General features: G+C 41.5%; 4 protein-coding genes across 7 annotated transcripts in view; 2 read left to right on the top strand and 2 right to left on the bottom strand.

Annotated features, from left to right (window-relative positions):
• The window catches only part of MCEE (methylmalonyl-CoA epimerase), a 30,178-nt gene extending 389 nt beyond the window's left edge, over positions 1–29,789 (bottom strand). The window contains exons 1-2 of the mRNA XM_044232421.1: positions 29,705–29,789; positions 16,206–16,543 (exon numbers count right to left, since the gene is read on the bottom strand). Coding sequence (XP_044088356.1) covers positions 16,206–16,543; positions 29,705–29,789 — 423 coding nt within the window. The remainder of the gene's footprint in view (positions 1–16,205; positions 16,544–29,704) is intronic.
• A 416-nt stretch (positions 29,790–30,205) lies between these two features.
• MPHOSPH10 (M-phase phosphoprotein 10) lies at positions 30,206–49,817 on the top strand. The gene is made up of 11 exons (XM_044229595.1): positions 30,206–30,343; positions 32,346–33,021; positions 33,557–33,711; positions 34,172–34,343; positions 36,413–36,554; positions 37,922–37,989; positions 39,838–39,975; positions 41,886–41,996; positions 47,625–47,732; positions 48,968–49,198; positions 49,582–49,817. The coding sequence occupies exons 1-11, from the start codon at positions 30,255–30,257 to the stop codon at positions 49,729–49,731; spliced, it is 2,040 nt and encodes a 679-aa protein (XP_044085530.1). The 5' UTR covers positions 30,206–30,254; the 3' UTR covers positions 49,732–49,817.
• Positions 49,818–57,816: 7,999 nt separating this feature from the next.
• FAN1 (FANCD2 and FANCI associated nuclease 1) lies at positions 57,817–91,069 on the top strand. Of its 2 annotated transcripts, none has more exons than XM_044230792.1 (14): positions 57,817–57,891; positions 58,510–59,925; positions 62,502–62,642; positions 65,272–65,473; positions 70,865–71,098; positions 76,316–76,447; positions 78,433–78,541; positions 79,913–80,032; positions 82,583–82,747; positions 83,248–83,398; positions 86,196–86,299; positions 86,869–87,063; positions 87,668–87,796; positions 90,807–91,069. In XM_044230792.1, the coding sequence occupies exons 2-14, from the start codon at positions 58,671–58,673 to the stop codon at positions 90,942–90,944; spliced, it is 3,075 nt and encodes a 1,024-aa protein (XP_044086727.1). In that variant the 5' UTR covers positions 57,817–57,891; positions 58,510–58,670; the 3' UTR covers positions 90,945–91,069. The 2 variants fall into 2 exon arrangements, with proteins under 2 accessions (XP_044086727.1, XP_044086726.1); XM_044230791.1 differs by lacking the exon at positions 57,817–57,891 and adding an exon at positions 57,994–58,008.
• An 867-nt stretch (positions 91,070–91,936) lies between these two features.
• Positions 91,937–143,976, bottom strand: MTMR10 (myotubularin related protein 10). 3 transcript variants are annotated; one of them, XM_044230793.1, is made up of 16 exons: positions 143,848–143,976; positions 143,198–143,258; positions 125,400–125,536; positions 123,724–123,796; positions 122,866–123,008; positions 116,364–116,454; positions 109,473–109,638; positions 108,544–108,631; positions 108,373–108,461; positions 105,814–105,944; positions 104,515–104,584; positions 103,396–103,466; positions 100,929–101,098; positions 99,690–99,860; positions 95,712–95,894; positions 91,937–95,106 (listed from the first exon to the last, which is right to left on the bottom strand). In XM_044230793.1, the coding sequence occupies exons 1-16, from the start codon at positions 143,905–143,907 to the stop codon at positions 94,510–94,512; spliced, it is 2,301 nt and encodes a 766-aa protein (XP_044086728.1). In that variant the 5' UTR covers positions 143,908–143,976; the 3' UTR covers positions 91,937–94,509. The 3 variants fall into 3 exon arrangements, with proteins under 3 accessions (XP_044086728.1, XP_044086731.1, XP_044086730.1); XM_044230795.1 differs by lacking the exon at positions 91,937–95,106 and adding an exon at positions 95,119–95,320; XM_044230796.1 differs by lacking the exons at positions 143,198–143,258; positions 143,848–143,976 and adding an exon at positions 143,147–143,183.
• Positions 143,977–144,179: the final 203 nt, after the last annotated feature.

The raw sequence follows: 144,179 nt of genomic DNA, 5'->3' as shown, positions 1-144,179 counted from the left end.
GTTGGCAAATTCTCATAGGTGAGCAACCACAGTGCTTAAGAATTTTCACCATTAGTAAACATTACTCCTTATAACCTAAAAAATGTATGTCACACTTGATATTTTCTCTTAGTGGTACTATCGGTAATACTGCACATACTCTTTTTTCTTAAGAGCTCTGAGTTCCTAATTTATAATAGAGAGATGAGGCCTATATAAATGGGCAAGAGATTAAAATGAGAAACCAGATAAGAAGATCTTAGCAGGAGGTGTCTGGGTGTCTCAGTGGGTTAAGCTTCTGCCTTCAGCTCAGGTCATGATCTCAGGGTGTTGGGATCAAGCCCTGCATCCGGCTCTCTGCTCAGCAGGGAGCCTGTTCCACAACCACCCCCCCCACCATCGCCTGCCTCTCTGCCCACTTGTGATCTCTGTCAAATAAATAAATAAAATCTTTAAAAAGAAAAAAAAAGATCTTAGCAGTATATGACTCAGGTTATAGTACATACTCAAAAGATAGGAGTGTTCCTCTGGATCCCCAAACCTCCCACCTGCCAAACCACCTCTGAGATTAAAACTTCATATTTCCATGTAAATTACTAAGAAATTGCCACCAAAGTGTTTTTTCCCATTCTAAAAAGCTAAACATTTATAATTTTATAACTCTTCTAAATCATTTCTATTTTCTTCATATTATTGGCAGTCTTGAAAAGAAGCAAATGTGTTTCTATATATTTGATGAAAGAGTAATGCTCCTCTATCTTGGAAAGTCATCCTTCTTAGACTGAGAACCCAATAAATGGATGGGAAGGTATACAAAATCCTCCATTCCTAGGTAGTCATAAATCGTTCTGGAGTTTAATAACCTAATGGCATTCTAAACATAAAAAAAGCACAGAGAATATAACACCCATGTACCCAACATGTAGATTTAACAAATGTTCACATTTATAGAATCTGATTTTCAGTGAGTCAAGGATTATATAATAAATTCTAAAACTGGACAAACAACTGACAAGGAGGATACTAGATTACTATAAGTAAATGATTTCTTCAAATAGTATATATTCTATTATTTGTACATTCCTGACAATGTTTCATTTTAAACTTGACAGCTATATCAAAGTCAGGCCCAGACCATAACCATGGTTACTTCATGTATCTTGAAATAATTGGTCTACTCTCATCTTTTTCAGAACAGTGGAATTCCTCCTGATGGCTTATCTTTTCATATTTGGATATAACGAATTTCATTTAATTGAATGTAACTTCTCTTTCCGTTTTCCCAAAGTTAGTCTGAGTTAGTCTTTTCATTTTAAAGTCATTAAACTAGCACCACTCCCACTTTTCTCCACAGTGAACTATTATCCTCAGTTCAGCACATGTTCCTCCAAATCCTGAAATAAACTTCTAAAATTTACATATATGTGTACTAGTAAAGAATTTGGCTTTGTCTTAAGAGAGGTCTTGCTTCAATGTCTGGGAGATAACCCATGTCACCTGGGAGGAGTGTCTTTGTTTAGGGTAGAGGATGACCAGATAGATTCCTAAAATAGAGCTGGCCATGCCCAAGTCTTAGGGCAGGGGCTGGCCAGGACAGAAACCATGCAATTTAAGGTAGGAACTATGGGTCACGTATCAGCAAACCTGGAGATAGTTTAACCATGTGTTCAAAATTTAAAGTGAAATATGTCGAATAAATAAGAACAGATACAACCTATAAATAAAATGAACAATCCACCAAGATGACAAAACAATCTTGACTCTGCATGTACCTAACAGAAAAATAAAAAGCAAACCAAACATGCATAGCTCTCAGTATCTCATACGTCAAGCAGACAGAAGATTAAGGATAAAAACAAACTGTAACAGTTCTTAGACCACTCTGGATTTAAGTGCCTTACCAGACATGTGATTTGCAAATATTCTCCCCTATTCTGTGTGTCTTTATGCAAAGCCTTTTAATTTTGATGAAGCCCAGTGTTATTACATGTGCTTTTGGTGTTAAATGTAAGAAAACATTGACCAATTCAAGGTCATGAAAACATATGCCTATTTTTTCCCCAAGAGTTTTATAGTTTTAGCTCTTACATTTAGGTCTTTGACCCATTCTAATTTTTATATTTGGTGGAATACAACTTTGGGGGTTTTGTGAAATGCTGTCTTGACCCAGTTCTGAGGCCCTGGCTAAAGGCTGGTCAGTTCTTCTCCAGTAACTAATAAAGTCCACATCTCAACCATTTCCCTTATCCAGTTTGCTGTTATTTTGTCCCCAGGTGTGATCTCATGTGGCCTACACAGCAGTTTTCTCTCATTTGGAGTTCTAAGGAACAAAGACTTTTGCTTTTCATCTATCTACATGTCACTGTATTGTGTCCCACAGTTAAAAGAATCTTTAAATCTTATAATACAATATAATCCCAATACATTCTTTTTTTTTTTTTTAAAAAAAGGTTTTATTTATTTATTTGACAGAGAGAGACACCAGAGGGGGAACACAAGCAGGGTGAGTGGAGAGAGAGAAGCAGGCTCCCTGCTGAGCAGAGAGCCCAATGTGGGGCTCTATCCCAGGGCCCTGGGATCATGACCTGAGCCAAAGGCAGATGTTTAACGACTGAGCCACCCAGGCGCCAACCCCCTAATACATTATTTTGCATGTATCCAGCTGTCCCAAAGCCATCTGTTGAAAAGACGAGTCTTTCCCCATTGGATGGTCTTGTTACTTTTGTTGAAAACTTACTGTATATATGAGGATTTATGTCTGACTCTTAGCTCTATTCTATTGATTTCTACGTCTATCCTTATGCTAGTACCATGCCATTTTGATTACTGTAGCATTGTAGAAAGTTTTGAAATCAGGAAGTGTAAATCCTACAACTTTGCTATTCTCTTTAAAGATTGCTTTGGCTATTTGGGATCCCTTGCATTTTTATATGAATTTTAGGATTATTTGTCCATTTCTGCAAAGATGCCAGCTAGACAGACTCGGATATGGATTGGATTAAGTTATAGATCAAGTTAGGGAATATTGCCATTTTTAACAATAGTCAGTCATATGATGCATGACATGAATATCTCTCCATTTATTGAGACCTTTTTAATCTTTCAATAATGATTTGTAGTTTTTGTGGAGTGTAATTTTTGCCATTCTCTTGTTCAAATTTTCCTAAGTATTCAACTGTTTTTGATGCTATTATAAGTGGAATTGCTTTCTTAATTCAATTTTTAGATCTGTGGGTTTAAAAAAAAAAATCCAGATATGGGGCATCTGGGTGGCTCAGTGGGTTAAGCCTCTACCTTCGGCTCAGGTCATATCTCAGGGTCCTGGGATCGAGCCCTACACCAGACTCTCTGCTCAGCAGGGAGCCTGCTTCCCCCTCTCTGTCTGCCTACTGCTCTGCCTACTTGTGATCTCTCTCCCTGTCAAATAAAAAAAATCTTTTCTAAAAATCCAGATATATAATCTTTGGATTTTAATTGTTTAATCCATTTACATTTAATTAACATTCATATAGTTGAATCTGTCCTCTTTTTTTTGTCTTATTAATACTTCATTCTTCCTTTCTTGACTTCTGTTGGTTAAACATGTATTTTTGGAAAAAAAAAAAAAGAAAAAGAGAGTGAGTAAAACCAAGAAACAGATTCTTAACTATAGAGAACTGATGGTTACAAGAGGGGAGGTGGGTGGGAGGAGGAGAGAAATATGTGACCGGGATGAAGGCGTGCAACTTGTTGGGATGAGCACTGGGTACTGTAAGGGTTGAATCACTGAATTCTACACCTGAAACTAATATTACATTGTATGTTAACTAATTGGACTTTAAATAAAAACTTGGGGAAGAAAACATGTATTTTTGTACTATTCAGTTTTATCTTAATTATATTTTAGTTATCCCTTCTTTAATTTTCTTAATGAGTGTTCTAGAGTTTACAATGTGCATTTTTATCTGATTAGTCTAACACTTCATATATAAGAAGCTTAGAACAGTATACTTCCCTTTGCCCAATTCCCCACCTTTATACAATCATCATAAGTTTTTCTTCTGTTATAAACCCTATATTTTAAAAATTTCAAGTCAATTGTTTCTTATATAATTTAAGGTAAGAAAAAGTTATTTTATTTTAACCTACAAATTTACTATTTCTGGTGCGCTTCATTCCTTGTAAAGATCTGAATTTTCATTTGGTATTATTACCCTCTATCCTAAAGGGATGAATGCTATATCCTGCATATTTCTTTGGTTTTTCTTATAGTGCAAGTCTACCGGACAGGAATCTTCTCATTTTTGTTCAATGTAAGATGTTTCCATTTCACTTTCATTTCTGAAGGATATTTTCATCAATTGCAAAATTCTAGAATGACTGTTTTGTTTTAAACTTTTTATAAGAGCAGTTTTAGGTTCACAGCAAAATTGACCCAAGGTACAAAGATTTCATACATATAACCCCTGCCCCCACAGGTGCATAGCTTCTGCCATTATCAACACACGCCATCAAAGTGTGATATTTGTTACAACTGAGTACCTATACTGACAGCATTATCACCCAAAGTGATGTTCACCTTAGGGTCATTTTGGTGTTACATGTTCTATGGGATTGGATAAATGTATGACATGTACCCATCATTATGGTATCATATGAGGTGTTTTCACTACCCTAAAAATCCTCTGTGCTCTGCTTAGTCATCCTTTCCCCACCGCCAACCCTTGGTGACCACTGATGTTTTTACTGTCTCCATAGTTTTGCCTTTTCCAGAATGTTATATAGTTAAATCAGACAGTAGTTAGCCTTTTCAGATTGGTTTCTTTCACTATAATATATATTTAAGATTCCTCTACTTTTTTTTCATAGCTTGATAGCTTATTTCTTTTCAGTGTTGAAAATAACTCAGTGTTTGGATATAACAGTTTATTTACCCACTTACTGAAGGATCAGAGCAGACTTTAGTCTAGGACTGATTTTCTTCATGGGTAAGGCAAAGTCCTTTTCAATATTCTACCCTATGTCCCATAAATCACAAGAATTTCCACCTTGGTGGGTAAGAACACAAACTACTCCAGCTGGTATACGGATTATCACCTCTAATACTTCCAGAGTTCTATTCCCAACCTCAGGTAGCTTCCTCATGTGAATGCACGACTTAATATTCAGATGAAGACCTGAGAGGTACTGTAGATCTCTGGAAAACTCTCTTTAGGCATCTCTCTTTCCCATACTTTATACTGCAAACTCAATCACCCTGGCTTCCCCAGACTCCTGGAAACTTTCTCCAGCCAGTAAGCTGGGAAATTGCATGGCTCATTTTGTTCCCCTTCTTTCAGGAATGTGTTGTGCTGTCTGACGTTCAATGCCAGAAAATCGTTTTATATATTTTGTTTAGATTTTTCGTTTGTTTGGGGTAAGGGGATAAATCTGGCCTCTCTTATCTCAGCTAACTTAGAATTCTACACAGGCAGTGTTTTGTTTTTTTTTTTAAGATTTTATTTGTTTATTTGACAGAGAGAGATCACAAGTAGAAGGAGAGGCAGGCAGAGAGAGAGAGAGAGAGGGAAGCAGGCTCCCTGCCGAGCAGAGAGCCCGATGTGGGACTCGATCCCAGGACCCTGAGATCATGACCTGAGCCAAAGGCAGCGGCCCAACCCACTGAGCCACCCAGGCGTCCATTTAGTCAGTATCTTAAAAAAATGTCATTACATATTATTTCACAATTTCTGTTGTCTTTTTTTTTTTTCTGATTGCTTTTAAGATTTTCTCTTCATCTTTGGTTTTCAGCGGGACTGTGGTGTGCTCAGGTATGGTTTTATTTGAATTTGCCCTACGTGGGATTGCTGAGCCTCCCGAATCTGCAGGGGGATGTCTTATCTCAGACTGGTACTGGCCTTAGATGATTTCTTCAATTATTGTTTCTGCTCTATTTTCTCTCTTCTCTTTTTCTGGGATTCCACATATATGGATAAAACCTTTGACCATGTTCTACACCTCTCTTATGGTCTATTCTGGTTTCCCATCCCCCCCCCCATTTCTTTCTCTTGATTTTGGACTCTGGGCTCTAGAACTGTAGCAAGATAAATTTCTGCTGTTTTAAGCTACCAGGTTTGTGGTAATTTATTATGGCGTCCCTAGGAAACAAATACAACCACTACATATCCATACTGAAATTGCACAATTAAATAAACGGATGGCAGATAGTGGGAGTCAAGTTTCTCAGTTGGAATGGGCAGTTATGAATAAGTAAAGAAGGATCCAGTGGTTCCCATGGTAATGGGTTACAGTTAGAGACACCAGTATGAATCTGTGAGTTCATGAATATGATATATATACATTGTAGAAGTTCTATCTGGTTATCTAAAGAAATCTCTATCCATTTATCCATCCATCCATCCAGTATACACACATATATGTCTTTGCTCTGTTAGCTCAAAAGGCCAAGAAACAGTAACATTCCAGTAGCAACAAGAGAGCCCAGATCTTGGTTTCTAATACTCTTCTTTAGTAAAATGAACCAGTGCTCCTTGGAGAAATTTCTGGTTTTAGGCTAGGGCAGGAGATATAAATGGTAAATATGGAGCACCTTGCAGTGCCAGAAACTAAGGAAACGTGGGAGGAAAACAAACAAAAAGATGAGGTACATCAGAGAAATAGGAGTCAACCCAAAGTGCCCTTTTGACAAAACGAACAATCTGAGCAACAAAATAAAGTGATATTGGATTATAGACCTAAGTATAAATACTTATAAATCCTCAATGACATAAATAAATGTCCTAATAAATAAGCAAATTATCGAATAATGAATAATTAAATAAATAAATGGGGAAGAATGGAACAATCTTCCATTCAGGAAAATTCCAAACAATTAATGGAATTATAAAAGAGATGGAGCATAACTCTCCATCCCTTCAGCATTGGCCTCACACAGTGACTTCCTTCCCAAGATTATATTATGGAGAAAGGGGAAAAGAGTGTAACTTTACAGTGGAGAAACATGATGACATTCTCTCAGGTATGGAATAAAGGTCAATATCAATAGCAATAAGTCATGTTGATGACATCCTTGATGTGATGTGTACCTCTGTAGTCTTCCTCCCTCAAATCAATACCCCTAGTCTATCTAATCATGAGAAAAATCTCAGTTGAGGGACTTTCTACAAAATAACTAACTGACCGGTAATCCTCAAAAATATCAAGGTCATCAAAAACAAGGAAACTCTGAAAAAGTGTCACAGGCAAGAGGAGCTTAAGGAAACATAACTAAATGTAATGTGGTTAGTCTAGATGGGATCCTAGAACAGAAAAAGGACACTGGGTAAAAACTAAGAAAATCTAAATACAGATTTTAAGTAATAATAATGTATCAATTTGGTTCATTAATCTTGACAAATGTACTATTCTAGTAAGAGGTTAATAATTTTTTTAAAGGGCCTAAAGAGATTAATAACTATTTGTAATAAGTGGACCTTGTTTGAGTCCTGATTAGAACAAGTCTATCTAGAGACATTTGTGAATCAATCTAACATATCTGCCTCATGGACTGTGTATATCATGGTGACAAAAGATTTATTTTTAAATTTGATCCTATGATAATATCATCATGGTTCATTTCTTAGAGACACAAACTACATCAAGGTAAAATTACATGTTGTGAATGATTTTTAAATAGTTTAAGAAAAAAAAAAAAGCAAATGTGCCAAGATGTTGAAAATTGTTGAATCTGCCTGATGGGAATATGGGAGTTCATTACATTATATTTTTATACTTCTTCTTCTACATTATTTTTTTTTCTACTTTCATTACATTTGAAAAAATTCGTAACAGAATCATAACTTTTTTTCCAAGTGTCCTTTCGGTAACTTCTACGCTAAATATGATCATGGATATTCTCATTATAGAACATTCTACCCAAGTATAAATATCTACAAATACGATGTTGCATCTCTATTTTTAGTACACTGCTTCTTCAATATCCCTTAATTCAGGAAATACTTCTGAGATTTAATAAACTAGATCTATATTTTCAAAAAATGCCTACACTAATAGAGACACTTACCAGGGCACTTTGGGTTGACTCCTGTGTCTCCAATGCCTACATTAACATTGCACAAGCATCTATTTCTATTACTGATTTTGATTTTAAAGATCTTGTGCCATATTCATCCTTCTGTTAGAGTGTTGCTATAAAATCTACAATTCTTCAGGAGTACTCCTAGTATTTTGCTTGGGAGTAATAAAAATAATGAAATAAAACTGTCTTAATTTTCTGAATTGAAAGTAGGTGCATTATGTACGTTAAGGTTATGAGAAATGCAAAGCAATCTGACTTGGGAAATTAAGTCTTTCCCCCTAAGGATAAAAAATAACACAGTTCATGATAACCCATCTATGAGTTTTTGCTTTTACAGTCCTTTGTACAATTACAGTTATGCATCTTATAGCTCTATATGACCTTGAATGCCATTAAGTGAAAACCTGGGCTATGTATCTCTTCTTCTTATCAGCTTTTTTTTGGGGGGGGGGTAGTAGTGGTTGTGGGGTTGTACCTTGTGTCTGAAAATTTATTTTGATTTCTCCTGTCATTTTAAAATTAAGAGTGCCAGTACTCCAAATAAAAGATGTTTGGACTGTCACAAACAGAATTCAGAATCTTCATCTTGTGCTCTCTTTGATCCTGAACTGCCTCATCTGAAAAATGTCAATACTTGTGGCGGGGGGGGAGGTTGGGGTACCAGGTGGTGGGTATTATAGAGGGCATGGCTTGCATGGAGCACTGGGTGTGGTGAAAAAATAATGAATACTGTTTTTCTGAAAATAAATAAATTGGAAAAAAAAATGTCAATACTTGTTTGAAGGCAAGGAGTTGGACTAAGTAACATTTTTTAAGGTACATAATTCTCCGTGACCAAATTTTATGAAGTAGTATGCTACTTAAAAAAAATTTTTATTGTGCTATATAATTAACATACAACATATTAATTTCAGGTATACAACTACATTGATTCAATAATTCTACACTAGATAATTTACAGAATAATGCACTTTCAACGGTGCATATTTTGACTACTTCCAAAAATAAAGGCTTTTTATTTTATATAAAATTACAATGATCCTAAATGATATCAATAATGAATGAAATTTAATCTCCAAATTAGCATAAATCCATGAAATGGATCCATCATCCACGTTAAAATGAAAAGTCTGGATGAAATATTTGTTTCATTGTCTCCCCACGCCAAACTAAAAACAGTAAATTATGCAAACCTAACAATGCTACTTTGCATGGGGCTCAAAGGGTTCCTGTGTATTCTTCAGAATTATGTCAGAAGGGCCTAGTTCACCTCAACTTCCACATTTGTTTAATTGACAGGATTCTTTTATTCTAAGAGGATCTCTTCTTTTCCTTGGTAGTAAATTTGCACTTTCTCTTACAAAATGATGCTAGCAGTAGTTGGAAGTTTAGATTTGTTTCCCTTAATAACACAGAAAGTTTAAAACCTCATTAAACTGTCCACTTTTTTTGTTTTGCTCTGTTTTCTGAAAATGTTATAGTTCTATGAAACTCTCACATCTGGGAACTAGTGACAGAGATGACTCACGGAGCTTAACTATCCCCTAGGGTTTATTATAAAGCCAAAAAGAGAATGGAACTTTTCAAAAAGCAGATTTTTCTGCCTTTTTGATTAAAGAATAGACATTCCCCAGTATGCAAAAAGTAAGTTGTCTTACTAGCCTTAGAGTTTTCCTTTCATAAGGAATATTTGCTCAATGGAAACAGATCTATAAAAGATATAAAACCATAAACAAATAAAAAAAAGTCCTCTAGTATGGGACTACTCAGAAAATAAAACTGCTGCATCTCTTTACACTTTTTAAAATCTTATTTCTAATTTTATTTTTTTAGAAGATCTTATTTATTTGTCTGAGAGAGACAGAGAGCACAAACAGGAGTAGGGCTGAGGGAGAGGGACAGACTCCCTATGGAGCATGGAGCTGGACACGGGGCTTGATCCCAGGATCCTGGAATCATGACCTGAGCTGAAGGCAGACACTTAACCAACTGAGCTTGCCCAGAAACCCCAATCCTATTTTTTAAATAACAAATTTATCATGAGCTTTTCCCCATCAGCCTGGTGCAAGTAGGATTACCTTTAGATGAAATCTAATATCCTTTCTGTACTTGTAATACCATTTCTCAGACTGGCAAACCTGACTCTCATTATCTTCACTATACCTATTTTATTAAACCCTCTAAGAAATCAGCCCTTGTCCCTGCAGCTGTCCTTCCCTCAGCAATGTACTCTTCACCCCGTGTATGTCCCCTCCCTCTCCTCTGGCTGCCCCCCCCAGCCATCTGCGCTCCCGATCACTACCCCACATCACCAGGCCCCCTGTGTGGAGGTCTAACCCATTGGGGTTTGGGCACTCCCTGCAGGACAGTCCTCCTCACCATGCTTGGGTCCCAATCCCATGCACAGAATTGCGCCAAGGTGTACACTGGTGTTTGGACTCTGATTCCCTATACCTGCTTCCAGCGCATGTGGATGTCTGCCTCAGCCCGCTCAGGCCCTGGCTCCCCACATCAGGCTGCCTCACGTGAGAACATTCACCAGCCCACCTGGCTTCAACTCCCCACACTGTGTCACCATCTCCCTCTGCACTGATGCACTCCTCACAGGACTCAGGCCCTGACTCTCCATGCAAGGTCCCCTCCCCCACTCCACCCCCCAACACCTGGTGCTAACACCTCCCTCACAGTATTTAGGCTCTTACATTCCATGCTGCCCCCCTCCCACCCATACGGATGCCACCCTCAACAGGCCTGCACTGCTCCAGCCTTCCATGCTGATGCCCTTCCTACGCAGCCATCTGAAGCTGGGCTGTCTCCCTGCAGGTACACCTCTCTGCCCCCATCCTGCTCAGATACTGACACCCTGAGCTGGACCTCCTCTTGCCTGGGCATCTTACTCAGTCCTTGGCTTTCTCATGGCAGCCAGCGCCCACTTGCTGATGCTCTTCTTACCCCACTCTGGCCCCAACACCCTGCTCTGGGCTACTCCAGCCCTCCCCACAAACACTGACAACCATTTTGCTGTGCCCTACCCAAAGTCTTCAACACTGACTGGTTCAGGAAGGGAAGGGAAAGAAGGCGGAAGGAGCCGTAATTATTTTGACTATTCTTTATTTTCTCTCTTGTTTTGGAAACCGTGGAGCAATGCTGGGTAAAACAAATATACTAATCTTACCTTTAGTTTTGCCTCATACTTCTTTTTTAACTTGCACTATTAATTACGTTCATTATTTTATATCTTCCAAACTGTATTTTGGTCAGTTGCCACCAGTCCTCTGTGGAAAATGCAGGGCATGCGTGAATAAATGAGGCAAGCCCAACTCCAGGAAGCGAGGGACTCTGTGTTCTGCTCAGCTACATATCCCCAGGACTGAAGGCAGTGAGGATCAGAGTGAAATTGAAAATACTTATCAGCGATATAATGCAGACAAAGATACCAGTCAAATAAAAGAGGGGGAACTTGTTAGGGATCAGAGTTCTGGAAGACCCCTGCAGAAAGTTGATGAAGTGTGTGTATGTGCATGTGTACATGCGTGAGGAGTGCAGAGGTTCCAGGGAAGGGTCCCTCTGGAAGGGGGACGTTACTTGGGGTCTTTACTAGCCAGCATGGGAGCATTAAACATTTTGTACAACCTCAATACAAATTTGTTGAATAAGAAAGGTTTTCACTGTGACGTACCTTACTCTCTGAGCAAGTTACTCAGGGAAAGCACAGCTAGTTCTATCCGTATCAGGACCATCTCCTCAGGGAGAGGCCTGGAGAAGGCACCAAGTGCACACCAGCAGCATCAGTAAAAGCTGTGCGAGACAAGAGCAGGCTACTTGGTCCATATGCAAGTGAGGGAAGGTGACTCTTAAACTTTCTCTAGTCTAGTAAAAGGCAAACCACCCAAGTATAAGAGATTGGGAAAGAAAAAATGAAACCAAAAGCCAACTTTGACAGAAAACTGTTGATAAGTGGGTGGGAAACTAATTCACATATAAAAAAAAAGTTCATTTTGTCTAAAATCTCTCTTAAGCCAACTGAAACTTTTTTCTTATACGATAATTCACTTTCTCTGTCTGACTTACTCACTTAGCATAATCTCCTCCAGTCCCATCCATGTGGATGCAAAAGACGGGTATTAAGGAGGGCACGGACTGCATGGAGTACTGGGTGTTATATGCAAACAATGAATCATGGAACACTACATCAAAAACTAATGATGTACTGTATGGTGACTAACACAATTTTAAAAATAATTAATTTTTAAAAAGACACATTTCTGAACATTGCCTATCCTCCAAACAGGAAAAGCCAAAGTCACTGGTTTTTACATATCACTGTGTATGTAATATTTATCATTTTCTACCTTATAAAGCATGGATCTTGAATTTCCTTATTTATGCAAAAGCTAGATAGGTTACTTCCTCATGCATATGAGAATGCTGCTGGTTCCCACTTCTGGCTCTTTGGAAATAAAATCATTTTATAGCATTTGAAAGTTTCCCACATTTTCCTATTGCTTAGAACACATTAGCACATTGATGGCTATACACTTATAAAACTTGTCCATGGATTCTTTGCTGCTCATCCCATTAAGAGGCAGGGTCTATGTCCTCTTCCCTTGCAGCTGGTTGGCCTGAAAAGCTTGTGTATGACAAAGAGACTGCAGTGGGACTTCAGAAGCTAAGACAAAAACGGCCATGTGGTCCTGCCTGGCTCTCTTGGGACACTCTGGGGGAAGCCAGCTGACCACTAAGAAGTCCAACTATCCTTAGAACTACCATCAGCAACTGAAGCTGAACAGGTTACATACAGGGGCTGCTACTGGAAGGCCTGCCCAAGTACCCAGCTGCTAACTGGAAATCAGCTGCCACCTCAGGTGAGGCCTGTGGGCTGCCCAGCCCAACAGAGCCTTCCCATGACTGTATCCCCAGCCAGCATTTGACCATATGCACATGAGGGATCGCAAGTTAGAACTGGCTGGCAGAGCCCTCCCCCAAACTCCAGCCCACAAAATCCTAAGCAAAATCAAATAGTTATCTCCTCTCTGCTCTATGAAAATTATTACTTATGCCCATTGAAGTCTTGACCCAAGCAAAAAAAAAAAAAAAAAAAAAAAAATCAAATAGCTGTTGTTTGCCACAACAACAACATGTAGGATAATGCATATTGATGGTAACAGTAACTGTAATGACCAAGGAAGTATTTTCTGACCAATTCTATCATATTTTGTACCTTTAGTAAAAGGCAATTTCAGACCCAAGTTATATTAGCCAGAATAGGTCAAGTTCTACTGTGCTCTAATAATTTAGCCTGAAGAGTCAACAGGAAGGAAAGTATGCCAGGTATCCTCCATTCCCTCTCTGGTTTCCCTCTTCATTGTGTTCCCCTCTACTTCATTGTGCTCTGTTGTCAGGAAGTTTGCCTGCATTCATAAGCTTGCTTTTCCTCTGGGTTCCAACTGGGTTCAGCTAACACAAAGACAAGAGGTGAGGGACAAGTGAAGTAGGGATATTTATTCCCCCACCCCAACCAGTTTCCCAGGCCTGCTCCCTCTGAGGTAGGCCATCACTCTTGTTTAGAGACCTGCTCAAGGCACTTCCCTCGTAGGTCTTGGTAATGGTCTTTCACTTGCCCCTTCAGATTTAGAGGTTCTAACAGTCCCCATCCCGTCCCAGAGCTAGCCTTTGGGATACTGTGCCATGTACTGTTGACTACCTAAACTTGGCCCACATCTTGTAAGTAATTCCCTTTCTAAGCTCTCCTCAAATCACCCAGTTTAAAATGCCGTCCACTTCTTGGTGTTTGCCTAATCCTGTGTCTGTGATTGAAAGAATCATTAAATATATCTTTACATTAAAAAAGAAAAATTACCCTGAAATCTCAGTGGTTTCATTCAACAGAAATGTGTCCTGTTCAAGGATAGGTGAGGAATTCTGTTCCTTCTGGTGAGTCAGGGAATGGAACCCCTGCCTGGGATGGCGACTTCATTTCACAGACTGCAGCAGCAGCGACACTAACTCGCCCGTGTTTCTATCCTACAGCATATCTTCATTCAGAAAAAGTGTCACGCTATTCTGGCAATACCATTTTTTAAAAGTTACCAAGTGTAGCATAGATTGGTGGTCTCCAGTATGGTTTCCCCTTTTCTTCCTTTTAATTATAGCAACAGCGTAAACGTTAGCAGGGTACCTAACCACCTGCCTACAGATGCATCTGCAGCCGAGAGTACCATGTAACTAAGCTCGGGCTGACGGGACATGAGCAAAGTGAAATGTGTAATTTCTAGATCCTCTCTTTACAGGCATTTGCCCTGTATTTTCTCTCTGCCTTTCCTCCCCTCTGGAACACCTCACTCTTAGACTGAGAAGAGAAAAATAAAATCCATCTATCCATGTATCTAGTTAAGTCACTTAATTTTTTTTTTTTTACCAAGAACAGAGAATGATGACAGAGGGTGTCATACTAACTTAGAAACTAACTTTTCACACCTTTTCCTATTGTACACCTTTATTTTATACTGACATTACATTTTCATTTCCCCCTTTTAATCTGTACTTTTGAATACACTGTTACATTACTGAACTTCCACTGTTCTTTACTTAACTGAACTCTAACTCACATGGCAGCTTCCTTTGAAGGCATGGACTCTCTGATGTAGAACACAGACACTGCAGTGTGGGAGAGGGAAGAGTCCGTTCAAAGGTTGATGATCCTGCTTCTCATCCTGGGGGGGTGTCTCAGACAAGCCCTAAAGTCCACTGAAATAAAGACTTGCAGCCAAAATTAACCTCTCCAAAAAGGTGTAAAGGTTAAATAGTAGATATGTTTAGCTCCTAACATGTTATGGCTCCCCGACCTCAAATTTTAAAATTACCCAATATAATGAAGGCAATTTGGTACCATGGCTCACAGTGCTGATCCTGGAATCAGAACATATCTGGGTTTGACCCTCAGCCTTCCCACTTACTACTAATTTGACTAGAGGCAAGTTAACTGTCAAAGGTGAGTAGAATGATTCATAGAGTAGCTGTGAAAATGAAAGAAAATAGTACACATTGAGTCCTTCATATACTGCCAAAGGATTCAATGTGAGTGGTTAGTATAACTATCCCTTTGCATATGCTGTTCCCTCTGCCTGGAATACCTCTCTCCTCTTGTTGATCTGGGGAATTCCTTCACCTTCATTACAACTCATGCCCTGTGATGCCTTCTCACCTCCTCCGCCGGCCAGAAGCAATCTTTCCCTTATTGATGTTACTGAGAAGACATGTGTATTAATCCTGCTTTATCGTAGGATACTCCTAATTCCCTTTTTAAATAGTTGTCCCTCCTCACTGTGTGCATGGTCTGTTTCTTCTTCACTGCTGAATGCATTACTCAGTGGAGTACACTCTGTAGGTTCTTAAATATGTTTGCAAAATGAACTGAATAAATCCTTGAATTCACTCTAGAATCAACCCCCTTCTCTTCTAGATTAGGAACAAGGCCTACAAATTAATTATGCCTTTCTTTCTATGAAAAGAATTGTCCTATCAAAATAATTTAAATGAAGCGTAATTAGTATTGCTGGTCTTACAAAAGGCAGTTATCTGAACATGAATATCTACAGATACAGACTCTCTAATGAGAATGTTCTTGTCTAACATTTCAAGTTTTTCTTGGGAATTGTAAGATGCAATTGAAAGGTCTTAAAAATCACGGTCAGTAATTGAAAATGTATCGCATTTATAATAAGGATAAGTTATTATTAGAATTTTAAGGATAGAAAATAATCATAAGAATAGTTAGCATGTATATGGAAATTCTTACTCTATGAAATCTTTTCACCTTCTTCTAACTGCCTTGTGATAGTGAAAGCAGCTGTATTCCTATTACCTGGAAGGCTGTGTATGATCGATAAATACTATAGCAAAGATACAAATCTGCTTTGGCCAGCTTTGGTGGCCTTTGTTGTGGCTGTTAAATCCAGACTTTGATAAAATATATTATTATTATTATTACTCAGTCTTCTAGAGGGAAAGAGAATATACCCACGGATCCATCTTTGAGTAAGACCACTATTACCATTCCCTTTAAAGAACTTAATACCAGTTTTGATGACAGTGACAATACATAGTCCTAAAGAGTAAAAGACATTTTGTAAAAGAGAAATTTGAAACACCAAACATTGAAATAAAATACCTCAATGCAGATATGATGCATTCCTCCAGCCTTGTTTCTCTGCAGAAAACCTGCAATTGGACTGTCATTTCCCAACGGATGAAGCAGCTCCATCTTGGTGTTTCCCAGGTTGACAAAAACAACAGACACTCCATGCTCAGGAACAGGGACCGCCTCACTTACCCGGGCCCCCAGAACATTCTTATAAAATGCTGTGGCTTTTTCCAAGTCTGGCACTGCAATTGCTACATGATTGAGTCGACCTAGGTTCCACACAGGACTTGCCGCTTGAAGCGAGGACTGTGATGTGGAGAAAGTTCTTAATTTCGGAGCTGAAGTCTGAAGTCTGGAAAACAACCCTGAAAAAGGGAATAGCCATTGATATCCTTCTTTTGAGAATTAATGGATTTGTAAAATTAATTTTTTTTAAAAACTAAATGCATTCCCACGAACTGTTGTATGAGGGCTCCCCCTTTTCCACATCCTCTCCAACATTTGTTGTTTCCTGTCTTGTTAATTTTGGCCATTCTAACGGGTATAAGGTGGGATCTCAATGTGGTTTTGATTTGAATCTCCCTGATGGCTAATGATGAACACTTTTTCATGTGGTGTTAGCTGTTTATATGTCTTCATTGGAGAAGTGTCTGTTCATGTCTACAATGGACTATTATGCAGCCATCAGAAAGGATGAATACCCAAAGTTTGCATCAACATGGACGGGACTGGAGGAGATTATGCTGAGTGAAATAAGTCAAGCAGAGAAAGTCCATTTCATATGGTTTCACTTACTTGTGGAACATAAGGAACAGCATGGAGAACATTTGGAGAAGGAAGGAGAAAATAAAGGTGGGGGGAAACTGGAGGGGAGATGAACCATGAGAGACTGTGTACTATGAGAAACAAAGTGAGGGTTTTAGATGGGGGTGGGTTGGCCCTGTGGTGGGTATTAAGGAGGGCACGTATTGCCTGGAGCACTGGGTGTTATACATAAACAATAAATCAAGGAACACTACATCAAAAACTAATGATGTGCACCCAAAACCATAAGATACCTAGGAATAAACCTAACCAAAGAGGCAAAGAATCTATACTCAGAAAACTATAAAGTACTCATGAAAGAAACTGAGGAAGACACAAAGAAATGGAAAAATGTTCCATGCTCCTGGATTGGAAGAATAAATATTGTGAAAATGTCTACCTAAAGCAATCTACACATTTAATGCAATTCCTATCAAAGTACCATCCATCTTTTTCAAAGAAATGGAACAAATAATCCTAAAATTTATATGGAACCAGAAAGACCTTGAATAGCCAAAGGAATATTGAAAAAGAAAGCCAAAGTTGGTGGCATCACAATTCCGGACTTCAAGCTCTATTACAAAGCTGTCATCATCAAGACAGCATGGTACTGGCACAAAAACAGACACATAGATCAATGGAACAGAATAGAGAGCCCAGAAATAGACCCTCAACTCTATGGTCAACTAATCTTCGACAAAGCAGGAAAGAATGTCCAATGGAAAAAAGACAGCCTCTTCAATAAATGGTATTGGGAAAATTGGACAGCCACACGCAGAAAAATGAAATTGGACCATTTCCTTACACCACACACAAAAATAGATTCAAAATGGATTAAGGACCTCAATGTGAGAAAGGAATCCATCAAAATCCTTGAGGAGAACACAGGCAGCAACCTCTTGGACCTCAGCCGCAGCAACATCTTCCTAGGAACATTGCCAAAGGCAAGGGAAGCAAGAGCAAAAATGAACTATTGGGATTTTATCAAGATCAAAAGCTTTTGCCCAGCAAAAGAAACAGTTAGCAAAACCAAAAGACAACGGACAGAATGGGAGAAGATATTTGCAAACGACATATCAGATAAAGGGCTAGTGTCCAAAGTCTATAAAGAACTTAGCAAACTCAACACCTAAGAACAAATAATCCAATCAAGAAATGGGCAGAGGACATGAACAGACATTTCTGCAAAGAAGACATCCAGATGGCCAACAGACACATGAAAAAGTGCTCCATATCACTCGGCATCAGGGAAATAAAAATCAAAACCACAATGAGATATCACCTCACACCAGTCAGAATGGCTAAAATTAACAAGTCAGGAAATGACAGATGCTGGCGAGGATGCGGAGAAAGGGGAACCCTCCTACACTGTTGGTGGGAATGCAAGCTGGTGCAGCCACTCTGGAAAACAGCATGGAGGTTCCTCAAAATGTTGAAAATAGAACTACCCTATGACCCAGCAATTGCACTACTGGGTATTTACCCTAAAGATACAAACGTAGTGATCCGAAGGGGCACGTGCATCCGAATGTTTATAGCAGCAATGTCCACAATAGCCAAACTATGGAACGAACCTAGATGACCATCAACAGATGAATGGATAAAGAAGATGTGGTATATATACACAATGGAATACTATGCAGCCATCAAAAGAAATGAAATCTTGCCATTTGCTACGACATGGATAGAACTAGAGGGTATCATGCTTAGCGAAATAATTCAATCAGAGAAAGACAACTATCATATGATCTCCCTGATATGAGGAAGTGGAGATGCAACATGGGGGGTCAAGGGGGTAGGAGAAGAATAAATGAAACAAGACGGGATTGGGAGGGAGACAAACTATAAGTGACTCTTAATCTCACAAAACAAACTGAGGGTTGCTGGGGAGAGGGGGGTTGGGCGAAGGGGGTGGGGTTATGGACACTGGGGAGGATATGTGCTATGGTGAGTGCTATGAAGTGTGTAAACCTGGCGATTCACAGACCTGTACCCTGGGGGATAAAAATATATGTTTATAAAAAATTAAAATAAAAAAAATCACCAATTTAAAAAAACTAATGATGTACTGTATGGTGACTAACATAACATAATAAAAAATTAAAAAAAAAAGAAATGCATAATACATGTAAAAATCATTTATATACCTATTCTGGTTTTAATTACTGAAGTTAAATCAGGCAGATAAATGGAAAAACTATGTCAAAATTACTCTGCTCTGAAACAACTGTCTGGAATCAAAAAATTAATTCTGAGCTTTTTAGATTTAAAACAAAGATGGTATTTTTCATAATTTATTTATTGATCACACTTAAAGTACAACTACACATCATTAAGGATTACTTGCTATTCTCTGCATTTCACAAGAGGTAAGTTTGAATGGGACAGTGAAACAACACACATTCAATGATGAGAACAAGAAATTTTATTTCTACTTATAACTGATTTTTTGTCTTACAGTAATATGTATCAAAAGTCACAACCACTACACTACAGTGCTTTTCAATGTCATTTAAAAAAAATAATTACTAAGGAAAATATCTCACTGTTGCAAGAAAAACAAGCAAAGATTAAGAGGGTCTTAAACTGGGCGCCTGGGTGGCTCAGTGGGTTAAGCTGCTGCCTTCGGCTCAGGTCATGATCTCAGGGTCCTGGGATCGAGCCCCGCATCGGGCTCTCTGCTCAGCAGGGAGCCTGCTTCCCTCTCTCTCTCTCTGCCTGCCTCTCCGTCTACTTGTGATTTCTCTCTGTCAAATAAATAAATAAAATCTTTAAAGAAAAAAAAAAGAGGGTCTTAAACTTCTGAGAATTCCCTCCGAGACCAGATTTTTTAAAACTGTTTCTTTTTATAATTTTGAAGAATTAGAAGCAGAACTGCTTCTGAATGTGAAGAAATCTCTTTCATTTAGAAATGGAAGACTTGTAATGTGTTCTCTCTGTGGATTACTGTTTCCCCAGTCCCCAATACACTGGATTTTAAGAGCCAGATTCTCCCCAGAATGAAAGCTATATACATACACGAGGTCTAAAAATAATCTCGTAAAACTACATCAGCTAATAAAAAAAGGAACAAAATGGCAAATCAAAGAACACATATTCTAAACAATTAGATTTAGCTCTTAATGGAAAATACATTAAACAGTACTTAGTATCACAGAGCTCCAGCTAACAAATAATTAATTCCCCTTTACGGAAATTACTGATAATAAAGAAATTAAAATGACACTATTTAAGACCACTAACCTTGTGGGGAAAGGAAGTCTCATGTGTGTAGTCTTTCAACCCCCCACTCAGTCAGATAAAGATGAAAACCTCCTTACCAAGAGAGAAGAGCTCACAGGGCCTGCGCAGGGCATATCACCTTATCCCGAGAGTAGCCTTCCCTCTGTCCGGCTCAATGAATGCCCTTTTGTCTCAGCTTAAAGTGTGTGTGTCATACGTTACATGAGTCCTCATTGTTTTATCAGTCCTCTGTGGAGAGGGGACAGCACAAGAGAAGAGTGCATATGTAAACTGTCCTGCACTGGCCACTGGGAGAGACTCATTGGCAATGGTGGACCAACACCCACTATTAAAGCTAATCTTGCTCTGTCCCCTTTCTATGAAAGTAAAGCACTGTGCCATCTACTGCTTGTGTTTCTTTGAAGACTCTGACACCAAGACACAATGGGGAGAAGTGTTTGGAGTCTTCGCCTGGGATTGGTAACCAGTGTATGGTACTGCTTGACAAACATGATGTATCATAGGTCAGTAGAAGGCAAAATTCAGCCTCAGATAGTCTTCTGCTGTGCGCAAGCCTGTATTACTGATAACGGAAATAACCAAAGGTTGGCATTATCAACAGGATGACCTAGCTCAGTTCTATGGACTCCCTGCATTTTGAAATTCGCGTGTATTCCAAACTAGTACACATGTACATAAATGTACCATTGAAAGTAAACTTCATGAAAAGCATACCTACTCAATAGATGTGATGTGCTCTGACAGTTTCTACTCTGTTGCATTTTATTTCAGTTTTTTAAAAAATTCTGTCACTACCCACTAAATATTTATCTCGCTAAGTTAGCTGTAAAGATTAGATATTTGGTATAAAAAATATAATACAGTGCCAGACATACATAATAGGTGCACAATAAATTCAGCCATTCTCATTGTTACTGATATACAATGATCATTTGCTAACTGAGTGGTATGCAGGGTAATCTGTGGAGAGCAAGAAACCATCGCAAGAGCATGGTGGTAGTGAATTTTAAAAATGCTAACAACCGGGGCACCTGGGTTAGAGCCTCTGCCTTCAGCTCGGGTCATGATCCCAGGTCCTGGGATTGAGCCCCGAGTTGGGCTCTCTGCCTGGCGGGGAGTCTGCTTCCCCCTCTCTCTCTGCCTGCCTCTCTGCCTACTTGTGATCTCTGTTAGGTAAATAAATGAAATCTTTTTTAAAAAAATGCTAACAATCAACAAAATCACTGGTCAAACTGCTCTTCCCTTCTTGCCTCAAATCTCTACTATCTGTGCATTTTGCAAAGAAAGTTCAGTAGAGAATGTATTAAAAAAAAAAAAACCCACATGGTAGGTAAGGCCAATGATCTTTAGAGCAAAATCACATCAAAAGAAGTCATTTGCTCTGTGAAATCTTGAAGGTATCAAATACTGAGTCTAGGTATTTCTGAATTCTCCTTATTAGTCTTATCTCTACACAAACTGGGGCAGCTGGTGGTTCTTTGGCAGGCATCCTATTACTAGCAATGGAACATCTAGAAATATCAAAGGAATAAATTACAAGATGTCCAAGTGAAGGTAAAATTTTATGTACTGTTTCAGTTTATTGGGAACAGGTTTTATTCTAAAACCTCTGACATTGAAAAGGTAGCCCAAGAAACTCATGTTATCAGAAGCCTCCCTATCCTCTACCTTTCTCCCTGACCATCTTATCATCTGGAAATGGGAGAGGAGGAAGGAGTTAGTAGAATGACTGGTTCTTTTTCTTTTCAATGGAACATAAAATCTTCATATGTTAGGAAAATAGAAAGATAATAACAACTTTATATAATGTAAAAGTCAAGACTTTGTAGTTACAGGTTTATTTTATCTCTAGAAATGTAAACTAGCTTGAGAAAAAAATACTTTATTGATTTTATTTGGTCTCTGGGAATAGAACAAAAATAAACCCAGAGATAATGGTTAGACTTCAGTAATTCAACTTCTTTAAAATGAAGGGTTAAGAGGGGCACCTAGGGGGCGCCTGGGTGGCTCAGTGGGTTAAAGCCTCTGCCTTCGGCTCAGGTCATGATCCCAGGGTCCTGGAATAGAGCGCCACATCAGGCTCTCTGCTCAGCAGGGAGCCTGCTTCCCTTCCTCTCTCTGTCTGCCTCTCTGCCTACTTGTGATCTCTGTCAAATAAATAAATAAAATCTTAAAAAAAAAAAAAAGAGGGGCACCTGGCTAGCTCAGATGGTAGATAGAGCCTGAGGCTCTTGATCTTGGGGTCATGAGGTCGAGCCCTACATTGCATGTAGAGATTAAATGAATAAATACACTTTAACAAATGAAGGGTTAAGAACATAAAAATAAGCAAAAACCATATAAGATACTCGATATCATTAGCCATTAGGGAAAGGCAAATCAAAAACACAACAGGATACCACTTCATATCCACAACTCAAAGTGTTGATGCGGAAGTGGAAAACTGGAATCCTTGTACATTGCCAGTAAGAATGTAAAATGATAGAGCTGCCATGAAACAGTTTGGAAAACTCAGAAAGTTAAAAACACAATTAGCATGTCACTCAGAAGTTCCACTCCTAGGTACCTAAAATAATTGAAAACATGTACTCAAACAAAAACTCGCACACAAATTTTCATGACAGCACTATTCCCAACGGCCATGGAAAATGATTCCTATTCGTACAGTGGAATATAATCCATGTAGTGGATATGAAGCAATGATACAACATGGATGAACCCTGAAAACACTATACTAAGTGACAACATTATGCTAAGTGACAGCTGCCAGACATAAAAGGTCATATGTTTATAGGAAATAGCCAGAATGGGTAAGTCCATAGAGACAAGAAGCAGAATAGTGGTTGCCAAGGGCTGGACAGAGGTGGGAATGGGGATTAATTGCTTAACTGGCACAAGATTTCCCTTTGGGATGATGAAAACGTCTTGGAATTAAATAAGATTATGGTTACACAACATGGTAAATATAATGTTGATAGCTTGTATATTTTAAAATGTTACATTATGTGAATTGCCTTAAAACAACAACAATGGGATTATGTTAGCTAAAAGTCTAAAGTGCAATCCTATAGACTAAGCAAACTGGGGCAGAAAACATGGAATAAAGGGTTCCTTTTCTCCCTCCCTCTCCCTTTGTTCCCCCCTTCTGTTTATATGTGCTCTCTCTCTCTCTCTCAAATAAATAAATCTTAAAAAAAATAAAAACAGGACTGTTAAAACCCAAAAGGATTGCAAAGATGAGTACCTACAGATTTAAGAAACAAGAATCTCACATATAAGAAATAGATATGTTACCAAATCTGGTCTGTATGTTAACTTTGGTTCATATCTTTCTTTCAATATTGGCTCTTACTAAATACTTTCAGTGTCTTGACTTAAAAGTAACATTGCATTTCCTTCCATCCAGATTGCATTTATCTCAGACCAGTCTTTCCAAACAGGACTCCAAACAAGGCTTCAGGTGCAAGGGTCTGTACTCAAATGCATTAAGGGCACTTACTGTTTAAAAGAAATTATGTTGAGTTTGTACATAAAGTGCCAAAAAACTGTGAATAATCACTTGTAATAAGGTCTCCCTAACAGGTCTGAAAGTCACATGTAATATGGTCTTCCTATAATTTACACACGACAAGGTTCCCTCATTTGAAGTGTACAGTTCACTGTTTTCTTATGTATTTGCAAAGTTGTGCAAATTTTACATTATCTAATTTTATTTATTTTTTTATTTTTATTTTTTTAAAGATTTTATTTATTTATTTGACAGAGAGAAATCACAAGTAGATGGAGAGGCAGGCAGAGAGAGAGAGAGGGAAGCAGGCTCCCTGCTGAGCAGAGAGCCCGTTGCGGCACTCGATCCCAGGACCCTGAGATCATGACCTGAGCCGAAGGCAGCGGTTTAACCCACTGAGCCACCCAGGCGCCCCACATTATCTAATTTTAGAACATGTAGTAAGTTCTCAAGTCTGAACTTTTGTGTATCTTATTTGAGACATAACATACTTAGAAAGACATTCTAATGAATGTCTAATGAAGGCACTTCTAATGAAGTGCCTTCCAAGTTGTTTGGTAAGAAGTCCATATATTTTCAGCATTCAACCAGTGGATTCCCCACAGCACCATATCCATATTTACAACCTGTTTAAAACACCTGTAGGAATAACTTTTTACTTATCTCAGTCAGTAAACACACCATGCTTTTGTTACCCCACTTACATATGACTCCATAATAAAAGTAAATCTCTCCTCACAGTCCTATAACTTGGCCACAGTTGTCTCCTATCAGGATCATCTTCTATTTTCTTTCTTTTTTTAAAGATTTTATTTATTTATTTATTTGACAGAGAGAAATCACAAGTAGACAGAGAGGCAGGCAGAGGGAGAAGAAGCAGGCTCCCCGCTGAGCAGAGAGCCTGATGCGGGGCTCGATCCCAGGACCCTGAGATCATGACCTGAGCTGAAGGCAGAGGCTTAACCCACTGAGCCACCCAGGTGCCCCAGATCATCTTCTATTTTCAAAACTACCTTTTTTCATGAAGTCAATCCTTTGCAAGTCAAATTGGAATTTACTGTGTGTGCTTAATAGGATTCATTTTTCTGAGTTTCTCCTGTTTTTCTGTGAAGTATTATGTTCCTTAAAGTTGGGGTCCTAACATAAGATTACCACATTGTCCAGTGATCCCACTTCTGGTATATACCCAAAAGAACTGAAAATAGGGCTTCAAGGAGATATTTACATATTCATGTTCGTAGATGTATTATTCACAATAGCCAAATCTGGAAATAACCTAAGTGTCCACTGACAGATGAAAAAATAAAATGTGGTGTACACATACAATGGACTACTATTCAACCTTAAAAAGGAATGAAGTTCTGACACATTAGGTACAACATGGATGAACTTTAAAAACATGCCAAGAGAAACAGCCACTCACAAAAGGACAAATATTATATAATTCCACATACATACAGTACCAGGAGTAGTCAAATTCATAAAAAGTAGAATAATGGGGGCGCCTGGGTGGCTCAGTGAGTTAAAGCCTTGGCATTCAGCTCGGGTCATGATCTCAGGGTCCTGGGATCGAGCCCCGCGTCGGGCTCTCTGCTCAGCGGGGAGCCTGCTTCCCCCTCTCTCTCTGCCTACCTGTGATCTCTCTCTATCAAATAAATAAAAATCTTTAAAAAAAATTTTAAAAAAAGTAGAATAATGGTTACCATGGCTTGGGGGTGGAGGATAACGGGGGTTATTGTTAAATGGGTATAGAGGTTCGGGGTGGGATGGTGAAAGTTCTGGAGATGGATGGTGGTGACAGATTCGCAGTACGAATATACAATTGACTCTTAAACAAACTGGGGGGTTAAGAGTACCAACCCCCAACACAGTCAAAAATCCACTACCCAAAACCAGAAGCCTTGACCAGAAGTCTTACTGATAACACAGAGAGTCAATTAACACATATTTTTCATGTTGTATGTAATATATATGCTATATTCTTACAATAAAGAAAGCTAGAGTAAAGAAAATATTATTAAGAAAATCGTAATTTTAACAAAACAGGAAACAACATGTGTTGGAGAGGATGTGGAGAAAGGGGAACCCTCTCCCACTGTTGGTGGGAATGCAAGTTGGTGCAGCCTCTTTGGAGAACAGTGTGGAGATTCCTCAAGAAATTAAAAATAGAGCTTCCCTATGACCCTGCAATTGCACTCCTGGGTATTTACCCCAAAGATACAGATGTCGTGAAAAGAAGGGCCATCTGTACCCCAATGTTTATAGCAGCAATTGCCACGGTCGCCAAACTATGGAAAGAACCAAGATGCCCTTCAACGGATGAATGGATAAGGAAGATGTGGTCCATATACACTATGGAGTATTATGCCTCCATCAGAAAGGATGAATACCCAACTTTTGTAGCAACATGGACGGGACTGGAAGAGATTATGCTGAGTGAAATAAGTCAAGCAGAGAGAGTCAATTATCATATGGTTTCACTTATTTGTGGAGCATAACAAATAGCATGGAGGACAAGGGGCGTTAGAGAGGAGAAGGGAATTTGGGTAAATTGGAAGGGGAGGTGAACCATGAGAGACTATGGACTCTGAAAAACAGTCTGAGGGGTTTGAAGTGGCGGGGGGGTGGGAGGTTGGGGTACCAGGTGGTGGGTATTGTAGAGGGCACAGCTTGCATGGAGCACTGGGTGTGGTGAAAAAATAATGAATAATGTTTTTCTGAATATAAATAAATTGGAAAAAAAAAAAGAAAATCGTAAGAGAAATTTATCTACAGTACTTTACTGGGGAATAGTGAGTATAACTGGACCCATGCAGTTCAAACCTATATTGTTCAAGGGTCAACTTATTTAATGCCCCTGAACAGTACACCTAAATATGGTTAAAATGGCAAATTTTATGTTCTGTATATTTAACCACAATAAAAGACAAAGTGGGGTTATTTAAGGTTCAAGCATCTGAAATAGGAGGATAAATCAGAGCTGGCCTTTAGAATACACTATTTTCATCTTACTTTTCCCTTGTGACAGATGTCTATATAATTTACCCCCCAAAATGTATCTTTATTAACATTCAGTTCTTGCAATAAAGGTATGACTTTCTGGAAGTTATATTCCCTTCCTCGTAGTTTCCCCCCATCAACTACTGAATAAAAATATTTCTAAAAATACACATATAAAAATGTCTCTTCTTCAACATTCAAATTATTATTTATACATTCACTTTCAGGTTTTGTGTGTAAGTATCATATGAGAAGCAGCATGTCTTATGGTTAAGAATGTGGGCTCCAGTGTTAAACTGTCCTGGTTCAAATCTGGACGCTACCATTAGTTCTGTAACTTGGCATTAGTACCCTAGTTACATACCCTCTCCATGACTCTCTTTTCTCATATAGGAATATAATACCTACCTCATAGAGTACTCATGAGACTAAAATGAATAATATAAAGGGTTTAGAAAAGTACTTGGCACAAAGTACATAGCAAATTCCAAGAATGATCATTATTAGCACTTACGGAAAGGTTACATCAATAACTTGCTTATAAACATAAACATCTCTAACATATTTTATCATTCTAACATATTTTGCACTATTAAAGGAAAAAACTGACTGTGCACCTACCCTATATGTGATACTAGACTAGACTCAAACACTAAAGATTACTTGTATTACTCGTATTAATGTTTTGGCACACATAGTATTTCTGTATTCCCTGCATCATTCCATCAATCCACAACTTACGACTTTTTATCACAAGGAAACTTTTACTATAGGAAACTTATGGTGTGGGCTGGGATTTTAGGTCTTTGGTTGTATTTCAGTGTTTAGTGACTACTGACACTCCGGTGGAAAAATGCTGCTGGAAGGTATTATAGGCATGGTCCTCTTTTTGCCTTTTGATACATGAATAGTGATTTACAAGTTTTTCAAGTTAAAATTAGTTGTTTAGAGTAACCCTCTAACTCTCCCACACTGCTCACGACTATTGCTTTAACTTGGAAAATCCTTTTAATATCATGTAGAAGTGGAAACTATGTAACAATTCTACCTTTCAAGAACTGTATGAACTGGTTATTATCCCCAGTGCAGATATGCCCTAGTCTCTAGACATTCTCCATACTGCTGGGATTTACTAACAGTAGAGAATTGAATCCTATGGCATACCATGAAGTACCATCTTGTTGATTTGACCTCACTACCAGTAGACACCCATGACTTTATTTCATTGTGAGAGTTATGCAATAATATTACCCTATAAACTTGCCTAAGTCTGTAATCTTGCTTAACCAAACTGCGAAATCGTGAATTCTGAAGTAGGTGTACATCATGTGCTAGCCTAGCTCTATTAGTTCTCACAGCCATAAAATAGACCTAACACTAATTGTTCAGTGAGCACTTCAATCTTTACCATAATTCCATGCATCGAAAAATATTATTTTTCCCATTTGCAGACAAGGAAATTAGGCCTGATTAAGTAATTTCTTCAAGGTCACACTAAGCTGGGCCTAAAGCCCATGTCTGTCTGACATCGAAGTTGGTGTTATTAAACCTCTGAAATTTCCTCTGAAATTTTTACCATTCTTTTGATCCTCAACTTTTAATATCTTTAGTGTATATTTTATGCACAATATCTACATTCTAACAGAGGGTTTTCTAAGAGATAATAAGAGATGACTTTTTGTCTTCATTTTCTTATCTTAGTTTTTTTGCAAAGGGTTGCTTGCAATTGTGCATGAGCTAAGATGCTGCTTGTATCTTACCAAGGAGAGGAAGGAGGGACCAGGAGGGTGTGTTATTATAAAAACTTTAGACTCAACCTATTAGATTCATTTCAACAAGGTGTGCTCAGCCTCTTATAGTATTTTCTCATACATACATACCACCTCTTCAAACTGATAAAGTACTGAGACAACTAAAACTATTATGGCGTACTTCTTTGTATGTGGCTCTAACTTAGCCCTGGTGACTTGCAATGATAAATGTTTAAGAAATGTTGTGACCGGTCGGGAAGACGATAGTGGTCAATAAAGAACTGGTTAAAGATGGGACTTCAACACACGGCTAGAACTGTACATCTGAATAGGCGGAATAGAGAAAGCACTACGTAGCAAAGGGATCTAACATTCTAAAGGTTCATCCCTGAACTGAAGGCTTTATGGCCAATGTTCAGGAGTAACTCTTGAGATATTACCACTTGGCACTCTCCCTAACAGGGAATTTCATTAATTGAAATAGTGATGAAGAAGAAAGAGCAAAAAGAAAGAGGGGTGCTAGGGTGACTCAGTGGGTTAGAGCCTCTGCCGTCAGCTCAGGTTATGGTCTCCAGGTCCTGGGATGGAGCCCCACATCGGGCTCTCGGCTCAGCAGGGAGCCGCTTCCCCCCCCACCCCCCGCCTCTGCCTACTTGTGATCTCTCTCTGTCAAATAAATAAATAAAATCTTTAAAAGAAAAAAAGAAAAGAAAAAGAAAGAGGAGAAAGTGAGTGGCTTGAGAGTCAGAAAACTTGAGTTTCTGTCATTTACTGAGTCGATCCAGCTTTTTTTTTTTTTGATGGAGGTGTACAAGACTCAAGGAACCTCCCAAATCCGTCTGCCTTTGTCTTTCCTGTTTACATACGTAATAATAAACATACTAGGGCAGGAGGGAAAAAACCACTCCCTTGGTATTCTTCACACAACTGACCTCCAAGGGTTTCCAGCGGGATACTGGAAGGACTTGGGAGTTCACCTTGTTTTTTAAAGGAGTTGCCCTTCTTTCTGGTTTCTCCCGTCTCCTACGGTGCACTGCAAATTAACATTCACGGTCCCTCTGCCACTGACTTCATCTACTCCAGGTGCTACTCAGGTGCTGACCGGGGGACAGAGCGCAGTGGACTTAGGTGCTCTGGCCACCCGCCGCCTGTCCCAGCCCCCCGCCTCGCGTTCCGCGCGCCCCGCTCCCCGGAGATCCCCGACCGCGCTGGGTATTCACCTACTGCACTCTCGGCCGCCGCCGCCCCCGCCGCCGCCGCCGCCACCGCCACGGTCGCCACCGCCGCCTTCAACACGCGCGCCATTTTGGAAAGTGACCCACTGAACCCCCGGGTGCTTCACGCGGGGAAAGGAGCTCGGTCGAGGGGCGGGTCCACGCGGCTGGGGGCGGGGCCTACGAGGCTAGGGGGCGTGGCGAGCGTTGCTGCGAGCCCGTGTTGCGGCGGGTGGGCTTGTTCTTATTTTACGTATTGAAGCCACCCAGTGCGTTTAAGCAGAAACTTAAAAACGAAGGACACGTCACCCCTTTGGGCTCCCCAGGGATACAAAACAGAAAGTTTAGAGAAAGTTCAAAGGCGCTAGAACTGACCAATGGCCCAGTGAAAGTTCTTGCGCTGCCATTGGCTCTGGAGTGGGGTGGGTCCGGAACCTGTACGCAGCGGAACCTTTGCCTCCCGGGTTCAGGCTGCGCGAGGCGCGTCTTTGTGGCGCGGTTTCCGAGCGGCCCTCTTCCTGTGCATGCGGCGCTGTGTCCCGGGGTGTAGGCGGCCATGGCGCCGCGGGTCTGGCGTCGGCGGACCCTGGAGCGGTGCCTGAAGGAGGTTGATAAAGCCACTGGCCAGCCAGAGTGCTTTCTCACGTAAGTGAAGGGAAACGCGGGCTCGGGGTGAGGCCCAGGTCTCGCGTGGGCGCGGCCTGCCGGCAGATGCTGGAGTAGAGGGATAATGGGAAGCATGCGTCTGTTTGCGCCAGGTTTCACCTTACGCTCCGCTAGCCCGTCAGATTTTAAACGGTCACAGGCTGCGCAGTGCGGCTCTCCCAGTCGTGTGCTAACCAAACCAAGCTCAGTTATTCACGCCCAGAGGCTTCCACTGAGTCTAACGCATCCCCCTACTCTCCCACAGAGTTGCGAGCCCACTAGATTGGTTGCTCTTTCCTCCCTCGGGCTCCCAAGCCACCCAGCGCTTACTTACTCATCATACTTTATTGAAAGTATTGACTTTGGTGTCTGTCTGCCCCCGTCCCACGATGAGCTGCTTGAGAGTTAGGACTTCGTAACATAAGCTCTTCGTATTTTGTTGAAGGACTTAATGTACGACTTAGGAAAGTGTGGCTCTCAGATACCCGACTTTTCCCTTGAGCTTCAGGCGCATAGCAGCTCCAGCCGTATACGTTCTCAGCATCTCGAATTTCTTATGCCCAAAATGACCTGTTTCTGTCTACTGCCTTATAGTCTGCCCTCCCTGAAATCCTTTCGACGTGCACCTGCCTTCCCTATCTCAGTAAACGGCGCCTGTTTTTTCAGTCATTCAGACATGTAGCTAAGCTGCTTCCTTGATAGCGTCCTTTTCCTCATGTCTGCTTCTAATTCATCAGCAAATTCTGTCGGTTCTGTCTTCAGTCTGTGTTCTGAATTTGACTGCTTGTCACAGTATCTGCTGTTCTAACCCCTGTACAGTTGTTATCCTTTCCCTGGATGACTGTGTCATCCTAATCACTGTACTTTCATTCCTTTTCCTCTGTTGGTCATCTTTCCGAAGTGTAAATTACATCGTTTTGCTCCTTTGCCTAAAATCTTTTTTTTTTTTTTAAGACTTTATTTATTTATTTGACAGACGGAGATCACAAGTAGGCAGAGAGGCAGGCAGAGAGATGGTGGGGGGGGGTGGCTCCCTGCTGAGCAGACAGCCCGATGCGGGGCAGGATCCCAGGACCCTGGGATCATGACCTGAGCTGAAAGCAGAGGCTTTAACCCACCGAGCCAACCAGGTGCCCCACCATCAAAAGATTTTAAGCAAAGAACGGGGCGCCTGGGTGGCTCGATGGGTTAAAGCCTCTGCTTTCGGCTCAGGTCATGATCCCAGGGTCCTGGGATCCTGCCCCGCATCCGGCTGTCTGCTCAGCAGGGAGCCACCCCCCCCTCCACCATCTCTCTGCCTGCCTCTCTGCCTACTTGTGATCTCCGTCTGTCAAATAAATAAATAAAGTCTTAAAAAAAAATTTTTTTTCTGATGGCTTCTCTTTACACTTAAAACAGCAAACTCTTATCTCGGAGCCTGCATGTTACAGCCCCCATCTACCTCCTTGGCCTTCTGCCTTCTTCACCACACTCCAGCGATGCCTTCATTTCTGTTCCTCAAACTCACCGAGTTCATTTCCATCTTACAAAATTTGCTCTTGCTCTTTTTTCTGCTTGAAATAGATGTTTCCAGGTCTTTGTAAGAATGTCCCCTCGTATACGGGTTTCATTTCAGATGTCAGATCTTCAGAGGTATTTGCTGAGTACTCTTGAGCCGAAGCAAGTGTTAACCATTGGCTGACTGAATGGAGTGGCATATAATATAGCTGAGTTGGCATTTAAGGCTAAGATTCACCATATATCTTTAGGCAAAGAGGTGTGTAATAGTTTCCCTGCATAAAATCCATATAGTAGATCACAGACTTAGTTGTATATTAATATGGCTCCTCAGCAAGCTAATACACTCTTTGGGGGCAGAATCTCTACTTAAAATTGATATTTCTTTCAAGTTTGATTTTACACAGAAGTTAGGCTTTTTTCTCCTTTTAATTCATAGTGCTGTGAAATTATTGCCCTATAATTATAAATCTCTTTAAACTTCCTCCCTGTGCTCCCTTAATAGGATTCAAGATGAATTGGCATCAAACTTCACTTCGTTAACAAAAGCACTTTATGATTTTAATAAAATATTAGAGAATGACAGGATCCACGGAAGTCCATTAAAAAAACTGGTGATAGACAATTTTGATGATGAGCAGATTTGGCAACAACTAGAATTGCAAAATGAACCAATTTTGCAGTACTTCCAGAGTACAGTTAGTAAAACTGTTAAAGACGAAGACATCAGTCTTCTTCCAGAGAACGAAGAGCAGGAGTGTGAAGAGGATGGCTCAGCGGTGGAGTCTGATGATCAGGAGGTCTTCAAACAAGATCTGGAGGAGGAGGAGGTGGCTGACCCTAGTGGTGATGATCCTAAAGTGGATGAGAGAGCTAAAAACTTGAGCAAAGTTGATCTGAGGAAAAGTCCAGTGTTCAGTGATGAGGATTCTGATCTTGATTTTGATATCAGCAAATTGGAGCAGCAGAGCAAGGTGCAAGACAAAGTGTCTAGGAAACCAAGAGAGAAGTCCATAGTAGATGATAAATTTTTCAAACTATCTGAAATGGAGACCTTTTTAGAAAACATGGAAAAGGAAGAGAGACCAAAAGATGACGAGGAAGAGGAAGACATTAATTTTTTTGAAGATGTTGATTCTGATGAAGATGAGGGAGAACTGCTTGGAAGTCAAAAACCTCAGGTAAAGTTTTGGGAGAAGAGACTTTCTACCTCCTTAAATTAGATTTTGTTCTATTTCTTGAAAAGTGGTTTAAAATACCTCAAAACTCACCAGAGCATTAATGAAATATTTAGATCAGTTGAAAACGATGAACTAGATAAATTAAACCAAAGCCATCATTTCTTCATCACAGAATGCTTGTTTTGAACCTAAGAACCATTGTCACACATGTTAGAGGTCTACAGAATTCCCCTCAAACATATTCCATCAAACACTAGAAATAATAGGGAGAGGAAGGCATTTGTATACTTTAGGCAGGGATGTTTTAGAAATGATTATAGTTAGAAGCTTTAGAGTTAGGATGTTGTACTCTGTCTTATCAGTTACAAATGAACCTATGCTTCCTTCCAGTTTGTTACAGTCTAGTAGCCCTTACGTCTGTGTGGTGATGTTGTCCGTCACCAGTTCCCCATATGTCATATGCATCCACGTACATGCATGATTTAATTTGTTCTTCTGTTCTTAATTGAAAGTTTGAAAAATCTTTTTACTTTAGTCAGGTAAAAGTTCCAGAAACCTGAAATACAAAGACTTCTTTGATCCAGTTGAAAGTGATGAAGACCTAGCAAGTGCTCATGACAATGAACTGGGTTCAGATGAAGAGGAGGAAGAAATTGCTGACGAAGAAGGAGAGGAGAGCATTTCTGAAACGTGAGTATTTTGAATCCTTTACACTGTAAGCTAGAACAGTCCAATTGTGTGTGTGTGCTCATAGTTGTCAGATATGTTTGTCCTAAGGAGTTACATTCTCTAAGATCAGATGAAAGTGTCTGAGTTTAAAGGGGCTTTAGAGATCATCTAATGAAGATAAATATCACTGGCAGTGACAATCAAACTAAAAATACCTTACTGTCATTATTGTGAGATATGTTTGTCTTAGAGATTGAGGAATAATTTATTTTTTATATATTGCACGCTTTTGTTCTGTTTCACCTAAATAATATCTTCTGTTCCTTAATAACTGAATGACTTTGGAATTCTGACTGTGTTAGGTATACAACATATCTATAATTACTAGAGAATTGGTTCTGTTTTTCTTTTTTTTTTTTTTGGTTCTGTTTTTCAATGAAAAATTGTATAATCCTTTCATAAATGTTTTGGTATACTATAGTGATGAAGATAATGAACTTGAAGAAAGTGAAGACAGCAAGCAACATAAAGAAACCTCGAAAAGAGTGACTTTTGATTTGCCAGATGATGAGGAAAGTGAGGATACAAGTATCTTAAATGTACAGAAAGATTCTGATGAAGTTAAATCCTCTTTTGAAAAAAGACAGGAAAAGGTAAGAATTGAGAATTTTAGGAATTTTTTTTTATGTTTACCAGGACTGTGGCACTCATAACTAATCTACTCTGTAGTTCTTGGCGGAATACTTTATCCTTTAAAAAACGAAACAAAAATCTTGCTGCTACTTCCTACCAGACACTTTATAGAGATGCCCAGGAGATAGGTAGCTAATTTGCAAAAATCCGTGCTTCATTCCCCAACCTGTGGCCTTCGATTTGTTTAAAAACTTGTTTTTTCCTCTGTCCCTGGTTTCTTTATACCTAATGGCATGTTCTTTTTAATTAGCTGTCCTGTGAACTTCTGTTTGTAACTGATTCAGCTGCTCATGAGGATACTGCTTCTTTCAGATATTCTGTAGATGGCTCACATAGTCGGAATGTTAATTAATGCCATCTCAAACACATCTTCTAAAGTTGATAAAAATTATTTCCTTTGTTAGGATTTCAGACAAATCAAGTGTCATTTGCAAATAATAGCCTGGTTCCAATTATTTGTCTTTGCTGTTTAACCACATTAAAATGACATCACACAATTAGAAATGAGAATAGGCAAATAATAAAATATAAAATATATCAATGATATCAAAATAATTATTAGAAAAAGAGAATCTGAGTTAAATCCATGATTGTGGATTGTTTCCAGAAGAGAGAGGAGATTTAAGGGAGGCGGTGGGGAAGCATTGGGAAAGAAAATATGAAATTGCATTGAGTTAGTTTCCCAACCTCCCTGTGTCTTTTCAAAAAAAAGAAAAAAGAAAAGTAGGTTTAGTTTTACTGGAGAATTATATCAAGCTTTCAAGAAATACCACTGAATTTTGTTCAGTTCCCACATATAAAGAGGGAACTTTCAAACTTCTTTTTCTTGTGAAGCTATTACAGCATGATAGCCAAACCTGACATTAAAACACTCACACATGGTATTGTTTAAATATCCAAAATAGGGGCACCTGGGTGGCTCAGTGGGTTAAGCCGCTGCCTTCGGCTCAGGTCATGATCTCAGAGTCCTGGGATCGAGTCCCGCATCGGGCTCTCTGCCAGCAGGGAGCCTGCTTCCTCCTCTCTCTCTCTCTCTCTGCCTGCCTCTCTGCCTACTTGTGATCTCTCTCTGTCAAATAAATAAAAAATAAAATCTTTAAATATCCAAACTAACACAGTGAAAGATTAACAACACCATAACCAGATGGGCCTCATTTTCTTGACTCAGGATTAGAAAATCTATTAATGTAATTCTTGGTTGTAACAGAATAAGGAGAAAACCACATGGTTTTTTTCTGATGTCTGAAAGGCATTTGATGAACAGTATCCATTCCTAATTTTCATTTGTAGTGAAATAGAAACACATCTAACCAAAAGGTGCTGTCCTGCTTAGTGGTGAAATTACAGAAATATCCTTTTAAAATGAAGAATAAGAAAATGTCCACTATTACTGTTACCACTGTTATTTAACATTCTTGTAGAAGTGTCAGTGCAACTACAAAAGAGAAAGATAAGAGCATTAATATTTGCAAAGGATACTGGGAAAACCTAAGCAGATGAATTGAAAGCTATTCAGAAAAAACATGAGAATTCAGTAAAGCAGCTGAGAAGGCTGGCATTCTGTATACTATAAAGTCATTAGAGATATCTTTTAGTAGTTAGCAATAATTTGAATTTTGGAGTGTGGGGTCAAAAGAGGCTCCTTCAGTTACTAATGTTCTAATAAAGAAATTAACGTTCGAATGCTCTAATAATTAAAGTTGATAGTGGCTTGTGAATAGATAGATCACTGGACTAGAATAGAGCCCAGAAATCTACCCAGATTCTTCTAGGGGAATTCAGTATATTATAAACATGGCCATTTCAAATCAGGGAGGGAAAGGTCATCTGCAGCTTCTACCCCACCTCAGGTGTCAGGAATTGGGAGTCACTGTTGGTTAGTGATAAAACGGCGGCGAGAACAAAACAAATGTGTTGAGAAATAACGCATTTCTTGTTTTTGTGTTTGTAAAGATGTTAGTTGCTTTAAATTAGTTATAAGCCTGATTTTGTTTCCTGGACATGTAATAACTTTTTGTCTCTTTCTTAGATGAATGAAAAAATTGCATCTTTAGAAAAAGAATTGTTGGAAAAAAAACCTTGGCAGCTTCAAGGGGAAGTGACGGCTCAGAAGCGCCCAGAGAACAGCCTCCTAGAAGAGACTCTGCACTTTGACCATGCGGTCCGCATGGGTACGTGAGCCCGCTGGGCCCCTTCGAGTGTGTGTTTTCATGCTTTTTCTCTGTTTCGTAGAGAGAGTCAGGGGCACCTGGGTGGCTCAGTGTGTTACGCCTCTGCCTTTGGCTCAGGTCATGATCTCAGGATCCTGGGATCGAGCCCCACATTGAGCTCTCCGCTCAGAGGGGAGCCTGCTTTCCCCTTTCTTCCTGTCTGCCCCTCTGCCTACTTGTGATCTCTGTCTGTCAAATAAATAAAATCTTAAAAAAAAAACAAACTTGTAAACATACAGAAAAGTTGAAAAAATAGTACAGCAAACATAAGGGTGCCATTCAGATGGATTCACTGGTTAACATTTTATATTTGCTTTCCCTGCCCTGTGTATATATATGTGACCCATGTGTGTGTATCTGTGTGATCGCATGTTTTGTTTTTTGTTTTTTTACAATTTAAAAAATTTGTATTAAAACATTTACAGTCAGGGAAGAAAGAGGTATCTACCTCATCAAATGTGGAATGTTGAAGAAATATTTAAAATAAATAAAAGGCTCTGAACGTGGTTGGGGCTGGCTCAGGCTGGGGGACTCACCGAGGCCTCTGCGCATCAGCTCCAGGAGCCAACAGCCTAGGCATACTGTCCTCCTCCTGGATGCAGCACAGCAGTGCCTGGGACACAGAGTCTGTCAAGCACTGATGCGGTCAGCAAGCTCCCTCCCTGTTTTCCTCACTTACCTCTGTGAAAATGTCTGTCAGGCTCTGGAGCCCAAAGAGCCCACTTTTTTCCGCTGATTTACTTGAAAGTAACTTACCAATATCGTGACACTTCACTTCTAAGTACATGTATCTTCTAAGAAATAGGACGTTCTCTTACATAGCCACAGTACTCTTAATTCACCCAGGAGTTACTAATATGCTAATTAGTGTCTATAGGGTACCTGATGTGTAACCCATAATGATTTCTGCTAGTGATCTGTATACAATGCTTACTGTCATTGTCCCCTGATTAAATTCTGTACTCTAGCCAGAAACCCTGGTCATCTCATCAAATTCTTTCTTGTACCTATGAAGTCAAAATGAATTTTCATTTTATTCATTTCTAGAGAGAATAAAAAAGATGGGGAGAGTACCCAGGTGCATGGGCTAAAAGTATTAGTGCTTATTACCAGATATTCTCCAATTCTCAAACTGGAGGGAGCATCAGAAGGGTTAGTTAAACAGATAGGGTGCCCCCGCCAACTTTCTGACTCAAGAAGTATGGGGTAGGGCTAAAAAATTCGCATTCTAACAGGTTCCCAGGTGTTGATGCTACTGGTTCAATAACCACCATTTGAGGACCACTGGTCTAGTTTATACCTAATGAGTCATGTTATATGTCCTTTAGCCCCTGTGATCACAGAGGAAACCACCCTTCAACTGGAAGATATCATTAAGCAGAGGATAAGAGATCAGGTCAGTAAGAATGAAATTTAACTTAATTTAAAATTCACCGATATTTTTAGAAATAATATGAGACTGTTTTGGGACCGTCACTGTTCTTCGTTTTCATAGAAATTTTGTTTGTATCAGTTCTTCATTTAAAACCCTTAATTTACCCTGAAATGTGCTACTAAGTTTACACTGTCCTCCTCTTTTGTATTGCTTTTGTTGTGTGAGACACTGCCTTTCACTAGTGCTCTGGAAGGATGGGCAGTTGCGTGTGAAGAGAAGGGGCAGCCAGAGCACTGCCGCTCTTCCTTGCTCCTTGTTTACCTGTCTGGTGGTGCCTGGTGAAGCTGGTGGAGGGTGACAGGTATGGGGACTGATTCTGAATTGATCTGGTCATCCTTGGGACCCTTCCATCTAAGCACAATATCTGCTGGGACAAATAAAGGGTTTTTTTTCAAATGTTAAAAACCTAACAGAGTTTTTATTTAAGAATTGATCTCAGATCCCTAGAGCAACCACTTAAAAAGTATAGAAAGGTAAAGAAAAACAGAATTGATACATTAAAATCAAATACTGAAGAGTGTTTCAGTAACCCCAAATGAGGAGCGAAAGGATGTATGTGATGATGGAGGTTGAGAAATCCTGTGGTTTGTTGTCTGCAAGCAAAAAACCAGGAGTGCTGCGTCCCAGGACCCAAGACCCAGGGGAGCTGGTGGTACAAGTTCCAGTCTGAGTCCGAAGGTCTGAAAACTAGAAGCATTGATGTGCAGGGGCAGAAGAGGCATGTCCCAGCTCAAGCAGAGAGCAGATTGACCCTGCCTCCCACTTTTTGTTCTATTTGGGCCCTTGGGGTGGATAAGATGGTGTCCACCCAAATTAGTGAAGACATCTTCTTTACTCATTATACTAGTTCAGATACTGTTCTTTTCCAGAGACATCCACACAGACATACTTAGATACAGTGTTTTACGTCTGTCTGTCTGGGCATCCCTTCACCCAATCAAATTAACACATGAAATTAACTGTCACAGTGGGCAACTGGGAATGAACCTTGCTGGGGACCCCTGAGGATTTATGTAGAATTTGTCTCAGAATTTACCCTCTGGGGATGGATCTGCTAGAATATTTATCCATTGAACTCAGTCCTTAACTGGTTAAGAGCTGCCTGCGGAGGTGTCAAGTCCTAGACACCTCAGAGCTGTCTTGAGCACAAATAGGCAAGATGCCCTGGCAGTCTAGAAAACCCACAGGATAAGAAGCGGAGTGCACCTTGAGATGGGAAGCTGTCAGCATGTACAGACACGGTCTCCCTGCAGCTACAGGTGAACTTAGAGATGGGCTGGGGGACATGAAGCAGGGCATCTACACAGTCTGCTACACAGGTGTTTAATAAATACCAATCTCATGAGAAAAAAGAATTGATCCTATTTTGTAAACTTAGAATAAGACTAGGTGTATGACCTGTACAACAAGGGATGGCGTTAAAACGTGTTATAATGTTCACTTGAAATAGGAAGGATTTGAAGGGTGGTACTATATGTGGACTATCCTTAAATTTGAAATGCAACAAGACAAACTCCGAATGTTGACTTTTAAACAAACCATGATGGGGAAATGGGGAATTAAAGTTGGTAACCAGGAGAAAGATGCATTTAAAACAAAAAGGAAACTTAAGTAATGTCCTCTTTGCTTTTCATAATACTATTTTTTGTGACTTGAATACATATTTTGCAGGTTGAAATTGATTAGTTTTTGCTCTAATTTGCTTACTCTGGACTGACCACAAATTTTCCAGAGGCAGAGTCCCAAGTGAGCCTAGAATAAAATGATAGATTTTGTTCGTTTATGTTCCTTCCAACTTTCATATTGCAGGCCTGGGATGATGTAGTACGTAAAGAAAGACCTAAAGAGGATGCATATGAATATAAAAAACGTTTAACATTAGACCATGAGAAGAGCAAATTGAGCCTTGCTGAAATTTATGAGCAGGAGTACATCAAACTCAACGAGGTAAGGAAGCCCAGAAGGCAAAGCCATCATTATTTAAAAAAAAAAAAGAAAGAAAGAAATAGAAAATCCACTCTTTTGTTTCTACCCTGATGGCTGAAATTCATGAAATAAATCGAGAGCTTTTGGTTCACCTCATTTAAATGTGAGACAGAGTATGTTAGGAATAGAGGGGTTATAATACTTATGCCACTGAATGTGAGGGTGTAGAAGAGCTTGTTTGCAGTTATTTGTTGGTTACCTGACTGTTCCACACAATTACTATAGTAGTCCTACAATTTTAAAATCCGTTCTCATTTGTACTTTAGAAGTTGCTGATAGAACATTATCTGTGAAATTGATTCAGATTTTTGGTCTGGTGGGTTATTTGTTTTTTGATTCTTGTTTCTTTTCACTTAGATTCTTTAAAATATACCTGGTTAAGTAGGACAAAGTTCTATTTCCAATAATACTGTATCACCAATATAGTGACTGAATTATTCCTTTACACTTAATTTATTGAGAATGTGGTCAATATGTGCTTTCAGATGAGATGGCATTTTTATTTGCAAAAGCCATTTAAGATTCCTGCCAGATTTGATTAATTAATGTCACGTTAGCGGCAATAGCAATCAGTGCCCTTGATGCTACTGTTAAGTTGAAGATCAGGAAAGATTTGAATTAATTTTTCCTGGCTGCTTTGCAACCCAAAGTGGTAGGTGAAGGAACATGTTATTGAACATTGCCTGGCTACTTTGAGGTGATTCAATAAATACAGAAAAGCATTTTGTAACCATGAGAGTTAAAAATTAAATATGTAATGTGACAGCTGTACCAGCTCTGTAAATAATTGGTTTTATTTATGTCTCAGAATTCAGCAGCCAGTTCACAAGTTTTTGAGTATGGACTTAATTTAGGCTTATTCTGCACCCATTCCATTAACAGTTCATCTGGGGAGGATGATGAGTATTTTCCGATTTAGTGTCTATCCTGGAGGTAATAAGCAAGGTGATGGTACATGGCACATGAATAAACTTGTAGTTATATATGTATAGTATATAGTTATATATGTATGATTTCACAGCCATTAGTGTGGGATGAGGTAAACAACATGTTCAGGATTAAAAAATAAGTTAAAATAAGCAGTGGTGAGTGCTTCAATGTGGCTGAAGGAGGGCTGTAATGACAGACGTTGGAGGCAGACCCTGATGCATCTCTGGCCTCAGGGTCATGGAGGCAAAGAGCCAGTTGCTTCCCTGTTTTGGGTGTGTTTTGTTTTGTTCTGTTATGCTTTAATAAAACAAATAAAAACAGTCCTGGCCTTTTAAAATAAACATGGGCAGAGGGAAAAGGGGATTGTGATCATTTGGGTTGTTTTTGTTTTTGACTGTTGGGAATAGTACTGCTCTGAACAGATGTATTTGTTTGAGAACCTCTTCTTAAATTCTTCTGGATATTTACCTAAGGATGGACTTGCCGAGTCATGTGGCAGTTCTCTGTTTCACTTTCTGAGGAGCTGCCCCATTCATTTCCATTGTGCCTGCACCATTTACATCGTCACCAGCAACAGCGCACAACGGGTCCAATTCTTCAACATCCAACCCTTGTTACCCAGTTCCCCTTTATTTTAATGAGAGCCATCCGAGTGGGAGTGGCTTAGTTCTTGACAGAAGTAAATACCAAGGGAATGAAACTGTAAGTTGTCAGTTATAGAGGGAGGGGTCGCTGCAGCTCTGAAGTGCACACCGCATTGCTTCTTGGACTGGTGCTGGCTCCGACGTGGTATTGATAACTCTGATTCTGCCTTGTAATGTGTCTTTGAAGCTGAAGCCTTGATGATAAGAGATGGGGGCATATCCTTATTGAGCTTTGTGTTTTGTCCTGTGATGTGTATTAAGCTGCTAAGTCTGATGTCATTGAACTTATTTTCTAAGCAAAAAACAGCAGAAGAAGAAAATCCAGAGCACAAAGAAATTCAGAAGATGATGGATTCCCTCTTCTTAAAATTGGATGCCCTCTCAAACTTTCACTTCATCCCTAAACCAGTAAGTGTGTTAATAGTTCTATGTGTAATCAGAGCAAACATGACCTTAATTCCTCTTTGAGCTTCTGTGAGGCTAGCTTTTTGTTTGGTTTTAGGATACAAACCTGTAGGAATTTCTAGTCCCAAGCAGTTCTGGCTTCCTCTGCTGATCCAGCGTGATCTCCCCATGGGCTGTGCTAGACCTAAAGTCTCTTCATTTCTCATTCTTGTTGTTCAGCTTTCAGTTGTGTTTTCATCCTGCGGTTGGTCTTGAGACCTGTGATGTCTGTACCTAATATTTTCCGAGTACCAGCTATTTGCCATACTAAGTCCTTCATGTATATTAACCCCTTTTCTCCAATTTTTATTAAGATATAATTGACATGTAATACTGTTTAAGTTTAAGATGTACAACGGTGGTCTGATAAATAGGTTCTCCTACCATCAGAAAGCAAAATGTTCCTATAAAACCTTTCACAAGCCTAAATGGGATAAAACAAAGAAGCATTATCATTAATTAAATGGAAAGTTTTTTGAGCTTTTCAGACTCCAAAAATAACCTGCCCTAGGCTTTCCTGATACTTGAGGACCAGTCTTGTAATAGATGCACAAATAAAACGAGATAAAGCACAGATGCTCACAGACACTGTTTAAAGCTATGGTGGCTTGATACTGAGAAACCAAGTGTAGTTCCTGAGGAAGGAGCTGGGCAGAGCCGCTCACAGCAGAATGTTGAATGCTATTTTTCCTTTCACTTTTTTTTTTATAAAAGTGAAAATAATTCTCAGATTTCTGTCAGCAAAACCAGGTAGGTACTCATGTAGGTCTTTTGTGAAAGTAAAGTCGCCTTGCGTGAATTTTCGAAAGGCCTGGTGTACGGGAAAAGTGTATATTGGGGAGTGACTACTGTGTTAAGTTTAGTTAATAGCCTTCTCCCCATATAGTTACAGTTTTCTTTTTATGATGAGAGCTTTGAAGGTCTACTTCCTTAGCAACTTTGAAATATACAATACAGTAGTATTAACTCTAGTCATGCAGCTGTTCTAAAGGAGAGCAGAGCTTTATTAAAATACAGTCCCGGGGAAGAGTGGGTCAGTCAAGAGAGACAAAGGCCCCAGAAACTCTGGGATATGTGCTTCTATCCCTTTTTTTCTTTTGGGAGGGTCCTAGGCTAGCAACGTTAGAGTGACAGTCCTGGATTATATAATAATTAATCAAGTATTCATGTCCTTTCCAAGATGTAGTCTAAGTGCTTGCAAGAGTGGGCAACTGCAGCATTATTTCTGTTTTAGAGACATAGTTCAAATAAGGACAAATGGCTGCTTTCTGCATAAGTGCAATAAGCGCAACAAACTTAACTCTTTTTCTGCTGGGATGTCGCAAACCAAAACCTGCTGCTAGATGGGTAGAATGTGGTGGTCCTCGCGCGGGGCTCTCCAGCCGGACATCTAAGGTCCATCTTCTTATTGCACATGCCTAGTTCCTGCCTAAAAGATCACATTGTAATTTGTCTTTCTCTGTTTGACATATCTCACTTAGTATAATGCCCTCAGGGTACATCAGTGTTGTCATAAATGGCAGGACTTTCTTCTTTTCTGTGGCTAAATGGTATTCCATTGTGTGTGTGTGTGTGTATTTATATAGGCACCGTATTATCATATTATCTTTATTCATTCATCTGTTGATGGACACTTGTATTGTTTCTATGACTTGGCTGTTGTAAATAATCCTGCCATGGTCATAGGGGTACAGAATCTCTTTGAGCCGGAGAAGGGCAACTCCTTGGCTCTACAGATGGGCAAGGTGCTGGCTGGGATCTCTCCTTGGGCACTCCTGTGAAGAGGAACATGGTCTGCCAAGATCTAAGCACAGGTTGCTAGAAGCCCTGCACTTGTTCCTCATCCCAGTCTGATCCTCAGTGGTCAAGTCCACAGACTCCCTCTGTGATCCCCATGACACAGACATGATTGGGCCTGCTCAGAAGCGTTCTGCAATGCTGGGGAACTCGAAGGCCACCTTGGGCTCTCTTCTCACTGGAGAAACCATAGGCCAAGTCTCTCTCAGTGGGGCGCTGTGCTGGCCTGGGATAGGGATGAGAGGATGAGTGTAGTCTCTCCTACCCTTCTAAATGTGGTCCTTCACAGTCCTGTGGCCCGGAGGGTTGCACCCTTGGATTCAGAACCCAGAACACCCTTGGGTTCTCGGTTCTGAAGTAGGCAGGATTTTTCCAGTGTTATCTCGTGTATGGATAGTTGCTATTTGGTGTTGTGAGGAAGACTAAAGTAGGGATTGACCAGTGTTGTCTTGATGATGGTAGTGGCCCTGTTCGTTAATTCTTCATCCACAGAATACCAAGGCAGGTATTACTCTTTCTGTTTGCAGATGAGGAAACTGAGGCTTGGGAGATTGGGAAGGTTGGATCTAACTGGGCATCCATGTTCTCGCCATTGCATCATGTTCCCTACACCAGGCCCAGACCTCCAGTGATCTTCCAGTCTGTCTGACTCCCACCACGCTGGGCTCACTGCTTCTGAACCTTTTAGAGCTTCCTTCTCACTGTCGTCTGTGGACCCATAAAGCATGCAGTGCCATCTTTTTGGTACTTGTTCACCTATTGCCCCTTTGTGTCCCTTGTGTTTTCTAAAAATGAGGTACCATGAATCTCAGGGACTAGTCTAGAAGTCAGAAACCTGAATTTGATTCTCCCCTAACTAGCTTTGCAAATTAGGCAAATTGCTTCACACTCATCTATAAAGAAGAGGTAATCTCCAAAATCCTTCTGATTCTTTGATAGTTAAATGTTTGGTTTTTTTTTTAAGATTTTATTTAGTTGACAGACAGAGATCACAAGTAGGCAGAGAGGCAGGCAGAGAGAGAGGGAGAAGCAGGCTCCCTGCTGAGCAGAGAGCCCGATGCAGGGCTCAATCCCACGACCCTGAGATCATGACCTGAGCTGAAGGCAGAGGCTTAACCCACTGAGCCACCCAGGTGCCCCTGATGGTTAAATGTTTTGTCCTGTGTGTCTTGTCTTCTCAGTCAGCATTTATCACCTGGTTTGTTGTTGTTGTTGTTAATCAAGTGTAATTTCTATTAAGGTTTTGGTGGCAGGAGCCATCTTTAGATACCAAAGCACCTAGTGTGGGCTATGTAAGGGATGAAGAAAAGAGGAATCCTCAACCCCTCTTGGCCACAGGTCCTACTGTGAAAAAGTTACTGACGTGAAGAGCATGATCCTTTCCTATGCCTTACAAGGCCGCATGTGATCTGGCTCCCTCTCACTCGTCTGGTCTCTGCAGCTTTCTGTCCCCCAGCCACTCTCGTCGTCTTCCAGTGCCTTCAGTGGGCAAAATGCCCCCTTCCCCACACCTTCCTGCTGGGCTCTCCTCTGCCTGTTAGGCTGCACTGCTTTTTTCCACGACTGGCTCCTTCCAGTCTCTGGGGTGTCAGATGAATGCCATCGCCCTCCTCCGTGCCCTCATTTCCCTCATACCTATGATCACCATTGGTCGATTGCTGATCGTTCTCTACTCATTATCAGGCTGGCACAAACGTGTTTTGTTCACGGCTATTTCCCTGCTGTGTCTGTCACACTAATGTGGAGCCTGCCATGGGGAGGTACTCAGATCTTCCTTGGAACCTTGGCAATTGAAGAAGGTGGGAATAGTATATGGGCCTACCTGCCCTATTTGAAAGCCTTTCTTATTCCTCTTCAGAAATGTAGGCTTTTCGGTACACCTTCCCCTTAATACAAACTTTTTTTCATATTCAGTTTCGTATTTCATGAGCTTCAGAAACCCTGTTGACCATCTTTTTTTTTTTTTTAATTTTCTGGGTTGTCTCCCATTTTCTTTGTGTTTCTCTTTAAATTGTAGATTGGAACACAATGTTCCTAATAAGTAAGTGAACAGTGGTCCAATGGAAGAAAACATTTCTTTCACACTGACCTTTTTTTCAATTAGAATCCATGATCCTGTTGTGTGTATGACTTATTTTAGTTCTGTCTGAAATTTCCTGGGGCACACATCTGCTAGTTGATTGGCATCTGGCCAGGAATTTATTAAGGAAAAGGTGTGCAAAGGAATCAGTGACACTCTCTGCAGTAGAGCCCTTTTCTCCTCAGGCCTGTGTTCTCTCCAGGGCACACTCCATCTTTTACTTCACTCTAGAGACAGAGTCCCTGTCCCTGTCCCCTGGTGCTCCTCAGAGATGCGCAAGAATTAGATGTAAATGAGATGTGCATTAGTGTAAGTGTTGGTAAATAATCACTAATGTCCTGCTGTCACCATAATCTGTATGAAGCTTGTTTTAATTTCTGTCTTTCCTGGACATTTCTTAAAAAAAAAAAAAAAAGGCTCATAAGTTACCATCACATTTCATGACATTGCATAACATTTCTCTTTTTTATAATGAATAGATTTGATTTATTTCAATACTGCTTTAGTTTTCCAAAGCAGTTCTTGATCATCTCACATTTGTTTATAAAGCTGTGTTTTCAGTAGCTAAAAGATGAGAAAATTTATTTATCCAGTAGCCTATTTTGATTCTTGTTCTGATAAGCATTTTTCCTTGTATCTTTTTCTGTGTATTTCTTTTTTTTTTTTTTTTTTTTAAGATTTTATTTATTTATTTGAGAGAGAGAGACAGTGAGACAGAGCATGAGCGAGGAGAAGGTCAGAGAGCGAAGCAGACTCCCCATGGAGCTGGGAGCCTGATGTGGGACTCGATCCCGGGACTCCAGGATCACGCCCTGAGCCGAAGGCAGTCGTCCAACCAACTGAGCCACCCAGGCGTCCCTGTGTATTTCTTATAGCTGGCCTTTTTTTTAATAACTAAAGACAGGATAATATTCACAAAAATCAATAGATTCTTTAACAATAGATAGGATTGTTGGAAAATGTCCACGTCCATGGCAGATGGTAAGAGCTTAGTGTAATAGGCGAAAGAATAGGGGTTCAAATGTGGTAGAAATGTCCTCCAAAAGTGTAGAAATAAGTGTTCTTGGTTCAGCAGTGAGACAGAGAAGACCCTTGAGTACTCAGATTATCAAGATTCCTCAAGCAGCCCATGCTGCCCACCAGCACGGCTGTCATTCCAGTTAGCTTTGCTATCAACCATCTCACATTTTAAATAATCTCATAAAATATTTTATTTTTTTTAAAACCTGGGAAAGCTTTTTTTAAAGATTGATTGATTTATATGAGAGTGAGTGGGGCAGAAGGAGAGAATCTTCAAGTAGACTCTCTGTGGAGCACAGAGCCCTATGTGGCGCTTAACCTCGTAACTCATGAAATCATGACGGAACCAAAACCGCGGCAGACTTTTAACTGACTGAACCACCCAGGCTCCCCTTTATAAAGTATTTTATGTGTTATGCTTTAAATTAATAGGTTCACACCTTACCAATAGAGAACAAACTGAGGGTTGCTGGAGGAGAGGTGGCTGGGGGGTGGGCTAAATGGATGATGGCTGTTAAGTAGGGTACTTGTTGGGTTGAGCACTGGGTGTTGTATGTAAATGATGAACTACTACATAAAAATAATAGTAAAGTCAATTCTAAAGGATATTAAGAAAAATAAATAGGTTCACAATACAAATATTTTATATTAGGACTATTTATGACTTCCTCTTATATATGTTGTCCCTTTTCTAGCCTGTTCCAGAGATTAAAGTTGTGTCAAATCTGCCGGCCATAACCATGGAGGAGGTAGCCCCAGTGAGCGTGAGTGATGCAGCTCTCCTGGCCCCGGAGGAAGTCAAGGTAGGAAACCAGTGTGGAAACATTTCGTTTTTTGTTTTTTTGTTTTTAAAGATTTTATTTATTTATTTGAGAGAGAGAGACAGTGAGAGAGAGCATGAGCAAGGAGAAGGTCAGAGAGCAAAGCAGACTCCCCATGGAGCTGGGAGCCCGATGTGGGACTCGATCCCCGCACTCCAGGATCACGACCTGAGCCGAAGGCAGTCGTCCAACCAACTGAGCCACCCAGGCGTTTTGTTTTGTTTTTTTAATAAATTAGTTGTTTATAGCTAGATCCTTACTCAGTGTCATTATCCTGAAGTTTGTAGCTTTTATTCTAATGTATCAGCAGTTTTTAATTATAATCAAGCTAATAGTTTTACATAGTATTCAAACATCAGTCTTCTGTAATCAGATACCATGAGGTACAGGTATGAGAATTATTATAAAGGCTTATATATATACATTAGATAAATATCTAATGTCTATATCTTGTTATAATTCAATGTGAATACTAGCAGTGGTGTTGGGTTAGCATAAATGGTTTATGTTGGTCATAAACTAGCAGTCCTTTAATGCCAGCATTTTCCCCATTATTGTATCCATTTAATGCTTATCAATAATGGAATTGGTGTCTAGAGTAGAACATTTGGATTATTAGAAGTTGGAGGTAACCAAATGTTGGCGGTCTCTGGCTCATGAACGTTGATGCTCATGCATTACACAGGAAGATGGTTCCTGCCAGGTCTCATCTTCCCGGCTGGTGTGGCAGCATGGCTCTTTGTCCTTCCACACTTGCTTTGCTGCACCCACACCCACCCCTTCAGGACCTCTGCCACCTCTATAGGTAACAACCCTGGCAGGATAGGCTGGTAGCTGAGGAGAATAGAGAGGACATTGATCCTCCCTGAATAGATGTTTCCCTTCCATTTCTTGGAGCCCCTCCTGCCAGCCTGAGGCTGTCTCTGATGCCCATCTGGAGTCTTAGGTGCTTTAGGGACTCTGCTTCTGGGACTGTCCGTGGGATAACCCGGCTCTCCAGGCTGCCTTTGCATTGTAGTCTTTGTCAAAGAATGCGTTCCAGGTCTTAAAGAGCTGAGCTCCCAAGGCTCTGTGGGGTGCAGATGGGTGCTGTGTGCTCCGCTCCTGGCGGCAGGTACAGCCCGTTGGCCACACTCTCTAGAATAGCTGCTCTTCCCATTTCCTGAGTAGTGTTTATAAGTTGGATTAACTGGTATGCTGGTGGTTACCTTTAATAGGAAAAAAATAAAGCTGGAGATGTAAAAACAGCTGCTGAAAAAACAGCTACAGACAAGAAACGAGAACGGAGGAAAAAGAAATATCAGAAGCATATGAAACTAAAAGAGAAGGAAAAGCGGAGAAAACTGCTTGAAAAGAACAACCCAGACCAAGCAGGGAAATACACAAAGGCAGTAGCTTCAGAGAAGTTAAAACAGCTGACCAGAACAGGCAAAGCTTCGCTACTAAAGGTAAGGATGCAGGAAAGAAAACCTCTATAGGGGGGCCTTGTGGGCAAGGTGGTGGTAAGCTGTGGTGACATCTGCTCCACTGTGAGCCTGCTGACGCCACCCATGTGCCAGTGAAAGGCCACTGGAGTAACAGCTTGAAACTCTGGGCCCCAGGGCACCTGGGGCCTGGCAGCGGTGGTCTTCCACTCCCTCCTCCCTTCAATTATAAGAACATTGCAGCGGCATAGAAAGCTTATAATACCTCTGTGCTGACTGGTGTGATTTTTAATAATATCTTCTCAATTTCTGGATTTTTATACTTTTGTACTCCATTGTAAGCATTTGGCTTTTTTTACTTACAAGAACATTTTATAGCATGAGTGTGTTATTATTTTTAATTGCAGGATGAAGGTAAAGACAAAGCCTTAAAGTCGTCTCAAGCATTCTTTTCCAAATTACAAGATCAAGTAAAAATGCAAATCAGCGATGCAAAGAAAACAGAAAAGAAAAAGAAGAAAAGACAGGATATTTCTGTTCATAAATTAAAGCTGTAACATATTTTGAATATAATATAAATATTAAGGTGTAAGTTTATATTCTGTCATTGTTCCCTTTTATAATAAATTTTTTGAGAACTTTTCTTTGCATACATGGCAGATATTTGAGAATTCCTTATTTTGAAAAGACAAATTCCAAACTGTCATTGGAAAGCCTCAAATTGCTTCTTCTGTGAAGCTGAATGTAACCCCCAAAGTCCTTTCCACACTGTGTTCTTGCTGGGGCAGGTGAAGGCCAGCTCGGGCACTGGCCAGTAAGCAGGAGCTGGCCTGCACGCTGACCAGGGCCCGGGAGCCAGCTGTCCCTGTCACAAGCAGCTGTCTACAGCAGGGGTCTTCACTCTTTGGGTCCTGGTTTTCTTCTCCCACTGCCCTATCATCCTTTCACAAAACAGGTGATCTGCCATCCGCCTGAAGGCTTCGTGTAGGCTCTAGAGTATGGTCAGATACACAGAGGGCAGGTGTGACTTAGACAAGATGGAAGGCGAACACAGCAAGGAGGGCAGACTGGCAGTGTGGTGAATCTTCATGACTCCCCGGTGCTCACCTCTGCATCTGTGGAGAGCTGCCTTTTGTCTCATAGGACCTCATACTATGCTGGTGGAAATGCCCTAAACCTTAACCTCAGAGGGAAAATGAGAGCAGCTTCTCCTTAAGCAGCAGGAAAGCCCTTCTGATTTTTCAACTACAGGCAACCATCAGCAGGAAGGAAGAGGTCGTGGGCATGTGCTTTCTGCATTTCTGCTTCCTAATGCAGCAGCCGGCCACATCAGGTAGAACCAGGCTGGCTGGGGCTAGCTGGAGCACCAGTCAATACTACCTGATCATTTGTTGGAAGTTTTATTCCGGAGACTTCCCTTCACCTTGCGCCTTTGTCTTCTAAACTGTTTGAGTAACCCCTGGTCTCTCTCTAGCCTTAGTGGAAGTGTCATTTCATGTTAATGCTGGTGTGAGTGTTCTGTAGCTCTAAGGCTTCCTGCTTGCTTTTCAGTTCAGTTTGCCAGTCCCCATTCAACTGCTAGCTTAGTTCTCTTTCCCTTGAGTCTTTCTTTCATAATCATTCATCAGGATCCGAATGTTTGATCCTCAAGTGATGATTCACTTTACCTGTCCAAGGGCAGTTTGATGTGTGCCTAGTTTGAATCCCTTTTATCTTCATTTCTCCCCGCTACCCCTAGGTGAGGCGTATCTGTTCATTCACTTTTTTAATGTAATATTTGATACATTCTAAAGATTATATTCTTTTCTATACACTGTGCCAGGCAGTATTCTAGAGAGCAAGGATAAAACTGAACAAAACAATTCTTAAACTTAAGAAGTGTTCATTCTGGTAGAATACATTCATACTTTTTATACACAAATTAGAAGCACCATTTAACATTGTAGAAACCATCCTTTATCTAAAAGCACAAAACAGGGCCGCCTGGCTGGCTTAGTAGGTGGAACTTGGGACTCAATTTCAGGGTTGTAAAGTTTGAGCCCCCACGTTAGATGTAGAGATTACTTAAAATAAATAAATCTTTAAAAACACAAAATAATACTTAGTGGTGCTCTTCATCTGCTTGACTTAACTACGTAAGGAGGTAAGAAGGAAGTGGTGTGTCATCCGTCCTTTACATTCATGTATACTTGGCCACCTTTGTACCTTAGTGCATTGTTTACTAGTACTTTAATTTCATGAAAATAGAACACTGGGCACTCACCTATGGCTTGCTTTTTCACTCTTGATTTCCCTCATTCCTCCATAATGCTCTTCATTTTTACTGCCAGATAGTATCGTATGCATCTATCACGATTTTATTTACCCTGTCTTGTGAAGATAACTTGTTTTGTTTTATACTATTAGGAATAATGCCATTTTGAACATCCTGTTCCCACACACTGTCACTCTTAGGCTCCAGCCTCTAACGCCCTTCAGAGTAGAGTTGCTGGGTAAAAAGTGCAGACAGAAGTTTACGGCCGTCTTGTTTTTCAAAGTAGTTGTGCAAGCTTGCACTTAATCATATCCTTGTCAGACTTGGCATTAGCAAGATTTAAAAAATGCTGTGCCTTTCTGCTGGATATAAAATGACATACCTGTGTGGTATTAATTTATCTGTCTGCTAATGAGATGGAGCATTTTCTTGTGTGTTCTGTCTCATTTTGAGCTAGTTTTTTTTTTATATTTTAAAATTTACATAAAAGATACATAAATATAAAAAAAATAAAATAAATATCAAAATTTATATACAATTTTTACAGAAAAATTCCAGGAAGTTTAGCTCCATTTGCTTTATGAACCTTGTTTTTTCTGAACATTTTAAGAGGAAGTTAGAGACATTGTGGCCCTTTCCCCTAAATACTTCAGTCTCTATTTCCTAAGAATACAAATATTCACATAGAGCTGCAGTATAATTACCAAATTATATATATATATAATTTTGGTGTGTGTGTGTATATGTATATATATATCAGGAAATTTAACATCAATAGGATGCTATTAGTCCATAGTCCATATTCAAATTTTGTCCATAGTCCCAGTAATGTCCTTTCTAGCTCTTTTCCCCTGGTCCAGTATCAAGTAATTCTAAGATTCCTCATTGTACTTAGATGTTATGTCTGTGTAGTTTCCAATTCCTGAGCCTATCTTTGTCTTGACTAACATTTTTGCGGTATAGGGCCACTTATATAGACTGTCTCACAAAATTGGATTTGTCTGTTTTCCCAGGAATAGATTGAGGTTATACATTTTTGGCAGGAAAGCCAAAGCAGAGGTGTGTCTTTAGTATCTCAAATACAGAGGTCAGGATAATCCATTTGTTTCTGTGAAGCTGGTGATGAAAACAATGTTATGGTGATGACCACCAGGTTTCCCCACTATAAAGTTACTGCTTGTCCTTTTTACTTAGTAATGTTAGGGAGATACTTTGAACCTCTGAATATCATGTTCCAGTTTGGCACCCACTGATGGTTTTCTAACTTAATTTCTTCTATATCTATTATTTGGCATTCTGTATGGGAAGTTTTCCCTTCTTTTTATTTAAGTATTGACTGATTTTTATATTACTCAGAGTTTTTTAATTCTTTTATTATGAATTTTGATTTTGTAGCTGTCCAGGCCAGTACAGTGGAAGGCCCTTCAAACTAATTTCTGAGTTCTGTTATGTTCCCATTATTCTCTGAGCACTTACTTATTCTCTGCTCCTAACCAGTGTGCCAGGCTTATCCCGTCTGTTCCCTGGAATTGGCCATTTTTCCACAGAACCCTGGTTCCTCTTGGAGAATGGTATTTTGAAACAGATGTAGGTGCTAAATGTGCTCATTGCTACTGTTGCCACTAGCCCCACTCGCCAGACCCAGAAAACTGTGGTTGTGGTGTGTGTGTGTGTGTGTGTGTGTGTGTTATATTCTATACATGAGTGCATACCAAAACCTACAATTCTAATCCAATACTCCTGCAGATTAAATTCTAGTATTCACTCTTTCCATATTTGTAATGCCTTTTCCAACAGTGAGAAATCTTGCTCCTATTATCTTTAGTATATTTATTCATTTACTCAAGCCTAGAATATACAAGTAGTTTTCAGAATTAGTAAACTTATACCACTAGGAAAAGGAAAAAATATGTGTCCATCGGTTGTTTAATAGTGTTCTGTATTTCAGTTAGTCCAAAACTTTGGTATTTTTGTTCAGTTATTATGTATCCTTACAGATTTTTGTTTGTTTAGGTCTGTCAATTAGAGAAAGCATATAAGTTTCCTAATTATGATTGTGGATTTTTCTCTTCTTGTAATTGTATCAGTTTTTGCTTCATCTATTTTGAAGACCTATTAGGTATATACCCATTTATGATTTTCATGTCTTTCTCACAAATTGATCCTTTTGATTATAAAATGACCTCTTTTTCTCTGGTAGTACTCCCTGTCTTGGAGTCTATTTTCAATATAATATTAGAGCTCATTTGATTTTTGTTTGAATATTGTGTTATTTTCCATTTTCTTACTTTCCAGTTGCCTGTGACCCTTAGCTATATCACATAGTTAGGAATTGCTTTTTAAGTTTAATCTGACAAGTTCTGTCTTTTATTTGTTTGTTTGTTTTTTTAATATTTTATTTATTTATTTGAGAAAGAGACAGCATGAGCAGCGGAGCGGGAGGAACAGAGGGAGAAGCAGATTCCCAGGTGAGCAGGCAGCCTGAGGCAAGCCTACTCCAGGACCCTGGGGTCACTACCTGAGCTGAAGTCAGATGCTTAACCAAGGACACCTAGGTGCCCCTGGTTCTTTCAATTGAAGATTTAGTCCATGCATATTTAATGTAATTATTGGTTTAGTTGTACTTGGTTTTACCATTTTGCTATTTATTTTCTCTTCGTCTTTCCTAATTATTCTCTCTTCCTCTTTTGCTTTTAAAATCAAATGTGTTGATACTCTAGGAATATCAAGGAATATTTCTCCATGTATTAGCTCTCCATTGTATTGATGTTCAGTTGTTTAGGAATTACAGTATGCATCCTTAACCTAACACTGTCTACTTAGAGTTAATATTTTACCACTTCAGATAAGATGTTAGACCTTTGTAGTGATATATTTACATTTACCATCTCATCCTTTTTGCTATTGTTGTCATCTGTAATTCATCTAGGTTGTTAAAATCCTATGATGCATTGTTACTATTTTTGCTACTGACCCTCCAGTTTTGCCTACTTTTGATCATTCTCCAAAGTTTTCAAATAGACTATTTTTCTTACACTTTATAATTGTTTATAATTTAAAATTATAATGAAACATTTGTTTCTGTAATTTTTATATTGTTTGTAATTTTTACATTGTTTATACTTGTGATCTGCAAGATTTTTAGCCCAATAAAATACAAGCTACAAAGCCATTCTAGAAAGTTTTTAATTTAACTCTAGTTGAGTTTGTCAATCTCTTATTTTATGGTAGCACTTTTTCTCTTATTTAAAGGAATCCTATAATACCTTCAAGATAATAAAATGCTATGCAGGCATATCTCATGTTATTGTACTTCGCTTTATTGTGTTTTGCAGATACTGTGTTTTTTACAGATACTGCATTTATGGCAACCCTGTGTTGAGCAAGTCTACAGGCACAATTTTTCCAATAGCATTTGCTCATTTGCTGCCTCTGGATCACATTATGGTAATTTTTGAAATACTTCAAACTTTTTCATGATTGTATTTATTATTATTTCATGATTGTATTTATGGTGACCTGTGATCAGCGATTTGCTGAAAGCTCAGATGATAGTATTTTTTAACAAAATATTTTTATTTTCTTTTAAACCGTAAAATACTTTTTTAAAAATTATTTTTATTAACATATAATGTATTATTTGCCCCAGGGGTACAGATCTGTGAATCATCAGTCTTACACATTTCACAGCATTCACCATAGCACATACCCTCCCCAATGTCCATAACACAACCACCCTATCCCTACCTAAGGTATTTTTAAATTAAGTCATATACATAGGGTATTTTTTGTTTTTTAGACATAATGCTGTTGCACACTTAATGGACTGCAGTGTAGTATAAACATAATTTTTATATGCACTGAGAAACCAAAAATTCATTTGATTTGCTTTATTGTGATACTCACTTTATTGTGGTCTGGAACCACAATATCTCTCGGTATCTCTCGAGGAATGTCTGTTACTCTAAAAGTATTGAAGTTTTGTTTTTCACAGTTGTTATTCTAGTTACCCTTAATCTTTGTATTTATTTGGTGTGAGGTAGATATCCAATTTCATTTTTCCACATAGGTAACTTATTCTCAAGAGCCATTTATTCAATAGTCATATTTCCCTCAGTAACCTACAACATTTACTATGTTGGGGACTGGATTTATTGCATTCCCATAAATAGTTTGGGATTTTCTTGTGCTATGCTTATTTCATTACTTGGGCAACCCCTTCCCTTGTGAACTATATCCCATCCTCTCACCTACCTAAGAATATTACTCCAGCAAGTCTTTCTCTCTCTGCTTCAGATTTCACCTGTCTGAATGTTTCTATCAACATAGAAACATACGGTTATTTTTTCCATCTTAAATAAACAAAACTCTTAGACCCACCTCCTCTTTCAGCTCTGCTATACCTCTCTGCTTTTTTTCACTACAAGTCTACACTTCTGTTGTCAGGAAGAACTTTTCCTCAACCCTCTTAGATTTAGTGCCTAGGGGCCTGTGAATTAAACTGACAAAAGAAGATGAGCAGGAAAACAGGAAAAATTATTCATTTACTTATGGGAGCTTACAAAAGAAGTAGCTTGATAGATGGTTAAAGTTAGTAGGAAAGGAAAAGGGTAGAAAAGGTCTCTGGGGAAGAGTACATGGGTTTCTAGAAGAACAAATGGGAGATAAGAAAGTCTGTGATAATGGTTGTTCATGCAGGTGTTCATGCATTTTTGTGGCTTTAAGATTTCCCTGGAGAGGGAATTTATGGTAGATATTCTCTAGGTCTCCTTCCTGGTAATAAAATCCCAGTCCCCACTCACCCCCCAAAGAGGGAACTTATGGCAGTGTTATTTCCTAGAAGTTTATTTTAGTCAGATAAGGGAAGTTCCAAGAAGGCTTCTTTCTGTATCTGTTGAATCCCAAATGCCTTCAGCTTAAAATAATCTTCATACCAACTTGGGTTTTGAATTGGTCCCTGTATTGTCTCCAATTCCTTTCTCCCCATCTTTCTTGAGTCCTATTCGATCATCCCACTGTTTCACAGTAATAGTTTTTGTCAAAGTTACCAAATGCCCTCCACATTGCTAGATCTAATGACTGTCCTCAGTACTCATCTTCTGTTTGAGTTGCATCTGAAAACCAGCCCCGCCTCATCCTTACCACACATCATTCACCTAGTTTTCTGGATGCCAGCTGTTGGTCTTCTTCCTCACTGGTAACTTCTCAGACTCCTCTACTGGCTCACTCTCATCTCCCTTCTTTTTATTGTGCCATTCAGTCTTCCTAACCTTTTAATTCTCTATTTGTATTCACTCTGTGGTGTCATATATTGATACCATATAAAGCCTGATGATTCCCGAATTTTTATTTCCTGACCTGATTTAATTAATAAATTCAAGTGTCTTCATCCACAACAATGATGTCTGATTGGCATTTCAAACTTACATGTTGCCATGGTTTTAACGTTTGCATATGCCCCACCCCTCCTGCCCAAATTCATGTTGAAATGCTAACCTTCAACGTAATGGTACTAGGAGGTGGGGCCTTTAGCAGGTTGATTAGATCGTGAGAGGAGCCCTTGTGAATGCGATTAGTGCTCTTAGAAAGTAGACCTTAGAGGGTTCCCTAGCCCCTTCCGCCATGTGAGGATACAACCAGAAGCCTGGGATCCAGAAGAAGCACCTGGCCACGCTGGCATCCTGATCGTAATTACACCGTGCTCGCTACTGTTGCGAGCACTGGCAAAGGGCAACACGTAGCCCCTGCCCCCAGGAAGCGAACATTCATTCAGAATCATTCATGGGGATGCTGGAACCAGCTGGTATCAGTGTTCAAGAGCTGAGTGATACACCTTATGTTTCAGTTTAAAAGGTCCGTTGTTAAGCAGCCATTATTATACACTAAACTATTTAACTTCACAATTAAACCATATGAAAAACAGAAATAATCAATACCCCACACTCCCTACTCCCTAACTATTTGGCTGCATTTTATTGTTCCTTTGCTCTTGAGGTTATTCACATCTACTGTAGCAAGGCGGCGAGCAGCACATCTTAGGGAAAGTCGAGCGCACCGCTGAGCCTTCCACGTGGACTCGCGGGCGCGGGGTCTGTGGAGCCCCGGCGTGCATCTGCTCACGGGAGGCCGCTTCGCCCTGACACTGAGCGCGCCCCCTACCCGTCCCCCTAGGCCACTTTCCCAAAGACTCGGGACAGGGGTTCCCTCCGAGTGCACGTGCAAGGAGGGGTCTCCAGGTGTGCTGGAGGAGGTGCACCGGGTCGCCCCGGACGGCTCTGCCAGCATCAGCTACTCTGGATGGGGGAAAGCCATTAATGTGGAAGAGAGGAGGATCGATCACTCGGGCCTCTACTTGCCGAGCCTGTGGAGAGCCGAGACGCGGGGATCGGCTGGGAATGCCTGAGCGCGCAGAGCTCCGTGGGAAGCGCGGGGCCGCCCGCCGGGGTCGCGGGCTGACTTTATGGTGGGCGCTGCTGGCTCGAGGGATTCGCGCGGGCTGCCGGAGGCGGCGGGGCGGGGAGGGCGGAGGAGGGAGGAAGGGCTGGCGGGCGTGGTGGCGGAGCCCAGGTGCGAGTCCCAGGTGCGGGTCCCAGGTGCGCGCACGCGGTCCCAGGGGGGAAGGGCCGGCCGTGCTCCCCAAAGCCTCAGAAGTTCGGTGGCTGAAGCTGCGCTGGGGGCCCCACGCGTGTTGACGGGATGCATGCGACTTGGAGGGTTCCTCTGCACGGGCCGAAGTGACTCCGGGATCGGGCAGATAGGCATTGTCTCTCCCGAAAAATGTTACTGATGCAATGGTTTAAAAAAGGGATCTGTAATAGATTTCCCCCTTTAAAAAAAAAAAAAAAGGGTAATTTTAGAGCGTAAGAAGTCTCAGAAGTTATCCCTGCGGAGGGCAGGGCTGGTCATTTTATGGCTCAGGGACACACCGATATTGCATGTAGACCCGGGATTAGGGCCCTGGTCTTCTGTCCCAAGCCCAGGATTTTCCTTACCTCAAGGGGTACTGCCATTGCCATGTTTTACTTTGCCCACTCTGTTGAATTCATAAGTGCTTTTAATCCACGTGTGTTTTCTTTTGTAGGAAGAAGAAATTGACTAAATGAGAAACATGAAGTCAAATAGGATTAGAATCCCACTTGTTATTTTTTCAAGTCAGGGAAGTAAAAGTATGCAGGTGCTGGCACTCCGCAGTGAAATCCTGGGTTTTATTACCGGAAACACCCCGTTTTTCTAATACTCATTATGTCAGAAGGGAAATCTCCTGCAAAGAAAAGAGCTCGTAGAAGTTTATCAGTCAGTAAAACTAAAAAAAATGCGTGTAACTCTATTATTTCATTTTTTAACAATGTCCCACCTGCTAAACTTGCCTGCCCCATTTGTAGTAAAATGGTGCCGAGATTCGACTTAAACCGGCATCTCGATGAAAATTGTAACAGTGGTGACATCATTCCAGTTGATCTGAGGCAGGTTGGCTTAACGAATTCAGTTGCGTCCTCAGTAAATTCAACCCATACAGTCTTAGAAGATGTAACGCCAGAAAAGTTGTCACCATCAAAGACAAGTTTAACCCCTGACCAAAGTGGTTCAGCAAAAACGGGCATAAAACAGCAGACCAGCCCCTACTTTAAAAATAATAATGACTTGGTGTGCAAAACTCAAGATCAGCTGAGACATCATAATGTGAAAGTCATTACTCTGGGAAGCCTGTCATCTAAACTGTCCAGAAGATACACAGAAGCTAAAAGATCAATATGTAAGAAGAATGAGGAATTTTCCAGTAAGAGTCCACAGAGTCCCCCATCCACAGTGGTTAGGAGCCCAGTTTATAACTGTTCAGAGACAGAGGACAAGGATGAAATTTTGGAGAACAGTTCTCAAAAGGAAAACATGTTTACCTGTGACTCTCTTAATGAACAGAGAACTCAGGAACATACTGTAGAAGGCACTAAAACACTGGAAGCTGAAAGCCTAAAGGCTACCCAGGAATGTGGGAGATCACCCCTCACCCCTACCTTCTCAGATAACGCTTCTGTGTTGTTTTCACCAGATTTAACTCTTGGGAATCCATTGGGGTCTACTTCAGAGGACAGTCTTGAGTGGGAGACTGTCACAGGAATAGACGGAAAAGATGTTGAAAAACGTGAGGCAGATAGTTGTGAAGAAGTAAAAATGACTGTTGCTTCAGAACCTAAAACACAGTTGTCAGATTGGGAGGCAGAATCTCACAGTTCTACACAGGATGACTCTAAAGGTTGTAACATCCAGGGCCTTCTGGAAGGTGACAGTGACTTAAAGAATGAAATCACTTGCAGAATTCCTTCGGAGCAGGGGTCAAGATGTGACGTTCCCGATAAAACGATTACGGTACCACCCAGTCATCCTTACTACCTTCGGAGTTTCCTGGTGGTGCTGAAAGCTGTCTTTGAGAACGAAGAGGATAGGATGCTCTTCGATGAACATGAGAAGGAAATTGTAACTAAATTTTGTCAGTTATCAGGTATCTTGACCTTGTGTGCTTTCAGGTTTTTGTTTTCCATTTGCTGTTCTGATGTAGGCAGTACTCATGACCACAAGGAGTCAGTGTGGTTCTGTGAGTCCTCTGGGAATACTCCTGGGACTCAGCCAGCTGCAAGGCTTGAGAAGAATATGCATGAAAAAGACAGGATTTTGTGTCTGCTTCTGCAGTAGCCTCTCCTTACAAGCTGCACTTTGGTTATAATGGAAGCAGCTGTTTTTCCTTTATGTGTATATTTGATGCTTGTAAAACAGCCTTTTCCACGTTAAGAAAAAAAAAATAACAGTGATTTAGAAGAGTGTACTTTGCATTCTGAGCATGTAATCAAGATGAACTGAGGTTGTTCTGTTGTTTTCACTTAACCATTTTCTCAAAAATGAAGTAAAATACAGGAAAGAACACACCAAGGCATATTTTTTTCCTCCGATAATATGCTAGGTTTCTGGGCTCTGCCTTTTAAGGTCAGGGTGAGGAGGAATTGGAAACTTTCAGGCTAATTGGGTGCATTTAAAAATATTGGTCTATGCCTCAGTTCCTTGGCAGCCAGTGGTGGCTCCAAGCCGGTAGTGCAGATTTGGAGCAAAAACCACCCTTGTACTGTTAATCCAAAGGGCCATGATGGCTTTATGGAACTGAGTCCCCTTTGAGGTAGGAAAAGCTTATTTGGGGGCTACACTGATCTCTCATAATTTGTAGTCAGATCTGACTCCAGTTCAGTTAAAAAAAAAAAAATACCTTAAACATTACCAGTAAGGTTCACGAGAAGGATTTTTGTTTTAAGTAAGCACAATGGAATTACAGACTTTGTATTACTTTTTAATGTGTGAGTGATACTTATCTGGGCAGTGTTGCATAAATTATCTACATAGCCCCCCATCTCTGCTTGTGCGGTCCTCACCAGAACATGGACATAAATGATAACCACATTGACTCTTCTATCATTGTGGTCGGTGCTGGTTACATTCATGTGAGCGTTCGAGTGGTCCATGGCTCTGTGCTTCTGTGTGACGGAGAAGTACGAATAGTTTCCCTAGTGCAAGTTCTGTAGATTCTTGTGTATGGCTCCCACAGATACCATTTGCAATGTCTCCGTGTGAAAATAAGTACTGGTAATAAGAGCTTGCCTCTTTAAAGAAAAAAGGGGGAAAAATTGAAGATTTAAGAAGTATTGTTATACCATTTTAGAACTGGCAGAAATTTAAAGATAATCCTGGTAACAGGAAAACTCACCAGGTTAACTAAATAACTTTACCAGGATCACTGAGTTAGGGATGGCTGCCTTACCAAAGCTACGCATACTTTGAAAATCTTTTCAGATTATATTTAGCCAACAATAGAATCATGCATAGTGAACTGAAAGCAGAGAACAAAGTAACTAGAGTTTTGGGTAGGGCTTCTCTGAGGGAGGAAAAATGGTGGTGGTGGGAAATGGGGAAACCTGGTTCTTTGAAGTTTTGAAATGGCCAATAATCATTATCAGTATTGGAACTTTTTAGTGGTTGATCCACCAATCATTGAATACCTCATTTTTTTTTTTTTTAAGATTTTGTTTGTTTATTTGACAGAGAGAGACCACAAGTAGGCAGAGAGGCAGGCAGAGAAAGAGGAAGAAGCAGGCTCCCTGCCGAGCAGGACATAGGGCTCTATCCCAGGACCCTGAGATCATGACCTGAGCTGAAAGCAGAGGCTTAACTTAACCCACTGAGACACCCAGGCACCCTTACCTCATCTTTTTTTTTTTTTAATCTTTTCACCAACTTTGAAAGGAAGATGATGTTACTGCCCCAGTCCCCCCCCTTTTCTAACAGAAGAGAAAATGGAGTCTCAGTGAAGTTCATAGACTCGTATAATTCAGAAGTGGCAGAGGTGGCCCTAGGCTTCCTACCCTGGATGCTCTTCCTGTCCTGTGCTGACAGGTGCACAAGACAGGGAGATGTCTCCATGAGGACTTCTATTTGAAGTATTTTTTATTTTCCAAAGGAAGAAAAATGTTTTCTTGGAAGATCAGTTGAGTAAGCATAAAATGTATGTTTTGGTTTTGTTTTTTTTTAAGATTTCATCTATTTATTTGACAGACAGAGATCACAAGTAGGCAGAGAGACAGGCAGAGAGAGAAGAGGAAGCAGGCTCCCTGCAGAGCAGCCAGCCCAATGTGGGGCTCGATCCCAGGAATTTGGGATCATGACCTGAGCCGAAGGCAGAGGCTTTAACCCACTGAGCCACCCAGGCACCCCTGTATTTATTTTTTTAAGATGTGTTTTATTTATTACATATAGAGAGCACAAGCATGCATGAAGGTGAGGGGAGGCACAAGGGGAGACTCAAGCAGACTACCCAGGGAGCCCGATGCAGGGCTTGATCTCATGATCCGTGAAATCATGACCTGAGTGGAAACCAAGAGTCAGATGCTTAACGGACTGAGCCACCCAGGTGCCTCGGCATAAGTGTTATTTTTAATAGAATATGTTTTACTTTTACACTCAATTTCAAAACATGAAGAGTGGTTGTTTTAAGAAGAGTGCTAATATTTTTCATCATTTTTCTTAACTTTATTCCAGATAGTGCTCAGAAGTTATATGTAAGACTTTTTCAACGTAAATTCAGCTGGATTAAGATGAATAAATTAGAATATGAAGAGATTGCCCTGGACCTCACACCTGTGATTGGAGAGTTGCAGCAAGCAGGCTTTCTGCAGACAGGTATGGTTGGTCAAAGAAAATGGAAAATGGAAATAGGACATGAAGAGCTAAGTTCTGCAGACTCTGGTGATACCAGTATGGTGTCCTCTCCTGCTTGGTGCCTGGTAAATAGTAATTGTTTTTGTTTTGTTTTGTTTTGTTTTTAAATGGAGTTTTTAACCTGAGGACAAATTATTCATGTTAAAGCCATTCTTAGCCTGGGTGAAGACTACTGTTGTTTTCTTGACTGTCTCATGTTTAGGATGATAAAGTCCCCTTTGGAGAGCCACATGGCCATGGGCCACCAAAGAAACTCATCCCTCCTCAGCTCTCACCTTCCAGCAGGTCTGACTTATTCAGATGGCTCATCTTTGTGAGAGAATAAAGCTGGCTTGCTTGCAGCTAATAGTACTTCTGGAATCTCCATCCACCCACTCCTACACACATACAGCTCTTACAGTTTTGGAGTGGGTTGCCTCAGAAGTTCGTTGATTTAAGCCGAGGAGACAGACTGATGGCCTTGCTCTTCTTGTCAGTGGCATTCCTTAAGCACCTACCCGTACTGATTGCAGGATCGTATCAGAAATGTGGGCGGAGGGAGAGTGGGAGTGTTGGGTAATTGCTGACAGTTTAGACTGAAAGAAGCAAATCAGGCGAAAGCCGGATGGTTTCAGTGTGGAAGTTTGTCCCGCAGAGCAGTTGGTAAGGAGAGGGTAGGTGAGGTGGCGGGGCTGGGGTAAAGGCAGAGAGGCGTGGTGAAGAGGCTTGAATGTGAGGGACTGGGCAGCGGGACACAGCCCTGCTTGGAGCACTCTTTCCCACACACCAGTGCCTTAAGGGCCACCTGTGAGTTCCTGTCCTCAGCTGACTGCGAGGATTTGGTGCGGATTCTGTGCAGATTCATAAATTTACAAGTTTGGCAGGCGTGCCAGGTGAGCCTTGACTTACCTTTAAATGACCTTTAAGGGGCACCTGGATGGCTCAGTGGGTTAGAGCCTCTGCCTTCGGCTCAGGTCGTGATCCCAGGGTCCTGGGATCAAGCCCTGCATTGGGCTCTCTGCTCAGCCGGGAGCCTGCTTCCTCCTTTCTCTCTCTCTGCCTGCCTCTGCCTACTTGTGATTTCTCTCGTCAAATAAATAAATAAAATATTAAAAAAAAAATGACCTTTAAGCAACAAAACCAGAACCCCAGTGGCTCACTGTTGCAAGTCAAGTCCAAGTCCTGCCCTCGATCTGTACAGCCCCTGGGCCCCGGCTCTGCTGTCCTTCCTGTTCACTCCGCCATGGCCACAGAGGACTCTGTGTTGTTCGTCATTGTGCTCGGTGCGCTCCCCTCACAGAGCCTTGTGCTTGCTGCCACACGCTCCCTCCCTCATTTCCTCTAGCTCTGCTCTGTGTCACCTCTTCAGAGATTTGCCTGACTGCCCCATGTATACAGCCAGCCCTCCCACCATGTTTGCTTTGCCTTGGTCAGTTTTGTTTTTCTTTCTAGTCGTTACCGGCATGACATAGATACTTGCTTATATATAATACAAGTATATAAGAATATATATTTATATTTTTATATTATATATATATATGTATATGTATATATACTTGCTTATATATATACAAGGTGAGCTCCTTGTGGGCCAGGAGGTTGTGGTTTGTTCATTGTAGTGTGCACCGGCCCATCGAACGTTCCTCAGCATGCATTGTGCACCCTGTAAGTAGTTACTAAATGGCGGAAAAAGACACTGCCCTAATCTGTAAACACCTTGAAGGCAGATCAGCTAGGTACGACTCAGCTGAATCCCAGGCCTAGCATGGTGTCTGGCTCCCATAATAGCAGACATGTCTATGTGTGTTGAGTGAGTGAACCCGTGAAGGGGTGTCCTGCCAGAGCCTGTGGGGAGGGGAGCAGGGCTGATGGTCAGTTTACTCCCTGACCTCTTTGGGAGAGGTCTGGTTGGAGGCCTTGTAATCCGAGAGCAAATACACCAGTGAATTTTTTATTTTTATTTTTATTTTTTATTTGACAGACAGGGATCACAAGTAAACAGAGAAGCAGGCAGAGAAATGGGGAAGCAGGCTCCCTGCTGAGGCTTGATCCTAGGAACCTGAGATCATGACCTGAGCCGAAGGCAGAGGCTTAACACACTGAGCCACCCAGGCGCCCCACACCAGTGAATTTTGTAAGAGGATGTCCAAGCCATAGTAGCTATCCATATGTATCTTTATTTTATTCAGTTTCCTTTAGTTCTTGGTAAGAAATTCTGTTCTATAAACTTCTATGAGATAACCTACCATTTTCCATGTTCTGTAATAATTGGTTTGTCAAACTAATTACAATTTCTTTTTAAGAGAGGGAAGGGGGTGGGGCCTAGGGAGAGGAGGAGAAAGAATCTTAAGCAGGCTCCATGCCCAGTGCAGAGCCTGATGTGGGGCTCAGTCTCTCAACCCTGAGATCGTGACCAGAGGTGAAACCAAGAGTGGGACAGCTTAACCAATGGAGCCAACCAGTGCCCCTACTAATTAAGATTTCTGCGGTAGAATATCATTATATTTGCATCTAACTAAGCTTCATTCTTCTTAAAGTAAATAGAGCTAGAAAACAGTAAAAATCTTTAAAACTATATTTAACCTTTTTTTTTTTTTTTAATCCATTTCAGAGTCTGAGTTGCAAGAACTCTCTGAAGTGCTTGAACTGCTTTCTGCTCCTGAACTAAAAACCCTGGCGAAGACCTTCCACTTGGTGCATCCCAACGGACAGAAACAGCAGCTGGTGGACACCTTTCTCAAACTGGCCAAACAGCCTTCAGTCTGCACTTGGGGCAAGAATCAGCCTGGAGTCGGTGCAGTGATTTTGAAAAGGTTTTGTTGGATATTGTTACAGTAAAAACATTTAAAATGTTGATAGCACAGATTAACTCATGATAACAAATGGTACTTTTTTTTGGATTATAATTGCTTATTTCATTTGCATTTAGATTGAGAAGGCAGAAGAACTGTATAACAATAGTCTGGATTCTTTCTTGGTTTATTATTAATAATTCTTGTAATAGTATTCTAGGAATAAGAAAAATACGGAGACGGTAAGCATTTGGTAAATTCTCATTTTATTATTCAAGAAAAATGTAGTTACAAGTACTGTTCCTACAGGATTTAAGGGTAATATATTAGGTCAAATACTTCCTTTAGTCAACTTTTTATTCAAGTGTAATCTGTCAGTCTTACTATGCAACTTTTTTTTTTTTGACAGACAGAGATCACAAGTAGGCAGAGAGGCACGTGCAGAGAGAGAGAGAGGGGGAAGCAGGCTCCCCGCCAAGGAGAGAGCCCAATTCGGGCCTCGATCCTAGAACGCTGGGATCATGACCTGAGCTGAAGGCAGAGGCTTTAACTCACTGAGCCACCTAGGCCCCAAAATGCAACATTTCTTGAGTTTAGGACATAAAATTTACCAGAAACTGTGGTTTGTTTGTTTTCCTTTTTTTTTTTTTTTTAAGGTTGTATTTATTTATTTGACAGAGAGAGAGATCACAAGTAGGTAGAGAGGCAGGAAGAGAGAGAGGAAACAGGCTCCCTGCTGAGCAGAGAGCCCGATGTGGAACTCGATCCCAGGACCCTGAGATCATGACCTGAGCTAAAGGCAGAGGCTTACCCCATTGAGCCACCCAAGCGCCCCTGTTTCTTTTGCTTTTGTGAAGACCTTGAACTGTTTCAATTTGGGAAAGATGTAAATTCGAGAATTTATTTCTTCTACTCACATTATCTATAAAAAACAACTATATTAATTTTAGTCTGGGAATCTACTGTTCTTGAGTTGTTAAGGATGAAGTGAGTGATGCTGTTGAAAACACTTTAAAACAATGTCAGTGTTATTTATTTTGTCTAATATATTGTGTGTATATCTGAATGTACATACCTTCATACATGTGCATGTGCTCAAGTGACTTGAGCTGTTGTGTACCAGGAGCCCATCTTTGTTGGGAAGGCACTACAAATACTAGTACTTTATAAAACATGCGTATAGATGAGGCATGCATTATTAAGAAAATTGTCACTACTAACACTTCAAAAAGTTTATACCATAGATTTTAAAAAATATTTTAATTATCTATTTATAGCTAGTTGACTTTAGGATTATAAAATCCTCATCTTTCTGGTATGTTAAATGTCTCCTAAGTCTTTTCTTTTTAAATTTTTTAATTAAAATTTTATTTTAATTCCAGTCGATTAATGTACAGTATTATATTAGCTTAAGGTGTACAATATAGTGATTCAGCACTTGGGTACAACACCCAGTGCTCATGATGACCAGTGTCCTCCTTAATCCGCATCACCTGTTTAACCCACCTCCATGCTCCCCTCCCCTTGCGTAACCACCAGCTTGTTCTCTGTAATTAAGTCTGTTTCTTGATTTCTCTCTCTCTCTCTTTTTTCCCTTTACTTGCTTGTTTCGTTTCTTAAATGCCATATATGAGTGAAATCATATGGAATTTATCTTTCTCTGACTTATTTCACTTAATATTCTCTGGCTCCACCCATGTCATTGCAAATGGCAATATTTCATTGTTTTTTTTTAATGGCTGAATAATATTCTATTACACACACACCCCACATCTTTATCCATGCATCAGTTAATGGACACTTGGGCTGCTTCCGTAAGTTGGCTACTGGGAATAGTGCTGCTGTACACATCAGGGTGCATGTATCCCTTTGAATTAGTATTTTTGTATTCTTTGGGTAAATACCCAGTAGTGCAATTGCCGGATTATAAGGTAGTTCTATTTTTAACTTTTTCAGGAACTTCCATACTGTTTTCCAGAGTGGCTGCACCACTTTGCATTCCCACTAACACTGCAAGAGAGTGCCTGTTTCTCCATATCCTCACCAGTACCTGTTGTTTCTCGTGTTGTTGATTTTGGCTATTCTGACAGGTACGAGGTACTATCTCACTGTAGTTTTGATTTGCATTTCCCTGATGATGAGTGATGATGAGCATCCTTTTTTGCATTTCTTGGCCATCTGGATGTCTTCCTTGGAAAAATGTCTGTTCATGTCTTCTTGCCCATTTTTTAAATTGGATTATTTGTTTTTTGGGTGTTGAGCTTTTTAAGTTCTTAATATATTTTGGATACTAATCCTTTATTGGATATGTTATTTGCAAATATCTTCTCCCATCCCATAGGCTGTCTTTTAGTTTTGTTATTTCCTTCTCTATGCAGAAGCTTTTTATCTTGATGAAGTCCCAATAGTTTATTTTTGGTTTTGTTTCCCTGCCTCTAGAGACATATCTAGAAAGAAGTCGCTACAGTCGATGTCAACGAGGTTACTCCCTATGTTCTACTCTGGCATTTTTTTGGTTTCCGGACTCATATTTAGGTCTTTAATACATTTTGAATTTATTTTTGTGTGTGGTATAAGGAAGTGATCCAGTTTCTTTCCTCTGCATGTTCCTATCCAGTTTTCCCAACATCATTTATTGAAGATGCTGCCGTTCTCATTCTTTCTCATCGGATATTCTTTCCTGCCTTTTTTTTTTTTTTTTTAAGGTTTTATTTATTTATTTGTTAGAGAGAGAGAGCATGCACAAGCAGGGGGAGTGGCAGGCAGAGGAAGAAGCTGGCTCCCTGCTGAGCAAGGAACCTGATATGGGACTTGATCCCAGGACCCTAGGATCATGTCCTGGGCTGAAGGTAGATGCTTAACTGACTGAGCCACCCAGAGGTCCCATATTCTTTCTTGCTTTATTGAAGATTACTTGGCCATATAATTGTGGATTCATTTCTGGATTTTCTTTTCTGTTCCATGGATCTATGTGTCTCTTTTTGTGCCAGCACCATACAGTTTGATGACTGCTGCTCTGAGTGTGCCTGGCTGGCTCAGTTGGTAGAGCGTGGGATTCTTGATCTTGGGATTGTGCGTTTGAGCCTTATGTTGGCTGTAGAGATAACGGATTACCACAACCTCGTCATATAACTTCAAGTCTGGAATTGTGATTCCTTCAGCTTTGCTTTTCTTTTTGAAGATTGCTTTGGCTATTTGGGGTCTTCTATGGTTCCATACAAATTTTAGCCTTGTTTGTTCTAATTCTATGAAAATGCCATTAGTATTTTGACAGGGATTGCATTAAATGTGCAGATTGCTTTGGGTAGCATAGACATTTTAACCATATTTTTTCTTCCACTCCATGAGCATGGAATGCCTTCCCATTTCTTCGTGTCATCTTTACTTTCTTTTACCATTGTTTTATAGTTTTCAGACGACAGGTCTTTCACCTCTTTGGTTAGGTTTATTCCTAGATACCTTATTATTTCTGGTGCAATTGCAAATGAGATCGTTTTCTTAATTTATCTTTCTGTTGCTTCATTATTGGTGTATAGAAATGCAACAGATTTCTGTACATTGATTTTGTATCCTGCATTTAAGTCCTTTCTGTAATTGTATTTAAGTATTTTATGTTATCCTTATATAACATTTTATAAGAAAATGAACATTAAAATTAGCACCCCTCTCTCAGCATAAACACTAAGCATATGAACAGAAATAAAAGAAATAAGGCTAACTTTTTTTTTTATCCCTGACTTTGGACTTGTTAGAAACATAACATTCTCAAGCCTATTTTAGTTGTACTAAAATCTCTGTCCTTCAGGACTGTACTTTATTTCTGCATTTTGTTGTAGAGCCCAGCAGTGGAACCTGAGTCTCTGACAGCCCTCAGGAGGGCAGTGCCTTGTTATCATACTCTGTTATTATCACGAAGAAACAAAAAAAAGGCACATTATTTATACTTTCTTAATCCCAGTAGATAATCATTGTTTATTTTACCATGTTTAATGGTTCCTTCTGAACTCAGAGACTTGGAGGTGGAGGAAGTGGGCACTTTATATCAGTACAGATGAATGGTTCTCAATTCAGTAGTGGTGTGATAGGAATCTCACTTCTGTCCCCTCATGTACCTGATAGCAGCAGTGATTTCTGCAACGCTCCTAGAGATGCAGCACTGCTTTTGGGTTAGTAGCTGCTGGGATGGACGGGAAAAGTGAGGTCTTCTACTAGGCCAGTGGTTCGCAACTGGGGGCTACTTTGCCCTTCATGGAACATCTGATAATGTCTAGAGGCATCTTTGATTGTCCTGATGAAGAGGGAAGTGGGTACTGCTGGCTTTAGTGAGTAGAGACCAGGGATGCTGCTGAGCGTCCTGTAATGCCCAGGACAGCACCCTCCTCCCCTGGGGCACCTGCCCTGGGGCACCTGGGTGGCTCAGTGGCTTAGGCCTCTGCCTTCGGCTCAGGCCTTGATGTCAGGGTCCTGGGATCGAGCCCTGAGTCGGGCTTTCTGCTCAGCAGGGAGCCTGCTTCCCTTCCTCTCTCTGCCTGCCTCTCTGCCTACTTGTGATCTCTGTCTCTCTGTCAAGTAAATAAGTAAATTCTTTAAAAAAAAAAAAAAAAAAAAATTCTGCCCAGATGTCAGTGGTGCCAAATTTAAGAAACCCTGTTCTAGATGGTATCCAAGTTGTAAGAGCCAGAGGGCCCAAGTGGCTCTGAATATATTTCAGACCTCCAGGTCTACCTCGAAGGCATCCAGAATCAAACTGAATTTCCTCTCAGGTTACCCTGGAGTGGAGATGTTTCTGGACCACTTTGCAAATCACAGAACAGCACCAAATCTTGGTACTACTTCTTGGTGCACAAAATAATGCTACCTAACCACCAGCTTATGGCATTTTATTTCACTTTTTCAAAAAACATTTTTATTCAGTAATCTCTGTGTCCAGCATGGGGCTCAAACTCACAACCCCAAGATCAAGAGTTACATGCTTTTCCAACTGAGCCAGCCAGGCACCCAAATAATGATGTTTTAAATAAGTAACTATGATTTAATCTGAATGTCACTTGTCAAGAGGTGAGAATGGCTAATGTCGAATAGATAATACTTTTATGAATTTTCCTGGTATTTTACACATTCACGACCCATGTAAACCCTATGTTGCTATTTTCTTGCGCCAAACTATGTGTGCAACCATTTGGAGATGGAATTTCACATACTCCTCACCATATTCCTAGGTGGACTCTGAGCCCCAAAGAGGCTAAGTTAGGCTCCAGGGTTGCACAGCTGGAAGTGGTAGATTAACTTTAGGCTTAGAATAACGGAGGCCACTTATCTTTATTTTTTTTTTTGAAAATAATTTGTAAACTCTAACATCCAAATGCTTTTTAAAAAAACCAGAAGGTTATTTCTGTATTGTACATTTTTCAGAGCTAAAGGCTTGGCGGGACAGTCACTGCGAGTCTGCAGAGGTCCTCGCGCTGTTTTCTCCCGGGTCTTGCTGCTGTTTTCATTGACGGACTCACTGGAAGATGAGGATGCTGCCTGTGGAGGTCAGGGACAGCTTTCTACTGTGCTCTTGGTCAATCTTGGCCGAATGGAGTTTCCCAGGTACACCATCAATCGGAAAACCCAGATCTTCCTAGACAGAGACGATCTTATCAGGTAAGATCATATTAGCTCATAGTAATAACTGTGTCACTTTACATGTATGTAAAAGGTTTCATTATTATTGTTTGCCTTTTACAGTAGAAACCCAAGTCCACAGCCAAAGCAGTCTTTTAATTTTTTTGTGTTTTTGTTGTCTTTCTGCCTGACTTGTATACGTTTCCGAGACTCTAAGGAGAATGTAGAAATGTGCTTAGATTAAGGTTGCCAAAACCAGTGAGTTTTGAGTTAGAACTACAAAAATGTTCCCTGACTCATTTTCCCAAGTAGCTTTGGCAGGAAATGTGTTGTAAATACAGACATTTGAACAAAACCTGCCTTGTGAATATGTTGTTGGCATGAACAAAGCTGAAGGTGAGTGTTTTCCTAGCAATAGTGCTTCAGCTAAAGCTAATACTAATTTGTGTGCATATACTCGAATCATGCACATGCTAGGTTAGAGATTGTCACCAATCTGTTTTGGTATGTGCCCTCAGTGAATGTTTGATCTGACTGTCAAAAGTAGGTTTAGGTAAAGAATGGTATAGGTCTTAGAGGAAAAAAAAAATACTTGGATTTCCTTTAAAAACTCATCATTTATAAGAAAGATAAATTCAGATTCCTAAAATGGCACTTCTGATTCTTGACTTAAAGTTTATGACTCAGAAGCAACTGAAATTGATTCTGATATGTGATTTTAGGAGAGTTGTTTATATTTGTCTAATGTGTGCTTTAAAAATAACATTGAAATTATTGAATCAAAGCAGCGTTGATATAAACTGACTCTAGCCCAGTTTTCTTAGCTCTCAGGAAGCTCGCTGTCTTATTTGTGTCCGATTGGAATAAATTCTTCTAATAAGAATATGTCCTTACTCTATTTTGAGTTGTCTTGTATCTTTTTACCTTTTCATTTTTAGTGAGTTTATGCTGTTCTCTTTTGAGAGACTGTGTACACTGAAGGCAAGTTCCAATCTCTCTGTACTAATGAACAGGAAACCACCCTGTGCCTCAGTTTCCTTATCTGTGAATAGGGAGAATAATAGTATGTTCCTCCAGATCTCTGTTAATACATGTAAAGTGCTTTGAGCCTGGCCCTTGGGGATGGCTTAGTACGTCTTAGTTAGCATAATTGTCCTTATTACTGTCATATCTAAGAGATTACTTTTCAGTTCTGTGATTGAGAAAACTGTGGTTGACAGGTTTAAAAGTGGGAGAGCCAGGAGAAAAAAGAAACCATGTCAGATTCCTTTGAGAAAGAAGGTATCCTATAAATAATAACTGAAACTTCTTTTGTTGGACAAAGGGCCTTAACATATAAATGAAACTGGGTTTAACTGGCTTCAGGAACGGTAATTGCATAATACCTGGTCACGTGACACCTGGTCTGAAAACTCTTATTGGTCACAATGGTGCACGAAATAATTCATCCTGTCTTTCCTTCTTCCTCATTCATCAATATACTTGACTTGAGTGTTGAGTACCTATTATGGGCCTAGGTGGTGGGGTTCCAGCAAGAACACAGAGGGTCTTTGCCACCATGGGGTTCTGTTTTCTTGGGAGAGACAGAAAATAAGAAGAATCGTAGCATGTGAAAAGTGCTGTGATGATTGAGGGGCCAACTGGGCAGGTTCCACGTTGTAGAGAGAGTGTCCCTGGAGAGGTGACGTTCCGATTGAGCCTCAGGATTGAGGGGAGGGGGTGTGCATTTAGGTCACACAGGGAGCATGTGTGAGGCAGGAGCCTCAGGAGGCTCCTGAGGTAGGAGCGAGCTTGCTGAGGTGGAGAAACTCTGAGGTGGAGAAGACCTCTGTGACCACAGCCCCAGGGCAGTAGTCTGACAGGAAGGCGGGGCCAGGGACGCTCGGCCTCAGAAGCCCCGTGAGCAGACTCAGTGGTGTTCTCTGAGCAGTGGGCAGCCGTGGAAGAGGTTTAGGCAGGCCAGTGATCTGTTTCACATTTTCCAAAAGCATCCTGTGGAATAGGAGGTGAAAGGAAGCAAGGGAAGCCATGAGAAGGCCAGCTTAACTTTGCTGGTCTTGACTGGGCTGTGGCAGTGGCAATGAGGTGAATGGAAGGGGGAGAGACAAGCCTTGATTTTGATTTTGATTATGATTATGACTAGCTACTGTGGGAGAAGGACAAGCATGAGTCATGGAAGGCTCTGGTGTTCCGACTGGGCTGGGGGTACCATCTATGAGCTGGGGATCAGGGAGGGATGGCGGGAGGGATGCCACTAGCCATTCAGGTGAGGCACCGGACATGCCGGCAGGTGCTCAGGGAGGAGCTCCAGCCTGGAGAGAGCATTTGGAGTCACCAGCACATGGATGGTGTTGGGGCCCTGGAACTGGAGAGACCCCTAAGCGGGGATGCAGAGGACCGAGCTGTGGCAGCCAGCGTTCGGAGGTCAGGGAGAGAGCAGGAGCAGCGAGGAAAGTTGGGGTAGAAGGGATCGGGAGCACGTGTGATGTGGAAGTCTAGAAAACAGTGGCTCGGGGCGGGGGAGGTCGCGTGTCTGCAGTCACTCGGAGGCTGAGTAGTTGTGGGCCTGGAAGCAGAGCCGTTGGATTTAGCGAGATGTGCGCGGCTGGTGGCCCGTGTTAAGAGCCGCGGAGGATGACGGTGAGGACAGGAGCCATTCTGGGAAGAAGGGGAGTCAGAGGTTGGCTTTGAAGCAGCTGCTGCTGCAGTGGAGTGTGAGGGCAAGCAGTATTGTTCTGCTGTTTTGAGGGCACAGTGGGAGGGTGTTTGTGTACTCGGGCCCTGACCACCGGTGGAAAAGAAAGGCTGACTGGAAGGAAGAGGGGACAGACAGGAAGGGCAGGCCTTGGGGAGACGGGAGGGCTGGGGTTCGGAGCACTGGGGGAGGGTAGAATGGGGGCAGGGGTGAGGCGGCTGTGATGGGAAGCTGAGAGGTTCCCCTCCCACGGCCTCTGTCCCTGCCGGAGAGCCTGATGGGGAAGCTTGCATGGGGAGTGCAGTTGGGAAGGCACAGGTAAGACCCAGCAGTCCTGCAGGGTGGGCAGGTGGGCAGGCTCCCCGGGGGAGCAGGGCTGGCCTGAGGCGTGGTCTTGGATTACAGTGAAGCCTACCAGCCTGGCTCAGCATAGTTCAGGGAGCTGGGTCCAGGCTCAGAGGGGGTGGTCACCACGGACACCGTGACGAGAGTGGGCCCGATGTCAGTGCGGATTCACCAATGAATAGTGGCTGGTCGACTCTGCGGGGAAGAGGTGGAAGCCTGCAGGACAGGAGGCTCTGTGGCTGGAGAAAAGAGTCATGGTGGGTCTCGGTGAAGTTGGAGAACTGTTTCCATCACTAAGTGAGCCAGAAGGATTGGAGGTGGAGGTCAGTGAATGAAATGCCCAAAATGAAGATTTTGAGGGTGATGCAGTGCATCGGAGACAGCGGTTCTGAGCGGCCGTGGGCATGTGGGTAGCAGAAGGGAGGTGGAGAAAGGGTCATTGGTTGGAGGTCTCGAGGCTAGGCGTGCCCTGCAGGGTCACAGAGTTTGAAGTCTCAGGCCATTGTGGCTGGAGACACGAGGCAGAGCAAGACGAGACCGGAGGCAGGCTGGTGCCCACAAGGAGGGAGCACAGGCTTCCAAGGAATAGGGGGCTTGCAAGGAGGGGACAGTAAGATTTGGAAGCAGCTGCAAAGAAAGGGAGTCTCCTCCATCTGTCTCTGGGTGGGAGGGTTGTGAGAAGAGCTATCCCCCATGTGAGAGGGCTGGGGGTGCAGCATGGAGGGGGAGGCCGTGTTCTTAACTGGGGTTTAGAGGACGCAGGAGACACAGGTGGGTGGGGGGAAGGGGTTGAGGAAATGGGAGAGGGGCTGATGAACGGGAAGTTCCCAGCAGTACTGGGAGTATGGATGAAATGAGAGCCGGTAACCCTTTCCAGTGGCACTGGAGATGGATCCGGAGATGAGGCACGATGGGGTTGGTCTCAGTGGCCCCTCGAAGGTGGGGCTTGTGCGGTCCATAGGGCTGGGAGTGTGGGGGCTGCTCCTGACGCTCCTGACCACGGAGGAGGTCCTGCGGGGCTGGGCCGGCTTCTGGACAATTCTCCCTGTTGCATTCTCTTTTCTTATCAAACTTAGAATTATCCAGTAGCATTTTATGAGAGAATTAGATCTAAGAGCTCTTGAGCAAATTTCTACATTGAGAGGCAATTTCTTTTCTTCTTATTTGAACACGTTTGCCCATAGTAATATTTTGTGCTTTTCTTTTATTTTTATTTTTATTTTTTTTTCAAAGATTTTATTTATTTTTTTGACACAGAGAGATCACAAGTAGATGGAGAGGCAGGCAGAGAGAGAGAGAGAGAGAGGGAAGCAGGCTCCCTGCCGAGCAGAGAGCCCGATGCGGGACTCGATCCCAGGACCCTGAGACCATGACCTGAGCCGAAGGCAGCGGCTTAACCCACTGAGCCACCCAGGCGCCCTGTGCTTTTCTTTTAGATGTGAGTCCAAAATACAATGACCTTGCACTCAAAGTATCACTTGGGCAAATGTCTTTGCTTTTGGTACCTAAAGAGGCAAGAAGTTGTCTCTGTTTAGCTAAGTGGTTTCATAACCTTTCAGCATTGCTGTCTCCCAAAGAGTGTCTCTTTGCGCAGCCTTTGCCGGGCTACCTCTGACCGAATGACTGTTACCAGATCTACGTCCTAATGTGATTTCGAAGTTGGTTATGTGTTTCCGGGGTTTCTGCCAGATTTTTGAATGAACAAATGAGTACCAAGAATCAGAACTGATGAGCTGATCAATACTACATTTATATAGGGGCGCCTGGGTGGCTCAGTGGGTTAAAGCCTCTGCCTTTGGCTCAGGTCATGATCCCAGGGTCCTGGGATCGAGCCCCATGTCGGGCTCTCTGCTCCGCAGGGAGCCTTCTTCCTCCTCTCTCTCTCTGCCTGCCTCTCTGCCTACTTGTGACTTCTCTCTCTGTGTCAAATAAATAAAAATCTTAAAAAAAAAAATACTACATTTATATAATGGAACGTGTTATGTAACAATATGTGAATGTTTTTATCTTTCCAGCTGGCTAGCCTGTGTTCATTGTTTCAGGCTACTTCAGGGCCATCGTACAGTGTTTTTAGTAGAATCAGATTTAAATACCCTTCATATTTTCAAAAAACACACTTTTGCCCTACAGGGTTAGATCTCGGGGATAGGATGTGGTGTGTGTTATGTAAATGTTCATTCACATTTGAACTTGGATGCTGTGGGGTTTTTCCCCAGATATGCAGCCGCTGCGCACATGCTGAATGACATTTCTACCGCGATGGCCAACGGGAACTGGAAAGAAGCTCACGAGCTCTCTCAATGCGCAAAACGTGATTGGAACAAACTAAAAAGCCACCCTTCCTTGAGGTGAGATCTTTTCCAGGTACCTGTCAAGATTTACTTCTCTAACCAAGTTGTTCTGACCACTTGAAGTAATTCTCTTCGTGAAGCCCTTAGTCCTTTTGTTCTGGGGTCAGATCATCTGCGCAGTTGAATTCCCCACTTGATTTGCACAGTCGGTGTTGTGTGAGGAAGAAGGAAATGTCTGCAGGTCTGAAGTGAATTTTCTAGAACTCGGATTGCTATACAACAGGCATGGGAGTAAACAAATGGCTTTCCACTTGCCTTCTTTTTTTCTTTTTTTAATTGAGATATAATTGACATAACATTGTATCAGTTTCAGGTCTACAGCACAATGATTTGATATTTCTGTCTTGCAGAATGATCATCACAGTCTAGTTAACATCCATCACCATATTTAGAAAATTTTTTTCTACTCTCAGTAAATTTGAGTTATGCAATACAGTATTATTAACTGAATATACAGTATTATTAACTGAATAACTGAGTTATTAATACAGTATTATTAACCTCATGCTGTACATTACATCCCCATGGCTCACGTATTTTGTAACTGAAAGTCTGTACTTTTTAATTCCTTTCACCCTTTTTATGCATCTCCTATTCCCTTAACTTACCATCTTTTGGTATGTTCGCTTCTCTGAACATTGGTCAGCTGAATTTAAATGTTTGGGAAACCCAGAAGCAGGACAGAGGTGGTAAGAGCCATGGTAGATGTGTTCTTCCAATGGAAATTCAAGTAGGTGTTAATCTGAAAAAGAAAACTAAATTAACATTTTCTTTAAAAGATCAAGTACACAACACATGATTTTTTTTTCTTAATGTTAAACATATTCTGTATTTGTTAAGAGATTTTGTTCCTTTATTTTTACATAGGGGTGAGAAAAATTTGTGTTATTCAATAGCTCTTTTAAAAAAACCTTTAGGATATAAAGTTCATATAGAAATGATAATGACTGGGCGCCTGGGTGGCTCAGTTGGTTGAGCAACTGCCTTTGGCTCGAGTCCCGCATTGGGCTCCCAGCTCCATGGGGAGTCTGCTTCTCCCTCTGACCTTCTCGCCTCTCATGCTCTCTCTCACTGTCTCTCTCTCAAATAAATAAACAAAATCTTTAAAAAAAAAAAAAGAAATGATAATGACTTAAAAATCATCGCCAAGAAAATAATCTTTAAAGTTAGGAAAAAAAAAAAACAAAACTGCATTTGCCCATATTTCCTTTAGAAGTATTCTATAATTCAGATTGAAAATTAAGCCATTCCCTGAAAGGCCTTTCTAGAAATGAGATAACCAATGTAGAGTCGCTACTCCTATGATACCCATGGACACTGGAAGATCTTCTTATGACAAGTTAGGTCAATTTATTAACATTTCTGACACCAAGCAGCAAGACAGATGGTTAAAACAAGTTAGTAGGTGATTTTCTTCATCAAAAAAAAAAAGAAAATCGTAGCTAGGAAGTTAGATAATTGTAGACCAGAGGTTGGTAGACGACTTTCATAAAAGGCTGGCTGGCTTCTGTGGCAGCTGCTGACCTCTGCTGTCCCCAGCAGAAGCAGCCCCTGGAGGAATGTGAACGAACCGGCGGGGCAAGATGCCAGCACTATTTATGGCCTGAAATTTGAGTTGTGCATAATTTTCACATGCCACAGACTATTCTCCTTTTCATTTATTTTAACCGTTGCCAAATGGGAAAACCATGCTTAGTCTGCAGGACATAGAAGGTCAGCTGGTGCGCCCGGGATTGGCCTGGGTTTGCTGACCCCTGGCTTAGAAAATTTCAGTGGTTCTTATTTTATCCCAAGGAGTGTCCTAGGAAATGGTGGCTGGCTAGAAGAATGCAGGTGTGTGATATAGAAAATTGCGTACAACTGACAATATTTGGAATGTATCTTTTTAAAAGCTAAAAATTCGGTCTGCTTTGTCTCTTTTTATAATTGTTTTGTCACAAATAAATCAGATTGCTAAACTGCTGGTGTCGTCTTCATTTTAGATACCATGAGAACTTACCAGTGTTTCTGCGCTGTTTTACTGTTGGGTGGATTTATACAAGGATTTTCTCTCGGACTGTTGAAATATTGCAGCGACTTCACATGTATGAGGTTAGAGCACAAGCCCCGACCCCTGGCTTACGGGTAGGTCAGCGGTAAGCTATACAGGAGAGCCCGCCTGTTAGCATTTTCCACTTGCTCAGCATACAGGAATGTCACGAAATGTCACGAAAGCATGCTTGATGTGGGCAGCCTGCTGTCTCCAGGGTTAGTGGGGAGATGGCCAGAGAACCAGCCGTCTCTTCTGCGTGTGAGTGGCTGTGCATGCACCAGAAGGGCCTGGTGGTCCTGGACGGAGCCGTGCGGGGAGCCCCAGCCTAAGTGAGTCTCTGTCAGGACTCCACGTGTGACTTGGGAGGGCTCCCAAAATCTCCGAGGTGGAAACCTCACCTCTGCTGATGTTTCCCGGACAGCTGGCAGGGTCTGCCTGGAAGTAATTTAAAATCACAAATCAGAGATTTGGTCCCATCCCTCCCTATACAAAATGTGAGAGTGGTAGAGTTAGCTTTTGTTATGTTAACGTTGTGGAAAATGCTATTTTACAAAGAGGATACATGGAACTTGGGCTTCTTAGTTTTTTTTTTTTTTTTTTAAGATTTTATTTATTTATTTATTTGACAGAGAGAGAGATCACAGCAGGCAGAGAGGCAGGCAGAGAGAGAGGGAAGCAGGCTCCCTGCTGAGCAGAGAGCCCGATGCGGGACTCGATCCCAGGACCCCGAGATCATGACCTGAGCCGAAGGCAGCGGCTTATCCCACTGAGCCACCCAGGCGCCCAGAACTTGGGCTTCTTAACATGGGTTCGTGAAACCCAAGAGGGTCCATGGGATTGGCTTTGGAGAGTCTATGAGCCCCAGAGTTGCGAGTATACGGGCGTTTGTGCTGCACGTGCTGCAGGAAGACGTTAGATGTTGAAAGAGATCGATGAACCATAAAACCGAACAGTTTGTGTATAAATCTAGACCCAAACGACTCCCTGCTGAGAGGGGTGTTTAGATGAACACACTGGTCGCTGCTTTCTGCCCGCCTCATTCCTCACACCATCGGTCGGCCCTGTGACCTGCTGTGTTCCCAGAAGCACATGCGCTCGCGGCCCCGGAGCAGTGCTCGGCTGCCCAGAACTTGACTGTGTGCGGCCCCGCGCCCGTGGACTTGCTGCGCCGAGAATACCAGTCCGCGGTGTTGACGGAGCTCCGTACACTCTCTCACCGGTTGGCGGGCGATGCCTCAGAGGCGCGGGCCTGCTCCAGGGGGAACGTCTCAGAGTCCTGTTCTCACTCCAGGGTCCTTGGTCTCCTTTTCGGATGGAAGATGGGCTTTCTAAGTGTACTTTGCCAACCTTATTGGTTACTAAATGTAGTTCCTTTTTTTGGAGTGTACGAGTCTAATGGGCTTTCTCTGTTGTTGTTGTTGTTGGAACAGGAAGCAGTCAAGGAGCTTGAAAGCCTCTTGTCCCAGAGAGTGTATTGTCCCGACAGCAGAGGCCGGTGGTGGGACAGACTGGCGCTCAACTTACACCAACACTTGAAACGCCTCGAACCGGTATTCAGTAACTAGCTTCAGCACAGCCTTCTTTAGCTTCTGCCTAAGTGAAAATGCATAGCCTAATGTTAGTACCTTACAAACCTAAATGTCATGAGAATATATATTTTTTAACCTTCTTTTGTCTAAGTTCTTCCAACCCCCCAAGAGCTAACAGAAGCATTACAATGAGGACAGGGCACTTTACACTGATTCTGGAGAGGGGTTGGTAGTCAGCTCTGTGTTGAGGTTTAGGAATTAAGGGAGGGAGCCAGAGAATTAGAGGTCCCCATCCTCGCAGGTGCCTTCAAGGAAGGTCCTTTTGTTTTGGAAATGGTGATTTTATTCATTTGTTGCATTGGGCCTCCAGGTAGAAAGTCTGATGGAAGAGGTTTCCTTCCCCTGGGAAGGGTGTGGTCAGGCCTCCTGGGACTCCAGGGTGTAGCCTGAGGAGGGGTGGGGTTTGCAAACCAGAGGCAACAGCGGCTCTTTGTGTGGCTGCCTGGGGTTCCTCCCCACCAGCCTCCTGTTTGAATTGAACGGTGGGGACTGTGGCTCTGGAAGCTTTTGTTTTTTCCAGCGGCAACATGAAGTGAATCAGGGTGAGGTGGAGGTGGAAAAGTTGACCATGGGTGTGGAAATAGGACAGACTATTTTTACTGCCTTAAACTGAGAAAGTGCCTTGTTGCCTAAAGCGCTTCAAGCTGGTAAAAGCTGTTTTCTTTCTTGGAGGTGGGTGTGGTGCTTCCTTACCCCTCCGTGTTGACTCAGGCTGAAATAGCAAAAAAACGGCGTCTGGTGGCCCCACAGCCAAAGGCAGAGAAACCCTGTATTTATGCTGCTTCCTTCTTCTTCTTCTTCTTTTTTTAATATTTTATTTATTCATTTGACAGGCAGAGATCACAAGTAGGCAGAGAGGCAGGCAGAGAGAAGAGGAAGCAGGCTCCTTGCTGAGCAGAGAGCCTGATGTGAGGCTCAGTCCTAGAACCCTGAGATCATGACCTGAGCCCAAGGCAGAGGCTTTAACCCACTGAGCCACCCCCTACTTCCTTCTTTCATTGAAATAGAGGTTCCAGAGGGTTTGGATTTACCCCTTGTTCACAGTTCTGCTCACAGGAGCACAGAGGTAGAAGAGCCATGGAGATATTTTTGAGATTGACAGAACATCCTCATTCCTCTTGGCCTTTTCTCAGAGAGCTTCCTGGCCGCACCAATGGTCTTCATTTCATCACTGTCGCCTTTCTTTCTTCACATCTGTCTCCGGTGGAGGAATCTGTGGGCAGAGCGCTCAGTGGGTGGCCGGCCCCTCCCCGTGGACGTGGTCACAGAGCCCGGGTCTCCTTTGCCCTTCCCGGTCCTTTGACCATTCCACTCCTGATGGTCTGATCTTTTCGTTGATTTTCAGCATGTTTTTTTATTTGTTTGGTTTTTACTTTTTATTCTCTTATCAGAAGAACTAATACAGAACATTCGGTGGCATTGGTTACAGTCAGGTGTTTGTGCCGGCACCACCGCTGTCCGTTTCTAGGCTTCGTCATCACTCCACACAGAAGCTCTGCAGCCAGCTAGTCATTGCTGCTTGTTGCCCCCCCCCACCCTCACTCCCCGCCAGAAGCCCCTGGTAATGGCTCGTCCGCTGCCTGTTCTAGGTATTTCCTGTATTTCGTCTTTCTTGTCTCTGGCTTGTTTCACTTGGCAGCTTGGGCTCCAGGTTCGGCCCTGTTGTAGGAAGTATCCGAATTTCCTTCCTCTTCAAGGCTGAATGATACTCCATTGTACAGATTGACCACATTCTGTCCGTCCAGTCGTCTCCACATGGACACTTGGCTCGCTTCCACCTTTTGGCTGTTGGGAATAACTCCGCTTATGAACATGGGTTTACAAATATCTTTCAAAACGCTGCTTTTGGTGCTTTCGGGGATGTCCCTAGATGTGGCATTGCTGGGTCATGCAGTAATCCTGTGTTTAGCTTTTTGAGGCACCGCACATTGACTTCCCCAGGGTTGAGTCATGTTTCATTTCTGCCAGCAGTGCACGTGGGTGCCGGTTTCTCCCACATCCTTGTCAGCGCTTATTATTTTCCTTGTTTCTGATTTTAGTCATCCTCTGAGGCCTGAAGTCGTATGTTATGTTATTTTCAGTACTTTTGTTTTTGGTCCAACTTTGAGTAACCTTGAGAAATGCATTTAACTTCTCCAAACACAAGATTCTTCTCCCTGTAAATGAGGAGCCTGGGCCAGCTCTGTGGTTCCTGGAGTGGACCTGAGCATTAAAAGTAGCAGGATGATGGGGGCATCTGGCTGGTTCAGTCGGTAGAGTGGGCGACTCTTGCTCTCAGGGTTGGGAATTCAAACCCCACGTTGGGCGTGGAGATTACTTTAAAAAAAGAAAGAAATGGAACAGAATGAGATCTAAAGAAATACCCTTTATCTATGGAAGTATTACTTTACCCATTTAGTAATTAGCAAAATTGAATAATTAAAAAACAGTGGGGTTTCCTGTCACATTAAATTAGCGGACGCTGCCATGAGCTCTTTCAGGATCCTGATGTGGGACCATGTTCTTCGCTAGGCTGTTAAGTGCATCACAGAAGGGCTGGCCGATCCAGAAGTCAGGACGGGACATCGTCTTTCACTGTATCAGCGAGCTTTGCGCCTGAGAGAGTCTCCGAGCTGTCAGAAGTACAGGCACCTCTTCCATCAGCTGCCAGAAATAACTGTGGATGATGTCAAACATGTAAGTAAATATCCTTTGGGCACTTTGGACTTAAGTGGATTTGCTGGTTTTTTTCCTGAAAGGAAACAGCCTAAGAACAGTTTCTCGTATGCATTTTCTTTTAGACGTAGAAACTCTAGTATTCGTTTAGGACAGGACTCCGTTTTCACACCAGTGGCTCCTACATCAGAAGCTGGGCTGGTCGGGGCGTGGGTCTGCTTGAGCCCTGGGCGGAGTGACTTTCTATAAAACTCCGGAGTGAGGAGCTCACAGCCTTCTGCCAGTGTCTCTTGCTTGGTCAGGGCCCCTAGAGAGCAGCTTTGGGGTCCATGTCTCCCCTGTTCCGGGGGCCTGTCCATACCCTCACAGTCGCCAGAGCATGGGTCACATGGTTTCGCGCTCTGCTTGAATAGGTGGCTTACGGGGAGCAGAGCGAGGTGTGTCCTTAAGACATGAAAGTCGGGTTTGCAGGGACTGTAGCTCGAGGGAGACTGATGGATGTTCTCCTTCTGCCATCTCAGGTGACCATCACGGGCCGGCTGTGCCCGCAGCGCGGGATGGGCAAGTCTGTGTTTGTGATGGAGGCTGGGGAGCCCACCGCCCCTGCCGCAGTCCTGTGCTCTGTGGAGGAAGTGGCGCTGGCCTATTACAGACGCAGCGGCTTCGACCAGGGTAAAGCACGTTTCTCCCAGGCTGCCCAGTCCCTGGTGATGGGTCGTCAGCAGGGGGTGGCCGCCATCTCCGTCCTGTCCCGGTGGAAGATCTGCTGACCTGGAGGGCGTGGAAAGGGGTTTTTACTCACGATATTTGTTAAAGGCCGTCTTCTTCCATTTAGCCAGCAGCATCTACCGCCAAAGGCCTGTGAGGAACAGCGCTTTCTGGTGGGATGTTAGAAACGAGTGGGACTGGGTTTTTCTTTCAGAGAACTTTTGTTGGGCCTGGGAGGAGAAAGGGCAGAGGATTCCAGAGGTGCTGCCTGGTAGCAGAGCCCATTAGAGGAGGTAGGAGCTGTGGAGCTGGGCCAGGCTGTTCTGGAAAGAGTAAGCAGTCCTCATAGTCAGCCAGCAACTTTCAGGGGATTGAAGGACCAAGTCCTGCGATGGGATAGCACCAAAGGAACCAGAGAAATGGCTAGAAAGAGCAGTGCTTTTCGTTTTAGTTTTCTTTTTTGTACATTTTTTATTAAAATTCTGGTTCTTTAACATACGGGTTATGTTAACACAGGAACAGCAAAGTGTTTTGTTTCTAAATAATTATCTCTTCTGGAATTGCTGGTGTTTGTTTATCCGCATTAGCCCCTCTTCTTACTCTTGTTTTGATTTTGCTCTCCGACAATCAGTGCTTTATCCAAGGCCCAGGCAAAGAGGAGATGTTGGGAATTTGCTTTCTGATGAACTTGTCACTCTGCCCTTAGCAAAGTGTAGTACTGACTAGAAAAAGTAAAAGCAAATGCTGTGAGAGAGGAATTGCAAAAGAAGCACCCATCGGCCACCCCCAGAGACAAGGGGGAGGGCAGGGCAGCTCTGCTGGAGAGGCCACTCTAGTCATTCTTTATTTTTTAAAACTGTTATGGAAGGTATTGAACTTGCCCTTGTACCGAAGCAGAGTGGTGCCGTCAGCCCTGTGTACTGTGGTCGCGGTGTTCCTTCCAGCCTCCCTACCCTCAGGCCTTGGAAGCCGACCCCGAACACTGGCCCACATGCCCGCTCCCGGGGCTGCCCACCAAGCCCATCCTTCCACCAGGCAGGACTCCCCTTGCCCATGCCGAGGGGTCACGAGGATTTAAAACACCCTAATACCTTCAAATTGGTGAAAATAAAGACATTATTCCATTGAGTGTTACGTCAGCTTTCAGAAGATTAATGAGGACTGTGAAATGACGATGAGTGTTAGAACAGTTGAGATTAATCTCTGTGGTATCTTTATTGCTCACAGGGAAGGGAGATGCTATAAGGGAAGAAGTACAAACCCCAGCGAAGACAGAGATACCACAGACTTAAAGGTTAGAAATAAAAGAACAGAATGAAGAGCTGTCCTCAGAGAAGCCACAGGAGACACGTAAACTGGGCAGTCGAGGGCAGAGCGCATGGGGATTAGGGCGTGTGGTGGGCAGGCCGTGAGGCGAGCACAGTGAAATGCTTTCAGTCTAGCCATGAGCTTGAAAAACGGACAGGTGATTCCATTTCCGGAGTATAAAATATTTCCTTCATTTTTAAAAAATGCTGCAGTGAAAATGAGTGGAACCCTTGCTGTCCATCTGTTTGAGAAGAGATGTGGAAGTAAGGCCCATCTCAGGCCCCCTTGGAAGTTTATTTCGGAGGGACTCAGAAGGAGCTCACCAAAAGTGACTTCACTTCCAATACAAATGCTTGGTGTAGACCACTTAGGAGTGCAGGAATTCTGACCGCCAGTATTCCTGCCTGGAGGGTGGACGGTGTGCACTCCCAGGCAGAGAGCATGCTGGGAGTGGAGACCCAGCATTACGCCTGGCTGAGTAGGAGCCCAGGATCCTGGTATAAAGCTTGCTGGTGAAAACAGCTTGGCTCCAGCCCAGAGGCCTGAGTGAGAGCCCTTCTGCCTGCCCATCAGGACAGGGTCATTGGGGTCAGCACCTCATTTCGCCCATCAGGACAGGGTCATAGGGGTCAGGCACCCACGTGGGCACCATCCCCTGTCAGATGTGTTGAAGTGCAGAACATTTGTCTGGGAGACAGGTCTGTGTGCTGTGCTAAGACTGAGCCTCTGGTCTCCTCAACTGTGCTGTGAACACCTGTGTGGCCTGGGCACATGGTCAGTTGAGCTCGTGGTTCAGTCAGTACAGTTTGTGTGGGGTGTGAGGCAGGGATCTAAACTCGATGGTCTCTAGGGTGGAAAGTTTCTAGGAGAGCCCTGGCGCTCTGGGATGGAAGGTTTCTAGGAGAGCCCTGGATCTCAGAAACACTGGGCTCGCTTGTCCAGGACAAAGCATTGGAACACTAGGTCCAGTGAGGTGGATGGAGACAGCACCTGCTAGGTCAGAGGGCTTGGGCTCCTGGGTGCTGGTCTTTCTCCGATAAATCTGTTCTGGGAAGCCGTTCTGCAGGTTTGGCTGCGGGACCCTGCACGGAGCCCCGCACGGGGGTCTTGGCCCCCCCACACCCACCAAATCGAACCTCAGGAACCTGAGGAGGGAATATCTGTTTTCATTTATTTATCTTTAAACACGTTCCTTACATTTCTCACTAAAGTTGGAGAACTGTTACTTTATGGGTCTGAGTTTCCCCATAATTACTAAGATTTTTGCTTTTAAATGAGCCTTCTGTATATAAGCAAAGTGATGTAAACAGATGAGTTAGGAATGGCAAGAAAACAGCTTTTGCATTTGAAACTAAAATCTATTATTTCCTTCAAATTGAGTAAACAGTAGGTTATGGTGGGTTTTTAAAAAACAGAGAAACCTGACTTTGCTGTGTGTGTTGCTTTGTCTTAGGGATTCACGGGGAAGGGTCCACCTTCAGCACGCTGTTCGGCCTCCTCCTGTGGGATATAATCTTCATGGACGGGATACCAGACGTCTTCAGAAACGCCTACCAGGTGCGCAGGTCACGCCAGACCCCGGGTGTGCTTTTTAGGCGAGCAGCGGCTCCTGCCCTCTGTGCCTCCAGCCTGCCTGCAGGCCGCGTCTGCAGCCATCGGAAGCCTGCCGGCGACGGGCTCTGGGATGGTGCTGATTCTCTGTAAGAATAGTCTTTCGTTTTACATTCGGATTCATAGATCTTAAAATGTAAGTCTGTTAACTTTTCACCTTGAACCTACTTTACCTTCATTCCACTTGAACGTGTAGTGTGGGTTTCTTCAGCTTTGACCTTGACCAGTCAGTCTCCTGTCAGGGCCAGGCCTCCCCGCATGTGCTGTCGCACGCGCCTGCTGAGAGCACTGCCCATGTAAACCGAAGCTCCTTTTCCCGATTACGACTCTGACAAACCAGTGCAATAAGTTGCTTTATGTGCGATTACTTAATTTTTTACTTCTCTTTTGAGGAGAAGAATGTGTCAGTTTAATACGATTGGCCAGTTTCCCAGATTTTATGGTATCGAGTGTTCTTCTGATGACCCCGGCTCTGTCCGGGCACCGAACGAGGGCTTGTTTTTCCCACGACGCAGGCTTTCCCGCTGGACTTGTGCACGGACAGCTTCTGCGCCAGCCGGCAGCCGGCCATCGAGGCCAGGCTGCAGCAGATTCACAGTGCGCCCGTGGAGAGCCTGCGCGCCTGGGTGGCAGCTGCGTGGCAGGCCCAGGAGGGCAGAGTGGCTTCCCTGGTCAGCTGGGATCGCTTTGCTTCTCTTCAGCAAGCTCAGGTGAAAATCTACAGGGAGAGTTGCCCAGAAAGTACCACCCCCCAGTGCTGGGTGTGCTTCTGGCAAGATCTGTTCACGTGTGTGCATGTGTATATGCACGCATATTTCTCTATGTGATGGTCCTGCGTATACATTCATGGAGATGCTAGTCCCCTAGTCCAGATGTCCCTGTTATCAGTGGGACCATATCAGGACACAGAGTAAGCCCAGTGTTGCTTTCTTCCCCTTAGCTGACAGCTTCCCTTTCCCTGACCTATGACCCTCAGCAGGGAGGTGCTCTTCCTGTCCCTGCAACTACTAGCCTTCATCCTTGTCCTATTTCTGAGGATTTACACCAAATTCTCTCTTCCTCAGCTGTTCCCCAGGGTTTTCCCGACTAGATAGAAGTCTGACTGGGCGAAGGAAACCTAATTTCCCAGAGCTTGTGGTGGGCATTTTGGCCAGTGGCCCTGTGGCCTTGGCCCTGACCCAAGCAGCAGAATGACCCTTGCTGTCCTTGGAATCCTTCTCTGTGGAATTACGGTTTTCTGTTTCGTGATCAGTGAAAGTATTCTAGGATTTCTGTTGTAAGGCGTGGCTAACCAGACCTGTGTTTTGTGTTCAGGACCTCGTTTCCTGCCTGGGCGGCCCCATCCTCAGTGGTGTGTGCCGGCGCCTGGCCACAGACTTCCGACACTGCCGAGGGGGCCTCCCCGACCTGGTGGTGTGGGACTCCCAGAGCCGTCGCTGTAAGGTCAGTTGCATCAGAATGGAAAGTCCTATTTCCATGATAATTTCATTGGCAACTTAAGCAAAGGCTCCAGTCTAGGCATTTCTTGGATGATCGTTGGCAAGATCGAATCCCTTGAACGCTGTTGGACTGAGGGCCCTGGTTCCTTGGTTGCTGTTGGCAGGGCCTCCACACCAGGGGCTGTAGAGGCCTCTCCTCTCCACTGTGCAACACTCCACCTAGCAGCTCATTCATCAGAGCATGCAGGTGAGAAGAGCCAGAGTGTGAGCAAGATGGGAGTCAGTCTCTTATAACCAGATCTTGGAAGGGATCTTCCATCACTTTTGCTGTATTCTTGTATTAGAAGCAAGTCACAGATTCCAGTGCCCCCCTCCAAGGGAAGAAATTCTGCAGGTGTGAACACCGGGAGGCTGAGATGATGGGGTGCTGTTCTCTAAGCTCCCAGGAGTGAATGCCTTGTCACATGTTCAAGGCCGAGGGCCACCTTGTTTCTCCTTGGTCTTTCCCTGCTGCCCATCCCAGGTTGGTTTTTATTACTGAGTTCTAAGATTAAAATAAAATTCTAGATATAAATCCTGTATCAGATATATTTTATCCCAGGCTGTGGCTTATCTTTTCATGCTCATAATAGTATCTTTTGAAGAGCAGAATTCTTAAATTTTGGCCAAGTCCAACTTCTCTGTTCTTTAACGGGTCATGCTTTTGGGGTCATGGGATATCTCGGACTGGAACTGTGGATTTGTGTATTTCTCCTTGCAGTTAGTTCTCTCCAGTTTGCTTCCTGTATTTTGAAGCTCTGTGATTAGATGTATAAACTTGAAGGCCTGTCATATCCACTTGATGAGTTGATTTCTTCATCATCGTGAAATGACCCTCTTTTATTCCTGGTAGTGTTCTCCACTCAGACATCAACCGATACTAGTAAATAGCCGCTCCAGCTTTCTTTTGATTAGTGCTAACAGGACGTATCTTTCTCTGTTCTTTATTTTAACTGGTTTCATCTTTAACAGGCTTCTTGTAGGCAGCATTACAGCAGGGTATGACTTTTTAATTCACTTTGACAATCTCTTGCCTTTTAATGGGGTATTTGGACCATTTACATTTGATGTGATTATTGATGATTGGCTTTAAAGCTACCATATTGAGGGGCGCCTGGGTGGCTCAGTTGGTTAAAGCCTCTGCCTTCGGTTCAGCTCATGATCTCAGGGTCCTGGGATCGAGCCCCGCATCGGGCTCTCTGTTCGGCGGGGAGCCCGCTTCCTCCTCTCCCCCTCTCTCTGCCTGACTCGCTGCCTACTTGTGCTCTGTCAAATAAATAAATAAAATCTTTTAAAAAAAAAAAAAAAAGCTACCATCTTGATACTTGTTTTCTGTTTGTCTGAGCTTTCTTTTCTCCTTTTCTCACATTTTTCTTCATCTTTTTTTTTTTTTTTTTAAAGATTGTGTTCTAATCCTTTGTTAGCTTGTTAGTTATAATTCTTTGTTGTAAGTGTCAACACTCTAGTGTTGACTGTGTAGATCTTAAACTTCCCATCTTTCGGGTGATGTTATGCCATCCCTTGTACAGTATAAAGAACAAGAGTATGTTTTTGTATCTCCTCTCCTGGTCTTTTTGTTCTGTTCATATATCGTATTTTTACATGTTACAAACTCTATATATTTTTTTGCTTTCTACAGTTGATTTAAGAATATTTGTAATTACTCACATAGATACAAATTATTTTTCCTCCCCTAGATACAATTTCTTTTCAAAGATTGATTTAATTATTTGAGAGAGAGAGAATATGAACAGGGGGAGGGGTTGATGAAGAGGGGGAGAGAGGGAGAGAATCCTCAAGCCTCTGGTGAGCATGGGCCCAATAGGCTTGATCCCAAGACCCCGAGATCGTGACCCCGAGCTGAAATCAAGAATTGGATGCTTAACTGACTGAGCCATCCAGGCACCCCCTCCACCAGATAAAAATTCTGCTTGTTATTCTTATGTAAAGATCCACATTTCCATGCGATGTCGTCCTCCTTCTGCTTAAAGAACTTGAACACTTCTTGAAATGGAGGCCTTCTAGTGATGAATTATTTAGGCTTTCTAAGTCTAAGTCTTTATTTCATCTTTGCTTTTGAAGGGTATTTTCTCTGAAGAAAAAAATTTTATGTTGACAGCTTTTTTCTTTCAGTATTTTGAAATAATGGTCCATTGTCCTCTAGCTTGGATTGTTTTTTACTGATATACGTGTAATCTTTCCCTTTAGGCTTTAAAAAATTCTAGCTGCTTTTAGAATATTCCTTTTATCACCAGTTATGCTACTTAATTATTTCTTTGTGTAGTGTTATGTTTCTTTTCTTGGGGTTCATTGATCCTTGGGTTTATAGTTTCCATCAAATTTGGAAAATCTGGGTAGTTTTTATTGCTGTTTTGAAGTTCATTAATCTGCAGTGAATAAAACTGACAGTGTCCCCGCCTTCATGAAGCTGGTATGTAATGCACAGTTTTGTCTTTGGATACATGCCGTGGAGGACCCTGCTTAGAGAGGTGCTGGACCTCTCTTGAGATGAATTTAAGCTAAGCATTGAAGGGTAAGAAGTCAGACATTTGAAGAACAGGAAGAAATGTCCCGGGCAGAGGGAACAGTAAGCATATGGAAGGGCCCTTCAATTGGGAAGAGGCTGGTCTTTCTCAGAACTTTGGAGTGGTTGGCACAGTCCAGATCATAGTTTTAGAGGTCCTGGCAAAAGTTTGGATTTAATTGCAAATAAAAGAGAAAGTAATCAAAGGGTTTTAAGCATGGGAGCAACAATCTAGTGCATGCTTTAAAACTGCTTCTCAACTGTATAATCAGAATCAAATTGCTAGTTCTTTGTGAAGAACTGCCTACTTCCTACAGAATAATTCGGAGTTCCATACATGAATCTTTATTTTATATATGTAAGTAGAGCAGTATAGGTGAAAACTACTATAGCCTTCGTGGCTATTGTTTCAGTAAGATACTAATAACTTTTTTTAAAACTTACATTCCAGCTGGTGGAAGTTAAAGGCCCCAACGATCGTCTTTCACATAAGCAAATGCTCTGGTTGGATGAACTGCAGAAGCTGGGGGCTGAAGTAGAAGTCTGCCACGTGGTTGCCACTGGAGCTAAGAGCAAAAGCCTCACTTAACTAAGGTGTGGAGCTGGGGGTGTCTGGTGACAAATGGATTGATTTTCAAAAGTATAAAGCATCGTTACATTTTATTTAACTTTGATTTTGTTATGTCAGTAATAAACCTGAGAGTTTAAGACCCATCACTGTACAGTGTCTGTGTGTCATAAAACTTGGTCTTGGCTCAAATGTACTCATTGATCACACAGAGCAGGTAATGAATTTTCTAGAAGGTCAGTACCTTGGTGGCCATTTTAGGAAATGGATGCATCTACGTTATTAAAATAGACTTGCAAAACAGCTGGGAAATAAACCAAACAAATGGGATGTTTCACAGCTTTTGGTCTTTCATTAAAGTAACATTCTTGTTGTTTCTAGTAAGTACATTGGAGAGACCTGAATTTAAGGTTTTCTCTACTGCCCTGATACACTCAGCTGTTGAACATTCTTGCTTTAGGATTATCTAAAGAAGGGCACAAATTCTTTCTCTGGGAATTAAAAATAAATTCTCATTAAGTTCTGTAACTTTTAACTTGCTCTTACTAATTGGGCCTAGATTATCAAAGGAATGAATAGTCTTTATCAAAGGCAACTGTCCCTTTTCATCCCTAACCTAATGACTAGAGGGGCAATTTTCTATATAGACGGTGTAATTGCAATTGGGCTCTTCCCACGAGCTCTAAGCCAAGGAAGGTCTATGGTAGAAAGGCAACTAACCAGGACGATAGGACCAGGAGTCCAGGATGGGGGCCCCAGTTACACCCAGACTAGTTCAGAGGACTTTTTAGGGAAATGTTACTCCCCAGCTTGGTAATTTAGTGAATGGAAGGACAGGTTAGGGCATTGTCCATTAATACCCACATGCCCTTAACTATAGCCAGTTCTAATTAGAGCAGGCAAAACAATGGAGTGGATGAGACCCACACAAGTACTGTTGGAAGAAAATGCCTTCGCTTCTTGAATCACTGCATTCTTGTAGATGATTTCGTATTGATAACTACAGCAACCAATTTCTGTGGAAATTTTATTTAGCAGTCAAAATTTCCTTCACATTCATCACTGTTGAACAAGATCTCTCACTTCCTGCTCATCCTACTTTAACTCAAGTCAGAATTTTAGGCACAAAGGTTTTAGTTTTCTCTCAAAATCAAGTTCTAACTAATTGAGGTTACTGCTACGGCAGGCAGGTTTTCTTGAAGGTATGCAGACTAATTTTAACCCTCTGTTAGCACAAATTAATATACTTTTCTTAAATAAAGTTAAGACATTTTTGGTTTTAAAACTGGTTTCCATCATAAAATAGCAGTAAGACATTGTACACCTTTCAGTTCAGTACTACGAAGTCCCAAGCTGTGAGGGCCGCGTGGCGTCCGGTCGGCACACACTTGGCTCGCAGGGCAGAGGGGCCGGAGCGTGAGGCGCTCTTCAGCGCGGCGTCCATAACCACACACAAGACTTCGGTCACCACCAATGCCTTTCTGCCAGCACAGGTGCCGGGCAGCTCTACGACAGCCAGGACTTAAAGCCGGTATAGTTGTTCTTCATATTATGCACGGTAAATTGTGGCACAATAATCATGATATAACAACTGTCCCGCAAAAATAAAATGAAAAACCATTTTTAGTACATTTGATTATCATACAAAAATATGCACATTTTCTATTTTAAAACAGTATTAATAGTACCTAATTTTTTTAAGCTTGTAAATTAACAACAAAAAAATTGCTAAAGGGATTGAAATAAATGTGTGAGGAAAGAGAAGTATAAAGAAATAAATGTTCAACAATCCCTCTCCAACACCCCCCAATTTAGGATAATCTGTAATAATAAAAAGGCAGCTTAACCAAAAAGGGAGAATTATTACACTTTCTAAGGCAGGATACACTGTGAGATTTTAAGGGGATTGGGACTGGTTTCCAATCAAGGACTATAAAATGTTTAATGGCAACAGTGCTATTTTTTTTATATAAACTGAAAAAAAGCCCTTATCTTCTAGGCAACAAGCTGGCAAAAACATTGGGTTTAGCCACAAGATGAATTTCTTAAGGCATTTTCTAAAAACTTCTGTCCTTGAAGTCCAGAGACATCATTTGTAAAAAGGAGAATAATTCAAATAGAAACAGCTACTCATTACACATGAACAGTAAAATACGGCTTCGAAAAAAACTTTAGAAAAGATTAACCACTTCACTATAAAACTTCTTTAAAGCTTAAGGTGGCAGTTTAAGAAACTCTAAGTAACCGCCCAATTAGAAAACATCCATCCTATAAACAGGGACCAGGGTGTGATGCCGACAGCTATTGCCATTTCGAGCCTTGCTCGGGGCCCCCACTGTGTGGCCTGGGTTCCTGTCCCACAATCTGACCAACACACACCTTTTGTGCTTCTCCATCGCGATACTGCTGGCAGAGGCCAGGAGCGGGGGGCTTCTCTCCACATTAAGGTGGCAGTATTTTGAGAGGAGTACCCTTTTATTTGTCCTGCTGGCTATACTAACCACTAAGAACTTTGTCCGTGGGAGAAGGGCCTTCTGTACAGGTGAGCAGACTCACCACCTCATTAGCAATTTCCAAGGGAAAGCGTCAGCAACAGTTAACCGCACCGGAAATCCTGACGGGCAATGCCCCGAATGCCTGAGCAAGACACCTATTTTCGAAGGTGGATTTCCGCACGGACAGCACTCACCCCTCCTGCTGTCACCAACCTGGTCCTCCCCACAGGACCGTGGTGTCCTCGTTGACTTTCAGAGGGAAGGAAATGCAGTTCTGGGCACTCCTGGCTATTGGTATGAAGCTCAGTGGTGAGAAACCTGTTTCTAATATGTAGGCTTTTAACACCCTAATTTTAAAAACTGAAATTGTGTTTTACTTTGTGTTAATGCATACCTTAATTAATATTAATGTCAAAGGCACTTTAAGTTTGTATTATCTACAGCAAATCTTTTAAAGTCAACAGTGCGTATTAGTCCTATGAAGGTAGAAGCAAACTCATGATTTTAAAACACAGTGATCTACGGTACCAAACAAGGTGACCTGCAATAAATTACGGCCCTAGAAATACTGAACCCTCAGCTGAGTTCAATTAGCAAGAACCACATGACCAGAAAAATATACAAATACCACCTAATACCTGTGGGGGGCGCTTACCAGATGCATTTAAAAATCTACTTAAAATTAATTTCTTAGCTTTCCTGGTGTCTGCTCTTTGGGGTGCTCACCTGAGGACCAGGTAACCTTTAGAAGGTAGCAGGAGAAAGTGGATGCGGACAAAATAAATGCCATAGAAAAAACCTGATTCGTTTGCTCACAGTATTAAGAGTGGGGGAATGTCTGCCTACAGATCACCTAAAACTAAGGTAGGCCTGAAATGACAAAAAAGAGGCCATAAGAAAGAAAAGTTCTGCCTATTTTTTTTAAAAAATTATGAAAGACGCACAATTCAACATATTTTTAAATATTAGTGCAAATTTCAACTGTTATTCTGACATAGAAAATTCTTGGAGCCTCAAATGCCTAGGTTAGCAATTTTAAGTCAGAGGAAAAGTTTATGGCTGCCCTCAAAACGTTCAGAAAATAGTACATTTCAGTCTTCATTTGCTAGTGTCTCAGTAGATAACCATATTTTGGCCCCACTTAGAAATTTGCTTAATGGTGTTCCTGAAATGCTTCGTCTGCAGAGGTTGCCTACGGGGGAGAAGGGGAAGGAGGAGGAAAGGAAGTCGGGCGTCGCCGAGGCATCGTGCGGGCCGCTGGCCCGGAAGTACATCCTGCTCTTGTCCAGCTCCGAATAGCAGGCTTCCAGAGGCCCAGCCCGCTGCTGCCGGAGCGTCCTGCTGAGCACGTCCACCTCGTCGGCCAGCAGGGAGAGCTTATGAAAGGCAGTGATGAAGCCCCCGAGGTTGATCTGGGCCTCGGGCACCCAGCGGAAGTAGCAGAGTTTCCAGAGCTTCACGTGCGTCCCAGAGAGATGCGGCAGGAGGACGCCGTGCAGGTCGGCTGGTTTGGAAAACCACTCCCTGAAATACCGCTCCATCCCGCTGCGCTGGCCATCGGGCTGCTGAGGAGGGTCGGGCTTTGCTTTTAATATTAATGAATTTCTCCTCGGAACTAAGTCTTGGTCACCGATGATTCCGTTCTTTAAGGAAGCTGGCATTCCTCTCAGTGTGGAGCTGTAGCTTTTCTGTGCAGAAGACAGGATTTCGCATTATTTCTCCTGGGCTCCCCTTTTTGGAAAGACAGTAAAGGGGCAGTGGCAAACAGAAGCCTAGTACTATGAGAGATGGTGGAACTGCGGCCATAAAGAACATTTGGTTCCTTCCCTGTAATACTCATCCCGAGCCTCCTCCACTGGAGTTCCACGTTTTTAGGAACAGACGCTGGCTCTCAGCGCTTGCCTGCATGGGGGTGGGGAGGGGATACAATCCTGTTCAGTAATTTGCTTAAATGCAAATTTCTAAGACTTCTTGGTTAGGAAAAAGTGCACACCTGGCTCATTCTAGAAAGAACAGGCAAGCGGACGCATTTCAGGAATGGGGCCCCCCAGGCTCAGAGCTCCTATCTGCTAAATCCCAGAGGTTGAGCAAGCTCTGTGGGCTTCAGTCGCCAAGAAGAAAAGTCGGGGCAGGGTTATTTCAGGTACAAAGCAAATGATCCCTCAGAATCTGTTCTGGCACTGTCGTTAAGGGAAGTGACTTGGCTCTTAATACTCAGTGTTCTGAAAATATACCTTGTGTGAGGTGTGAGCAGACACCAGGTTTTTATCGTCAGTGCCTTTTTGTAATTTACCTTTGTCCGTTTGAAAGATTTCACAGAACCATTCTGCACACAAGGCGTGCTCTTCCCAATGTACAAGGGGTTATGGAAAAGGGTACGATCCTTTGCTGTAAACTGAAGAGACCAGTCCCAAACGGAGGGGAATTTCAAACCCTTTTCGTCACCCAACTGGATATTTCTGCTGATAGCAAATTCCTGCAAAATAAAATATTTGAACATCTGTGAAAAGATGTCAAATGAAAGATTTTCTTAAATACATTCCTTTTTTGTGATGAGCCACTCACTATTTAAGCTGAATTTTCTGGACTATAGCAACTCTATTCCCCGAGGGCAGCATGTTTTGCCTTGAGAGAAGCGACATTCTTGGCACCATGCCTCAGAGGGACACCTCACATGCTGTGTTTGCGAGCAGAGGGCCTTTTCTCCTGGAAAACCCCAAGGAAGCGGGGCCTCTGAGCGGTTAAGTATGTCATTAGAAGTGAAATTTCACAGAGATGATACCACAGAGTCTGAAACATGTCGCGGTTACTTCTGCACGGGGAGCATTTTACTTCTTGAGCACACGATGTACACTTACACATTTACTGGCGAATGGATGTGCAAGACAATCTTCGGATGGAAATCACTGGCGTCTATTTTACCCATTCTTCTAGGTGAAGAGACACCCTGCACTTACCCAGAGACCTTTGATATGCAAACCATAGCCCAGGAGCAGCGAGGAAGGAAGCCGCCCCCCACACTGTGCACAGTCCTGGTGTCTGGCCAAGACCATGAAGACCATGCACGGAGGCCGGACCACCTGCTCCCCGGGCTCACGCGGCCCGGGGAGCCAGCGGCACTAGGGTGCGGGCTGACAGCCCACGGCGTCTGCGTGGAGGAGGTGAGGAGCATCTCAAACCATGACCCTCATCTCGGCGAGTAACAAAAGCCGGTTTATGCAGATTATTAGCTCTCTGGAGAAAATATCTCAAGATACCGATTCTCTGGATGGTGGGAGACGAGGGATTCGTATTTTCTGTGTACCTTCCCGTAATCTCCAAAAAACCAGTTTCTTTGGAAATTAGGAAAAAAGGCAAAGACTAAGTGTCATCAAAAAAGCAGCGCTGGGGCGCCTGGGTGGCTCAGTGGGTTAAGCCGCTACCTTCAGCTCAGGTCATGATCTCAGGGTCCTGGGATCGAGTCCCACATCGGGCTCTCTGCTCAGCAGGGAGCCTGCTTCCTTCCCTCTCTCTCTGCCTGCCTCTCTGCCTACTTGTGATCTCTCTCTGTCAAATAAATAAATAAAATCTTTAAAAAAAGAAAGCAGCGCTGAAGTGAGGAGGCCAGCTCCGTGCCACACGTATGACCAGGTGTGACCACACCACGCTGACTCGGGGCCAGCCGGAAACAGGTAAGCTATCTAACAGCACAGGGCAGTTTACAACATTGCCTATTTCAAATGAGTAAAACTGAACCGATTAAGCACCAAATATATTAAAAGAAATTTTTTTTAGTTATTTGAGATTTCATCATATATGTACATAGAGAAATAATCAGTATGTTTAAAAAAAATACTATTGGTAAGAGTTGAAATCTTATAAACATAAACCCCAACCTGTTTTAATGGCCTACTTAGGAAAATATATAGAAATCAGTCATTTTTTTTTTTAATGTGAAAACTACAAATATCTCCAAGGAAGATTAGATTTTCCACAAATAGTACCTGACCATGAGCATCTAAGGTAGCCTCAGAATGGAGAAAAGAAGGAAAAGTCTTTGTAGAAGGGACTGAGAACAGCAGTTGTGCTAAAAATCAGGACCTCGAATCAGTCAGTTTCCCAGGGAAGGCAGAGGCGGCACTGCCGGCCTGGAGTCTGGCTGTAAGATCAAATCATGAATAATAAAGCACCGAGGGCAGGAGGGATCCGATGTTAGTGCTAGCCAGGAACAGCTTTTGAAAAAAGCCAAGTTAAAAAAATATAGCACTGGAGGACAGACCAGGAAAAAAAAAATTAAAAAAAAATATTTAACTTTTATTCCTCCATAGAAATCTATTTGTAAACCTATGTCAGCACATCCAGAATCCAGCCAAGAAGCAGGGGGAGGAGTGACTGTCTCTAGGAGGCCAACCTGGGCTCCACAGAGCGCCCCCCCCCCATACCCAAGGCACAGTGGTCATGGGGACCGCCAGGCTGACGTACTGGCATTTCACATCCAAGGTTTTACCGTCTAACAAGGCTGTCTCGTTTCCTGGCCTCATGTACACTTTGAAGGCTCACGTGTGTGTAGTGTGTGTGCGTGTCTACGGGTGTGCTCGCGGGACAGTGAAGGGAGAGGAGGGGAGAAGCACCAGGGCAGACAAGCAGTGCCACGCACAGCACCACCCCAGCCCAGCAAGGATGACGGCCAGTGCACAAGAAACAAAAAGGAGCAATTCGGAGTCCATTAGTTTAGGGACAGAGTTCACCACCCTTCAGGAGCCCAAGCCCACTGCTGGTCTCAGCATGGGACTGGGCTAGGCTACATTCTTCTAGGGAAGCAGAGAATATATTTTATGAAAATCTCCTTCCCAACTCTCCAACCTAAAATAAATACCCTATGACAATGCTAAGTTTCTCCAACCCCGAGCCCCTGGAAAGCAGCACCACTGAGACGTGGCTCACCTACTCTGAGCCCAGACCTGCTCCCTCACGTCTCCGCTCTCCCGTAATAAGCCTCCAGGTATCCTCCTTTACTTTGGGGTGTTCCTCATTAATAAAATTCTTCCTCTTCTTATTACAACAGCCTGAATAAGATCATCTCTTCAAATGTCCAGTGCACTTTGTCTTTCATATCCACATCTAGAACAATTCATTTCTTTAGAAAATAGTGCAGCGTAATGCTTCACAGTTTACAAAATGTCTTCAATTCATAGAACAAGGCCAAAGCTAATACTGTTAGTCTGGTGGGTCCATTTTTACAGATGAGGAACCTGGGCTCACCGATCCCCTGGACCTTGGGCGGGACTCATGTTAATCCAGGCTATGTCGCCTGGCCAAGGGCCTTACACCAAGATGGCAACCTCCTTAGAAAGTCTTCCAAGAGGCCCACAAGAGCTGCCCTTTTTGTTTCTCTCAGTGGTTATCACAGAATATACCAGCTGTTCCCACTGCTGGTTCAAATGTGGGTGAGCCAGAACGTGTGGTTCTGGAAGGTTCTATCAATGGCAATCAGAAGTTATTCTCAAGCTTGGCTTGAGACCCTCCTTAGTCTCGATTCTTCCTCTAGGTCAATGAAATGGGACTAGAAACTGATAATCCTACCCCAACAGGACTGCTGTGTGGCAGGTGACACGGATTCTGAGATTACCTGGTAAGCCAGCACCCACTGAGAATCTCAGTCTAGCACCATGGGTACCCTTCATCTCTGACAGTCCTTCCTACACAACTCTTAAAGAAAATAATCTTGCCTTGTACAACTTTTATTCCAGGAAATAAAAGTCCTCTAGCAGAACCTTTTTAATTATCGATCCGGACAGCCCAAATGTGAAAATATAAATATAAAAGTACAACATTTACAGTGGTTAAAATAATTTATATATATATAAATATATATATAAAATAATTTATATAATTTATCTTTAAAAACTGTTTTTTTAAATTGTTATTTATCACATTTTCTTTTTTCTTTCTCTCTCTTTTACGTAAGCCCCATGCTTAACAAGGTCTTGAACTCATGACCCTGAGATTAAGAGTCACATGGTCTACTGACTGAGCCAGCCAGGTGCCCCTAAAAACTGGTTTATTATGAACAATGTACATCAGAGAAAAATACCTAAGGTGCTCACTCATAAAAATGAAACAGGTTCCTAGATTTTTTATGTCTTTAAATAATTCATTCAGAAACTGCAGCTTAAAATGGTAGCTGAGACAGTTTTGATGTATTTTCAGCATGCAGCTAACTGTACTTTAATTCTACCTCCATAAAGCTGTAAGACAAACCGAGCAGTTGCTCTCGCCACACAGCGCTTACCGTGCTTTGTTTCACACGCTGGTGAGGAGAGTTGAAGAGGAAGGTGCCGAAGAGGGAGATGCGGGTGCTGTCGTAGAGCACTGCTAAGTACGTCTCTGAGAACTCAAAGGCCGCCGGGTACTGTTCTAGCAGCTGCCACGTGGCATCCAAAAACAGCAAAAATAAGGGAGACTGGCAGACATAGAAAATGGGATCATTCAATGTTAGCCTTCAACTGTTCCCATTTATTTTCAAATTTATGGCTCACATTCAAAAAGAGATTACTAAGAAAACCCCTCAGCCTAAAACACTAAGCTCCCAAGCTGTGCCAAGGCTACGCAGGCAGGTTAAACACGGCTTCTGCCAAAGCTCAGAAGTAGGTTCAATTTCCATACACATCACAGCCCTTCCTTGCGAAGAAGTCTATTGAGCTGAAATGGCAAAGTCAACGGACAGGTTGGTGCTGTATAAATGGGGGACATTAAGAGATGTGATAAAGCTTGCCCTGGAAATAATTCTTTAGAACACTGAAAAAAAGAAAAAAATAATCCCAAAGCAAAAAGCGACTTCCTGTATTCGCTTCTGGTGGACTGTGCAGGCTCAGAAACCAGAAAACTTGGCAGAGTCTCAGGACGCGGTTGGCGCCAGACTCTCGGTCATGTGGTGGGTCGCCAAGTCCAGCAGCTGAAGACAGCCATTGTATCTCGGAGTCCCGGCAACTTAAAAGTGAAGCAGTCAGTGTTGGGATTTCCTCAGAAGGTGGTGGTGAAACTGAGAGCCCGCGAGTCAGGCCGCGCTCCCCACAACAAGCACATCCGTGAGAGGCGTGCGGGGCCATTCACAATGCCCACAGCCCTCAAAAAGATGACCCTCTCCAACTTTCCCTTCTCCACACATGGGCCCCATTTTAAGAAAATGTGATATTCCAAAACTGATTTTTCAAAATACCTAACGTGCTCATTATCTGCTTTGCAGAAGAGATAATACAGCATTTTTCAAGCAGTTTTCAACTTGGAGAAATGCAGCAGTCAATTTTTTTTGGCATTTCACTTCTACAGCTATAGTCCTCTTTATAAGTGCATCAATTTGGATGCTAACCCATCACTACTCTTAGACTAAAGAAGCTAAGAGGTACCAAATGCAACATTTAAAAAGGCTCCTCATCTCTTTACAGACAGAACACCCCTTCACAGGATGACGTGAATTTTATCTCGTATACACTTAAAGACTCCCTCCCAGGGAGCATTATGATTCTGTTACCTCTTTCTCGGATCTCTTTAAGTGGTTGCATCTGTCCAGGAACTGATATCCAGCCATGACCCACTCCTTCTGGATCAGACTCTGGAATCCTGCGATTGTCCTAAAATGGGGATCCAGCATCACTTGAACAAGAGAAGCTACAACACAGCTCAAGTCTCTTCCCTCTTCCTCTGTCAAGAAAATGGAAAGAAAATGAATACTACTTAGAAAAATGCTGAGAGAAGGGGGAAGAAAGAATAAAGTGGGTAATACATTACTCTCTGCTTAGGCTATCTTGAAAATAATCCAAGTTAGGAAAGTTCACTGGATTCCAGCAACTCTAAAACATTACAGACTTTCAGATCAATTAGTGTCTAATGGGAGATAGTCTTTTATACATGAATATTTTCCAGAAAACAGAACAGCCCTCATACTTTTTACATTTCAGTGATTTGTGGTGGAAATCTTGCATGAGACTGTTCCTCTTCTGTTTCCTAAGAACATTAAATATACTCTTTCTACTGGCAACTCCATATGGTGACTCAGAAGTGAATGAGGGGGATGGGACGGTCCACCGTTACCTGAAAAGGTGGCAAACATTTTCCTCCCATCTTTTATAGTTTGCATCCATTTCAATAACACCAGTAAATACTCTGATATCAAAGCCAGCGAAAGAAATCAGGGAAAAAAAAGTCTACCAGTATCCCTTGTAATTAGATTATAAAATCATTAACAAAATATGAGCAAGTCAAATTATCTCATGAATGCAAGAATCTATTCCAGGAATGCAAGGCTAGTTTAACATCCATCTAACAAAGTAACACTTCATATAAATAAAATCAATGATAGAAATAACATAATCATCTCATTAGATGCATAAAAATTATTTGTGTGATCAAAATCCAAAGTTCATTCTCAATAAAAACTCTCATCAAACGAGGAATACAGACATACTTCAACCTCATAAGAGGAATCTATGAAAACCCACAACCAACATCATTCTTTAAGGATGGTAACTCCTAGAATTGAGTGATTCCACTTCTATGCACCTACCCACAAGAAATAAACAAGTATGTCCCCATGAAGACTTTTAAAGAAATGTTCACAGCAGCGTAATTCATAACAGCCACACATGGAAATAAACCCATGTCCATCAACAGCTAATATATAAATAAAATGTGGTACTGACAAAGGAACACTATTCAGAAATTTTTTAAAAAAATGCTACATGCTACATGAATGAACCTCGCAAGCATGTATGTTAAATGAAAGTAGCAAGAAGCAACAGATCACATAGTGTATGACTGTTTCCATGACACATGCAGAGAGAGCCAATCTACAGAAACAGAGAGCAGACTAATGGTTGTCTGGGGCTGGGACACAAGGAATCTTTTTGATGTGATAAAAAATTTCTAAAACTGGACTCTGAACTCTACAGTTACTCTGTATATTTACTAAAAAATAATGATTTCTACACTCAGAATGGGACTCTGTATATTTACTAAAAAATAATGATTTCTACACTCAGAATGGGTGAATTTTACACTAAGTGAATAATAACCTATTTCAAAAACATGTTCTGCAAAAAAAAAGTGTTAGTAAAATGAAGGCTTGGTATCTCTTCTAAGCCTTTTGTATTATAACAAATGCTTCAAAACATGCGCTAAGTAGGAGTTTGCAATAGGGTAAGAACACCCACTGGCTCAGAGGACAGATTACTGGGTTGCTGGGTTCTGCAGGCATCTGTGAATTAAATAACTCTGACTCCATCAGTTAAGGATTACTTGGAATAGTGCATCACTATTCTTTTCTCCCCCGAAAGGTTTTAAATATCTTTACTTTGCTCAAGTCAGTTAAATTTGACAGTTGGTAAAAATACTTTTGTAAGCTTTAGTAGCATAGCATATTCATGAAGTATGCAATGTGAATATCATAAAATAAGGTAGCTCATGGTTTATGAAACTTAATCATTGGTAAGCTTAGAAATTCTTTTAGTTGTAAAGCTATTTCACATATAATTATCGTTTGCTTAACTGAAATATTTTTATATTGTACTGTACTGCTCCTAAACATCAGACAAACTTCACATTATTGGCTATTCAACTCCATTTTTTGATACCCAACTCTTTATCTTTAGAGTCCAATCCAGCGTGATCTAAAGGCATTTAAGCTGAAATCTGTATGAATTTCATACAGAGAAAAGGACGCTCTGCCAAGATTAACACTCCGTATGACTCTAGCGGGAGCTGTGACCCACACTTCTCAAGCTACAGGAAGGAAGGTTTAACACAGGGCAGAAAAGTGGACTCCCTTCTATTCCTCTGTCTGCTGCCGCTGGACCACAGCTGTCCTCGACTGAGGTGCAGAAGCTGTAGTGTCTGGTGGCACTGTGGACAGTAAGAGATGGCTAGGAGTCATGTGACTGAATGGACTGCAGACATCACCGAGCTGCCTGGCATGGTGACCAGTGTCACTGGTAATGAATTACCTTGTAGGATGACGGAGAGATGCCGGCTTTCTAGAATGTACACGAGTTCTGCTGAATGTTTAAGGAATGCCCTGGAAAGAGAAAGGGAAAAATACTGTCAAAAAAATCGGATTTCCACTATAAATATAGGTGTATGAAATCACATATTTCATACACATATATGTGTATAAAATCAAACACACCTAATCTTCTACTATACTGTATTCTCAATAACCCTTATGAATTTCATCAGTATTTATGTGATTCTTCAACAGAAGAATCTTTCATTTTTTTAATCAGGGAAACTCATCAACCCTTTTATAAAAAGGGGATTGATTTACATGACATTCTTTTTTTTTTTTTTAAGATTTCATTTATTTATTTGACAGAGAGGGAGAGATCACAAGTAGGCAGAGGGGCAGGCAGAGAGAGAGAGAGCAGAGAGCCCAATGCAGTGCTCGATCCCAGGACCCTGAGATCACGACCTAAGCCGAAGGCAGAGGCTTAACCCACTGAGCCACCCAGGCACCCCGATTTACATGACATTCTTGAAATCACAATCACAAAACACAGAGATCAGTGGTTGCAGGGACAGGGGTGGGGATGCAACTCTGAAGGGGCAGCACAGAGGCCCTATGGTGACAGAGCAGGTCTCTATCCTGACTGTGGCAGCTGCAGGGATCTATACGTGCACAGATACACAGACCGCCGCACGCACGCACGGAAACACGAATAAATGGATGAAATCTGAATAAGGCCTATACCTTATACCACTTGGGTGGGTGTTGTTTTGTTTTAAAGATTTTATTTATTTGACAGAGCGAGAGTGCACAAGCACAGGGAGCAGCAGGAAGGAGGAGAGGCAGGCACCCCGCAGAGCAAGGCGCCTGATGTGGGACTCAATCCCAGGAGCCTGAGGTCATGACCTGAGCAGAAGGCAGATGCTTAACCAACTGAGCCACCCAGGCGCCCCGTGCCACGTGGTTTTGACACCATATTCTAGGTATGGAAGATGTTAGCACTGGGGGAAGCTGGTGAGGAGTAAATGGAGCACTGCACTGTTTTTGTACCTCCTGTGAGTCTGTAATTATTTCAAAATAAAAAAAGTTAAGTTCAAAAAAAGAAAGTGGCTGTACAAACCTTACATATTCTAACCACCGAGTATTTTCCAGTGAAGACAACCATTTTTCTTCAGTTTCTTCAAAAGGCTCTGCAATAAATATGGCAGTTATACACACATACGTGTTTAGGCATTTTAAAGAACTTTACGTGACCAGTATCAGAATTAAGTGATACACATCACAGGTTTTCATATTTAAAAGCTGGCTTTAAGAAAATATTATGCATTTTCATTTAACAATATAAACATTAAGAGACATGGTACAAGCCTATAAAAAACAAAACAAGGATTCCCTGGGCCTTGGTTTTCTTCATTCTGGCTTTCAGGGAAATTCTGGAGAGTCTCAGCACCTCTCTGCCTCCTAAGAGCCAGTGGTTCTCGCTTTCCCGGGGAGCCTCTGCTTGGAATCTGGAGCCTCACTCACAGCTTCCTGCCGGCAAACCCTGCCTCCCTGTCTCTCTCCACCTCCCTTGCCGTCCGCCCTGCCTCCCAGGACACGGTGTCTGTGACCACGGCAGGAACGAGGACACCTTCCCGGCAGGGCCTACATGCCCTCCCCAGTCCTGCCCGGCCTGTCTCCAGGTGTCTCTCACCTCATGAACTCCAGGCTCTGGTCACATTCCAGCAGACAGCCGAAAATCAATCCTGTCACTGTACTTTCTTAACACTCCCCCACCCCGCCAGCTCTCCTTCCAGGCCAGTGCCCCCTTGCCGTCGCAGACCTGCCCCAGTGGCTGCCTCTCCTGGCTCCTGGGTAACAAGGAGCCCTCTCTGGGCACCCTTCGGGAAGGACTCACTTCACACCAAAGATGCTTCCGTGAGTCACCCCCTCCCAGGGACACACTCAAAGCACCTGAGAAGCACCTGCTCAAACACAGGATTAGAACTCAGAGGCCACACAGATTACAACACGGCTCTGTCTGAAATCCATGTCAAGTTCCATATCTCACAATGTAACTGTCTGCATGAAAATCTCAGTATGTTTGTCTGGAAGGTAAGCTCACTGTTCTCCTTGGCACTTTTACCAAAGGATCCTACCATGACAATTCATGCTTTGAAAGTGATTTCATTGGATTATTTCTTTCCTCCAAAACAAAAAGCAGTTTAAACACCTCATTTTCTAAGAGCTTCTGATATTGTCACATATAATAATTTGTAGATATTTCAATGAGCCTCAACTTAAATATGTCTATTTGTGTATTTTCAAGGAATATAACTTTTTCTAACATACCTCATGCAATGCTGTAACCCCCATTCATTATATACATACATATATATATATACGGATATACACATACACACACACAAAATGAAATTACCATTAACGCATAGTTGCTTAAGTTTCACAAAAGCCGCCTGTATTTCTTGAATATTGGGCAAGGTCTTATCCAAATCTGATTTGTAAACATCACTTCTCTGTGGATGACTTTTAGTAACTGCGTTACAAATCCTAATAAAGACAAAATCCTTGAGTCATTCATTCATGCCACACATGTTTTTTGAAGACTTATTATGAGCTAAAGCACTACTCTAAGGGCTGGAGACAGACGAATGACACCGGTGGGGCCTCTGCTCTCACAGGGCTTCTATGCTTAGTGATGGGAGGATAAATGAACAGGAAACACGCTGGCGTGAAGGCCATGGTGGCTTCACCGAATGAATACAGGCTAGTTCAGGTCACGTGGTTGGAAAGGCTTTTCTGTGAAAATGATACTGACGTCAAAACCCAAATGACTAGAAGCCATGCAAGATCGGTGGGTAAGTGCTCTGGGAAGAGGTATGGTAAGGGCAAAGGTCCTCTGGTGGACACAAGCTCAGCTGTGGAGAAACCTAGAGAAGGCCAGTAGGGCTGAGCTCATGAGTCTACGGAAAAGGGGGTGGAGAGAGCGCAGACAACGAAGACAATCTGTCTTACTTATGAAGGGTGGGAGAGCTGGGAAAACAAAGGAATTAAAACAATTTGCAGCTTAATAAAGTTAAAGATTAAAAGTGCCACTGGTTGTAAGAGTTTAGAAAGAACCCTGGCCCAGCAGTGCTGCAGGCTTCCCTCTAATAGCCGCGCCCCTTCCTGAGCACTTCAGGAGCAGACATGGCAGTCAACACTGGCCTCAGAGCAGGACACGACAGAGAGGTCACTTTCAACGTGACCAAGGTAAAAAATCCATCAGAGATTACGTGAAGGCAGTCACCCTCCTTTCCAGAAACCTGAAGGGTCCTTTGAGGGTCACTTGTCGGCTATTTGCTTCAACAAACATGGCTTTCTTAGGTATGGCAGTGTGGGAAAAAACCCTAACATCTGGCTGGCTGTACCAATAATAGTGTGTAATATACAATTTGAGGCTCTCTGAGCCAGTTTTCAAAGATCTGTTCCTTTGTCCTCATCTGTTTTGTAAGTATTGAATAAGTATCTGATACAGCAGGTATTTCCTGAGTGCTGAACGTACAACAGTGTCCAAAACACAGTCCCTTTAGCTCACAGCCTCATAGCAAAGACAGGCAGTAACCAAACTAACACACATATACAATTAAAAAACCAAAGTAAGTGTTACGATGAAAACAGCCATGGAGAATGTGTAACTCGAGGTCTGATCGAATTTAGGAGGTGAGGGACAGCTTATTTTCAGGAGTGCTGTCCGAACAGAGATATAAAGAATGAGTGAGCACCGAGCGGGTGGGGTAGAGAGTGCGTGAGGATAAGCATGAAGACAGCCTGCCTGAAAGGGAACAGCACCAGTGAACATCAGGTGGGAAAGCCCCGGCATAGTCCACGGGGCCAGGGCACGGAGCAATAGGCCTGGTACCGGTGAGACACGGGAGGAAGGCATGAGGGCCCCTGACACACTGGGGGTGGAGCTGGAGTGGACACATGGGTTTGTAAGATTTTGAGAAAGAGAAAAGACAGAATTTGATGAACTGAATGTGGGGAAGGAAGAGGAAGAGAACATATCCAGGATGATTCCTGGGTTTCTGAGAATAGGCTGGGAGAGGGCATGGTGCCCGTGCTGGCATCGAGTTTGGACATCATGAGTTTAAAGGGCCTTTAAGACTTCCACAGAAGAGGGGCACCTCGGTGGCTCAGTGTTAAAGCCTCTGCCTTCAGCTCGGGTCATGATCCCAGGGTCTTGGAATCGAGCCCCGCAGCGGGCTCTCTGCTTAGCAAGGAGCCTGCTTCCTCCTCTCCCTCTGTCTGCCTCTCTGCCTGTGATCTCTGTCTGTCAAATAAATAAATAAAATCTTAAAAAAAAAAAAAAAGAGAGAGACTTCCAGAAAAGATGTCACATTAGGGATATAAATTTTATGATCACTGACGCCACAGCCACAGATGAACTTCTTGAAGAAGGAAATAGAGAATAGGAAGCAGTGGCCTCAGACAGCTTCCAGGTAGTCCGCAAAGAGCCAGGGCTGCAGAGGGCACACAGTACCAGTGGGGCAGAGGGGCTGCAGGAGAGTGGGAAGGAGCAGAGCGCTTTAGGGACAGACAGAGCGCTGAATGCCCTCTGCTTTAATGACCAGGAGCTTAGATCTTAGACACACCCAACTAATAGAGAAGTCTGATTTATCCTGAAGTATCTCAACCGGAAACCACTGCACTTTGGAAGTATGTTCAAGGTGACACTGGTATAGCAAGATGTCAGCAACGTAAGATCCTCCGGTGTCTTAGAAGCCAAAGGGTTAAATTATGTTTAGTATAAACTTCAATGTTAATTTTAATATATGCACATTTTTTTTCAAAATGGTAATTCATGTACAGAATACATGCTGCTAACTAATTAATAAAACTATGCCGTTTCCCAACTATTTTCAAGTAGTCAGGAGTTTACTGTACTCATTTAGGATAACTAAAACGTCCCAAGTAACAACAGCCATGTCCTGATTACCTCTGGTCAATTTTCCTCTGCTGCAGCACGTCTTTTATGAGGGCCATTCGCACAAGAGCACTGCCGTTCGAGTGGCTCCAGCACCAGAGCTAGGAGAGAAGCAGAGCCTTTACTTAACTGGGCAGAAGAAAAAGACATCGGAGTGAATGAAATCCAATAGACATCACTTACTGGCATCCTTCTTCCAACGAAAGAATGGGAAAAGATCTTCAGATCTTGGTCTGCTAAAGAACTTGGCACTACAAAGTATTCTGGAAGGCTGGAGAGGAAAAAGCAAACTGTGACACAACAGTCCTGTGCTTTAGGCAAGTAAATGTGCTTTCCAGATGCCATGTATACACATTTATGCCCATTTAGTGTGTTCCCTACTTGACGGCCGCATGGCATCTACTGTGGAAGACGAGGCAGACCCTAGACATCTCCGCCTAAAACATGTATCATGGGGTCAATTATCATAGAACTAATATTTATAGCAAGGGAAAACAGCCAAAGGAGATGCATGAAATATTCTCCAAAATGATTTTTAATCAAAGATGTATTCGGTTTCTGAAAAACATATCCATCTTTGTTCTCTGTGGGCAAGGACAAAAGGTACGGAAGACAAAACCAAACCCGAGCCACAAACCCAAGAAGCTTTAGCTCCTTCTCTCCGTCTTCTAACCATCTCCGTCCCCAGAAGACACCCAGACTCCAGGACACTGCCTGGACAGCAACTCCTAGCAGGCAGGCTCACTGCGCCCGAATGCATCCTCCTTTCTCTCTCCTTCCCTTATCTTTAAAACACCCATGGAAGCACTATTAAAAACAAATGTTCCGGGGCGCCTGGGTGGCTCAGTGGGTTAAGCCTCTGCCTTCAGCTCAGGTCATGATCTCAGGGTCCTGGGATCGAGCCCCACATCGGGCTCTCTGCTCAGCAGGGAGCCTGCTTCCCCCTCTCTCTCTGCCTGCCTCTCTGCCTACTTGTGATCTCTCTCTGTCTATCAAATAAATAAATAGAAATCTTAAAAAAAACCCAAAAAAACCAAATGTTCCATTCATGGTAACGTGGAAGTCACCAGAGAGCAGAGTCTGATTATGACGCATAAGAAGTCTGGACTCACCAAGTGGAGATCATGTAACCCTCGTTAATAGAACACACTCTCCAGCCGGAGGCACCCGTCCTCTTGATTTCCCGGTCCCAGTCCGAGTATGTTTCGAAGAGCGGAGTTTTTTGGGTGCTGCCAGCTCCGCCGCCGCCTCCTGAGGGTATTCCGTTAATTTTGTTGGCTACAAGAGAAAGCGGTATGATTAATTTTATTGCAAGGTCCCATTTCGTCCCACGTGCCCTCTCCGCTCTCGGCGCCTCCTGTCAGGAACACGCGCGGACGGGCGCCTCCTCCCTGCGAGTGTCTCGAGTCTCCCTCGGGTGCTCCGACTGCTCCCAACGGTCCTGGGAAAGAGGCAGCCCTCCTCTTCTCCCAAGAACTCCCTTTGTTTCGTCCTTATCAGCTCTTTCCTGACTCCCTCGGCACCGTTGGGTTTTCTGTCCTCCTACTGGCCCTTTCTCCTCTGCCTTCAAACACTAATAGGTCACCTTGATTTTGAAAAGACTTTCACTAGGCCAAGCTGCACCACTCCAGCTACTGCGCTCGATACACATTTTCCCTCCTCCCCATTACTGACGATCTTCCCGAGACGAGGAGCAATGCCTGCTGCCCAGCTCTGCTCCTCTTCCATGGTCTTCTGTCCCTATCGTTTCATGGAAGCCACTCACAAGCCTCCCTCATCCCCCTGCCCTAAACTGTGGGGTAAATTCAAATCCTTGCTCATTTTTTCCATATGTTTTGCCTGGAACAATGAATGCATCCAAACACGTCTGCTCTCGACCAAATCTTTCATCCTTCGAATATTGACGCCCCACTCTTTTCTACGGTTCATTATAAAATCCTTGGTCTCCTGTATCTACTCCAATTTCCTTTGATAAGTTCACAAGGGTTCCTTGTGCTCCATCCACCACAGGGCCACTCCCATCTGGGATTTCAGCCGAGGGCCTACCCTTGAATTTCCTCAGCAAGAAGCCCTCTCTCATGGAGAACTGCTGTACTCTGTGACATGCCCACAGACTCAGGAAAACCAACAGAGTGACCAGAGGGAAAAAGAGTATCTCAGCAGTCAGCCTCATCTACCCTGGCAATCTGAGGTGACAGACAACACAATCTTTCCCGGTCCTGTGTCTCACTGCTGCAGGTGGCAATGGTGGTAGCAAGGTTCTAGTCTGACATCCCCGACACGACGTTCTGCAGCACTCAAACCAGCCTGCAGCCTGCTACAGGACCCAATGCCCCCAAATCGTGCTTTCGTGATGCTATACCCTTGTCCCAAACTTTCCCTCATGGTCATTTTCCAACTTCCTCAAGCAAACCTAAATGGTTTTGCTTAAAAAGCCCTTAGATAATCAACCCAACCTTTCATTACTGCCTAAGCCCCGTGCTCCCCTGTAACCACAGAAACCCCTTCACTGTCCCAAGAACATGCCATGCCCACTTCTGTGGGCCATTTATTAACACCGGGTGCAGACAGGTATTTCTGGAGAACTTCCCATGTGCTAAGGCCTGAAAATTTAAAAATGAGTGCAGTTTTATCTGTATCTTGAAACTGCCAACAAGACAATGGAGGGTAAGCTCGGCCCCAGTCACAGTGAGCAGGATGTACAGGCGCAAGGACAGCCCAGGGGAGGGCGCCCTTGGTACTCACTGGAGACGGAGGCCGGGGCACGAAAGGCCTCAGGATCTGACCACACTTGAACAGAGAGCTAAGGAAGGAGCCCAATGTTGCCAGGTGGCTGGCAAGATGAGAAGAAGGTAGGCATGCTGGGTAGAGCAGAACATAAAAAACATGGTGTAATTGTTTAATACCAGCTAGAGCATGAGAGATGCAAGGGATGGTGGAAGAGAGGCCAGAAAATGAGATGGAGCCAAGACTCTTGGTCTCTGCTGCCCCAAACAGTAGCCATTAGCCACATGTGTGATTGAAATAAAATAAAATAAAGTAAAATAAAATAAAGTATGCAGTTGTACCAGCCACATTTCCAGTGCTGAACAGCTGCATGTGGCTAGAGGCTCCTATACCAGAAAATGCAGAGGAGAGAACATTTCCCTTCCTGGACAGCGCTACTCTAGATTAGAAAGGGTCTTATGCACCATGTTCAGAATTCTGAATTTTATGCTTTAAGTGGCATCGGAATTACCCATTCTGATTTCAGCAGAGCTTATTTAATAGTAAAACGCTAAAGCTAAGCACATATCCTGGAGTGCCACTCCCTCACAGAGCCTTCTCCAGAGGAGCTGTAACAGCGAAGTCTGCTGAGGAACTTGAGCTGTCACCTCTCTGGGAGGCAGAACCTTCATGGAATGTCCAGGCAACGGTCACATTACTCACAGTGTCCCAACACCAAAACCACAGAAAGCTATTCAACATTAGAAGATATAATTCATCGTGCGATCAAATTACAGAGGAAAAACAAACCCCTTATGATCAGTTCAAAGTGCAGAAAACTATTTGATCAAGTTCAGTACCTACACATAATTTAAAAAAACAAACTTCAGTAAACTGGGAATCAAAGGGAAATCCCTTACTTGATAAAGGGTAATTACCAGAAACACACAGTAAACATTATCTTCATAAAAATCCGGAACAGAAATGATGCCTGCTATCCCGATTACCAGTCAACACTTGACCAGAGGTCCTCACCACGCGCTGAGACAACCACCACCAAAAAGGAAGTAATAAAGAGCACATTCACCATTTTTAAAGAGCTATCAATGCAAACAGTTTGGCAGGATACGCTCAGCTAGGAGTCTAGAATGGAACACTTTTGAGTGTTTTGAAGTTAGAGACTTTAGTAAGCTACTGAGAACATACAGTTTATGAGACGGTTTCTCTAGCAAGATGTAGTCTGCTCTAACTATGAAAAGACAAATTTTCTGAAGATCAGGAGAGAAAACCGATAAGATATTACACTGTTTACTATTTTACAGGTTTTGGTTGTTGAAAACCTGTCCATTTCTCAACCACTAGAGCTAGGTTATATGTTTACATCTTCTTCAGTGACAGCTTATTAGAGAATGTGCAGCGGATATTTAATATGGCATCAGAGAGTCTGGAATTCTAACGCTTTCCAGAAAGTCCAAAAGGCCTGATGCCTGTGGCCTGCTCTTCAAGCGGATTACTAATGCGTGCAGCAACACAGTGGCAAGATCAGTCATATTACGAAGATCCAGCTTCCCTCAGAGTTACCTGAGGCTTTAGGACAGCTCCTCAGCCAACTAAAAGTGAAAACCAGATAGTAAGCACTCCTGACCTTGGCTACCTTCTTCTTTTTTTTTAAGATTTATTTATCTGACAGAGAGTGAGGGTGAGAAGAACACATGCGCACATGTGTGCATAAGGGGGGTGGGGGGAAGGGCAGAGGGAGAGAGAGAGAATCCTCAAACAAACGTCCCACTGAGTGCGGAACCCGACGCAGGGCTTGATCCCAGGACGCTGAGATCATGATCTGAACCAAAATCAAGAACTGAATGCGCTCAATCAACTGAGCCATCCAGGTGCCCCATCTTGGCTATCCTCTGTGACACAGCTCAGAAGTCTGGATCCCATGCTGTGCTGAAATTATCGGAGAATTTCCACTTAACTAGCCCCATCTACATTTAGAATGGCCTCAAAGAACAGCAAAGACAGTAAAAATGGTCAACATATGAGAAGAAACCCTATCGCTTTGACAATACTGCAGGAATAAGAAGTCATGAAGGATGTTAAGGTTTGTAAAAACAAAGCTGTGATGTTATGTTCAACAGGGTGAGTCAACAAAATAGTTCTAACCAGGAGACTTGGACTTTGGGCCTGGGGCACAGCTGGTATGGCTGCCTTTCTAAAAGCTCCTCCGGGAATTCTGATACAGGACGCTGGTTGGGAATCACTAGTATTCAAGAGACAGCTACACTGAGAATCTTAAAAGAATCAACAGGCAAAAAACTTTAAAAATGTCCACAGTTTCAAATGATGATGCCTGCTATGTACTCTGCAAGTGGTTTTCAAATAAGCATTTCATGGAAAAAAATCTAATACCAAGGCATAGGTTAATAAAAAGGAGAAAATCACAAAATAAAATAAACCATCGAAAATGAACATTTTCTGCCCTGAGACTACACGACAATTTGAGCTTATATCACAGCATTTGCAAGCTCAGTGTCTGCCCTGGGGTAGAGCTGCTAACACTGAGGCTACAGATAACTTCGTGAGGTTTTCTTTTCTTTCTTTCTTTTTTTTTTTTTTTTGAGCAGGGGAGGGGCAGCAGCAGAGGGAGAAAGAGAATCTTAAGCAGGCTCCATGCCCAGGGCAGCACCTGATGCAGGGCTCCATCTCACCACGCTGAGATCACAACCTGAGCCGAAATCAGGAGTCAGACACTTAACTGACTTGAGCCACCCAGCTGCCCCAACTTCATGAGGTTTTCAATTCTCCAGACTGGAAGCATAATCTGACAGCTTACCAATTTTACTACAAAAGTCCATCTGTACTTTTGTGACATTATCTGCCCAATAACAACCTGACTGATGAAAGCAGAATCCTTGTGGTTTCTTTCAAGATAAGAAAGGAAGAACCCAGAACCACTGTGTGTTTGTGCCAGCGCCTCCTGAGGGGTTCCAAGCCTAGGGGTGCTAAGCAACGTCCTTTACTTCGGGATCCTCACAGCAGTACTTGGATGACTGGTGAGCTCTGCAGAGATGGAGTTTTCACTCAAAGGATGCCAAACGTGGAAGAAAACCTCAGAGTGCTTAAGGCCATCTAAGAGAGTCTTTCCCTAGATAACTGCAGGGGATATCCTCTAACTCCAGATCTTATTCATGGAAACAGCTTTGTCACCTACCTGCCTGCAAAAAGGGCTTCTTTATTCTTTAATCCAGCCAATGAATCAAGGTGGCATCCAGAAGTTCAAGAGTGGATTATTGGGCATCTTTCACTCACAAATTAATGAATTCTGACTGCAGTGTGTGGATAGTTCAGGCTTCTTTTGATCTTAAGGATGCAGTTTATGCTTCTGCAACAGCACGGAAGGATATTAAAGGGTGTTACCCTATGAGGAATTGTAACAAAACTCTGGCCAAGTGTTATGTTTATGAAGTACCTGTTAAAGCAGGAGGTGACTGAAGGATGTAATAAAAAAAAAGTGTCCCTGAATATTTTAAGTATTAATTATCAAACTTTATCAACAAAGCTTTATATAAGAAGACATACAGAACCGATTGATGTAAATAAGAAAATCCCCTAGCAGAGCTATGGATAGAACAACTATTTAAGGTATTGTTAACCCAGAGATGCCCACAAGGAATGGATGAAGAACACTGAGAAGAAACCGGAGCAGGCATCAGGTTCCCAAACGCATAATGAAGTTTTAGTGCATTTGCTGAGCTCAGGTCATTACATAACTGCAGAAATCCATGAACCTATATCCTGTACAGAATCACTTCTGTTAGAAAAAAAAAAAAAACCGCATCAAGAATTGATCTGTATCATAAATTAAAGTGGGAATCAAAGACTCTTAGAACTCTTGGACCTCTTGAAACTTTCATTTCAGCTACTCTCTTGCAAGTGTGGGTGAGGATCTTATTGAAAATAACCTTGATGATCATGGTCTGTAGCTTGATGATGACCCAAAGAAATATTCACCTAATGAGTAGTGCCGGATCTACAATACTTTTATGTTTAGACAATAAGTGAATGTGTAATTTATATTAAGAAAGAAACTTTAAAAATAATTTGTTCAAGCCTAAGTTACAATTGGTTACATTTTGATAAGAAAAATTAAGTTACAAATACTTTGTCTTTCATTTCTATAAATACAGCACTATATGATAAGAGCTACTCCCTCTGCAAAGCGTGACTTTCACATACCATCTCTATGGTGTTTACAAAGATCTTTTAGAGTAGTGAAAATATACTTATACCATATGCACCTGTAGATACTCTGTATTTTTCCTACATCTTAATGTATTTACAATATAATAATGCTCAAATATGCTTTTATTACATAGGTTAAGTTACTATAGTATGTTATGTTTTGAAATAATAAAATGAAAGACCAGTATAATTAATAATTTGTAAGATCCTTTTCCTGACCATGTTAGGGTGAACTGATCTTTGATTGTAAATACACAATGGATTTATTTTTCTTCCTTAGTAGTGGGAGAACATGTGCCTTAGTAGGTTGAGTCAACCTGTGGTCCGTAATCCACAAGGGGCTAATATGAGACATGACCCCTTTGTTTTTCCTCTTCCCTTTATCAGATTTTTTTAAATGGCTGATTAAAATTAAATTTGCATGTAAGAAATGTACAGAATTACATGATCATCTGGAATTTTCCTTGGTGATGTCATCACTGAATAATCACATAGTCAGGAAGTATATGAATAGTACTACTTTACTTTTACAAAAACTGCCTGGAATGTACTTGTCCTTTGGACAAATGCTCCTCTTCCTTTCATCAGTTTTATTAAGAAATATAAGTTCAGTATTTTGATGACCTCAATGATCATCTCTCCAATAAAAAGTTTAACCACTTCAGCTTTTGCATAAAATCACACCATGTCAGAAAAGATCATGCATTTCAAATATAAAGTTGAGACTATTTCAACTCAAGCTATCAATTAAAAATGGGGAGGAGGGGGATCTTTCTTGACTGTAAAATACAAGCCAGGGACCACTGGTAAAAGACCTAACATGATTCTTATAAACCTATGTTTATAGCTACTTACAGGTTCTTCCTGGTCACTTTCTAATAAATAATCTAACAAATCTCGCCTCTTTTAGTATATAGTGCTTTATTCTCTAGCAGTTATGAAGCTAATAATTCTACAATCATTAAAGCTCATGTACTTGGAAGCCTCTGATAAACATAAGAATAAAACTTATACAATGTAAAGTTAGTTACAATATTTAGTATTTTCATATTTACCTGAATTGTGGTATTTTTTCCCAACATATTCAAATGCAAAGAGTAGCTGGAGGTCTGTTGGCTGGGAATAATGAGCTATTGCAAGGCATACCTAGGAAAAATTCTACATTTAGAATTTGATTTTAACACACTTATTTAAATGAAATGTACAATAAGGCCTTGGTTACTGGGAGCATCATCTTGGGTGGGCCAGTGATTATAGATTCTTATTTACGTGTTTTTTTCTGTTGAAGCTAGAATGGGAAAGAGCTCCCTAAGGCCGTATCTCATTCATTGTTGTGCCCCCAGGACACTGTTTATAATCTTTAGGGAGTACATGGTTAAGTATTTAGTAAGTGCTTGCTAAGTTGAATTTTAACAGGAAAGTAATTTTATTCAAATAAAGAAACTTGAAACCTAAAGAAGCATTCTCCAAAAAGGTAGTGACATACAGGTAGAGATATAGATATAGATATATATACATACATACTCCTAAAGAAAGGATTAAAAAAAGTTTCATTTTTGGTGGACTGTAATGATTTAATACCAGCAATCTGGAAGGCTTAATATAAGGTATGAAATTTTAATGCTCACAATCTCATGCATTAAAAAAAACTAGACTTAATAGGAAAGTTACAATCACAAAAAGTGAAAATTAGCAAGAAACCCAAAAAGTACAGGGTGACTCATTAAAAAAACCAAACAACTGTGTTTAAGAAAATGCTTTGAGACTACGTCTAGGATGGAGTGTGGGCTTCTCCATCGAACAGATCAGGCCATGAATCATAGTGTCTACCAAACACTTGCCCTGTAAATGATATAAAATCAGTTCACCTCTCTGAGCCTTGGTTTGAGCAACTGTAAAATGAAGATAATACCTATGCCTATGGTAAGGATTAAATCTTAATGCATGCCTTGGCCTCTGCAGAAGCGCCATACATGGAAATATGGTTTATATCATTTCCAACTGCTGTTGGAGAGAAGGAAGGACGGACAGTGCTCTATGTTGACAACGCTCTGGATAGACTGCAGAAGAAAATATTCTTAAATGATTGGAACAGAAAGAAGAAATTTAAGACATATGAAAGGAGAGAAGAGAAGATCTTACTTAAAAAGATTAAATGTTATTTAGAAGGAAAAGCATTAAGCCAAAACAATGTATTTCTGACAGGGAGTAAGCAGGAAAAGTTTAGTTGTTAGTCCATGTTGATTAGTGGTGTTTGGGAGGGTTGACGCAAATTCTACTAATGGGTCAACTATGTGTCAAGTTCCTGTTTAACAAGTATACTAAAAGTCTTCTATAGAATGTTTCCTGTCTTACTAAATTAGAATATATACACAAATAAAAGGAGTTTATCACTAGTCTTAGTTTTGACTAAAAGCAACGAAAGATTCTTGAAACTTTTATGTAATACCTCAATTTTCTTGACTACAAGGAAAGCCTTCTAGAACAGTCCCAGTTATGCAATTAGGAGACAGTAACCTACATTCCCATCCCAAATCGGTCAGTCTTCCTCAGACAGCTTCTTCTAGCAGCAAAACTACTGACCTCCGTACCTGAAGTAGTCCTCAACCACCTCCTATTCTTCTGGTTACCATATGTAGTTTATAAGCTTTGTTGTACTTTTCTCAAGATTATCTTTCACTTTTGTTCCATTTCCCTGCACTACCACAGCCATATTCTTAAGCCATACTCACCCTTCGGCATTTCTGTGAGCTTCCCTGTATTATGGGGAAAAAAAAAAAATCCACAATGCCTAAGAAGTCTCTTCTAAAGAGGAAATTCTGACCAGCAACTGTGTTTCCCAATAACCTGCTATGGTTCCCAGATACCTGCCTAATAAAATAAATCTCATTCTTGATTCTTCACCACGCTGGCTCTCCTCTACCAGACATCGCTTCTTTTCCCATGTTCCCTCAGTGGTCTCCTGTCAGAACAACATATCTGCCCATATTTCATATTTTGCCTGCCTTACTCTCAGCCACCTACCCGCCACACTCTGCCTGAGAAATTCTTCTCCACTGCTCCGCCAACCACACTGTCCCTGTATCTACGAGCTTCATTGAACTTAAATCTCTTCACAGTCTTCCTAGTCCAAGCTGATTTCACAGTATTAACTGCAGAAACCCTTCTGTTCTCTGTGAAGAACAACCACTCTGATATAAAGTGTCCCTTCTGTTAGCTGTGCTTGTGTAGCTGAATGAATTTCAAAGTATTCATGACATAGTTTTGAGGGTAGATGGAAAAGGAGTAGGGGTTCTTCGTTTTACTTCCACCATTAAATTCAATCCCTCAAGGGTAGATGCTACCTCTGTCATTCATTGGACAGGTAGTTCCTGCCCATCCACCACATCCAAAGCCCTGGGGCTGCAGCAATGAACAACACAGACGCAGATCCCCGGCCTCTTGAAGTTTACATTCTACAAGGGGAAGACAGACATGAAGCAAGACAAATAAGAAAAACAATAGTGAGATCATCGTAAGAGCTAAAGGAAAAAATAAGCCCAGCGGGGGAGGGATATGAGGTGTTATGGTGAGGTAGAGAAGGGAGTAGATTAATAAGGTAGAGAAGGAGACCAAGAAAGACCTTTCTGTGCAGAGCCAAGTGAAGACCTGAAGACTTCTGCATTTTTGGTTTTCCTCAGCAGCTTTCTGAAGGTGCTTTGCGTACAGCAGCAGCTGCACTAAAAATACTAGTTGACAAAATTATTTACTAACATAGTAAGGAAAATCCTCTAAGCCAATGAAATGAGCATATCACGTTGTCTGACACATTTAGAAAGCAGCCACAGGCCTTGTCTACATAAAAGAAATTCACAAATCATTATGGAGTATGTTGTTTATGGTCACAAAGCAAAAACAAACAAAGCAAACCCAACTAGGCAAACCCAATGTAGCCCACTTTTAGAAAGCCCTTGAGAATAGCACACCACATCTATAAAGGGTCAGGAAACAAATGAGTGTGCCTAATAGCATCTCCAATGCAAGAAGACTATGAACAATCTGCGAAACCAAAGCTGGTTAATCACCTGCACAACGGCTGATTGGGGGTGGGGGTGGGAACAGGGGGCACACTTGAACTAGAGCTGATGCTGAGTAGTGTAATTCCAAGTGTGTATAACTTACTTCTACGTAACCTAATTAAGGGGCCTTCTTGGGGACCCAGATAAAGGCACATACCACTTGAGTTATCTGGGTTATATTCATGCTGTTATGTAGGACATTCTGAGAAGAGAAATAAAGCCAAGAATCCTCTCCCTCAGGCTTTTCCGTACACGCTCTTTAAAAAGCTTACGTCCATATTCCTAGCTTCCGTCACTAAGAGCTTGAAAGACTCAAAAAAGTAGGTCTCATTTTCATGTAAAATTATTCTAATTTTGCAACGTGCTCCACGGCATTAAAAATTTTTAGAAAAACTCTACATCTTTAAACACTGCTTCTGAAAATGGTTCATCTGCCCTGGCTGTCATAGGGAATGAAGAATATCTTGGTATTAAAGACATTAAATTATGGAGGGAAAAAAGTAAACTACTTCTGAAGTGATCTGTGGACCAAGGACAATCTTACGGACAGAAACCAGAAGTGCCCACAGTTAGTTTCACCTCTAAGACCAGCTGGGGGCGCGGCCCTGGAGAAGCTCAAACCTCAGCAAGTTCTAGCACACTGACAAAAAAAACTGGTTTCCTTATTTTGTGCTCCAAAAGCCACCAAGGAGTAAGTCTCAGATTCAAAGCAAAAAAAAAAAAAAAAAAAAGTTCAGGAAAAGCCAACTATTCTTTAAACAGATGGGTTGAATTTTCACTTTTAGAAAGTATGCCTGACAAGTGGTTCACAATCAACTAATCTGAAAATAAAGTAGAAATAAAGGGCATACATTTCACTCATCATCTTTATATACATGTACACACACACATATATATTTTGTAAGTAATAAATCATTAAAAACAATTTCTTTTTTTTGCTCCTCAGTTTTGAACAGAGGTTTTTCAAAAAGGAAAGGGTGGTTCCAAGTTGCTTTGAGGCTAGACACCCAATTCTGCAAAATCAAATTCCTTTTTGCTTTATACAGATCTGTCCCAAACGCTGACTTGTGACAGACCCAGAATTAGGAGGATGAACGCTAATGGATGCAGCAGCACAGTGTGATCTAACTTCATCCTATCGCAATTTAGGCAACACCAACTAGACTACCAGAGGGTTATAGAGCAATATTTAACAAAATGTGAACCAATTTAGCATTTCGAGATTTCATATTTCAAACAGAAATATAAATGCTTTTGTTATTTCAAAGCTAATCAGTGGTTTACCCACCAGAGAACTCTGAATGTGCATCTGGTCATTTTAAAGCAACTTATAAAATCAGAGCATTTCCACAGAAAATTTAGCATTCAAAATTTCCAGGAGGTAAAAATCAAGCTGTAGCTCCCCAACTGTTACCTAATTTTAGTTGAAAACTTTCACTTGAAATAAAAGAATATGCTAGAATTCTTTTTAACTCATGAAGCCAGTAAGTTTTGGCAGCATACATGCCTTCACCTCTGGTCTGAAACGTAAGTCAGGGAAAAAAATTCTCTTTATATTCTTACTGCCTCCAATTTTCTTTTCTGCACCTGCAACCCCCACCCACAACATGTCTGTACAAAAGACAAAAAGAGCATTTATTTCAGGCCTGAGGTTACATGCTTTTAATATTTTAAGACAGAGGAGAAAGGATTTGTGCCAGAAGTCTAGTCTTGGAAAAGGGCATAAACAGTTGGACTAGGGTGTTTCATGTATACAGTTCCGTGCAGTCCCCTTCTTCACTTACCAGCAGCACAAGACAAGGGATATCCTGAATTTCCAGAGCACTCAACTGTTTCATTCATTTGGCAACTAATTACTTATGTGAAAACATCTTTTATGCCACTACTTTGTACCACTCTTCAATTTTCATGTGTTTCTGCTCTAATCTTCTCAACTAAGCACACAACTTCACACTTAAAAAATGACCAGCAGGTATTTCTTAGAAGGCTCAAGAATGAGGCCAAATAATTATGATTTCCAATTACTGAAATAGAGTCATCTGAAAAATATAGTTGACAGTGGGAGAGAGGGAAAATTTCTGAAAGACTATTGGGCCACTGTATCAATTTCTTACTTAAATAAAAAAAAAAAACCTGTCCTAAATCTCTTAAGATCTATGGTGTCCCTGTTCTTTTTTTTTTTTTTAATTTTTATTTATTTTTTAAATTTCTTTTCAGTATTCCAGAATTCATTGTTTATGTACCACACCCAGAGCTCCATGCAATGGTGTCCCTATTCTTGATATGCATTCTGAAATTAAGATTTTCAAAAGCAGATTCTTGATACTTTGATTAAATTACACGTATATATTTAAGCTCAAGAAAGTAACTCAGCTAAAATGTTTTATAATGAGCCTACTACCCAAATATTCTTAAGTCTTTCTTCATAAGAGCAGGCATCTCAAGTTAGTAAAATGCCCAAATCACAAACTGCAGAACTGAAAAGATGAAAAGCGGCCTCCAAACCGTGAACCAATGACTCACAGCTACCTAGCTGAATCTTTGATTACGGAGCATGCCGAAAGATAGTTTTATACCTGAATACTTTTACCCACAGAGCTCGCCACACTCTGCTAGATAATGTAGTCCTTGAGGTCCAGCATGTTTAGATATTTATCTATGCTTGCCTTCCTGTGAGGAAACTGATGATTCGAAGTTCTAAAAATAAATCCACGATGTCCTCACCAAAGGGTATGAAAACAGCTGCCTTAAGAATTTTTTGATGGCCTCATTTTGATATCAACAGAAAATTCACTGCAGTAAGTCTACTAACCATGGAAACCAAGAGCACCAGAGCATTCTGGGGTGGTGCAAAAGCTGAATCATTTCTGAGAGAAGGTTCCACTTCACTAAGAAACTGTTCCTGTATTCCCAGTGTGTGGGAGCAGACCTCTACTGGAAAGTGTTATATTCACTGCATTTGCTGCATCATGGCCTGGACCTGTAAGGCAACATGTCCACCAGCTTCATTCCTCTGCCAAAGCCAAAAGGTGGGATCAAGGAAGTGGGAATTTTTGCCCATGAAACTCACTCCATGAGCAGGCAATAAACATTCCCGGAAGTCAGGGAAAAAAACAGAGCCAATTAAAAAGTTCCTAGATTTTAGCTGTTCCCGTGGAATAGCTCTCAAGTTAATTCACTAAGATTTCCTTAAAGTACTAATAATTATTACGCTTCTCCCACAACTGTACCTTTACCTAACCCTTATGTAACGTTAAGTCTAACTTTTAGTTAGAATGATGACATTCTTAGGTATTTTCTAAAGTTCTAACCAAAAAAGAAACCAGCTGGTAATGCTTTAAGTGCAAAAGATAGATTAATTTCTACATCATAGTTTCTAGTATTGTAGGAGCTGATAAAAAAAAAATTTGAGCAACTGAGAAAAAAGAACTTCCACACAGAACTGATACTGGTAAATACAGTGCAAAACCCCAAACCTGATAAAGCTTAATAGTATTACCTTTTTGGCACTTTCAGGACCTGATTCATCAAAGCGAAATCTGACAATTCTGAAATCTTTACAGTAAATAATTAACTCTGTTGGATTAAATTTCAGTTTCTGGTTGGGACCTAGGACTTTCTGCTTCCTCTTGTGGTCATTTACTAAAAAGGAAAAAATAAAGAAAAAATGTGTAAAAATTCTTTTTTGTCACTCACTCTTTAGTATACTTTAACAAATTATTACTGAAAATAATTAGGTTACCCCCTACTTAAACACTGCTTCTCTGGTATCTTTTATATTTGTCTACAATTTACAGAACTTGGAAAGGGGATGGATTTTAACTTCGCTTTTGACTATATTTTAAATGATCTTTGCATAAAACCACCATCATCTAGACACATTTAATGCTTAAAATTTTAATTAAAAAGAGGACAAATACTTAGAAAACATAAAAAGCTAAATATGCTATATTTCCATTTAAAAATTATTTATTGACTTCAGGACACCTGGGTGGCTCAGTCAGTTGAGCATCTGACTCTTGTTTTCAGCTCAAGTCATGATCTCAGGGTCATGGGATTGAGCCCCACGTTGGGCCTGGCACTCGACGAGGACTCTGAGATTCTTTCTCTCCCTCTCCCTCTTCCCCTCCCCTTGCTCACATTTGTTCTCCCTCTCTCTCTAAAATAAATAAAAGTTTTAAAAAAATAATTTATTGACTTCTCTTTCATTAATATTCCTGGGACTCAAATAAAAGGGAGGGGGACATAAACCTATAGAAATAAAATTCCAACCCAAATGTTTCAGAGGTGTGATTCTTCAAGCAACACTTCCTGAGGAGAATCAGCTTTTATGGACTGAGTAAAGAATACTACATACCTGTGACAATTTGCTCAATACATGTTAAAGGGACATCATGCTCACCAAGAAGAAGGTTTCTGTAATGGAATTTCTGAAATAAAAATTATGTTCATGTTAGGTCATTCCTCAACAACCTCAAATGGTAGTAACTGCCTTACTCTACCATGATGACTATCTCTAAAAAGAACAAAAAGCTTTTGTCTCCAGAACTATGACAGTTCTAAGGAGGGAGTATCTCAGAACATACTGCAGTCATGAAAAGGAAAAAGAAACACATGCTATGTTCGCACTCTCTCCACCTTTCTCTCCATACTTTTATATATGAAATGAGGTTAAATTGTATACAATAATACGTTTATAATATCCAAGATATGCAATATTATCAATCACTTCATAGGCAACCACTTGCATGTCTGACTCTGGTTAGACGGTCATTAAAATAACAAAGAAAAAGGTACTCTTAAGTCATCAGATTTTAATGGGCAAAATCATGGCTTGATTTTACAAAGGAGACTTTGGAAAATCACTCTTTAGAAAGTAATTTTTAGAGCAGAAATTATACTAGAAATAAAAATCTTCAGGCAAACTACAGCTCATTTTATTTTAATCTGTCAATAAACACTTTATACCCATTTTTAAACTAAGAAAATAGTTCTCACTATTAACCAGCTGTCAGTAGAGCACTGGTTTATTTCCTCTACCAGCGGTATGAGATGTGGCTATTTTAATTAAGTATATGCATCTCATTTACAGTGAAGTCTGCAGCCACAGATAAAAATGAATCTAAAAACAAAGAGGAAAAACCCAAGTCTATAGCCAAATTAGTGTGTCCACATACTAGGTACCTATAAATGCCTTCAGTCTAAATATACCTACAATAGTTTGCAATAAACACACAAATATAAAGTAAATATTTTGGTAAACTAATAAAAGCTATATGAAATATATGTACCCACAGTCAGACATTTCAGTCAAAAGTTTACAATTAATATCCAAATATTTGATTTGAGAACAATTCCTATCATAAATAAAAGTCTAGGGGATAAAAGTATATAACACTTTAGAAATCAAAATAGAAGAGCCAAGGAAAAGTCCACAATTTTTAAGTTAATCAAACGAATACCTCAATTTTTAAAAACCAAAATTAAACGGTATTATTGGTTTCCAGTGAGACCATAAAATGGCAAGTGTTATTAAAGAAAAATTTTATCAGTATTTTTCTTCCTTCTAATTGGACCAGTAAATTGAAATTTCAAACTAGAATTTGATGTTTGGAAAAGGAGTTAGTTTAAATACTATGAAATCTATAAAATCCACTGTGTTTATGCAATTATTTGCTAAATAATTAAGCTTTTCTCTTTAGGACTACTTTAAAAAAAAGGACAGCTTCATTTTTAAAAGCAGTTTAAAAGATGTAGAAGAAAGAAAATACTAACTCCATTACTGAAAGGATATCTAAGCAATAATCACAGGAGATAAGAAAGCAAGATAACTCAACCATCTCACGAATTCTTCTCCTTGAGTCCCAACATTCTCTGTACACTTTATTTTGAATTTTAATATAATACATTCCCGATGTTGTTAACTGCATAATAACTTTACTATAATTTTCCATACTTGTGCTTTAAGTAATTATACATACTGCTTAGAGTCAAATCCTTGATACAACTAAACAACACACAAATAACACACACCTGTAATGGCATCGGGTCATCCGTAATAAAGGAAATTTTGAAGTTACTGCAGATCAGCTTTCCCCACAGATCGTATTGACTTGTGTCCGTTGCAATGCATTTTCTCACAAAATTGACTTCATTTACAACAATTTCCCCTTTTAAAAAAGAAAAATATTGTGTGAGTTACAACTATACCATAAAATGTCTACAGTCACCGTGTGGCCTATGAGATTACTTCATGATGACGAGAGTAAGAATGAACCCTGGAGGCTCACCAGGTGCCGGGTGCCAGGAAAGCTTTCATCAAGAGCAGCAGTAACAGTGAGGCACTGCCCACCATTTGTAAGATACAGAAACTGAGGCACGAAGAGCTGAAGGGTCTGAGATGGTTCAACCAGAAAGGCTGAAACCGAGTCTGCATTTAATACTATGTGATACTGCCTCCCATTATCTTCTATTGAAAGGCACTCTGGAGAAGAGATAAACTACACTATCTTCTTCAAAGTACTGTTTGGAGTATTTGTGTTTTATTAACATGTGACTTTACATCCCAAACCAATGTCTTTGATTCCTTTACTAAGGGATGAGAAACAGAGCTTGGGCTTAACCTCAAAATAAGTAACACAATGTATTATTGGTAAACAGGGTTCAGGATGGTGAACCCTAGGAACACCCTGAACTCATCTCCTCTCATGGACATACTGAGTCTACAGCTACGTACAGACAATTTCCTTTTAAACCCTAAAGTCTAGCTGAGTGACAGCTCCAGACTGGGCAAAGGAGAACTAAACCATATGGAAGCAAGTAGGAGAGGCTGGGACATAATTTCACTATATATATACCATCCCTGCATGGTGACCCACAACCAGGATGGAACTCAAAACCCAGACTTTCTTCCTGAGAGTGAAGGGTTCAAATGCTGCATCAGGCACCCCAAGTTTTAACACATACCTTGAGAGACAAGCCCTCAAAACATGGAACTTTAAAAACCAATGAGGTTTGTGTCCCAAGACCCATAAGACCCTAGAGATCTGAGAAACTGCTCTTAAAAAGCTAAGACACTTGGACTCACACACCTGGGGCCCAGGTCGGAGGCAGCGATGGTGGCCAGACTTCAAGCAAAGGAGGCTTACCTCCTTCTTATATTAAAGCACTGGCCTGGCCTGAAGGGCAGGTGCCTTATTTAACACTCTATCTAGGAGCCTGTTGGAACACTCTCTGGGGACAGAGACTAGTGGGTGCCATATCCCCCCCACCTGCTGTGCTCCAGACCACCAGTATCTCTCAGAAGGCAGCTTTTACATACATCTGGTACCCTGATTTTTGTGGTTGCCTCCTGGCTCTCGTGGCCAGTAGGGCCTACGCTTGTCGTCCCACAAGACTACATGTATTTGCATACCTTAAAAAGTTGATGCCTGAGGGTTTGGCTTCCAGTCAGCCAAATCGAGGCACTGAGATCTTCCCCTCTGGGATATTAACTGGTTTGGCACATCCTAAACTACTGGAATCTACTAAAAATATAATAGACTGATTGGACAAGCAGGATGGTATGAGAGATAACAAAGAGCTGGGGAATAAGGTTGAACAATAAGGCTGAACAATAAGGTTCATCTCTTACACAATGCCCCTCCTTCAGGATTGGGAGAGGAAGTTGTTTCATCTACTATATAGAAACCAACAAAGAGAGTCAAACAAAGTGAAGAAACAGAGGAATATGTTCCAAATGATAGAACAAGACAAAACCTCAGAGAAAAAACTTAGTTAAAAAGAGATAAGTAATTCACCTGATAAAAACAGTTCAAGGTAATGTTGGTAAAGGTGCTCACCAAAAATAAAAACAGTAACTCAAAAAGATAAATGTACTCCTATGTTTATTGTAGCATTATTTACAATAGTTAAGACATGAAGAAACAATGTAAGTATCCATCAATAGACAAATGGATAAGGAAAATGTGCTATATATACACGATGGAATATTACACAGCTATAAAAAGGAAGGATCATGCCACTTGAGACAACATGAATGGACCTAGAGGGTATCATGCTAACTAAAACTAGTCAGATTGAGAAGACAAATACTGTCTGATTCCAGTCATAGGTATAATCTGGAAAATATAGATAAAAATCAATATCAGAACTATAAATACAGACAACAAACTGATAGTTGTCAGAGGGGAGGAGAGTGGGTGATTAGGCAAAGAGTAGGAGATACAGGTCTTCAGTTATGCGATAAGTAACTTATAAGAATAAAAAGCAGAGCATAAGGAATATGTCACTGATATTGTCATAGCTATGTAATAGGACAGATGGTAAAGCTACACTTGTGGTGAGCAGTGCATAATGTATAAAGTTGTCAAATCACTAAGACATACACCTGAAACTAATGTAACATTGTATGTCAACTATACTCAGATTTTTAAAAATTGCACTTAAGTGAAAAAAAAAAAAAGAAAAAGAAAAAAGAAAAGATGATCACCAAACTGGGAAGAAAAAAAAAAATGCATGAACACAATGAGAACTTCAACAAAAAAGATGGAAGAGCTAAGATAGTGAACAGAAGAATAGTTGAACAAAGAACAATAAAGAACAATAACTGCAACAAAAATGCCCCAAAAGGGTTGATGAAAGGTAGATGAAAAAAAAAAAAAAGGAATCAGTCAACTTCAAGAAAAGGCAACAGAACCCACCCAAATCAAAATGGCAAAAAGAAAAAAAGAATGGAAAAATGTGAGGATAGCTTAAAGGACTTACTGGACGTCAAATGGACTAATGTTTGCATCAACGGGCTCCCAGGCTAAGGGAAAGGGAAAATCTTACTAGAAGAAATAATGGCTGAAAACTTCTCTAATCTGGGGACGGAAACATCCAAATCCAGCAAGATCACACAGTTCCCAACAAGAGGAACTCAAAAGAGACCCACTTCAAGATACACTGTAATTAAAATATTAAAAGTTAAAGACAAGGAGAGAATATTAGAAGTGGCAAGAAAAAAATAACTTACTACAGACAACAAAACCTGACAAGGCTATCAACAGAACTTTTAGCAGAAATTGCACAAGCCAGGAAAGAGTGACACTATATACTCAAAGTGCTGAAAGAAAAAAACCCTTTCAATCAAGAACACTCTACACAGCAAAGTTATCATTCAGAAGTGAAGAGGAAATAAAAAATTTTCCAGACAAGCAAAAACTAAAGAAGGTATGCTAACAAAGACTTCTTTACACTGAAAAGAAAGAGCACTAGTTAATAACAAGAACACATATGAAAGAATACATATCACTGGAAAGATAAACATATAGTAAAGGTAGTGAATTCTAAACTTCTAAAGCTATTAAGAAGGTTAAAAGACAAAAGTAATAAACTACAATAGGTACAATATTGTACCTAAAACTACAATATTTGATTATGGGATACTGAAGATATACAAAGATGTAAAATGTAACATCAAAAACATCAAGTGTGAATGTCAAGAGGAATATCTTCAGCTTTACAATGGGACAAAACTTAAGTTGTTATCAATTTAAGACTGTAGATTGTAACAGACAGAAGTTGTTATATTTAAACCTCACAGTTGCAAAACAAAGCAAAAACCTATACTAAATACACAGAAGATAAAGAGAAGGGAATATAAGCATACCACTAAAGAAAGCCATCAAGAAAAATAAAAAAAAGCCATCAAACCACAAAGGAAGAGAACAATGGAAGAAAGGAACAGAGAGGAATTACAAAAACTGCCAGAAAACAAGTAATAAAATGGCAATCAGCACATATCTGTCAATAATTACTTTAAATGTAAATGGACTAAATGTTCCTCTCAAAAGATACAGAGTGGGTGAATGGATTAAAAAACACTTATCTATATGTTACCTGTAAGAGACTTGCTATAGATGTATGGAAAGAAGGACAGAACAAGGGATTTTCCATGCAAATGGAAACCAAAGCTGGAGTATATATACTTACATCAAACAAAAAGACTTGAAAACAAAGACTGTAATAAAGACAAAGAGAGTGCTACATAATGATAAAAGGGTCAATCCAATGAGAAGATATAACATTTGTAAACACTTATGTGCCCAACACTGGAGCACCTAAATATAAAAAGAAACTATTAGCAGCCTTAAAGGGAGAAATAAGACAGCAATATAATAACAGTTGGGGACTCTATTCCAGTCAATAGTTTGAATAAATTACTAAAAACACGAGAAAATTACAGGCCAATTTCCCTGATAAACACAGATGCAAAAATCCTCAACAAAATACTTACAAATAAGAAAAATTCAGTAAAAATTAAAACCATCATACACCATGATGGAGTGGGATTACTGCAGGGATGCAAGGACGGTTCAACATCTGCAAATCAGTCAATATGATACGCTGCATTAACAAACTGAAGCGTAAAAATCCTTTGATCATCTCAATAGATATAGAAAAAGCATCTGACAAAATTCAACATCCACTTATGATGAAAACTCAACAAAGCCAGTGTCGTGGAAAACACACCTCAATATAATAAGGGCCATATGTGATAAGCCCACAGCTAACAATAAACTCAATAGTGAAAAACTGAAAGTTTTCCCTCTAAAATCAGAAACAAGACAAGGATGCACACTTTAATTCAACATAGTACTGGAACTCCAAGTTACAGCAATTAGCTAAGGAAAAAAACAAAAGTCATCCAAATTGAAAATGAAGAAGTAAAACTGTCATTATTCAAAGATGATACGATATATATAAAACCTTAAAGACTTCATCAAAAAATGGCTAAACTAGCCAAGTCAGTAAAAATCAATATACAAAATTTGATTACATTTTTATATACTAATAATGAACTATGAGAACAAGAAATTCAGGAAACCCATTTACAATTCTATCAAAAAGAATAAAATACCCAGATCTAATTTAACCAAGGTAGGGGGGGTAGCCTGTTTATAGAAGACTATGAGATGTTAAATAAAAAAATTAAAGATGACACAAATAAATGGAAAGATATCCCATGCCCATGACTGGACAAATTAACATTGTTAAAATGTCCATTCTACCCAAAGCAATATACAAATTCAATGTAATATTAAAATTCCAGTGGCATTTACCACAGAAATAGAACTATCTTAAAATCTGTATGAAACCAGCATTTACCACAGAAATAGAACTATCTTAAAATCTGTATGAAACCATAACAGACCCCAAATAACCAAAGCAATCTTGAAAAAGAACAAAGTTGAAGGTACCATGCTCCCTGATTTCAAGCTATATTATAAAGCTATGGTAATTAAAACAAGGTAAACAGACATATAGATCAATAGAACAGAATAGACAGCCCAGAAATAAACTCACCCACACACATATGGCCAGTTAATTTCTAACAAAGGAGCCAAGAGTATATACAAGGGGGAAAGGACAGTCTCTTTAATAAATGGCATTTAGAAAATTAGATAGCCATAGGCAAGAGAATGAAACTGGACCACTATCTTACATCATACACAAAAACTAACTTAGAATGACTAGAATTTTAGAAATTAAAGACTCCATAAAACTCCTAGAAGAAAACATAGGTGGTAAACTCCTTAACAAAGGTCTTGGTGATAATTTTTTTGACTCTAACACCAACAGCAAAACAACAAAAGCAAAACAAACAGGTAGGACTACATCAAACTAAAAAGCTTCTGCACAGCAAAAGAAACCATCAACAGAATGAAAAGGCAACCTATTGAATGAAATACTTTGAAATTATGTAAGAGGCGAAGATCCAAAATATATAAAAACGACTCATACAACTCAACAGCCCGATTTCAAAAATGGCCAGAAGATCTGAATAAGTATTTTCTAAAGAAGACATACAGATGACCAACAGGTACATGAAAAGATGCTCTCTATCATTAATTTGTCAGGGAAATGCAAATCAAAAATACAATGACACATCACGTCACATCTGCTGGAATGGCTACTATCAAAAAGATCGGAAATAACAAGTGTTGGCAAGGATGTGGAAAAGAGGCTATCCTTCTACACTGTTGGTGGGAATGAAAATTGGTACAGACACTGGAAAACAGTATAAAAATTCCTCAAAAATTAAAAGCAGAAATACCACGTGATCCAGCAATTCCACTTCTAGGTATTTATCCAAAGAAAATGAGAACATTAACATGAAAAAATATATGCACCCACTTGTCACTGCAGCATTATTCACAACAGTCAAAATATGGAAACAAAGTATTCATCAGTGGATGAACGAGTCAAGAAGATGCAGCACATTAACCCCACCGCTCAGGAATACTATTCATTCATAAAAGAAAATGAAATCTTGCCATCTGCAACAACATGGATGCACCTTGGGGGCATTATGCTAACTGAAATTAGTCAGACAAACGCTTGATAATCTCTCTTCTATGTGGAATCTAAAAAACAAACAAAAACAACCCAAGGTCTTAGATACAGAGAACGACTTAGTGTTTGCCAGAGGTGCAGGATGGGAGAAATGGGTGAACTGCTTTGGTTTTTTTTAGTTTAAATAAATTGAATTTTAAAAATTTAAATAAGCTATATTTTATAAAGCCAAAGTGAGTTTCCCTCTGCACCCAAATTATAACTTACTTGGCAATAAAACTTTAAAATATAGTTTCAAAGTTAAAAGGGAAGATTGGGGAGCCTGGGTGGGTTAATCCTCTGCCTTCGGCCCAGGTCATGATCTCAGAGTCCTGGGATCGAGTCCCATATCGGGCTCTCTGCTCGGCAGGGAGCCTGCTTCCTCCTACTTGTGATCTCTGTCTGTCAGATAAATGAATGAAATCTTAAAAAAAAAAAAAAAAAGGAAGATTAAAAAAAGAAATGTAAGAGGTCAAAACAAAATTTATAATGTGCTTTGAAAGAAATTATTTATTTAAAGCGTGGTCTTCATTAAAATAAACCTCAATTTCAAGATCTAAAATTCAACGAGACCCGTCAACATTTTTAAGCATTCCATCTTCAGGTTCAGTGGTAGAAAAGGGAGGATACTGATCTACTTCATCTATATTTATCATTATAAAAACCTTAACAGTGGTGGATAGAACCTGTTTGCTGACAAGCCACAAAAACCTACCAATTCAAGAATGCAACTCGGTCTCAAAGCAATTCTTTCACTCAACAAAACTGTTATCATAAACCTGAGTTGCAATAATAGCTTTTATTCAAAGTTCTTAAAAATACACAAGATTATTTTAAGAACAGCAGCTACTATTTACTTGGAGAATTAGTTCAAATTTACTCATGTCAAAGTCTCAGCTTAAACCACCTGAATAATCTCCCATCCTGAAGACAAACCTTCTGCACGTGGCCTGTTGAGGCCCTGCGCCCCTCACCCTCTGCCACTGTCCTCCTCACCTAGCCCCTCACACCACAGTGCTCTCTTCATCCCTCCTAGGGGTCATACTGCTCCCACGAGATGCGGTCTTTGCACATGTTGTTCCCATTTCCGGGAATATTCTCCCTTAGCCTAATCACTTTCTCAGAAATGCTTTTTATTAATATTGTTTTTTTAAATCTCCCTGCCTAGATTAAATCCCTCAATCCCAGCATCATACACTTGTAATTCCTAGCATTTACACAGCTATAATTATATATATATTTTTTAAATTACTGCCTGTCCCACCCTTAGGATCATATGCTCCATGAGGGTAGAAGGGGGAATGATTTTTCCACAATGCTGATACTTCATTCAGTTCCTAGACAAATGCCCAGTACAAGGCAGGTGCCTATTAAATGAGTGCTCAACATGTGAAATCACTTCTCTGCCTCCTGGTTCACCAGGCAACTACCAATAATGGAAGAGGAGGTACTCCAGACAGAACAAAAAACCAGGAATTTAACAAGGCCAAGCAGCCAAGAGGGTGAGGAGATAAGATGCATGGGAAATCATGATCCCAGGGTCCTGGGATCGAGCCCCGCATCCAGCTCTTTGCTCAGCAGGGAGCCTGCTTCTTCCTCTCTCTCTCTGCCTGCCTCTCCGCCTACTTGCGATCTCTGTCAAATAAACAAATAAAATCTTTAAAAAATAAAAATACCTATACCCTTCATCTTAAAAAAAAAAAAAGATGCATGGGAAATTCACATCAAGTTAGAAAAGAGGAAGAGAACTGCTTTGCTTGCCTACCACATACATAGAGAGCTGTAAAATATACTAATTGGAGTTTCTCAACATTTTTCCTCTTTGATTCTTTCAACAACCCATAAGGTATGGCAGATAAGGTACTTGGATCCAAAGAAGTTACATCACTTTCTTAAGATTGAAAAAATATTAAGAAGTAAGTTTTCAATTTATAACCAAGTGTTCTGATTTCAAATCCAGTTTTCTCTATTCTTACATAAAATTAAACCTACTGTACCTAGAAACAGGAAGCACAAAAACTGAATTAAAGATTCAAAGTATTAGTCTTAACTGGATTCTAATGAGAAAAAAAACTTTAAATGACATAAATTTAAGTTGAAACTCATCAAATAATTCAAACACATAAAATTTAAATCTTCCACAGCCCCTTGAGCCCAATGCCTCCCAATATCGTGGGATATTGGGATATGCCTCCCAAGAACGTGGGCCTGTCTTCCCCCCAAGAAATCTTAACTACCAATTATAAGAGGGCCCTGAACTTAAAAAACAAACAAACAAACAAAAAAAACCCCTAAATTAATTATTCACATTGCACTCAGATGTCATACTCCTACAACACTGATTTCTTCATACAAGAACTACTGGCTCATGAAGTATAACCTACATCACTTCATGCTGTGCCAACTTTCTCAACTAGCAAACTCATCTGCCCAAGGACCCTCAAACCAATGCTACAAAAAGTCATTCAGTTCTAACTCAAAAGACTCATATATATTTTTTATGTATGGTATACTCAAAAATTAACTTAAAAAAAAAAAAGCCACATCACAGGATTTTAGGTTCCTGAGAAGGGGAGAAGACGTGATAACAGAAAAAAGAGATGGAGGTCTTGTGGGACAGGACGTGGCCGCGTCATAGCGCCATCAGCCTAGTGTATTTATGAGGCGCACACTCAAGGACAGCCCTTCTTCTCTTGCAACATGATCCTCTTACTGATGGCACAAATGTAAAATGTCAAGCCCGCAGTGAGAATGAGACAAAGATAAAAGGAGAATGCATTTAAGGAGTCCAGGGGATGGCCCCGCCCAGCCCACAGACCAAGCCCAGCCCCTGTTTTTGTAAGTAACATTTTATTGAAACGTATCCATGCTTATTTGTTTGTGTATTGGCTCTGGCTGCTTTCATGGACAAAGGCAGAGCTGAGTACTTGCAACAGACACTTTTTGGCCTTCAAAGTCCAAAACATTTTCTGCCTGATACTTTACACAAAGTTTGCTAGACATTGTTTCTTAAGAACTTTTACATATATTCACATGGATACAGAAACATAAAGAGATGTGTATATAGGTGGATTAGTAACACGGGTGCATATTTTCTACTCTGGCCCCTACAGGCCTAAAAACAGTAACACTCCAGCAACAAAGTACATTCAGCACACAGACCTTGGTATTTAAAGACCATGTGGTCCTTGCAAAAACAGTTAATTCCAGGACTGGGGCAGAGGAAACACAATTTAAGTAGGGAGTCTCTGGTAGGTCGAGAATGCCAGAAAGGAAGAAGGAGAAGGAGAAGGGGGGAGGTCATTTCAAAAGGATACAGGCACCAACATGAAAGGAGTCATCACCGTTAGTAAAAATGGAGAAACTGTCCGAGTAAAGACACTTAGGAGACATGATGACTAAATGCAATGTGGTATCCCTGACGGCCTCTTGGAACGGCTAACGGACATTAGTGGAAAAACTAGGGAAATGTGAATAAAACTTAACATTGTTAATTTCTTAATTTAGCTAAATTTAACAAGGTCATATAAGATACTAACTTTAGGGGAAACTAGGTGAACAGTATATGTTAACTGTACTCTTATACAACACTTATAAATCCAAGTGTATTTAAAAATAAAACTGAGAGGGCACCTGGGCGGCTGAGTCGGTTAAGCCTCTGCCTTCGGCTCAGGTCATGACCTCAGGGTCCTGGAATGGAGCCCCGCATTGGACTTTCTGCTCAGTGGGAAGTCTGCTTCTTCTTCTCCCTCTGCCCCCCACTCAGGTTTTCTCTCTCTCAAAAATAAATGAAATCTTTAAAAAATAATAATAAAAGTGAGAAAAAACTGGACAGAAATATTAAAGTAACAACAAAAGCGTAATAGGGATTCTCTGGGCTGTGGTCTTTTAAGGAAACTGAAGTGTCAACCAGAACTGAGAGCAGAAAATGGGAAGGAGCCCTTGGAAGGGAGGGGAAATCGGGCGGGATTGAGGGGAGGACGGAAAGGAGGGCACTGCTGGAGAAACGCTCTGCTTGAGTCGTATTATTATAAGCACATAATTAAGTAAGTGTCAAGTTAACCCAGCTTGAGTTTATTTGATAACGCCAAATTATGTTCACATGCAACCAGTCTTTAAAATGGTTGGCTCACGTAGCACAGCTATCTGCTCTCCTAACAATTTTCTGCTCATACTCCATAAAAAAGCAGTAACACAGTAGGAGCTGTTAAAGCTTACTGCAAGTACTGCAGTACTGTTGAGCTTAGAGAAAGGAAAGAAAAAGATACTAAATGGGCTCTTCCTAGAGAGGATGGATACAAAATACAAGAGTACTGAGACTGTCCTTGCTGCACCTTGAATTAGTGAGCCCTAAGAAAGAAAGCGCCTGACAAAAGCTTCAGAACTCCAGGAGACCGTGAAGTTTTCCCAGGGATGACTCTGGCGTCTGGCAGGTGGCAGAGCAGTGTTGTGCTAGCCAGCGAGCGTGCACTGGCTCAGGAGAACCTCCAGTTCCCCCCTGCACCCCCCACGCCTCCCAGCCCTGGCTCTGGGCCTTCAAGATGGCAGTTCGCAATCAGCCCTGGTGAGAGGATTTTCACCACCAAGCACTTCCCAGCACACCCCTGGAGGGAAGCCACGGGGAGGTCTCATGGAAGATAAAGTAGGAAATTTGTTTCACTGTGTGGTAAGCAAAAAGCCCCCCAGAAAAAGCTACCTCTAAATCAGTTGATGGGTCAAGAGTTTGTACTACAACCTGGAAAGGGATCAAGAAATCATCAAAATTTCTCTTCACAAGACCCCTCCACCCATAAAAGTAAATAAGAAGGAAATATAATTAAAATTAATAAATCTTCAAAAATGGTAGAGCTAAGGTTTTTAACTTTCAGAGAACCAAAAAATCAGTCATGTTATCTCTCTCCTAAAACCTTCCACATTTAGGAAGTCAATACATCTGGAAAGTCAATACATGCCTCATGAATAAAAATAAATTTTCCCATAATACATTTTAGCTTAAGAAATAGTTTAACACAAAGCCACACTGTATACAGTGGCTAATTAACCTACAGAATGTGTTTAAGCCAATACAGAGTTCAGTATATGGCTTTACATACGGTGACTGGCTGGCTGTCTGCAACTTTCAGCATTAATACAAGGATAGTCACAGGCAAACGGGAACCAGTTGTCAGCCTAGCTGTACATAAATACAGGAATTAAAGTAGCCTAAAAATTATTAAGGGATGCTGAATCTACATGGAAGATGAACACAAAATGTCCGATGCCATCATGGGTCTAATTTTGCAGATGATAATATACAGAAGAGCATGAGATCAAGGAGCATGTCCAGTAAGTGCCCCTACAAAATGGGCTGAAGGAGAGTCAGAAGTGCAGACCCTGGGAAAAAACCAGAAGGAAATCCTGAAGGCAGAAGAGGACAGAGATAGAACATGTGATGACAACAGTGACAAAGGCCTAAATGAGGAATCAGGCATTTGGGAGAGAGAAAGGAACCAGCCTGACTGAGGCAATTATCAGCGCTGGGAAACAGTGCAGAGGTCAGCAAGGTGGAGTGCTGGCAAATCACAGGGGTTACAGAATTGGGTTTATATATTGGGTAAGCAGGATTTTACTAGTGCAAGTTCATGGAGAGATTCTGAGCAGGAGCCAAGGTACAGAGAGACTGATGGTCAGAAGTGAGGAAGCGAGTAACGAAATTCTGGCCCAAGGTCCTGCAGCGGCAGTCTGAGGAGGACCGCTCTGAAGGCTCCACAGGCGAGGGACAAACATAATAGTTACATGCTTCACCGTTCCAAAATGGAGTTACAGGTCCTTCCGGGCTTTCAAAAGCAACATACCTCTGAAGCAAGATGCTACAAAAAAATCAGTCTACAATCATCTCTAAGGCCGATCTACAAAAAGGTATTAAAAAACAACACAAAACATAAAACACCCAAAAGAGAACATCTACCTTCAAGGGACTTACTGTGCAAGCAAGGAAATAAGAGTTACAGTGAGGCAGAAAACAAGAATAGTACATAAATGGTCTAAACAGTGAATATGTAAAAAAATAAACAAGACATCTATCCAACAATGGCTATTTTCCTTTTCCAGATGGCCCAGGGTCGTATGCTTTCCTGATCCGATTACAAAAGACTCTGACAATGAGTGCATTCATTAGCGATCTAACAGTTAATCTTGATGCTGAAAGCGCTGCTGGCATTACAGATGGGAAGGGGGAAAGAGCTGAGCGGACTCAACCTTAGCACAGTGGCCCGGGCTGGGCAGGCACTCAAGATGCAGAGCAGAAGTCATTTCCTGACGCCTCCCCAACCTCAAATCTTACTTCAGTGACCTTCCTCTGAGCCCTCACAACTGCTCTCCTGAAGCATTTTCCCCAGTGAACTGAAACCATCTAAGGGCAGGACCCCAACCTTTTTAGCTTTTTACGCCACAAGCACTGGAAACCTGTGGAACAATTAACTCCTTACTATTAGCCACAGCGCTTCAAGCGATCCCTCCCTCCCACCTCTCAGATCCTTAACACGATCCCATCCCAGAGTTAGAAGAGAGAAAAGGCCAACAAGCCCACTTACTGCAAAGCTCACCACCTCGTGACAAAGCCGCTGGCATTCCACCAGCCTCTGCTTTGGCACAGCCAGTGACAGGAAGTCCCCTGCCTCCCAAGGCAGTCCGTTTTTCTGGCAGCTTCAATTGAAAGTTGCTTCTCAAGTTGGGTCAAAATCTGTCACTGCCGTGGAAAGGGCACAGCTAAGGACAGAGCTCTTTTTTACCCAACTAGAGAACTTCTAGGTCAACATCCAATCCACTCTCTCTCCAGTTCCAAAGCATAAATTTGTACCCTAATGTCCCCAGTGCAATCAGGTAGGCCCTGCTGCTTAGTGGTTAAAGGCACAGCCTAGGAGCTGGGCTCGGAATTCCAGCTCTGCCATATGGGGAAAGTGACTTAGCATGTGCAACTATGGTCCTCTCATCTGGCACACGAAGATAAACGGGTGCCTCCCTGAGACAGCTGTTATGAGGAGTAACCTGAAAGCTATGTATTAGTTAGGGATTTTAGTTGAAAAGTGTCAGAAGTGTACCTGGAGCCAGCTAAGCAAAAAGAAATCTGCCTTTTGTGTCGGCTGGACTTCAAGCAAAATGGAGCCCAGCAGCTTGAATGCCTTCACAAGTCCCCCTCAGTGTTGTACCTCTGCCTCTCTCTAAAACATGGGACTTCACTCTTTGGAGCAGGTTCTCTGGAACTACGGCCACTGGCAGAACTACCAAAAAAGGATCTCTTCCCTTAGTACCGATCTGAAAATAACAGAGGCCCAGCTGTGTCCATTCTTGCAGTCTGGGGTGGTTTATTATCCTTGCTGGCTACACTAGAACCCAAGGCAGTGTGGGGACGGGGAAGTTTGATGTGTCAAAGGAGAGAGGGTAAATTTTTCAGAAGACAGTGAAACAATTCCTAGGGAGACAAAATTACTGATGTTCTCTGTATAAGTGCTCATTAAATTGTATCTATGAGGGGTGCCTGGGTGGCTTAGTCGGTGGAGTGGCTGCCTTCGGCTCAGGTCATGATCCCAGGGTCCTGGGATCAAGCCCTGCATCGGGCTCTCTGCTCAGCGGGGAGCCTGCTTCCCCTTCTCTCTGCCTGCTGCTCTGCCTACTTGTGACCTCTCTCTGTCAAATAAATAAATAAAGTCTTTATAAGAAAAAAAAATTGTACCTATGAGGGGCACCTGGGTGGATAGGACGGTTAAGCATCTGACTTTTGGTTTCAGCTCAAGTCATGATCTCAGGGTCTTGGGATCCAGCCCTGCCCTGGGCTCTGTGCTCAGTGCAGAGTCGCTTGGGATTCTCTCTCCCTCTCCCTCTGCTCCTCCCACTTGTGCTCTCTCTCCTCTCTCTAAAATAAATAAATAAATCTTTAAAAAAAAATCCTATCTATGATATTATAAAAACCTCATCAAGTGGTTTCTAACCCAGATTTCACAAATCAGATATACCACAAAAACAATTCATAGAATTCAACATAGAATTCTTAACCTTTTATATTGCAACCAACATAGAATTCTTAACCTTTTATATTGCGAACTTCTTTAAAGTCATTTTGTTAACTTCTTTAAAGCCACAGCTACTACCACCATCATTTAACAGAGAACACATCTATACCAAGGAAACTGGAAGGACAAAATCTCAGAAATACAGGACAATCGTTTAAATCAACTCAGCTCTATGGGGAAAAGCTGCATTTTTTCCTTAGTTTGACCAAGGGCTGTTAAAAACTTCATCCAGATCTGACGCCAGCCAGACCCTGGGAAAGAGTGATATAGGTCACTGTCTTCTACGTTGTCCACAGCTTTGCTGTGATCCAGGCACACGACTCGTCCAGCACTTTTCTTCGTCTAGCACAGAGCCAGGCCCCTAGCTCAGGTGCTCAGTGACTGCTTCACCACTCCAGCAGCATCCGAAAAAGATATGAGCACAGTCTGGGGTGCGTGGGTGGCTTAGTTGGTTAAGTGACCCATACCTGATTTTGGCTCAGGTCATGATCTCAGGATTCTGAGATCGAGCCCCACATTAGGCTCTGTGCTGGGTGTGGAGCCTGCCTAAGATTCTCTCTCTCTCTCTCACCTCCTGTATCCTCCCCTCCAAAATATATGACTATAGTCTGGCAGTTTTTGCCCTTAATAAATATATGCTGAAACATACATGCACACACACATGTATTTAAAAATTTAAAGTCTCTGGGGGCGCCTGGGTGGCTCAGTGGGTTGGGCCTCTGCCTTCGGCTCAGGTCATGATCTCAGGGGCCTGGGATCGAGCATGTGGGCATGGCTATAGTAACAATTCAAGCTGGTGTTCTAGGGGTTCTTTCATTTAGTTATCACTCAATCAGCAGCTCAGTGCACCACACAAGACACCAAGGCCAAAAGCTGAATTAGGTACAATCTCTATCTCAAGGAAGTTCATGAACCATGCAAACAGAAAATTACTAACATAAAGCACAATTGAAATTAAATAGCCAGTTTCTTCTATTTTCTTCACTTAATAAAAGATGGACATCATTTTAAATTTAGCCTTGTTAAGTTCCAAAGGAACACACAGTAACTATACACAATTCATTTCATGTCTAATTTTCATCTGTTTGTAAAAGTTCAAACTTTGGGCAACTACAGTAGGATATCCTTGAACCTAAGGCTCTATGCCAAAGGATAACATGCAATACTATATCTCTAAACAATCACTTCTTGTTCCGTGTGACTATGTAAAGCCACAGGTGACTTGGCCAAGTTTCCTTGTGGTTTCTGACTATAACGAAGGCAAGAACTGTATTATTAAGCCCTCTTAGTAATAAACCCTAACCTAGCCCAGGTCTTTAGATCACCAATGCCTCAGTTACTTTCCAGCTGTCTTCCAGATTTCACAGGTCAAGGAGTAGGATGCAAGCCAAAGGAGGAGTAACGGAGGTTCTAGTAGTAGTCAGACAGGTAGGTGGCTTGGGGCGGGGGGGGGGGGGGGGGGGGGGCAGGAAACAGAGACCAAAATGAGGTAGCCAGACAGAAAGAAAGAGTGTATGGGAAGGCCAAGATGAGAGAGTAAGAACAGAAGGGGTGAGGAAGGAAGGCAGAAGACACACTCATCTAGGACTGGCTAAATGTTTTGTAGGAAACGGGTTAGCTGCAAACACAAATCAGAATATCTAGATTCAGCTGCCCCTTCTAGGACACATAAACCACTTAAAGGCAGGAAATGAGTTTATATATTCCCCCAGAAAACTGGGACTTTTTAGTAGAAACTAAGTTTTTAATTAATTCTACAGAAGGGATACTCCTTCAGTGTGAAGTTCTTCCTGCTCATCGATATTCAATAACACTTTCATAAGCATATCTTAAATATAAAACTCAATCCTAAAAAATCAAGCATATATCATTTATATCTAAGACCTGTTGTTTATTAATGCCAAATCATCATATCAGAAGAGGGAAATCCAGGCCTAAGAACAGGGCCTATTCAGAAAAAGTAAAGGAAGCCAAAGTTAATAGCTCACAGGCCCTCACTCATTTAAGATGAGTACTGTTTCCCACAGTTGACTTTTAAATGCCTGGAGTGAGTAAGGCTAAAACAGAGCACACAGGGGGAGCAAAGGTTACTTATTAATTCTATTGTTCACTCTCAGGAAAAGTACAAAGGATTATTTAGTACACACTGGTTGGATAAAAAGCATTAACTAATAAAGGCCAAATATTTATAACTAAGTCCCATAATAAAGTCGAAAACAATTTTTAAGAGTTAGCATCTATAATATTGAACCATAGGTTGACTACAGTATGTTTGTTTCCACTTAACATTTAAAATTTCAAAGCACAAAATTTAAAGTTTCCATATTTGTTCAGGTATTGCCTATAAGTTCTAATCATTTTACTAGGTTTAGCATTAAGTAATGACTAAGATTTTTAAATGTTGACAGTAGCCACACAAATTGGTATTTGATTAGATTTCAGGTTTAAAACTGGCTTTCCTAAGTATCTGGCTACTCCCCACAAGAATCATATTAAACAACTAAATTTTCCATTTATTATTCAATAGCCATACAATTCAAAATACCAATTAAATAATATTTTATATGCTTTAAAACTTCAATCGCCAATTCCTATCTCCACCTCTTAAGGTGTTCCAAGGTAAATTTTGTTGTAAACCAGTGCCTCTCCATTGGGAAGGGATTTTGCTCCCAGAAGCAAAAGACAAAAGTAAGTTTTGGCAACATCTGGAGATATTTTGGTGGTCACAACTAGGAGATGGAGAAGGGGTGCCATTGGCATCTGGTGGTAGAGGCCAGGGATACTGCTAAACATCCTATAATGCATGGGACAGTCCCTATTACAAAGAATTATCAGTCCCCAAATGTCAATAGAGCCTCTGTTGAGAAACTCCATTCTAAACTGAAACAAGTAAATTTGCAAATACAGCTAACACCTTCCAAAAAAAATAATAAAAATAAAAAAATCGCCAAGTTAAGTAATTCAAAGTTCACTAAGTTTTGTTATTGGTATAAAGACCCGAACATAATAAAAGTTGCTTTTCACACGATTAAAACGATGACTTATTATTAATGCATGAAATTGCAGACATGAAGGGCAAAGAGTACTCTCACTACCTATCCAAGTAATGACAGTTTTAAAAATGAACATTTCAGGAAATAAAAAAAGAAATGAGATAGTGATATTCTTGACAGTTCTCTAGAGTGCTTACATTTTCAAGGACAAACACCAAATTCAGAACTACTTTTTGTTGCTGTTGTTTAGTTCTAACAAGTTTTTCTGTCATCTCAGTCATTAGATTTTTAACAGGATAAAGTTTAACATAAATAAATACAAGGGAGAAGTTAACCACATGGTACTAGCTGGGAGAATCACCTTGGACCAAAAGACTTGACTGAAGTATCTGTTGAAAACTCTGATGTTTACCTGGCAAAAGGACTGGCTCCAGTTTTTTAATCTTCGGTTCTGAATTAATCTTATCGTCAGTCTGAAATACATTAGCAAAATAAATCAAGATCAAAACTTTTCCTCCCCCGTGAGATACGAAAGCAATTTTTGTTTTCTAAGTGATGACACATGCAACAGACACACATTTCCCCCGCCCCCCCTTAAAATCTTTCACATGTTTTACCAGATCTTTTCAAGATCTGTTCATTATCAATTGCGAGTCCGACAAAACCATTAAAACTGCTGTGCCGCTTCCAGGTGTTCACATTGATGACAGATAGGTAACGTCTTCCACCAGATGCTCAGAAGCGATGCGATCATGCTGGCGGCCACAGTGCGGACAACCGCCAGGCGAAGAACTAAATAAATCCGACTCCAAACACTCCCTTGAGTCTCATCACACGGCAAACTACGGATCACAGGTCTCCGAGCTGAGAATGGCTGCGGCGAAGTTTTACAAGTTTCCACCGAGCCAGTGGGGGCTCCCGAGAAGGCGCGTTCCCCGGCGTCGGGGCTCCGGCAATCGCGCGGCTGGGAACAGGGAGACCGGGGGAGCCTCCCGGGGGTCGGCCCGGCAGCTCCCAGGAAGCGCCAAGGAGAGGGTCGCTCGCGGGGTGGGGGTTTTTTACCTGGGGCGGCGGCAGGAGGTAGGACCTGAAGGTGGGTCTGGGAGGCTTGAGGGAGAACATGGTGTCGCCGCCTTTTCGCTCTGGCCGGGTCGCAACCCGGGACCCGCCGTCGGTCAGCGGTAGCGCCGACGCCTCCCGACGCCCGGGGGTTCAGAGTTCCCGGTGCGGCCGCCCAGGCCCCGTCTGCGGCCAGCCGGGCCGGGCGGACTGACGGGCGGGGACACGGCGGAGCGCCCGCCCAAGCGGGGAGGAGCCGGGGCAAAGTCGGGTCGACGGGGACGCCGGGGCCCATCCCCGGAAGGGGCCCGGCGCCCCGCCCCGAGAGACGGTGC

This window comes from Neovison vison, chromosome 13 (assembly GCF_020171115.1).
Source record: "Neovison vison isolate M4711 chromosome 13, ASM_NN_V1, whole genome shotgun sequence".
NCBI classification, from domain to species: Eukaryota; Metazoa; Chordata; class Mammalia; order Carnivora; family Mustelidae; genus Neogale; species Neogale vison.
This window is presented reverse-complemented; position numbering and strand designations above follow the sequence as displayed.

Bases quoted from the DNA above. Each gene is read 5' to 3' on its own strand.
- MTMR10 (XM_044230793.1), bottom strand. From the start codon at position 143,907: ATGTTCTCCCTCAAGCCTCCCAGACCCACCTTCAGGTCCTACCTCCTG. The intron at 103,467-104,514 runs GTTTGTACAGCC...TTCTCTTTCCAG, and splicing joins CGGTGGTTAGAATATGTAAG to GGCATTCCTTAAACATTCAG. The intron at 99,861-100,928 runs GTAACAGAATCA...TATGTCTGCCAG, and splicing joins TAAAGAGATCCGAGAAAGAG to TCTCCCTTATTTTTGCTGTT.
- FAN1 (XM_044230792.1), top strand. From the start codon at position 58,671: ATGTCAGAAGGGAAATCTCCTGCAAAGAAAAGAGCTCGTAGAAGTTTA. The intron at 78,542-79,912 runs GTTAGAGCACAA...TTGTTGGAACAG, and splicing joins AGCGACTTCACATGTATGAG to GAAGCAGTCAAGGAGCTTGA. The intron at 82,748-83,247 runs GTAAGTAAATAT...CTGCCATCTCAG, and splicing joins CTGTGGATGATGTCAAACAT to GTGACCATCACGGGCCGGCT.
- MPHOSPH10 (XM_044229595.1), top strand. From the start codon at position 30,255: ATGGCGCCGCGGGTCTGGCGTCGGCGGACCCTGGAGCGGTGCCTGAAG. The intron at 30,344-32,345 runs GTAAGTGAAGGG...CTCCCTTAATAG, and splicing joins CAGCCAGAGTGCTTTCTCAC to GATTCAAGATGAATTGGCAT. The intron at 41,997-47,624 runs GTAAGTGTGTTA...TCCCTTTTCTAG, and splicing joins TTCACTTCATCCCTAAACCA to CCTGTTCCAGAGATTAAAGT.